The following is a 144,179-nucleotide window of genomic DNA, read 5'->3' as shown; positions in this document are numbered from 1 at the left end:
ACTGACTTTTCTGTAAAGAAAAACATACAAAATGCAGATTTTTTTGCTTGAGAATCTTGTTAACAGAGGTGAATTTCATGGAGAAATATGCCCAAACTGGACCCTGCTATGACCCTGTCTTTATATGCAACTATGCAGCAGCAAATACCACTGAATGAAAATCCACAGGAATCTCAATGTACTACTGCAGTACAGGTATTAGCCAACAGGTTTAATAAGTTGACTTTCTAAGGTTCAATTCACTTGCAAGTCTCAATGGGTATGTGTTCTTCTGCCTCTAAAACTGAAGTGCTCTTAGCAGATCGTAAAAGAAAAGGCATTTTTTTTCCATAATTGAAAACTCCTTAAGTAGACTCATGGATTTAATTTAAAGGATCTGGCAAAATGAACACTCAATGGAGAAAGTTTCAGCTGAAAACAATCTATTGTGAATGCCATAAGCAAAAAAAGAAAAAAAAATTGGACTGGAAGTTAGACTCTAACCGTAACTCTAGCAGCCATGCATCCACCCAGATTTGCTGAGAAATTTTCAAAGTAGCACAAGTACCCTTGATCTGTGTATGCTTACTCCTACATTGCATATCACGGGTATGTGTATCACGTGAGACGTATCATGGGTCAGTCATCTGAGCTGTTGACCGTGGGTGCTGCTTTCTAGTAAAACCGCAGGCAGAAATACTGTTACAATTATGCCAGCGCTTAACCTCATTTCAGTTCTTTTATATTTATGTTTTGCTGTCTTTCCAGAGCTGTACATCTATTACAACAGCTTCTGTATTCGGGCTAAGTTTCAGCGTTCCTTCTAATTTTGCATACATCGCAAGCCGTGGTTGCCTGGTATCCAAATTAACTTTTTGTCACAACCAGCCTTCACCACTTCCATCAGACATAGTCCCTTTCTTACTTCTGCCACCTATATATCTGCAAATGATTTCTTCTCTCAATTCACAGATTCTTCTGATTTTCCCTAAATTCTCCCTAATATACATCTGTGTGCCTTTTAGCTTCGTGCCAGCATCTACTTTCTGAGACTACTAGGCACAGCCCTTGCACTTTCCTTTCTTCTGGTGTCCCTTCTTAATATCATAGTCTTGTATTATTTATAAAAATAGACAAACATAAACACCAAGCTGCGCATACACCTAGATATTTGCACTGATTTCCAGTGTAACTACATTATCTATCATCTTTGCCATTTTCTTCATGCTTTCCTGTTCGTGGTAAGTTCTCTGTGGTTCTCTGTCCTCTACCTCTTCAGTGAATGCTCAGATTTGTGCATAAATTTATTCAATAGTCTTGTGAAACTTAAACAGTAAACTCTTCAGGGTATGAACTATTTGCTTCTCTCACATTTGTCTTTATTTGTTTTTGTAGAGTACTAGGCATGCCTAAGTTTGAAATACTAAGTATAATGGCCAATGACATTAACTCCTCAAACCCCAAAATCACATGCCAGTTTGATTTTCAGGCTGTATATTCTGCATAAGGTATGTTTCCCACAGTCCAGGGAACAGGTTGGATCCAGGGACAGGATTCATGCCTCCGTTTTAATTTTAACGTAGTGAGGTATCAAATGTCTGGAGGAATATGGCATATTATAGGTATAAATTGTTACTTTAAGCTACTCTAGAGATGCTAAACAAGAGCAATGTTTTGAACTTTTGTCATCTTCATTGCTGGGGAAACTGGTGTCCAAGCTCACATTCCCCACACACCCAGAACTCCCACTGGTTCCTGATGCTGCTGCATAGGCTTGATGAGAGACTGCAGAGAAAAACTGCTCTTGGAAAACTATCTTGGGAGCTCATTTTGTCATCAGCAGAATCACACAGGTTCTGCTGAATGTTTACAGTAATTCCTTTTAGTGAACATTCAGTAGTTTACCACACAGAAACACTTTATGTTACTGATACCATATTATCTCCTGGTAATTTAAAAATAAAAATATGTCACAACAGCAGAATATCTACAATAACATATGTTATATGTATTATTAATCCATTAAGACATCCTGTATGATTAAATTAGCATCCAGTATCTTAAGCATTAATTTCTTTTAGTAAAACAAACTTTATTTCTAATTCCCTTTCCCAGCACAGCTATACATATCCAAGAAAAGAGGACTAAGAATTACTGCAAGAGAAAATAAAGATTAATCAACTGAATAGACAGAGACCAGAGATTACGTATGAGCTGTGCACAAGGGAGATTCTTCTTCCCATTTTGGAGGTGTACTCCATAACAATGTTGAATCCCCATCTTGAAGTACTCACATTTATTCAGGCCTCTCTGTCCTGACAGAACTTTATGTGCCTGTGGTTTGGAAGCTACAGCCCTCACCCTGTAAGCTACCATGAGACTCGGCGCTCATTTAGGAACAGCTCTCAGAAGGATCTGTTGAAGACTCCGGCATGCCGGGACCTCCCTGCCAAACCCAGCTCTATGGAAGTACTGGCATCTCTCGATCCAAGCAGTTACAGACTGAGACACCCTTCCCTGCGTTGCGTCCCTGGACCCTTCCACCACTACGGTTTTCTTCTGTTCTGACCTACTTTGCACAAATGTTCATTCACTCATCACTGACAAAACTGCAAATCACATTTTCCTTGCTTTCCTTGCCCCTCTCTCCTCAGTCCCTTCCCCACTTGCACATCATCCCTTTCTCCTTTTTATTCTTATGCTTTTTCACTTATAAATAGATGTCTTTTTGTATCTGACCTATGGTTTGCAAAACCTTCTCCGCCCTATGGCTCAGGAGAGGCCATTTCGGTCTTTCTGGTTTTGCAGTTCTCCCAAGAATGTAATTTCCTTGGGGAAAGGAAAAAGAAAAGGAAAAAAAAAAAAAAGAAAGAAAATCTTCCCCTTCATATCAAAATCCATTCATCCACTTCTAATTTTAGTTTCCCTTAGCGAACGCTATCCTGTAATTAAAACATTGGCAGATGGGAATATTATAGAGCTTTCCAGTTCAAGTGAACATTATTGTTAAATGTGATAATCTTGTGTCTGACAGTCTAGTAAACGGACTGACTGAAAACATGTGGGGCCATCCAGATTAAGGTTCACAAGGACCACTTTACACTGCATCATTCAGACAGACTCCATTTCCACAGGTAGTATTTGCAATAGGACCAAAACCAATGAACAGCTGATAGAGGCCAACATACCAGGGCCAATGCTGACATCTACCAGCAGATGATTTAACTTCCTTCTCACAGGGATGCTGTACGCTTTCCTGGAAACCCTTCATTCACATATGTGCTGAATGTCAAGTAAAAGGACCATTGCGGAACCAAACCACCAGAATTATTTCCTTCCCATGAGCTAAGTATCCTTCTTCCACAGACTTCCCAGTTTTCCTAATCTGGAACAAGCATTGAAATTAATATGTGTCATGCTCAACAAAGCAAATGCCAGTGTCCACAGGCATAGTCATACACGCATTTTTGCTAGTAGCTCCACTTGTATGAGACCTCCTATGACCACTCATTCCCACCCTCACTCACCTCCCATTTCACTAGCCATTCCTTCCAATCCCATTTCTATCCCAACCCTAAATACAGCTACACCAGCAAAACTGAAGCAGCTGTGAGCAACATTATAGAGGTGGGAACAAATGCCTGGGGAAGGGCAGCACCTCTTAAACAGGCTTTATGCCAGATCAGATAGTTTCAAAAAGGAACTATGCCATGACATAGAAAGAATCTGAACATTTTACAATTGACATACACCTGTGACAGAACTAACAAGGGATTTTGCCTTTTTTACATCAGCAAAATGCAAGGGCGCAAATTCTAGTTAGTTTTCTACCCACATGTTTTAGAGATTTTAGCCTGACAACTGAAATTATACAGCAGATACTTCTGTTAAGTAGAATGAAGCGGGCAAGCTCAGGGATATGAATAAACTTCAAAGAGCCGAGCCCAAGAGGGCATTAATAGTTTTATCAGTCCCCAGAAAATCATCAAGGATGTGTCAAGGAACACCCACAGCATGGCACATGCTAGCTACTTACTTCTTCCTCTCCTCTGCCTTACAATGCAGAATCTTGTCTAGTTTTAGCTGAGTGCATCATCTTCCATCTTTAAGTTTTCTCTCATAATCAATACAATCAGGATCTCTCACAAGGCACATTAGGCCTTGGGGAAGATGGAGGGAGAAATAGCTCATGTATCTTAATGCAGCACTGCCCTGAGATAGGAATATAGAACTATGCTTTCCTCTAAAAGAAGGAGGGAAATTGTAAGACACTGGCTGCTTTTTGTTCGGATTTGTGCAGATGAGCGATTCTATGCTTTGCTTTCTATGCAGGGGAAACATATTTTTAGATAAAGAAATAAAACAGGATTATTTAAATAGAAAACAGGGCTGTGTTATTAAGTTTTTTGCAAACCAGATGTCCTACATTTCAAAAAACTCTAGCTCTACACTCCTAGACCCTTAGCTTGCATTAACAATTTACTGATGCAACACACTGGAGTAAAAGATGAATAGAAGTATTTAAATTGTGCTATTTCAGTTTTAATCTGATTTCTTTGTTACCACCTTAATAGCTCCTCCTTTGGGGATTCTGTTGTCACCAAATTCCTGGAGGAGTTTGCTGGTAAATTTACTTGGCCTCCCTGTCCCTGTACAGATGGTGTGTTGTCCTGCCCGTTTTGGTGTTAGATATCCAAAGGGGATGGGGGGTTACAAAATCAGTCGATGGTGGACATACCTTTCAACCTTCAAATATAATTATTTCACTCAAAAGGGTGCAGGACCAGCCTGCTTAAAGGCTCCTGAGTAGTTAAAATGGTAGTATTTTTCCTCTAGTGAATGATTTGGGGCTATGACTGAGAAACACCCAGTATTTCATGTGCCTGTAGTGATCCACAGAGCAGAGCCTCAGTGGAAGCACCTGGAAGGAAGCAGGCTCTTTGCCCTAAGAGTTTTTTTACCCTGCTCTCATCCACATGCATTGCAGCATGCTGGGAGGAGGCCTGCTCTCTCACTGATTCCTCCTGCCTGCACAACTCGCCTGCCCTGGGAGCCTTCAGTGCCTTTTACAAACTCATTTCTCATGCCTGGGAATAAAGGGTTAGCCTCCCAGATTCCAGCAGTAATAATGCATTGGCCCAGTTTTGAAATCCAGCATGTCTTTTGCATGTTCCCTCCTCCTGAGATGGAGTTCACTATCTTAATCCCAAGAGATTTTAATGCGTAAATTGCATGTCAGAGGAGAACATTACACACCCAGTCAATGTGCACAGAAAGCAGGGTTAATCCGCTAACTGATACGTTGCTACTTGACATGAACTTGCTGCTGCTTGCCAGTATAGGAATATTTCCAGTGAAGATATTCAAGGTCATCTTGCACAGAAAAGAGACATATCATACACGCATGCATACACGCATACTCCTCAAGCTACAACTAACTTTACAGAAACCTGAGTTAATATTGGCCAAACTAAAATAAAATATTCCAGAGACTAAAATTACTGTGGAGGACAGAAGCTGTCCAAGTGGTTAATTAACAGTGCAAGCAACAGTGGACAAAATGTTAGGGGTGGAGAACAGCATAGGCATCCAGTTAGAGACATGCATTTCATCATTCTCCGTTATTTCAAAAGCAGGCATATATATCACCAGCCTGCTGCACATGAGTCTCCTTGTTTTGCCCTGAAGGATCTTCCCCAGCTCATATAGATGGTCCTTGACTTACTTTAAGGTTAAATCTAAATTAAGTTCAGATGTGTATGTGAATATTCTCGTCAGTCATATTGCTATAATTGGTTATAGAAAAATAAAAGTGAGGCTACATGAATAGAAGTGTACAAACCATATTAAACTGAACGGGAGCTTCTGTTCAAGTTGATCTAAACACAGTAGTTGCATGGCAATAATGCATGGTAAAATAGGTAGATTGCAAGTAAATCTCAGTTTTCAAGTTATGTACATGAGTTCATATCTTATTGTCTAGGATTAACAGCATTGGAGTTCATAGTCCTCTCCTCAAGAGCTGAATTTCCAACCATTGTCATTCAGATGTCCTGAATTGCTGCTAGACAGAGGTCCAACAGTATTAGTTTTACCTCATGGCACATAATGTTTTCAGACAGTGACAGCTCTTCATGTAAAATGTCATTTGTGTTCGACAACTAATTGGGAGACAGCAATCCCTGTGCAGGGGTATCCATCCCATCAGCCAGTCTTGAATCCCATAAATTTTGTGGGCACTACATTAATTTACTAGATTAGTAACATGTGAAACCTGTTCAATACTTGCAATATTCTAGCTTTTTTTTTTTTTTCTGAAAAATATATTTTCCTATTGTTCTTATTCTCTACAGCAGTGTTTGGTCAACCTTTTTCAATGTTCAGATCTTTTCAAAGCTATCCAATGGAGCTACAGATCCCTGTATAGTAAATTTGAACTTGTACTTTTGTTAGTTACATTTTGGAAATTCCTTAGAAGTAGCCAGCAGACCATGTCTTGAAAAGCATCTGTCACTCTCAACCTGTTTTCAGAAGCCTTTTCTCTTTTTCCCTATCCACAACAGGGGTTTAAAGGCAGCCTACTAATGGGCCCACATACAGCATAAAATAACATCCTTACCATCCTTAACCTAAAATAAAACCCACACTTCAGCCCTCAAATGAAAAGACTGATAATTCCAGTGGTCACTAAAAGGGTCAGTCTATGAACAGAAGTGAATTCCACCTAATGGGTGCTGGCTGCTTTCGCTCAGCTTTTTCACCCCACAAAGTTTTTCCCTTCTCCTTTTCCCTTTCACACAGAATGCTAGTCCTTCCTACTCATCTCCTGGGGAACCTCATGCATAAAACAGAGACCTAACCCACAGACAAATGAGAGGGAATTTCAAATTAGAGCACCACACATGATTGAGGGGTTAGAGAGACTGACTTAGTGTACAAAGAGAGGTTTTATAAGAGGAATACAATACACTTGTCTGACTAAGCGTGGATTAAATTATGAAAAAGGCATGATCATCATCTTCCCTGTAAATATTTGAAGGGTATAAACAGGAAGAAAGGGTATAAACTTCAGTAGTTTACTTTCTTGCATTAGAAATAATATCTTTAGTCATGAGTGATTACAGCCAGTGAGGAAGGACTCCTATTTCTGGCCCAACAAAACTTTTACCAGTTGCCTGAGTAGCTGTGTGCACACTATGAAATCATGTCAGCCTACAGCCCGGTCTAGCATGGGGGCAGCTCTTGAGTAGCTGCCTGTGAAGACTGGAGAGGTACCAATCACTTTTCTGGGTATGTGCATGAAATTGCAGGTGGAGCCAACCAGGATAAGAAACACTGCCAGGGAAAGCAGAGTAGTCAGGCTGGGTGCATTCAGTAACTCAAACCACAGATTGAAATGCAGTTTATCTCCAACCAACCTGACTTTATCAAAGAAAATAAGCCCCTTTGGCTTTTAACATTAACATAAATTGTAATCTATTTCAGCACAGTGGCATCTCAGCACAGGAAGGTAATCGGTGAACACAGGGTTATTTGCCTGCAGTCTGTCTTCACTGTATTTCCTTCACACTAGTCTTCTGGCATTGACTCCACTCTTTTCACACAAGCAAGTACTATACAACTTAAAAAACATGACAGCTAGTTTTCCTCACACATGATATAAATGGTGAGTCTTCAGGGGGACAATATACAAGATGAGGATGCTGACTTTGAGTCAGAAAATCGATTCTGTGCATGATAGGACAGCATGAGAGAGAAGAGGGATTTTTGTGGAGAGCCTTGGTCTAGCACCCACTAATTATCTCAGGAAAACTCAGATCAAAGGAAAGCAGCAGCATTATTTGTACAGGTGAGTCGATTCCAGGCACACCCTCTCCCTGCATCTGAAGTGCAGGAAGAAGAAAGAAAGGCTATTCAGAAAAGATCAATTCATGGTGGGATGGTGCTCAAAGACAAAATGTGAACTACTTAGCAAAATTCAGTCCATGTGGTCACTTGAACTATGCAAAATTAACAGATTACACTTTAACCAGGATTGAAATTACTGTGGATTGTTTATGTCTAGCTGCAAAACATTTCAGATGTTTCAGCTCATTTTGTAATGGTTTCTTTAGGCTTCTTAAAGCTAGAACCATTTCCTAGAGAGAAAAATGGTAGCACCACTGCCCAAAGCAATTAAGACAAGACTGGACAACATTTGCTGTCAAAGGCAGCACAGCCTTAGCAGTAGGGAGCAGACATAAGAGATCTTTCCATAACTAATTTCTGTGCTTTATCAGAAAGAGTTTTCTTTTGGTTTTGCTACATTCTTTTTAAATTCATGCTCCTTTGTTCCTGTATCTGATGTAAATTCAGAGATCATTACATGTCTTTTTATCACACAATTCTGTGCTTTACAGTCCTTTTTCACAATACTAGTTTTTAAAGCCTTTTGAAGCATTACAGACTCAACTGAATCCACCAGATGACATCCCGTAGGCAGTCATAGAAGTAGAAAATGGAAAAGCAGAACTTCATATCTGAAGTGCAATTCCATTCCATGCCAACTGCACCATCTCAATTTCCGCAACATTCAGTTTTATTAAAAGAATCTCATTTTAATGCACAACTTATTTATTCTCCTTGCAGCAACAAGTTCAGAAAAATGTGTTAGTACCTGTTTCACGTCCCTTCCTCTCTGACAACAGACCATTAGACAGCCCACTAGACTGGAAGAATGCCTTAGCTGTGGTTGACTGAATACCTGCTTTCTTCTCCTTCAGATTCCTCTTCGAAATATGTTTTTCTCAGTAACAGTTTATTCATGAGTTTTGCACACCCTGAACAAGTCCATTGTCTCTTGTTTTTTTGCTTGTCTGTATTGTACTGCACCTCCTTCATGGCAGTGTTTGGAAAAGAGAGGAAAAAAGAGCCCGGTCAGTCCTGACCTGAAAAGTTTGTGATCTAATTCAAAGCGTTTCTGGGATGAGAAGTGCTGTATGCTCAGAGCAGAAGAGTCCACACTTGACGTAGAGAGGGAGGCAGGACTAACAGGGTTGCTCATGTGCAGGGCAGACCTCTGGAACAAGGTGGCCCAGGAACAGACATGAACAGGACCATGCAGGGGCCAAAGCATCCCACAGGCCTCTCAACAGAGCAGCTAGAGTCTTTCTGGATCAGTCCCTGTCCTGGACAGAGCAGTAGTCACAGTACAGATCATTAAAATGGATCAACTGGGGACCTAAGATCTGGATCCAGTTTGCAGGACTGATTCGCTCTGACATCCTTGCCTTTTCTTCAAGGTCTCACCACCTCTTAGCGGCTGTCCTCCTTCACAGGAGATCAGTCCTTGCCCTCATGGGAGGACATAGCTCATGGTGTATGTCTCAATAAATTAATTGAAGAAGGACCCCATACTTCTAGCCTACAGGCTCTTGGATATCTGACCTGAATAGATGGGCAGCTCAGGTTTCACTCAGCAAACCCCCCAACTGTGTGATCATCTCCCCTGGGCACAATCCAATTCAACAGAAAAATTAACTCCAAAATAATTCACAATGAAGTGTTTCATTCATTCTGAGCAAAGTTTTCACAACTCTATTTTTTCCCATGGGGAGAGGGAGAAGAGATATTTCCACTTTCTACCTCAGTTCAGGGTGGAAATAAGTACTGAAACATTTCCCCAGAAATGGAAGGTTTGGGGGGGTTTATTCCTGTTTTTTCGCAGCTTGATTCTCTATTTGTAGGTGAGAAAGAAGGTGAGAAGAGGACAGAAGACAGATATGGCGATAGAAGCTGGAAAAGAACTGCAAAGGATTGTGTTAGCACTGTGCATCCAATTTAAAGTAAGGAAACTGCCATGAGCTCTTACAGACTGAAACACTGTAGATGTGTACAATGCATGTACTTACACAAGCAGAAGAAACCTTTTGCTTGATTTTTCTTTCCTTTTTTCCTAGCAATCAGCATCAGAAATGTGAGTTTTGCCCCTTGCTAGAAGCCTGAACTCCTGTTCTGGTGAGCGATCTGGAGTATGATTCAAAAAAGTTTTTTTTTGTCACTGGCCCCATTACCTAATGTTTTGCAGCCCTGCCCAATAAAGATTTATTCATCTCATATGTTCCTGGTTGTGACCTTATGTTCAGCCACAGTTGGACTGCTTTGCGCTCCAAGGCTCTCGCCTCGGCGTTCCAAACCCAGGAACCGCTGCGCCTGGGAAGACCAGCCTGCAGAGCCTTGCTGGACAGTAAATCAGGCCTTGAAGGCCCAACCTTTTTAAATCAAGCACTCAGCCTCATCTGTTTTGTTATTGCACTAATACTGCCCTGAGGAAAATCACGAATAAGAGTCCAATATATTTCAAATATGTTATTTAACTGAAGCATGTTTTGCTTAGATTCAGTCTGAATATTGCATTGCTTAACTTTTCTTTGAATACCCTTTCTCTATGTGCTGTTTATGATGAATATCTCTGAGTCAACTTTTGTACTGAAAATAGGAGCCTGTCATGAGGGTTTACATGACTGAAGTGGGCACCATGCTCAACTTGCCAGCCCCCTGGTCCGGACTTGTTTCACATGTAAATTTTCTGCGGTTAAGTCTTATCCTTCCACAAACTACACACAGCTGTGCAGTTCAGAAAATGTGACTCAAAAGTTTTCTTTCAGAGTACTACCCTCCCTCCCTCTCCCTTGCTGGCCAGAAGTTCATGGGGATCATCCCCACGCTTCTCCTAATCCCTTCAGTATTCAATCCTCAATCCAGCTGAGCCCCACTACGTTTCCCTCCTGGTGAAACCCCATTCTTGTGCTGAGAACTACCAGCGGTGCTACTTTCTCTGCTCAGGGAAACTCTCTGAATAACACAGGAGAGGCTCAGTGCATCCCATCACACAGCTATAAAAATTTACTGCTGGCACGTCTTTGAAAAGCTGGTGTTTCAGTATCATGAAAACAGTTCAGAGCTATGCACCTTCTAATAGTTATTTGACAATGATCAGAAGATCTTTGATATTAATTACAGCTAACTTCTCCTACTCACTGTGCTGAAAGTGAAGCTCAAACTATGCTAGATTAATGGCCCTTTGCTACTTATGAGGTTCTTTATGGCTAATTTGTCACCATCCATCAAGCTTTGCTCATGCATTTACTCAACAAAATTAACAGGGCTTTAACCAGGGAAGGTGAGGTATCTAGTTAATAAAAAGTAATGAAGAATATTTCTGAGACACTCTGATGAACTCAGTACTTGAACCTTTCAACTTGCATTTACCCAGGAGAGCATTTGGTGAGATCTTCCAATTTTCTGTAATCATTTCAGTCAGTGTATTGTTTTTCCATATATTTCACTATCTGTAATACGAACTAAGACACCAAGCACATAAGGAAAATAAGCTGTCAGTATTACAGCAGTGGTTTTGATAGGGGGGGCTAATAAAAAACTTATTCTATATCTGTGCTGAATTCACTGTGGACTTTCCAAGGGACCTATCTTTTGCTCTTGGCTTAAGCAGCAGAAAGTTGTGGTTGATGTGTTGCTGGTATCTGAAAAGTACTTTTCATTGATTTGAGAAGGAACACATGTGAAACTGGAATCATTGTATGTTTCTTCAAGAAGCAAAAGTTCACTATAATATCAAGCCTTTCCTTCAGCTTTTCTCTGTGAGAGAGAAATCAGCTGTGTTTGACCTAAAAACCTCAGACCTAATTTTGAATAACTACAGAAAAACAGTTTTTAACAGGATTACATTTCACTGTTTCAGACAAATGTGAATGCCTTTCCCTTTGCGTGGATTTCTCTAAACAGGGAAATCCAATTCCCTTTGGATTCTTCCCCTCTGAGTGAGGATGAGACTGAGTCATCCTCCATTTGTTTGTCTTTGATGATGAGTATTACTCTCAACTTCCAAACAATGTCAGCAATGAAAACAGGGCATCTGGAGCTTGGTTCAGTTATACTTACACCCTTCCAAAATACTACATACAAAATATGTATATGCTTCATTTTAAACACCTGAATAAGTCCACTGGCTTTAGCTGGGATATTTCTAATTAAGACCATCATACTTATTAAAGCTGTGCCCCATTTGCAATAGTAATTTGTCATTGGTACATCTGTGGCATTCCTGGCAGTGAAACAGGCTTAAAAAATTGTTAGTTTAGACATGCTCTTCTGGAAGCACCATGAGATTCATGATTTAACACAACCACTTATGTTGCGGGTGCCACCTCCATCCAGGAGGGTAGGTCTTTGAACAGGCCACACTTCATGGTCCCCCTGCAGAGAGCATTGCTAAGCTGTCAGACTCGCCTTTGAGAACTGCTAATTCCATTTGTGCACCTGTGAGTGCAAAATGCAAAGTGTACGATGGAAACCGTTCAAAAGCATAACCCACTCTGCAGCAAGCAACAGATCTAGTCTGGAATTTTAGGTCGTCTTTCTTCATTGATTCAAGTATGGTTTAATCTGAAGCAGTGATAAAAGCAGAATGCTGGAACTTCAGCTATCCAAATTAAAGGCAAATAATTCTGCAGCAGACTACAAAAAGTCGCACACAGAAAATAGGAATATTAATGTACTGCAGTTTCAGTTGTCGGAGTCTTTTCTCCTTGCCATCTTTTGCTCTGCTCAGCAATGAAATAGGCGTTCTGTTGAGCCAGGCTCTTCTCACAACAGACAGGACGAAATTGCTTCCTTGGTTAGACAGCTCACCCTTGAGGTATGCTCAAAGAATATCCTTTTTTGCACATCTATACTGCAGCTTCCAATTAGGGAAGCAATATAAGCAGCAAGAAGCAGCGGGGGAGAGAATAAGATGTTCTTTCTTTCCAGACAGAAAATTCCACGCTGACAAAAAAGTTAGGATTCAGCAACTCAAAAAGTTTCTTTGCTTTTATTGTGCGTTCATGTGAGAGAATTCACATACATGTGCACGACTGACTTCTTTCCTGGAGGCTGTTGGAATTGCAGCTCTCAAAACTTGAACTATTCAGAGAGCTGGAAATGTTTGTTTGATCATCTGCAGTAACACTTTTATGGAGAAAAGCTCTTTTCTCCCAAGAATATTGTCATCTGCAAATGCAACACAGCCTTTTCTCCATCTGATAGTGGTTTTCCACTAAATTCGGTCTGGGCAAAATAACTAAGCAAATCCTGCTGTTATTCTACTTGCTGCTGAGTGTTGATCTTTTGTAGTCATTCCTAATGCAATACAAGATGAGAAAAAATAATTTATTTTTAAAATAGGGAACAACACAAATAAATGGCACAAGATTATTTCCAAGTTGCTGCTCATCATCAAAGTTTGAGATGGCCTGACAGTGATGAGGCAACACCAAGCAAGGAACAACTGGGGTTAGATATCCAGGAAAGCTCTGTCTCAGCTGGGATTCTAAACAACGCCTTTGAGCAAATCTTTGGGAAAATCACCAGTAACACTCCTATCCCCATACTTCATGACTTTTTTTTGAGAATACTTGATTATCTTCAGGCTTGACAGTATACTACTCTGTGTTCATGCTTGCAATAGATTGCAATGCTTTAATAATATGTCTGTTGTTTACTTGGAAGCAGAGAGGCTAAGCAGCACCTAGCTCAATCCAGCATGAAAGCTGAAGCACGTTTGTGTTAAGTTTGAGCTCTTTTTGCCACCTTTGCAGTTTCTGAGTTTTTCTTTAACTTTTGGCTTTGTCGCCTCAAAGTAACTTCCGTCAAAATATCTGAGCATTGTCAGGTTTCAGGTCAAAAGTATGTCAAAAGTAAGAGTTTTACATGAGTTTCCACCCAACAGTAAATCCCTCCCTGCATCTGATAGTCAGCCTAAGCTCACTTGAAAAGTTTTAGGTTTTGTGGTGAATGTTTCTCACAGGTCCAGATTGAAGAAAGCTGGAATGTTATAGTCCTCTCAGAGGGTTTCATCCAAATCCCAGCTAATTTGATAGGCATCTTCATGACTACGAGGAGAAGTGGATCAAGGCAAAGACTTTGCTGGTGTGCAGAGTCAGATTCTCAAACAGTATGCACAGGACAGTGCCAGACAGAACACTAAAACAAGACAGCAATGATTTTTTTTTTTTTTTTTCACTTACTAGTTTCAAGTAGCAAATATTGAGGGCAAAGTTCATGGGAAACGCCATATGAAACACATTTCTTCTTTTAGACTCATTACTACAGTAAACATCATTTTAGAGTCACACCAACAAACATTGTCTGCAGACTGTTTAAAATAGGTAATTTTTCACCCACAGAGACAGTCAATTCCAAAGCAAGGATGACACCCCCAGGTAGGTGCTGCTCGCTTCTGGGTGTGTATTCTGGCATAGTCTGGGAAGATAGCATCACACAGCTTGCCTCACCAGTGCATCATTACACTTTTCTAATACCCCAAGCACACAAGCTATCTATTGAGCAGCCAGCTACGAGGGACACAGGCAAGGATATTTCTGGAGCATCCTGCTTAAAATCACAAAGGTGTAATCCACAAAGAGATTTAGACACCTAAGAGTCTCAACATGGCAGTTCAGCTACTGCCTACCTTCAAGCACACCCAAAGCCCCTTCTTTGCTCTGTTTATCCCAAGAAAGTCCCCTGGGCAGCAGCATTTCTGCAGATAGGTGCCACAGAGCCTCCTTTATCCCAACTACAGAGAGCACCACTGTAGGAATGTTCTGCACCAGAAGGATCTGAGAGGATAGATGCACTGTCCTCAAGCACCAAACATACATAGCCCAGCCAACAAAAGCCCTGAGCTGACAAGAGAAGATTTTTGTCAGAGGTGTGGTACGACCATGCGCAACCTATGTCTTTTCAAGGGGTCTCTGGTGGGTCCATTATATGAATGCAGCTGTAAAGGCAGTAGCTTTGGATGGCAGGTAGAGCCCAAACCTCAGGAAGGAGATGATGTTCCATCCCACTGCCAAATTGTTATTCAGAAGGGAGGTTGCCTGCTCCAGGCTCAGGCAGGAGTTTTCAGTGTTGGTGTCAGGCTTGGATGCTTGGAGAGGTCCTTTTAGGATACACATACTCCCTGGACATAAACAGCGTCACACATAGGAATGTGCCTCTTCAGTTTTGTCTCCCATTGTCATGAACAAGTGGCAAATAAATTATTTTTAATTTAAATAAATAATAATTTAAATAAATTTAATTAAATAAATTTAAATAAATAAATAATTTAATTTAAATAAATATTTTATTTAAACACATTTCATGAAAAGGAAATAAGTTAATTTCCTTTACTTTTCCTTGCCTTTATTTCCTTGCCTTTTTCTTCATAACCATTATCCAAAGGCCGTGAAAACAAAAGTAGCTAAATATTAAAAATTCTTTTCCCCCATTTGAAAATTTGAATTATTAACTCTTATCTGTAGTGAAAAACTTTTTGCAACACCATTTTTAACTTACCATGCAGAGTAGATTAAAAAATCTGAAGAAATTACATTGAAAACATTGCAAACAAGAAACAAATCTTTGCAACAGTCCTTGTTTAAATTATTTCAAACATAACACCTCATATTGCAAGTTCTCTGACATCATACCTGTGTGTTTGATCACTGGAGGGAAAGATTCTCCTTCAAGGAAGAGGACATTCATGTGCCATCACTCAAAGTGTCCTATAGGAAGAATGATAGACCTGATGGTAACCTCATGGTAATTTCTGGGCAGGCACGTGGTCTGTTAAGCTGCATCCAGAGGACAATTTCCTGATCCTTATAGGCTTAACAAACAATACAGCCTGGTACACCAGTTGAAAATGGGGCCCTGTGGGTCAGTTCTGCAAAACCACGAACATACCACCAAAGAGAAAGGATTACTAACCTCTATTCGAACAGGGCGCTCTGGGTAGGTTGTGTTACGCAACTTTTCCAAAAGCATGTTAGATATTGGCAGACACTGAGAAATACCATCCAAGTCCTTTTCTCTCTCTCTCACTCTTTTTTCTTCTTTCTTTAATAGTCAGTCAATTTGGTGTCCTGGAGAGAGAAAAAAATGTTCCATGAAGAAATCACTTTGAAGCTTAATTTTTCACTGCCAAAGTACTTGGGACACTCGTTTTTTCCAGTCTTTCTCTAACTCTTGTTATCACTACTGCTGACTCATCTCCTGATGCCGAGGGAAAAACAGTTTTCTGGGAACATGAAGAGGTCATAAATGAATTATTTTGGCTGTTATAAATGGCTCTGCAACTCATTTTCTGCACTGCTATGAAACAGATTTTCATAATTGCTGGATCAAAGCTAGTCTCCAGGGCAGAAGGATGCCCAGAATGGTGGAGAAGCATGTAGCCTTACCTCTCGGGCAGAAGGAGAACCTCTCACCCAGCTGCAGTGTTGCTCTCCTGCATAGTGCTCAAGCAGTACTCAACAGCAATCCCATTTAGCTTTCCTCGGTAGGAAAAAAAATATCTCTAACCTCCCCTGTAAGTGCTTATGAGGTGAAGTAAATCAGGACTTATACCTCAAGATGCTTCTGGAGAACATAAAAGCTCTGCTTTTTTTTTTCCCTACCTCCAAAACTTGCACAGGGATTTTGTTTGCATAGAAACAAATAAACCATTGAATTATTTCTCCCTCCTTCATAAAAGTCCACGTGCTCTCCACACATATATATGCACATAAATTTATTTGCAAGCAAGTAATTGCAATAAATCACTATTTCAGTGAATTTCACTTGCACTTGCTGTCTGCAAATCTTTGACAGAGAAGTTATGAAATAAAGAGTTTTAGCAGAAGTTATTTGTAAATTTCTTTAACAAGAAATGCTTGGATATTATGCTGTTTGTGAATAGTACTGTATATATTTATAACGACACTGTGTGTAACTGCATTCCATTAATCAATCAGACAGGTTTGTGTCTGTTCCCTTTTCAGAGGTAAAACATTATGTGATGAGAATATAAACAGACTATGCAGCTGAACATAGCATTGACCTGTAGTGAATCTTTAAGCCTTTCTGTTTTTCTCAAGATTTTTCAAGATTATTAATCAAGTGTGTGTGAGTGTGTGTGTGTGTGTGTTCATGTTAAGATGCCAGAGATAGGTCAGGAAGAGACATAAAAATGAAAAACCACTTCTGACTTTCAAGAACCACTCCTGAATATTTTCCTTACCATGAGCTGCACTGTACAAGCCATGAGGCATATGTGAGCCAGTAGGCTGTTTAGCTAATCCTCATGTAGTGAAATTAAAGAGCATTTAACAGCCTGCAGGCTAAAATGAGTCTCAAATTGCTTTTAGGCAAAGTGACATAGTCTCAGTAAGAGAGGGCAAGCTTGCTCCTGTCCTGAAATAGGTTTGCCTTGCAGTTCTCACCCTCATCAGACGAAATATCCCGCAAGCAGACTGAGCAATGCATTCACTGGACTGCTGCATTAAAGGAGCACGGTGCCAGCCTGAGGACAAAGGCCATTGCTGCTGCATGTTGTACACGAGACCATCCTGGAGCAGGTATGCCCTTTTCCCATCACCTACTGTATTAACACCTTCAGGCAAGGCAGATAGAGGAAGGCTGCTCATGTATGGTATCCTCTTAGGTTTAGGCATGGGATGGTAGGTGTGTGATTACCATTACCACAAAGAAGGTTGTTCTGGACAGAGCAGAAGTCAAACTTTGGCTGCTTAGGAAGTAAAAGACTAGGATACCAACAGATTTTAATGCTGGCATTAGGCTGCAACTGAGAGAAAGTCTTGAGGATTGCAGTGTCAGAGGTAAGCACCTACATCTCTCCTATTTCAGGTGCCCTCTTGCTCGAATCAAGTTCTTGGTGCCCTTTGTTCCATCTCAGTCAGTTACTTGGAATTGTCACTGAAATTTGGAATATTTTTCATTAAGATCTACAATGGGAAGGTTGGAATAAGCATAATGAAAAAAAGCAAGAATAAATCTTCCCAGGACACGTTCAGCTGAGGTCTGATGGCTCAGATTACTGTTGGCATCAGCTGCTTCTAAGCATTTCCAGTCCTGGCATTCATGAGAGTAGTGATAAAATATGCTAACGTCTGTCAATCCCCATTTCAACAGTGGACTTCACAGTTGAATAAACATACTTCTAAGAACTGTAGTTTGATTTTCTTTTTAAGCACGTAGCTTCTTTATCCTTTCACATAGAAAAGGCTTTCATAGGAAATTTAAGATAAATAGAAGAGAAAGTTCAGTATAGACATGTGGTGTTCATCAAGGAGAACTTCCAAATCAGCAGGAGTTTTCCTTCACAGAGCTGGAAACCATCACCATACCATCATCATCTGCTCATTTGGATCCCACCAGCTACCACGGCTGAAAACCATTAGCCCCCTTGGCTGCCAGTTTGACCAATTCACTTTGGGGACTTTAGTCTCCAGAGGTTGATAAAATGGGAAAAAAAAATAACCTATCATGACGGGTACTTGCCTATTTGTACTCCCAGGCATGGGTCTTGAGCCAGTTACTTCTTCAATTGCTATTAAAATGCCAGGTCACCATAGCAATCACAGTAGGAAAGTTTGCTTGCTATGACACCAAGGATCACTCTTGGCCATGCATCATACAGAAGCACAGGGCACACTTATCTCCTCCCATCAGATCTGTATACATGTGGCCACTTAAAATTTCCAGTGATGAGCAGTCTCTTCCTTTAAGCTTGGATGGCTTGTTTTGAATCAAGTCAGGATAAGCATTAGGTAGCATCTCCACAAAAGATCACTGTGTCTCTTCTGTCTAGTCTGTAGGAAATATGAAAAAAAAAATAGGTGCTGCTTCTCATAGGTAACATCACACAGAATTTTCAAAAGCCCTAGAAAGAATTAAAAGCATCACTAGCTCATAGCTTTACTCCAGGACACATTTATTTCTGATGAATAAGTATCCTTCTGATTTATCTGTTCCTGTAGGTTTCTCCTGAAATCTTTTCCTTTTTTTGCTCTGACGTTTCCATTTAATTTGCTTGTTCATTCTTTTTCTCATGACTGTATTAGCTCCTGGCAGTTTTCAATTAGCTGCTTTCAGTGTTCATACTCCTTAAAAGTTGTAACTATTTTGTTTCTCCCACTGAGGCTTTGTAAGTTGTAGTCCTCCATGCGATGCAGTCTGAGGCATAGGATACATCATAGGCCACTACACAAAAGGGAGACATACTATAGAAGGCAATTTCTTTTGTCAACATGAGAGATGCTTTCCATGGCCCTGTTGGATGGAACAGGTCTGGATGTCCCAGGTGAAATTGTAGCTCTGTCAGGAGAACATTTGTCACAGAGCTACAATTCCTCCATTTTTATTTCCTCTCACCAGAGCTCTGCCTTGAATCTTATAGAATGAACTCGTCCATTCTCCAAAACACATTTTCTAATGTCTTTGCAGGGCATGATGAACCCTTTGTTGTTGGAGGCCACAAAATAACCTCTCTTTCTGCATACACCAACCCAACCTTCGTGCTTTAAGTGTGGGACATTTTTCCTTTGTGGACCACAACAGGGAGTCTGCATCCAAAGCTCTTTCCAAGGTGAGTTACTCTAAGTACACCCTGCAAGGCATCCTGACAACTAATCCAGAGCTCCCAATGGCAGAAACAAGGTGATGTCTAAAGGCCACTCACACAGAAGTGTGAGCCAAGAGACAGCTCTTTCCAACCACCTACAAATATAAGGAGATTTTCTCTCCACCTTCAACTTCTTTTCCCAGGAAACATGTTGAAGTTTGTCCTCAGTACAGTTGACCTCTGATCTAAATCAGATTCAAGAAGTCCAAGAAAGTGAATTTGTAAGCATAATAATAGTTCCATGCTCTCCAAGGGATTTAACTGGATACCTGCAGAAGATGCTGCAAAAGTTTTCTAGTCTGATTCCTCCCCAGTTATTTTCCCAGTTTCCATTTCTCTCACTCTGATATGCTCTTTGTCCAATAGGAATTATCGTTGTGATAGTATTTTAAAATTAATTTTACAGGCTAATTGGATCATGTGTGGGTGTAAGGAAATGATTTGATTCCAAAAATCTGTAAAACTGTTTGCTACTTTTGGCAACAATATAATATTCTTCTACTGTTTTTGTAACATACAGACAGCTGTACCTGATTCTTGTGGAAACTAGGCTTGAAAGAAGTCTTGATATCAATATATTTCCATTACAAATTCTTTGAGTATTTCAAAGCCCATGGACATTATTGTAATAACTTACAATATGTCTTGATGAAGATCTTTTAACCCAGGATGTCAATACCAGAGGAGCTCTCTAGGATAAATAGCACTGCACATAATACTGAACAAAAGCCGTTGTCTCTTTCTCTTTCAAGTTTTGATAGTTAGAGGATACAAGCAAAGTGACTGTGCCACAGCCCCAGGCATATGGGATTCCCTCACCTAGCTACCTTGCTAATGAACTGGATCAAAAATGGCAAAAAACCATCAGTTTGAACTCAGCTTTTTGTTCAAGCAATGTTCATTCCCACAGAGGCAGCAGTTATTCCCCACGTCAGTAGTCACTAGCGTGATTCTTTGGAACAAAATTCAAAACCTTTGTTCAACATCTGAAACAAATTAATTCTGTGATTGAGCTGTGGCAGGGTGAAATGAATAATCTCTCCGCAGTTGCTCATTTGTACTTGCAATAATCTTCACTAGTTTTGTATGCTTTTACTTGTCAGTAGGGCACTGAAACACTGATCACAGAAAAGTAATTGCCATTTATAGTCCAGCAGAGCAACAGATAGACCTACACATTTCTGTTCATATGAATCCCAGTTCATCCTTTCTTCACATTGCAAGGCAGAAGACTCAAACCTGGACATTTTTGGGTTGTGAGCCTGACAACTTGGGACTAAAACTCATTTTGAATATCCAGCAAGTTCGCAAACTTTTTCTATGTTTCCTCTCTAAGAGAGGGTTGTGGGGTCTCCGTGCAGTCAATTAACCCAGATTAGGTCTTGATTTCAGATTTTGCCAGAGTGTTTGTGATTTTGAGCATAACACTCAAGTTTTCAATGTTTTTGCTCTCTCTCTCTCTCTTACAGCTGCAAGCAAGTTAAGTAAAATCGAGTCTATTTATCCCCCTTATTGAAGAGTTGACTACAGCACCCATACTTATAAAGTAACAGCATCTTCATCAACAAGAATTTCTGCTGACTGTTAGAACTTCCTTCATAATCTGTTCGTTCACCTACATTAAGGATATTAATGGTCTGCTCCAGAAGAAACAACATCCTACAGTGCAGGTTTTGCGCATATATACCTCTGTGAAAACTCCTGATACCGATATACACAGCACGCCAAGAAAAGTACTTGCCAAAAGAGCAAGTACTGGATTATTCCTTGCAGATGACGAATATTAATGCCACAGTTTATTGAAAAATGTCTGCATTTGGATAGTCTCATATTTCCCTTTTCACAGCTAGGCACGTTATTTCTCCAGGTTCTGTGAGGTTTTGTTTCAATTGTCAGGAGAAATGTTGTTAAACCTTTCATTCTCTTTCATTTTTACTTCATTTATTATTTCTAAAACAATGAATGACCAAAACTTGGATTTATCAAGGACGATAGCTCAGTTTCTCGCTATGAGACATCATTTAAAGGTCATTTATGGACCTCAAACTTGCTCACACACTTAATTTGGCTGATGCAGTGCCAGTTTTTTAGGGACTTACTTACTTATAAATGTCTTTCTTGCATTTTTGCTGGAACTAATACCAGAAAAAAAAAACGGATAAAATAAAATATTGCTGAAATAAATGACCTGCATTTGTCTGTAATGAAGAAGGATAACTATCAAAGGGAAGGAAGGCTAGATGTGTGAGTAAGTGATATAACTAGTATTTAAGAGAAGTGAGATGCTGATTCTGTCAGATCCTCAGAATCAGATAATCAAATGGTGCAATTAGGTGTTTCTCTACCAATTTAAACAAACCTTTACTGATTTTCACAAGTGGGAAATTTCAATCTGAGACTGAAGATGTATCTGGCTAGTGAAGCCTCAGATGATACTGGCTTCTCAGAAGTTGTAGCACATGTTGGCCTGTTGCACAAGAAAAAAATAAGGGGAGTGCTCTCTTTCTTAGGTGCAGATATATTGGTGTGGATGAAAACTTTTTCAGTTGGCAGCTCTTTTCTTTCAAAAGGGTATAAAACTGATGACAGGAAGAGGCCCGTAGTTTTCAAGGACAGTTATAAAAGCTGTGATTATGGTACCAAATTAATTTGGTGACCTTGCTAGACAAACTGCATACAGCTGTGTTTTGAATGACTGAGTTGAGAATCAAGGACACTTGGTGAGTTTGTGTGGCTTTGGGGAGTTCTCTTCTGGTAGGGTAGGTGAAAGAAGAGGAGGATTGTCATTCCAGCCACATTCGCAAGAAGGTCAGGAGCAGTTACACAAATATATTACAGGACAAGCAGAAAAAGAAAAAAGCTGTTTTTCTGAGCCTTCCTAAAAATATACTGTTCACTGTGGGATATAGGAAGAATGAGCAGTGTCTGGAGCATGGCAATGCTGAGGATTGTTTCTACAGTGTATAATGCACAGTTAGTTTATAAATAAGATTTATAAGATAAAGCGATTCATCAGCTTTTTCAGAAAGGGAACACCAGAAATATCTTTTTTCCCTACTAAGCCATTATCTTTAAATATAGGGTTGCTTCCCAAGTAATATATGCTACATTGAAAGCTCACCTGTCATCCGTCATGTGACAATGAGGAAACAAAAACCTCCCAGTATACTTCGTTCTCAGATGTCAAACTGAAGTCATTAGAAAGCAGTATGCAGAACTTCAGAGAAAGAGTAGCCACTATTAATGTGCATATATTAGTCCGGCTTAAATTCTAGTAGTGTATGTGCAGAATACCTCCAGAAACAGACTTCATTAGCTTACTGAAGAAACAGCTTTTGAAAGATTTAGAGCAGAAATGAACCAGGTCACATGGAAAGCTCAGGTCAGTATGGATGCAATTTCCCAGGGCTCTTTTCTCCACAACAGCTCCATAACAGGAATCAAAGTTCGGTTTAAATTCAGGTCCTAATATGTAAAGCACTTCAAGAGATCGGCTTAAGTGACCTGATCAAGAAATTACCTATGTATCCAAAACCAAGATCGCTATTGTCACCTTTGCTGTGATGTCGCATTTTCAGCTTGGCAGAAAACAGTTGCCAGGGCCAGAGACACAACTTCCACCTTGGACAGGAAACCAGTCTCTTAATAGATGTTTCACATCTAAAGGTAACATCTATTGGATTTATATTTACTGCACACTCACAGTAAAATAGAAGGATATAAAAGAAGACCTGAAAGCACACAAAGGCATTTATCTCATAGAATGTGGGAAATTATTTAAAATGAAAAACAACTACAAGTTCTGGAGGATATTCAGATGCTGCAGGTGATGCAAAACCATGCAGATTTTGTGTTAGAATGACCTTCAAATTCCTTGGTTAGAGGTCCCTCCTCTTGCTCCCTCTTTCCTCATTTCATGAAAAGGTTCAATTACAAAGTAAAAACATATCTTCTAAGCAGCTATGCTTTAGTGTGCTGATTAATGTTCATATTTACCGTGAACCAAACCAAACTTATCTGGAAAAGAAACTTCCACTGCAGTAACCTGAGCACTAAAGGATGGTTTTGCAAATCTTTTCATTTGACAAGGTAATTTTCTAAAGTAATGTATTAAGTTAGTTTGAATTTCAGGTAGTAATAGGATCCTTGAGTTCACTTTAAATTCTTGTTGTATTCTTAGCACCAGCTTAAGCCTGTCATAGCAATCCTGCAGAAAAGTCTGCAGTTCGCTTACTTGTTTCCTTCGCTTCCTACCTTCATACAAGTTCTAGTGATATGTCCTATTATCTTGTGGTTCAGTCCTAGGAAAAATTTGGGTTTGAAAGAATAAAACGCTATTACAACTTTCTAGATTTATTGCTGCTACAAATCTGGTAGACAACTGGATTTCAAACTCCTTAGTGTCAAGACATATGAATCAAGGAGTCTTGGTTGGGACACTTCTCTGGCTCTAACCTCTGTGTCGGAAAGCCTTACAGAATTTAGTGCAGATAAACCTATACTCCAGCCTTTACAAATACAGGCACAAAAGCTACATCTTCTGCTACAGAACAAGACTGCTAATAAGAGTGGTTTCATTTAATAAGCATTGCTCCTTTTGGAGAGCATGAAATGTGGAATGCTTCTGAAAACTTGCTGTAAGCACACGGGCAAGCAATGGCCATGCTTGAAAATGCTGGTCTTAATTTTTGTTTGCAGCCATAGCTCTTTCAAATCTATTCTTCCAGCTGCTGAAAACACAGTATCTAAACCAAACTCTGGCACTTACAAATTGTGCTGGAGGACAGCAGATCTGCCCTGCCTCAACCCTGGTCATAGAATCATAGAATCGTAGAATCGTTAAGGTTGGAAAAGACCCTTAAGATCATCGAGTCCAACCATTAACCTAGCACTGCCAAGTCCACCACTAAACCATATCCTCGAGCACCACATCGACCCTTCTTTTAAATACCTCCAGAGATGAAGACTCAGCCACTTCCCTGGGCAGCCTGTTCCAGTGCCTGACTACCCTTTCGGTGAAGAAGTTTTTTCTAATATGCAACCTAAACTTCCCCTGGCCCAGCTTGAGGCCATTTCCTCTCATCCTGTCTTCGCTGCCTGTCCCAGAACTATCTGCAAACAGCGGACGAGTCTTACCGGGGGCTTGGAGAAGAGCTGGGAGCAGATGTCCCTCTACTGAGAAAGGCAAAGTGAGAGCTGAACTCCAGCCCTGTTGACCTCAACTTCTTGCCACTTTTGAAGCAATTTATACTCCAGAAGTGTCAGGAAAGATAACAACTACTTTTGATTTCTCAACAGCAGGGTAGGTCTAGAAGTCCTAGACAGAATCTAAATAGAGAGTTATGACTAAATTAATGTCCTCTGCTGGGGTGACAAGTTTGTTTAGTACACATTCCTGTACAGATAAATATTTCTGTGAAACAGACCTTGGAAGTCAATAATCAGGATCTAAAAACCAGGAAGGTAGGGAGATGCATTGGGTATAAGCTGCAAGGTGCTGGCAGCAGGGGCTGCAGGGCAGCCTCTGTGAGGGGAGGCTGCGGCAATATGAAGGGGAGTGAGCGAGCTGCTGTGTGGGTGCTTGGCTGCTGGCTGGGGCCAACCCACCAGAGGAGGTTATTTACTTTAAAATGCATGATCATTTTCAAAAGCAATAACTATTTACCACAGATATACCCTTCTAAAAGATAAAAGGAAACATCATGATGTTGCTGAGAGCCCATTAGGTAAAGGAAATGATCTTGAAAATCAGGTAAGTCTTCTAGGTTCAAATTTGTACCCACTGTCTTCATAATTAAAAAAAAAAAAAAATGAACTAACTGGAAAAAGAGATCCTCAGTTACGGTTTCAGGTGGGAGTACCTGATATGCAGCTGAAGGATACAGTTTCATCCTCAGGCTGTAAGGTACAGATCTCCAGACCTTAGGGATAATTTGAAAGACAAATTAAAAGCCAAAAAGGCAACAGAAACAAGTGGATCTTTAGAAGTCTTCTATTATAAAGTTTCAAAGTGGCTGAGGAAAATATGTCATACAAAAGGATTTTAATTGTCTCTTTTACTTTAAAACTATCACCTTCAACACACCTGTAGCTGGTATTTTTTTCATTTTATCCAGGTTTGCACAGATATTATTGTTGGAGGCAGAAGAATCCTGACTCATCACTATCATTCAGCACCACTTGATGCGTCCAAGATCCAAGAAGATGTCAAAACAGGTGAAAGCTGTTCTCAATAACACTGAGACAAAAACAATGTACAATCCTCAGCCTATTGATATGGTGTACTTCTGTCTGCTGTGCACCTGATTATCATTGACTGCATGTGCTCAGGATCTCACAGGATCAGATCAAACTAACAACAGAAGTAGAAACATTGATTATGAGTCCAAATGCTGGCTATTTTTGTGCACTGTACAGCCAGTAATTTACTCTACACACTTCAATTAACCAAGCCAAACAGCCTTTGCCAGATAACCAAGAATATGATTTCTGTCTAACTGAGCAAGTATCACTTGCAATTCATTCTTTATTATAAATCCGAACTGAGGCTCCCAAACCTGTTTTCATACAAATTCATGTGAAAAGCATAGTCTCCAATGAGTATTAAATTATACAGTCCTGATTTGCACCTGTCAATTTACATTTCTTTTAATTTAGGGATAATATTGCCTGGGAGTTTGCTCCCCCATCCAAAGTGGAAGAGGGAGATGCAGAAGCGATAATTCATCTTTGGTGCTCGATGTAATTTTTCTAAAGCAAAAACTGCTTTACTTGCTTTAGCATACAAAAAGCAAGTGAATTCTCTAAAGGAGAAGTAATGTCTTTCATTGGACTCACTATAGCAACTGGACAATAGGTAAGTTTTCAAGCACAAAAACACTTTTCTGAATGTGCCCTGAAGGTTAATGTTTTCCTCAAATCTATCACTAGTAATGTGATAACATTTTTTGCTCTCCCTAAAACGTTGCCCTCACTTTTACTCTGAGATTTTATTTAATGTTCAATATCCTAGTGGATGTACAGCAGCAAATCCTCAGCTGCTGCAGAGCAAAGCACTTTTCCCTACATCTAAGCCTTGCCAGTTTTCACCTGCTGAGAATGCATGCCTATGCCTTCTCCCTAAATTTTCCTAGTGTAGCAAACTGCTAACGGAGTGCAAATATTTCTTTATATCTCATGGGGTTCTCTGTTCCACTGAACAAACAAGGCAGTAAAGCTCGTGAGCATACAAATGTAAGGAACAGGCCCCGAAATCAGAGAAGTGCCCCAGATGCTTGCAGGGTGGCTGGTACCCAGGGCTCAGGAGGGAGCAGGGCAGACGACAAGATGATCAGAGCTCTTTTTCAGACAGCCCCCATGAACGATACAATTTCTTCAGACCTCATGACCTACAGAGTGGCACCTCAGCTGTAAATCTCAGTAGACCTCTCGAGTAAGGAGGCCACCCCACTAAAGCCAATGATTTTTCCAACCTGTGTGGAAAAATAAGTTTAAGCACACTCTTGCCTCAGCAGTAGCCAAGTTGGTTTCTGAAATAATTTGACCTGCTCGTGCTGCAATGGCTGAAAGCAATCTCAGCTGGGCTGGAAGAACCCTGTTGGCAGCTCTCATCCACTCGTCTAAACGCTGAAAGCCATTTAAATACATTGGTAGGTGTTATTCAGGGTTTTGTTATTAAAAGGAAAATAGGAAAATTGTTAATAGGATGCTTTATGGAAATGTACTGTTCAGTTATAAACTACCTCATGCTGAAAAGGCACACACATAGGAGTAATTTCCTTTCAGGTAAAACAGGAGAGCATTTCTATCCCAAACACACAATATTCATTAACTGCAGTCAAACATAAGCCACAAGCAAGGAAAAAAATTCAACCTTGGAAAATTTGCAAAGTATTTCAAAAGAACAAGAATTCAGCATCTAAAAGGAATTTACTTATTTACACCAGATGTTACAGATGAAATGGAGCCTTGCAAGAGAAGATGGATGCTTTCCAACTGTTCAAATGTCAATGCTTTTTGAGGTGTAACCAGAGTGTGGGAATCACAAAAAAACCCAACCATCTACTGCACAGCTTTTCCTGGACTTCTAGATCATGAACTTGAAAAACTTAGCTGAATGTTTTACGTTTAGGAATGTCTTGTAAGTGAAAACAGCAAGCTGAACCCCAAAACTTAATCAGTGCAACCCATCTTTACCATGCTAAGAAATATTTCTATTAATGTTAAAATATACATGTGGGCAGGGCACAGAATACATATAAATACGAGACACCACAGACCCCCCACAGTCTGAGACACCCTGTACTTACTCATTGTAGGCAGGATTCTACAGTTTGCTTTAGTTTGCTGCAAATGCCATTAGTCCAGAGCATTTTAAAATAGAAGATAAGCCACAGCATAGTAAAAGCCCTACTCAACATGAGTATCTCTCAGCTGATAGCACTGGTGCATCGACCCTTCATCAGAAAGAGCTGTTGGGAAGATAATGAAAAATGTCTCTTTTCCTGATCTGATTTTATCTCCTTTAGCTGTCTGGAGAAAAACTTAGTTGTCTGAAACAGTAAAATCTTCTCTATCTTGATTATTGCAGACAATGAATAGATCCACATGTAGCCAGTGTGCTGTGTTCTCCCTTGACAGTTCAAACCAGAAACAATTCAGGCAGAAACTCCATTTAGTACCTGCTGAGAGTATGCTTTCCTCCCCCGGCTTTGTAAGCAAATGCAAACTATAACTTTATTTTCTGCCTTGCAAGCCATACGAATATTGTTAAAGGTGTGGGGCCTGATCCAATTCTGCTGGGCCCCATGGAAGGTTTTCAACTAACTTGCTTTGACATGGATTGGACAGTAGAAAATTCATTGGACCTTAGGCATAACCATCACTTTCTGAATTGATTAGTTAAGACTATTACACACACACACAGAACCCAGAAATTACACTGGGTACAAAAGAAAAAAATCCTGAAAGAGTATTTATTGTAAAATTTAGGTTAGCTAAATCTTATGTTCACTAAGTTGTTGCCCTGGAGGAGTCTAAATACAAAAGCCTGCAAGGAGATTTAAGGGACTTATCTGTATGGAGAGAAGGTGAAATCACACTAATAAATCAGAAGAAGATAATGAGGTCTTTGTGAAGCCCTCAATCTTTGACTTAAGTTGCAGTCTGCTGAATGCTAGAAAAAAGGAATACGATTCTTCACTGAAAAAAAAAAAAAAAAACAAAAAAAAAACCCAAAAACCAAAAAACAAACCACCTGAAAAACAGAAAGTCTTTATTTGCCATTAAAACAAGCACAAGATGGTGAAACTGAACTGAGTCTTATATTATGACTGTAATTTGTTATACGGTCACTGGGCTAATATATGAGCCTCAGCAATCCGCTGACTGCTCATAAAAACATTCTATTTAGCAACAGTTTTGCTGATACTGTATAACAGATTTGCTGTATTTTCTCTTCCTTTCACTTTATTGCAAAGCATATTTATACAGAAATAGAAAGCTTGCTTCTGAGGAGTTCATCTGTTCCTTCTGGCGTTTCCGCCCCTGTTATCACAAACAGATGATCAAGACCTGACATAGACTATCAGCTGAGAGAGCTGACAAACCCTGCAGAAGCAAAAGGCCTTGCTGATGATTCAGAACAGAATATTCTCTCAGGAGGACTCACAGACCAAGGCTTCTGGACACTGGCCTATGTTTGCCATAGATTTGCTGAGTAATCTGTCACCTCAATCTGTATATGTATGTTTGTGTATATACACATATTCTCTCATCCATATGTGCCCCACATATAATTTTTTATTCTTATTATTACCACAAAAAGAACAAGGAACTGTTTGGCTTATTGCCATCGTCACTAATTCTGCCACAGTGTGGGCAAAAAGGCTACTCAGATCTAGTTCAAATTAGTTGTCATGGATTTTCCCACATCCATTGCATCAAGGACACATCCCATCACTCATCTTCCACTGGGACACCTTCGACAGCCATATCTGTAATCTTGATTTTACTTGCTACTGCTAAACATAGTTCTGGCAATAAAATGGATTCCACCTGATTACAGATATATGCCCGTAACAATCTCCATAGGATTTCTCAGCTTCTTCTTCCTACTGGCTGCCTGCTGTAGCGGTGGGAGTTCTAAGTTCTTAAATGATTATTACATCGCCATAATTTGTCATCGTACAGCAATGTTTATCTAGATTTAAAGGCTGCTGAACGTACTATCAAAGTAGCTGGACACTCCCTAAAAAAAATTCAGGTACTTATTTTAAAACAAAGAAACCTGGCTGACTTTGGTATTGTCACTGGGAAACTGAATTAAGGCAATACAGTGATGATACCCTCAACCCAATGCATGCTCAGTAGAAATTCCGCTGTTGTTACACTAATTTCAATTGCAAAATTGCCTCATGACATAGGCCCTTGGAAGAGTTTTTGCTATAACAAACCTGAATCCAGGTTCTCAGATAACAGGGACTGCTGCACAGAACATCCCAGAGCAGTTAGATTAAGGGTAACAGCTGGATTACTGACGAAAAAAGCACCTCATTTTACAAACTTGCCAAAATCAAAAGCTCCCACTGATGGCTCATTTTCGAAAGACTGTAGTGATTCATCATGAATATTTGACCCACAGTTTTTGCCCTTTTAAGTTCAGAAACCACCGCAGTCACTGCCTTAGGAGAAGAGCCTGGTTGCTTAAAGCTTGAAGGAAAGGACTAAGCCCTCCATAGAGCTCCAGAAAGACAGAACCCTAGGAGGGGGAAAGCACTATTGAAAACAAGGAAAGCAGACTGGCAAAGGCCAAACTAAATGTGGTTGCTTTATATCTGTGCTTGGCAAAGATTGGTGGCTTTTTCTGTTAAAATCAGCTACATTTTACCAATGAGGGAGCTGTGAAGTTAATAAAAATATAAAGACAACCACTGGAAACCCAAACACACCAAATGCCCGAAGGGTAGGTGCCAACTTGATCAATGCTGTGAAAAAGAAACTTTCCTGAGCAAAGGAGGTTCCCCAAACATCACTTTTTGTTTTTTGTTTTTGTTTTTGTTTTTTCAAAGGCAAGAAAAAACCTATTTAGGAAGCATCCTTTCTGTGACAGAGTCTGCAGCTCCCATTTATTTCACCTCATCCAAAGGAGCTGAAACCCACTAAATACCACTGGAAGCTGAGGGCCAGCACTGCCCAGTAGCAGCCCCGGCTAGCTGTAATGGCTAGAAAAGAGCCGTGCAAGCAAGAGTATCACTTCCTATTCGGCTACAGTTCAACAATAGCTCACAGGGTCCTTTGTCCTCCAGTGGAGAACAATGACTCCTTCTGTCCAGAGGGAACTGTAGAGGCTCCAGAAAGCCTCATCCCTTCTTACCTATCAAAGCCCAACAGACCCCAAGTGGGGCTCATTTGGACAGGAAGAGTAACAACTGACTACTCCAGCAGGGCCCCACAGCCCTTAGAGGAGGTCAGCACACTCTACTTGAGAGGAAAGGGATAGTGCACAGATTATTCAGGCTTCCCAAATTGCACTGTAGCTTTTCTGCTTTCTTCCTGCTTCAGTAAAAATCTGTTCTGTTATGGCCTTTTATTTAACACAGTGCTGGCAAAGCGGAAAATGCTGCTTCTGGGAAGCCTAGGCTGTTTGATTTTATAGCAAAGGCTTTGGGACAAAGTGAGTGAGCCATGGTAGTTTATGTTTTTGAATTAAACTGGCTGGAAAAGCAGAGCTCTGCTGCTGACCCTGCTGCTCTTGCCTGGGAGAGGGTTATGGCTTGTCTCTGTCTTTGCATTTTAACAGTTTTCACCAATTGCCTCTGCTGCATCTCTGAGGAAAGCTGATGGAAGTTCACACAACTAAAACAGAAAACAACATTTCAACAACATAGTGCTGAGCATCTCATTCCTTCCTCCTGCTATATTTGTGGGAAAATAATGAAAATACAGCATGAGATCTAAAGTTACAGAAATGTGGTGTGGAGGCCTGACCACTGGGATTCAAACAGGGACGTGACCCTGAGAGAGATCATCAGAAGCCTATTCTGAGAAGTGAGGGATATTGTGGTAGAGCTCTGACACATCTGATGACAAATTTCAGAGCCACCAGAGAATCTGACTCAGTTCTCACCACAACTGTCGTGCTTAGATGGGATCCAGCAAAACAGATTAGCACTTGAAAACTAGTTGCTAGAGATGTAGGTGGGCAGATTACAGTTGCCACTTCAGAAGAAATTTAATCTTTGGAAAAGAATTTGTAATTTTATAACTATCCCAAAATTACATCTGCATAGTGCCCTAAGTGTAAACAGTACTGGGTACAAGACCCACCATATAAAAAAATGTGAAACTGCATTACTAGCACTCTGTCATGAATGCATCACTGCAGTCTGGAATTAAGCAACACCAGCAGCAGATGTCAGGTATACCAAACAGCCAGTCACTGGGTTACACTATCTTCTTCCATCATCTCAAGATGTGATCTGCTCTCAGAAGGTCTGATAGTTCCGATGTCCAAGGAAAACATAAGAAGAGGTGTGGGTGACTTAATGTGTGACTTTTCCTTCTGAGTAATGGTCCAATTCAGTGGTTCTTTCAAAAAGAAGAATCTTTCCACTGATGTCAACAGAAGTTGACCGTCATGCCCTAAGGCAGAGATGGTGAAACTTCTTGGTGTTTGTGGCAATATTTGTTTTAAGAAACAGTCCAGTTCCCTTGGTGGTAATTCTAGGCCAATACACTGTCACTGATGTTAACAGTTTGCCATGGCTGTTGAGAAAGGGACCAGCCTGTGCTGCAGGTCCAACGTATCTTTCAATGTCCTTGCAAATTTTGTAAACCAGCTTATTGCTATTTAGTGATGCAATTACAGTCAAGGAGAAGGCAGCAAATGCTGCACAGCAATTCAAGGAAAGGAGGTCATGGAAAGAAACTACAGCTCTAGAAAATTAGAAGTAAAGGAAAGTGGTTGTAGATAATATAGAGTTGCTTGATGAAGCCTCTTTAAGCAAAGATGCAACTAAGAGTCTGACCTGTCCCTCACTAAAGCCAACAAGCTGCTTTCACATCAACCTGGTGATCAAAGGCTACAATTACACAAGCAAATAGAGCAGAATTGCATTTTCTGGCTCAGATTTTATACCATGGTTTGCATCTGTCTCCCACAGCCCATCTGCCTCTCCTTTCTCCCACAAAAGGGTATCCCTCTCCAAACTGCTTATTAGGAATAATCCTGGGCCATGCTGTGCCTGAACGACGTCAAAACACCACCTGGACACACACTAGTGGCCATTGACCAAAACCATGCCTGGGAGGATGTTAGCAATTAAATGATCAAAGGACAGTGCTCTAACCTGTGCCCCAGCCCTCCCCTCACCTGCTCATATAGACATAAGCACACAAAATAGGACAAAAGCCTTATGAAGACCAGCTATAGTACTCCTCACTTCTCATCATTAGGTGTCAAAGTGTACTGCTATCCGCTCTTCAGGAGGCTCCAGGTTTCATCTCGTCTTTGGCTTGAGGCTCCAGTTCATTCATTCAGAGGCTGTATTAATATGGAATAAGACTATTAAAACAAAATGGTGTGTTCACACCTTAAAAATTTCAATAATAAATAAAATACTACTCAGTTAGCACATACCCCATAAGAAAAAACATGTCAAAAAAGTGCACTCGGCCAAAAGACCCTTTGGGGACATAGATTAAGCTTGGGCTCCCGCTTCTAAGAAACTGTGCAGCCAGGAGCAGTGCGGTTACATCCACAAGTCTAAGCTTGCTGGCCAGCATCTTTAACCAGCTGTTTGAGATATTTGAGGAAAAACACAGAAAGCATACTTCTAGAAATTATATACATTCTCTTACAACAATAAGTTCTGTTTTGAATTTTAAGCTTTTAGTATTTCTGTGGGAATAAAAAGGAAAGACAAGCATTGTGAAGACAAAACAGCACTGGAGTTTCCATTTCCATGGCACTTTATAAATGCTGCCATTCCATATGGTGACTTTTTGCAAATTACTTTGAAAGGAAAGGAAAGCTTTCAAAGCAAATGTGGTGGCCATGTTCCAAGCAGAGGAAGTAAGGAGTTTTCAAGGTATATTTGAGATTTACAGCTCTACACTAAACTTTGGCACAACTCACAGCTGCTTTTTTAATGGAATGATCAGTTTGGACGTTCTTTGGTTGTTGGTTTGGTTTTTCCTTCATGTGATTCTAGAGCTCCCTCCTGACACAGTAATTTTACCTTTCTATTCCTTTGGAAACAGCTCTGAAAAGCATATGATTGTTATAGAAAATGACAGGCCTTAAACTTGACAATTTTGGGAAAAGAACTAAAGACTAGTGTCAAGATCAAGCAAATTTTCAGGACAGAAGGAGTCTCTGCTACTGTACATGATTTACCATGACCTGCTGCTTCCACACTGTTTGGATATTTGGATTTGTTCAGCTGTGTTTGATCTCTTATCAGAGCTGGCAATCAGCCTACTGCAGCTGCTCCTTCTTGACCTTTTGCTTGAAGTATGTTTTCTTCCCAAAGCCTGCTAGGACACACAGGGCTGGGCTGCACTTTCTTGGGGATGACAAATTACATTGGCAAAGCCTTCAATACCTGCAAGGAGGCTCGTTCCTAATGCAGTGTACATTAGGAAGAACACAGTTACATGCAGAAGAGCAACAGGAGTGCAGAGGAAAAGAAGAAAGACCTACTGTTTCTTACAGCAAACTGGTGAAACTGAGGAATTATATTAGACTAAATATGTATGTATTAATACCTTAAAATACATATCTATACTAGAACTATATTTAGGGCTATACTGTGGAAGAGGAGAAGCACAGCTGTCAGGCCATCTTATAATAAACTTACTTACAAACAGTCAATGGATCTCCAACCCTTGGATGCAATAACAAGAGAAAATTTTGGAAGAGGATCCTGTGGTAACATTAGGGGTATGAGGATCAATTTTCTCTTCTGCAAGTAAATTATGCTTTCCCGTTCCTAGTTTTCTACTGTCTGACTCAGAGATTGCTATGCAGCACTCAAAGCAGCAGAAATAAAGCAGACCAAATATCCAGTTCTCTGGATTTCATCTACCCAGACTGGTGGGACTGTAAGGGGTCACTTATGTCATTGTGGCGTTGCCTGTAGAGCAGTAGACGAAATGACAGAGGTTACCAGGAGCAGACAAAGAAGAACCCCGTTTCTGACAGAGCTACAACCATTCTCCTCAGGCTCCTCCTGAGCCACTTCAGGTCCTGTGGGTGGGTGAGAACACACCACCCCTCTCACTGTATCCCTGGTCTCTTCCAGAGGGAGCAGAGACTGAGGAAAGAAGTTGTAGCTCAATGCCTTATGTTTTGTTTTGTTTTGTTTTTTTAGATGAGGTTAAGTGTACAATTTAGGCTTTTATTCCCTGTCTATGCAAAGTAAATAATTTTCATATAGGTCAGGTTAGGCAGTTCCTCTAGCAGAAGCACCTGCAAATCTGAATCTTCCTTGGCATTTCCAAGTTGGGCAGGGAATAGGAAAGCCCTGAGCTCAGCATATTTGCAGCTCTGAACTACAGGTACAAAGCAAGTTCAAGCTTCAGCCCATGACCTGAAGGCCCAGGTGTGTGCATTTGTGGGGGAGGGAACAGGCAAGGAGGAAGCATCTCTGCATGGAAGAGCACCTCAAAGGACAGCAGAGGTGCAAGCCATTGACTCTGGGGACTCTGAGGACCACCTTGTTTATGTATTCAGCTAATAGGCCTGGCTTCCACGTTCAGGACTTTTTCCAGGGCTGTACTTGGTGTTGAAGAAGATTTTTCTCCAGAGACACACTGCAAAAGCCCCGTGCTTCTTCTGTGGCACATCTCATCCCTCAGGGCCATCTGAGCAGCCTCTGTGTAATGACCTTCCCACCCAGCTGCAGGGATGTGGACACTGGTGGCACTGATCTCTGCCAAGCTTCCCAAAACCTGTGCTTCACCAGGTTCTTCAGCTTCCTCAAGGGTGAGACCTGATGTCCCATAAATCAGATGTTCAGGTTGCGACTTTCTCGCCTATAAAATTAAGAGGCAAGCAACAACTGTCTGGAGAAATGCAGAAAGTAGCTACTAGGAAACAAAAAAGTACAAGGATGACACTGACACAGGGCTTATGGGAATGCAGTATTTCCCAACAGATGATTAATTTACAACAGCCTGGTAGGATGTAGAGGAGAGGAATTTGGACTGCAGTACTACTGGGAAGGCCTCCCTCTTTTCCTTCTCCTCTTGCTGGCTGTCTCTTCCCTTTCTGCCTGCCAAGAAGGCTCTTCTCTCCCTGGTGACTGCAGGGCAGCTTGCAGCTGATGCCTTTGGAAATGTGCTTTTTTTACTCATGAAGCTCAGATCATCTCTGCTCTTTTCATATACTGGGAATCCCCCTCAATCACACAATACAACCAATGGAAACGTTGTGATTTCTCTCTTGGGGAGGCAGACTAGTAATCTGCTCTGAAAACACAGCATAGTCACTCATCTGAGCCTTACCAATAACTAAAACCAAAAATCAAGTTGGTCTACTGAGGGTGCTGCAATATTTCCCATTTTGTCCTCCATAGGGGAATTAAAGCAAATCAATATAGCCCTGCCAGTTCCCGGGCTCCTTGGTTTGGAAGGCTCCTAAGGTGACTCAGTGGCCAGTCTAGCCACAAGTCAGTAACCCATACACCACACCAAGGATTTTGGAATGAGCAGCAGAGAACACAGTCGTGTGCACACATCTGTATTTTGTAACAGTCTCTGTTAGTCAGTGAACAAATGTTAAATGCTAAACAACCCCTCAATTTCAAAAGCAGAAATTGCTATAACTAATGGCAGCCTCTTCCATGAGAATAACCACATGTTGAAGAGCTCCTGTTAACTTACCCAGATGGCACAAGACCACTCATTCGAGGAACAAGCTGTAGATCCCAGTTACATCCCCATCAGAAAGTCCAAGAATAGACCCACTACGCACTTGTGGGGCCAGGATGGGGCTGTAATGGGCTCAGCCCAAATCCCACTGTCACCAGGCCTGTCCATAACCATGGGGCTATCCGTGGTCAAGCAGGAAATCCCATCAGCAGGTCAGGGTCAGACAGGGACATGGGGGACATGGACATACCTGTGGGGCAGCTCAGGCGAGGATGAGGCTGATAGTCTCAGCAGAAAGCTCTCTGAGGAAGGAGGGGGAGCTGCTGAGGCATCCTCTGCTCTCATCAACCCCCAGCTCTTTAATGGTGCCCACACAAGGCCTTCACAGCTTTTAGGGAACAATTCTGAATGTTCTCTGTTTGACTGTGTTTTTCACTGTTTTACATGCTAGATACACTCCATATGTTTTGAAAAACTAGCACACCATCTAGCTCAGGTCACCAGGCAGCAAGTGGATGCTCAGCTTTGAACTCACAGTAGTGGTATGCCCCTTTGTTTCAGCTCATAGCTGGGGAGACAGACACTGTCATATACATGTGCCTGGGATGCTTCTGCAGGAAACTGAAATGCAAGCATCACAGTTTATACTTTTTGTTGACTCCACTTTTCCAAGCACCGCCAGCTACCACACTAGGAGAAGAAAATTGCTTAATTTTATAAAAAATTTATGGGTTGCAGAGGAGCAAGTAACCAGTGAATCCAGACAGCAACCTACATGTGTTTAATTTCTATTGACCCAATCATCAGTATCCTGTTCTTGCTGTTTAAGCATTCCTCTAAATATTAGGTGGCTAATGAACTTGTGCCTCTTTGGTGACCTCAAAATATTGATGACTGCGAGACTGGAAGTCACTGTCATTTTGCATTTCTCATATAGTTTCCACAATTTGCTCAAGATTACTCAAAATATACACTGAGAGAAGTGGGCCAAGTTTGGAGGGGAAGAAGGTGTAGGGCTGGGTTACACATATTCAAGGGTTTATTTCTGAGCATTCTGACTGTAATTCAGCCAGACAGATAAGCACATTGCAACACAGCAATATGAGGCTACGTACATGCTCAGAATTAGACGCAGTCATAAAGAGCTTCCAAAACTGGAACACGTAGCACTATAACTCCACTAAACAATGAAATGCAGGAAGTGAAAATGCATTTTATAGTTCAGGTTTTTTCCTGTCAGCATCCCAGGAGCAAAAGGAAAGAATAAAGAGTGTGGGAAAGATGAAGTGCCAAAAGCCTCTTTAGAAAGGGTGTTTCGTCCTTAAAGAAAAAAGGTATACCTTTAAAAAAAAAAATCTCCATCGCTCCAACATTTCACAGTAGACGTTTCTTGGTCATTTACATTAAATGTAATGTTCTGAAAAGCAGAAAGGTTCATATGGCTGCAAGACTGGGAGAAAGAGGCATTTATACAGTCATACAAAAAATTTGCTGTTTATAGTATATCTTGCAATCACATCCTTGGCAATATCCCATCCCAAGCTTTTTTAAGTTCTTTTGTTGATTTGTTGGAAGTACAGTGCATGGAACAATGACAGATACATTTTATCAAAATTCATATATGTTCACAAGCTGGACACAGGCCTTTGAGATGTAGGAGAAACATATTTCAGGGTAAAGAAAACAGCTGGAAAGACACTGTTCTGAAATTAGTCACTTTTTGTAACATTTGTAGTTACACAAGAGCCCTAGTTTAATATGAATACTAGAAAAAAATAACTCCACCTTACAAACAGTAAAGGTTTTTCTTTTTCTTTAATAACCTACTTGAAGATATCCAACCTGTTACAAAAAGTTAAATTTTCAGACCAGTAAATCATAGGGAGGGTCTTGTTAAAGAATTTCTACAGGAAATTCAAAGCAAAAGCCTTGTGCCTCTAAGAACGTTATGAGTTTCCTGGCATCTGCTTGGCTGGTGCCAGCAGGCGAGCTTAGGAACTCCACTATTCAAGAGAATTGGAAAGAAAGCAACTCATTTCTCAAAGGCAATAAAACCTGTCCAGCATAACAGATAAGAGGCAGGTCTTTTGCTTGACATGCAGACTTACATGTTCTTGTCCAAGTGGTGGGCTGGAAATCTCAAGCCATCAGTTTTCTCTGGTCCAAGAGCCCATAAAATTCCAAGAAATCTCACTGGAGCTTGCCTCAGAAACAGAATCCCAAAGCAGAACAGAGACGATAATTAGGAATTTCCTTTGCCAACAAATAAAACATCTCTTTATTCTGTAACTAACACAGCCTCCTTTCCTATTGGCAATGTGTACAGAGAGTGAGACAATATGAAGGATTACAGATAAGACTTTTTTTTTTGTCTTGGATTAAACAATGCTTGACATACTTCCTTTTCTGGAGCCACAAATAAGAGCTAGTGGCAATGACCATGATAGAGCCCTTTATTTTTGTTATTTTTTAAAAAGAAGGTACTGAATGCATAAGAGAATAACATCACAAAAATTCTCATAAGTGAGCTGGAAACAAATTCAAACTTTCCTCTTATGAAGGTGACCAACATCCTGCCTTCTTTAATTTGCCCACACTTAATCATTTCCCCCCTTAGTTCTTCAAATTTCCTCATATAATTTAGATTTTAGACCATTAGCTACAACGAGCTGGCAGAGATTCTGCTCTTTTTTACAGAAAGATGCCCAACAAGTTTACAAACAAAAACTTCCTTGAACTTTAGTCTGAGTCTTGAATTTTTCCAGAAGCCCACCATCATGCTTGAGCAATTCATCCATCATGGCCTGACTTGTGTAAGGGTGTAAGACAAAACTGCTGACAGACAAACACTGGGCAGTTTTGCCCCTGAAAGACAAAGCTGGAAAGAAAGGGCAATGCTAAACGCAGTCCATCAGGCCTTCTCATTAATTCAGAGATCTTCTTGTCATGAAGTGGTTTGGTCCCTCTGAGCTAAATGCACAAATTTAACTGTCTTCAACACTTATAAGGTGATCGGTTTTGCAATATCTGGGCTGCTTACTACTGGTAATGTATGTGTCCTTGCAAGACCTCTGTGAGCTAGGAAGTGCTGTTATCTCCATTCTGGAAATATAGGCATAAGCATCATCAATGCTGAGGGTAAATGGAGCTTGCTCCTAGTTCCAGAGTAGCCGCAGCATTGCAGTCCTCAGCTTGGACAGAAATTAAATACTCAGGTTTGAAGCAAACCTCAAATTCCTATAGGAAGCCTGAGAGTAGAGCAGGGAATTAAATTCAGTGCCATCAGGTCTCACAGTAGTTCCCCAACCATCAGGCCAGCCTGTCTTGTTTCCTTGAGTTTAAAAACTAGCTTGATTATAATGCAAAATCTGCCATGAAAGCCCTTCATTTTACTTGCAGCATCTGCGCAGAGGGTGGAATACATTTGACTAAACAAACTTTCTCAACCGATTTAAACTAGGAAAACTCTTTCATGAAGATAAGACTGTCTTCACAGTCCATCCCAATAAAACTCAGCCCCAAAAAGACTGGATTGCGGGACTGTTCATACTATTGGCAGTAATAGCTCATTTTGGCTCCAGATGAAGTTATCACATCTGAATAGTCGTTTGAACATCTGCACTGAAATCCAGGAGCCTGCAAACAAGAAGATTAAGAAGTTCGGTAGGAAACAATGCTGCACAGTAGGTGCTGCTGGAACACTCAGGAGAGGCAATCCCAGCTCAGCACACACCTAAGTTTACACACATGGATAGAGCTGTTGAACTTTGTGGGTGCATTTGAGCATTTATCTATTTAACTTTCAAGTGGGTGTGGGACAGAGCAAGAACAAACAGTGAAATCTTGATGTGTTGCCATCACCAAAGGTCCCACTGAAGTCAGTGCTGTATGGATGCCACCTGCGTTAGAAAGAGTTGTACCTGGCAATGCCTTCAGATTTGGGATGCTGTCCTTTGCGCTGCTGTTCCAGTCTGTGCCAGTAACACTGAGAACATGCTTTTGTTTCATTACTTACTTACCTTCTTTTTTTGCTTTTTTCCCCCAATGAAATGATGGAGCTGAGACACACAGTTTAGGTTATTGCATGCCCAGGGATTTTCTGGAGTACTGCAGAAAGTCATGCAAGTTATATTAAAAAACTCTTCCATTAGGTACACTGTATTACCTTATGTTTGCCATGGGCTTATAGTACGCATATGAATAGTTACAGCAACTCAGATGCTCACTGTTAACTTGTTACGCTAGTGAACTAGCAGAGGGTAGATCTCACAGAATGTACATGATGGTGCCATCCGTCTCCCTGCCCATCACCTACCTGCTGATACCCGACAAATACCTTAGGTGCTACATCCTTTTTAACAGGTAGGGAGCGGAGGACTTTTCTAAAAAGTGTCACACAGCATAACAGGAACAGCCAAGGACCACGCCAGGTCCATCAAGTCCAATAGAGACCCTTCAGCATGTGACTTCTTCGTGACCATTTTTGTTTTTCTTTTCTTACTTATTCCCTGTATAGTGATTTGTTAGCGTCACAGATCCACTTTCAGAATCGTGTGAGGCTCCAGCATTTCTATCTGCTGGGAAAGGCACTCTTGCATCTTAAGGCTCAACAGTCTCAAAAACCAAGTAATGATGTACTTCTTAATTAACCACAATTCTTCAAGCCAAGTAGCCATTACTGTGCAAAAAGCATGCAGCTGGCTTGCCCGCAGCCTTATGAACAGACACAACAACAAGGGCCCATGTCCTGGTAGACCATATTTTGCATTCAGGGACATCCCTACAGATATTTGGCTTAAACTGCATTCCAGATATTGGTTGAGTAGCCAAGGAAAACACAGCTTCACAGAGCTGATGTTACTTGTTTACTTGATATATTTTAAAACACATATACATGTGTGCAAAACTCAGCAAATAGCTCAAACCATGTATCTGTTCATCTGTGGTCAAGCAAAAAGAGACAAGATCCCTACAGTGCAGAAGGCATAGACTTCAGCATCACATTAAATTTGTTCACTGGAGCAACTGTCATTATCCACCACAAGCAACAAATCCACTCCAAATGATAGTGCCAAAAGCATCAAACAGATGCAACTTTCCAAAGAGCCCAACACTGCATAAATAATAATCTCCTAAACTTACATATGTTCTAATAAGGAAGAAACTATTCTTCCGTTGTCAGACTTGTTTATGGACTTTAAAAGAAAATAGTTGACCAGGAATGGAAATTGTCATCAGCAGTTAATGCTTCACAGTAGCTAACCTATATAAAACCTAAAACCCTGGGTTTGGGTACTTGTAACTTTCTGCCAATTCCCACTTTTGAATAAAAAATGTTTTCCATGGTATGCAGGGAATGTACAGTGTCAAGACCCAGATACATACATGTCACACTTATTCCTGCCACATGACTTTGTTAAACATTTCAACAATCGTTTCATCTCTAATTTGTTTCCTTCCGTAGAGGAATGGGTGTCCTCAGAGCAGCACAAACAACCTTAAGCTTACACAGCACTACAAGATGCATGCAATAGTAAATGTAAGATGAGCTAGTACAAACAGTGACGCCAATGCTTGACACATTAAAGCAACACATCTATAACTCATGTGAAAATGTTAGCCCACTATAGGCTGAGTTGTGCTCTCTGCTTCCATTTCGTCCCAGTGGGAGCTGGGGAACTCAGAGAGCATATAACAGTCTCTCTCGCAGACTCAAGTGACAACTGCATTGCTCAATGAATTTCTCCTCTCTGGATTTACTCCCTCTTTAATCTGCTGATTCCTGTTTTGACACAGAGTAATAGTTCACTTCAAACCCCATCTCAGTGCTTCAGTCACCAAAGCGTGGTGGTATATCAACATAAATCAACAGAGATATGCTGATAGTTGTTAAGAGCTACACCCGGCATCTGTACTCACAATAATTCAACAATCCACACATAAATAACAGCTATATTTCCTAGTTTTATGTATTCATAAGTTAATGAAGAGACATAGGTTTCCCCTGAAATGTGCTGAAGCCCCACAGAGCATTATTTACCCTTTTTTCAAAAGCATAATTTTTGCCAAAGGAAATTACTCAGAATGCAATAAAACATGTTTTTTCTAACAAAACGAAGTCCAAATCCTGCTTCCTGGACCAGCATGAACTCTTCAATGAAGGACAATAAAGCTACCTCTTAGACCAGGGAAAACATTATTTCGGCCTTTCTTTGAACCATACAACAGTGGTAAATAGACACACACACATTTCACCTCGTTATGCTTTGGTTTATGGGTAACACAATGATTCCTTAATGATCTCAGTTTGATCCTGCCTGGTACATGCTGAAAAGCTTTCTCTGGTCCACTAATCCCAATCAAGTAATGTCTGTCCCTTCAACAAAAAAACTCACATCTTTGTCAGTGCTTTCAAAGAATTAGCTAGAGATCAAACTAGTTTAGATATAGCTTAAAAAAAAAAAGAAAATTAAGAAGCCTTTTTTCTTGCCTGTATGTTTTTAAAGCTGTATAAAGAGTTTTTTCGTGGCTTATACAGGCAGAAGAGTATTTTTATTACTAGTGTATCTGCCTCTGTACCATGGAGCTGTTTTTCTTTAACTGTAGGATCCCAGGTCTGCACTAGAAATTTTTACAAGTTTTGTACTGCAGGGTGTGAGTGGGATGATCTATTTCTTTTTTAAGTGACAAAACAATAATGGCTTTTCAGTTATATCATGAGGGGGAAAGTACTTCAGTTATGCATTGCTTAGTGTATACTTGCAATGCCATGAATTTTTGCCAGCAAAATTGTTCTTTTGTCATCATAAACTATGTTTACATTAGATGAGTTCAGCATTCTGGTTAGAGACAAAGCTTTTCTAATGAGACTATGAGGCCATTAAAACTTTTCTTATGAATGAATGGCTGCACTGTTTTTAAACAGAAATTTATTTCTGTTCAAATGGGCTTTTCAGAGAGCATTTTCTCATATTATAATCTTGGATACTTGATCCCAATAAGCAATAAAATACTAAGTATATTTAGTTCTTCTCATGCATCTTCACAAAGACAGACGCACAACGTTTTATGTTACTCATTCTTCAAAGTTCAAAATCCTAAGAAACAAATAAAATTATAGGCAATCTCTAGCAGTAGTGAGGACCAACACAGAGGACCAGGGATGACTTTTTTCCCCTGCACGGACATTATCTTTCTTGATTAAAAGTCAAAGAATATTAGCCAGATATGGTTGCTGGCTATTTAATAGGCAATTATCACAGTTCTTCAGAGAAAAAAAAAAAAAAAAAAAAAAAAACAACAAAACAAAAACATAATAAACAAATACATCTCAATAGGAAGTGTGTCATATTAACATAATTGCCTGATGTCCCAGACTCGCAGGCACCAAAGACCACTGCTACCAGCGGAACTGGGAAAGACAGAACAAACAGAGCTTTTGCACCGCAATGAAAACTGACGATTAAACCAAAATGGTGTGTGATCTTTCATGGGCTGAATGAAGTCTTCTACGCAGATGTCAACTCTGACCTGGATTTCTAGCCTCTGAATTGTTTGATTTGTGTTTTAAAAGTATGTACTGAGATGCAAATAGATGCAACAGCAGGGACAGGTGATGCTACCTAAATAAATACCCACAAGCATTTCTGAAATCATAAACTTTTGAACACCCCAGAGAAAATCTGATTCTGCAAAAGTTATGGCCTCTACTAGACTCACAATTTCCCTAAGTCTATTCAGCCAGCAATCATGGTGACAAACCAAGTCTTGCCCTTTGCAGGCACTTGCAGTGACTCCTGCTGGCTTTTTTGTTACCACCAGGCATTTTTGGCACAATGGGTAAAGTTCTTCAAGCATCAGGACGAAGGTCCTGGGTGCTCTGTGTGCACGTTTTCAGAGGATTTTGTGCTAAATGTGGACTGAGATGGGGGCCCACGCTGTACACAGTGTAGCGTCCTTTAGCCACAGGCAGAAGCTGTAAGGTGGCACCACGGCCCTGACAGAATCCCAGCTACACTTCACAGGCTCAAAGTCTAACATGGTCCTGACTGCTTTCATAAGCAGTCCGGCTGCTCTTCCTTTGCCATGGAACCTTTTGGAGTTTAAAAATTAAAATAAAATTCAAAAAAGAAAAAGAATAATTGTTTCCCTTATAGTAACTGTAACTTTAAGGTGAATTGTTAACTTGAATTCTACCCTTTGGGGCTTATTGAGCTCAGGTAAGTAAGACTGGGCTCTTTTGGCATTGCCCAAAGGAGTGTCCTGCCCCATACGAATACCTTATCTACCCCTATTCCTTCTGGATTCGAGAAGCCCAGAAGCACAGGGATTTAACACCAGGGAAAAGAGTTACTAATCCATGCAAACAAAGCTTCTCAAAAAGCCTGCTTGCTGTAGGATAAGTAGCCCTTCTATATTCTTTCAGCAGTTATCCACATGGATCCCACCTACCAGTTACTGTAATGCATAACTCCAAGTGCATGAAGGTTTCCTTAAACATGATCTTGTGAAATGGACATCCAATCTAGAAGACCAGGCCACAAGAGGACCATTCAGAATATGGACCAAGACCCACACAGGTGCTCTGGAAATTTCAGAAATCTAGTTGTTTTTCAGAACAGGCAACAGATGCTCTACAAAGAATACATTCATTTTTTTAATATATGTGTTCTGCCTGACAAGTTTGATTTGCCAAGATGTTCTGAAGACCAAGAAAACACCTGTCTCAGAGTCATCCAGCCTCCAAAATGGAGCTCCTCCTCGTCTTTGATTCAATATCTTCCTGTGCCATTGCCTCTCAGTGCTGGTATATCTTCAGATAGACAGGCACGTTCACTTATTAGGCAGATAGGTTTTAGGCCTCGGATGTTGATAGGATGACTAAGTGGCTGAAGAAAGTCTATCCCCTTATTTGAAAAACATTTTAAAGAACTCTCCATTTATTACAGAGATTTTTTTTGAAAAAAGAGATAGCTCTAAGTAAAAGTTTTAAAAGATATGATATGTAGAATATTGAAATCATAGAATCATAGAATGGTTTGGGTTGGAAGGGACCTTGAAGATCATCTAGTTCCAACAGGCAGGGACACCTTCCACTAGACCAGGTTGCTCAAAGCCCCATCCAACGTGGCCTTGAACACTTCCAGGCACGGGGCATCCACAACTTCTCTGAGCAACCTATTCCAGTGCCTCACCACCCTCATAGTGAAGAATTTCTTCCTTATATCTAATCTAAATCTACCCTCTTTCAGTTGAAAGCCATTACCCCTTGTCCTATCACTACACGCCCTTGTAAAAAGTCCTTCTCCAGCTTTCTTGTAGACCCCCTTCAGGTACCGGAAGGCTGCAATAAGGTCTCCCCGGAGCTTTCTCTTATCCAGGCTGAACAACACCAACTCTCTCAGCCTGTACTCATAGGAGAGGTGCTCCAGCCCCTGATCATCTTTGTGGCCCTCCTCTGGACTCGCTCCCACAGGTCCATGTCTGTCATGCTGAGGGCCCCAGAGCCAAACATAGTACTGCAGGTGGGATTTCACTAGAGCAGAGTAGAGGGGCAGAATCCCCTCCCTCGACCTGCTGGTCACACTTCTTTTGATGCAGCCCAGGATACAGTTGGCTTTCTGGGCTGCAAGCGCACATTGCTGGGTCATGTTGAGTTTCTCAACAACCAACATTCCCAAGTCCTTCTCCTCGGGGCTGCTCTTAACCCATTCTCCGCCCAGCCTGTATTTCGCTTGCGATGATTGCCCCGACCCATGTGCAGGACCTTGCACTTGGCCTTGTTGAACTTCATGAGGTTCACAAGGGCCCACCTCTCAAGCCTGTTAACGTCCCTCTGGATGTCATCCTTTCCCTCCAGGGTGTCAACTGCACCACACAGCTTGGTGTCGTTGGCAAACTTGCTGAGGGTGCACTCAATCCCACTGTCAATGCCACCAACAAAGATGTTACACAGTGCCGGTCCCAATAGCGACCCCTGAGGAATGCCACTCGTCACTGGTCTCCACTTGGACATTGAGCCATTGACTGCAACTCTTTGAGTGCAACCATCCAGCCAATTCCTTATCTGCTGAGTGGTCCATCCGTCAAATCCATGTCTCTCCAATTTAGAGAGGATGTCATGCAGGACAGTGTCAAATGTTTTGTCAAGTCCAGGTAGATGACATCAGTTGCTCTTCCCTTTTCCACCAACACTATAACCCCATCGTAGAAGGCCACTAGATTTGTCAGGCATGATTTGCCCTTAGTGAAGCCATGTTGGCTTTACAATCACCTCCTTATTTTCCATGTGCCTTAGCCTAGTTTCCAGGAGGATGTCCTCCATGATCTTGCCAGGCACAGAGGTGAGACTGACGGGCCTGTAGTTCCCTGAGTCTTCCTTTTTTCCCTTTTTCAAAAATGGGGGTTATGTTTCCCCTTTTCCCACCAGAGGGAACTTCACCGGACTGCCACGACTTCTCAAATAGGATGGATAGTGGCTTAACAACTTCATCCACCAGTTCCCTCAGGACCCGCGGATGCATCTCATCAGGTTCCATGGACTTGTGCACCTTCAGGTTCCTTAGATGGTCTCAGACCTGATCTTCTCCTACAGTGGGTGGTTCTTCCTTCTCCCAGTCCCTGCCTTTGCCTTCTGTGACTTGGGCAGTGTGGCTTGAGCACTTACTGGTGAAGACTGAGGAAAAAAAGTCATTGAGTACCTCAGCTTTCTCAATATCCTGGGTAACCAGGTCTCCTGTTCCTTCCAGAGAGGGCCTGCTTTTTCCCTAGTCTTTTATCACCGATATACCTATAGAAGCTTTTGTTGTTGCCCTTGATGTCCCTGGCCAGATTTAATTCCATCAGGGCTTTAGCTTTCCTAACCTGATCCCTGGCTGCTCGGACAATTTCTCTGTAATCCTCCCAGGCTACCTGTCCTTGCTTCCACCCTCTGTAGGCTTCTTTTTTGTGTTTGAGTTTGTCCAAGAGCTCCTTGTTTATCCATGCAGGCCTCCTGGCGTTTTTGCCTGACTTCCTCTTTGTTGGGATGCATTGCCCTGAGCTTGGAGGAGGTGATCCTTGAATATTAACCAGCTTTCTTGGCCCCCTCTTTCCTCCAGGGCTTAATCCCATGCTACTCAACCAAGCAGATCCCTGAAGAGGCCAGAGTCTGCTCTCCTGAGGGTAGTGAGCTTGCTGTGTGCCCTCCTCGCTGCCCTAAGGATCTTGATCTCCACCATTTTATCGTCACTGCAGCCAAGGCTGCCCTTGAGCTTCACAGTCCCCACCAGCCTCTCTTCTGGTGAGAACAAGGTCCAGCAAAACACCTCTCCTCCTTGGGTCCCCTATCACTTGGAGAAGGAAGTTATCATCAAAGCATCCCAGGAACCTCTTGGATTGCTTATGCCCTGCTGTGTTGTCCCTCCAACAGATATTGGGGTGGCTGAAGTCCCCCATGAAGACCAGGGCCTGTGAACATGAGGCTGCTGCTATCTGTCTATAGAAGGCCTCATCCACTCGGTCTTCCTGGTTGGGCAGCCTGTAGCAGATCCCCACTATAACATCACCTGTCCATGCCCTCCCTGTAATCCTGACCCATAAGCTCTCGGTTGGCTCCTCATCCATCTCCAGGCAGAGCTCCATGCACTCCAGCTGGTCACTGACATAGAGAGCAACACCCCCTCCTCATCTCCCCTGCCTGTCCTTTCAAAAGAGCCTGTATCTTTCCATTCCAACACTCCAGTCATAGGAGCCATCCCACCACGTCTCCATGATGCCAGTAAGATCACAGCTCAGCAGGCGTGCACACATCTCTAACTCCTCTTGTTTATTCCCCATGCTATGTGCATTTGCATAGAGGCATTTAAGTTGGGCCCCTGATGAAGCTGACCTACAGGCCAGAGTGGCTGGAATTCCTTTGTGCTGCTTTTCAGGTGCTCTTCTGCTGACCTGTGATCCTTCTCCAGGCTCTGGGCATCTATTGCCAGCACTGGCATCAAACTGATAGGAGTGGGATGGATTTAGGTTCCCCTCCCCTGGCAACTTTAGTTTAAAGCCCTCTTCACCAGCTTGAAAATCAGAAATCATCTTGAAAACATCATGATCAGAAGAAAGTTCACATAAATGAGAAAGAATGTACTAATTAGCTAACACAACTGAGCTGAAAACTATGAGATCCTGCATAGCACAGTTGCATTGAATGGCAGCATGATCTAATTTCAGAATAAAAACACAGTCAGTCTTCCAGGTTTGGGGTCTCAGGTGAGAGACTGAATGTCTCCTATGACAAATACCTTGTAACATCTCCAGTAATTGTGTTTAAATAATTTTGTAATAATAAGATACGGTTTTTTGAATGTTCTCTATTTTGCTGCAAAAACTTAATAAATGTGTTAGAAGAATAGACATATTCAAATCAAAATGAGAACAAATTTAAAATAATAAAAGTGAATAAATAGGTTCTACTTATTTAAAAAAAAAATACAAATTACAAAGAGTCCACTAAATCAAACCATTTACTCCTTGAAAGAGAATTTTACTCTCTCATTGGCACTAACTCTTCCGATGCCCAGTTAGCCATTACTTCATCAAAATTACAAGTAGAAGAATTACTGGTGTGCTCAGGCTGTCTTCAGATCTCCCAGTATTTTTTCATTAATGTTAATATGCCATTAGAACATTCTACACTCAAGTTAGTGACTCATGATATTAGATATAGCTCTAAAGCAATCAAAAGTGTCACAAATATCTCATAGCACACTTTAGTAGCAATGCCCTGTAAAATAGCCTTTGCATCCAAAATTTATCACTTCCTAAGCAACCTCATAAAAATGATAACTTTAGAGATGCCTGCAGCAATGCAGGCTGTACACAAGCCCCTCTTCCACAAGTCACTTCACAGTGCTGTTATTAGCATTCATGAGTGGCAGAGCTGGCTGGTAGGGAGCAAAGCGTTGACTGTCATCTTGTCATGTTGAACCAGTCACCACTGATATGAGCTAGTGAATAATGTAGTATAAAGTGAGCACTTCTGCAGATAATGGCAAAACATCAAACCGACAGTAAGATCATTATTGAGTGTAAAGCATGATACTCATTTCACAGTGTGTTTTACTTAATAATACTGACAGTGAATAGGGCCTTTTAAATGCAATAAAAATAACTGTTATTTGGTGGCATCCAAATAAGAGGCATTAGAGAAATCCAGCCTTATGAAAAAGAAATCAAACAGCTGAGTTAAAGACATCTTTGATGGGGGAGGAAGAATGTAAAGATACCTTTGATGGGGGAAGAAGAATGTAAAGATACCTCCAGTTCCATGTGACACTACCAAGTGTTGAACACTATAATCAACCTGGAAAGGAGATTAGCAGATGTTATCTATACTTCTGCCAGTTGTACACCTTTCCCCAGTCTCTACTAGTATTTTTTATATGGAAAGATTATTTTTCCTTCAGTGCTCATTCCACTAGCATTATCAACAGTAGTGTTGAGCTGTAATTTATCCTTGCACACTTTCACCCAACTGCAAAGCACCCGCTCCATGTACACACAGAGACCTACCCACACAGTACCAAATCTGACAGAGAAATAAAAGAGATTCTTAAATTGTGTGACAGAGACCTAGGAAGAAAGTTCAAAGTAATTTAGGAGCTGTGTGTTGTTCAAGAAAAGTAGAACAGAAAAATATCTCTAATTACAAAATAGAGAGTATCTTTAAATGTTTCCATTTGGATGGGTAATTAACTGAAATAAAGGTTGCAAATACATGGCCTGAAGTGTTCTTCCCTTTCATGTTAAAGTAAAGTTAATATCTATAAGTTCTCAAAGCATACTGATCACATTGATCAAATCTTTCCATATGGGAGAACAAATTCTCTCCCATAAACTGTGAAGTTCTTCTGGCTTTTCTCTTTAAGCTGTAGAAATCCTGCAGTGATTTCGTGTAGAGAGCTTGATGGCTTGCTACTATATGAGCTTTAGCAAGATTAATCTGACTCCAAAGCAGACACTGCTGTTTCAGTACTCATTTGCATGGAATATTGTAGTGAGGAAAGTAAGTTATCTTGCATAGCTTACTTGAACATTAGTCTTTCATCAGCCAATTGATAAGGCACTGAAAATAAACTTTGGTTAAGAAATAAAAAAATGCAGTTTATGAACATGACCGCCGTAGGTGGGTATGACTCAGTATTTTTATTTTTTCAGAAATGCACGTCCTAATAAAAGCCCACACAAGTGACTAACAGGATATTACCTTGTTGATGTAAGTAAGACAGTGGACTGGAAACCAGCTAACAGATCCTTACATGGTAGAGGTAACAGATAAACTCAGAGCTGCACATCTCATCTCAGCAGCCCAGGGTAACCAACCAGAACTTCAGACCTGGCCATTATCTGTGGAATATTTTCTTATTCTGTACTTTTTGGATTCAGTTTGGTTTGGTTTAAGTCAACACATGGCATGCAACATTACAGAAATTTGGCTTTATCTTCAGACCCAAACTTGGCTGCTCCTGCCCAGAGCTAGTGATGAGGGTGCTAGGTACATCACGCCAGGGATGTACCAAAGACAAGTCCATCTTTTCCTGGGACCTTCCCTGCCCACTCCATGCTTCTGAGAAACGCAGTCATCAGCAGATGCAGAGAGGCTGCCGCTCACCTTGAGTTCTCAGCTGGGGACGAATTGACGTAAACATAATCAGAAGTTGTTGTCACTCCATTTGGCAATAACAGTTAAGAAGGAACATTCCTCCCCCAGACATTCAAACTGCTCCATATGCTCTTTGTGGTAAGCTAAGTAGCTGCAAACCCCCACCTATACATCAGTCAGAGAGTAGCTGAGCAGGGAAAGAGTCATAACGTGCTACGGCTTCCAGCTGCTACCCTACGCCCTGACATTTCTGGAGTAGGTGTACATTTTGTGAAATACCCTTAGGCACTCTGCAGAGAATAAGGTTGTTTTCCAGAGGAACTACCATCAGTCTCTGTACACACCACAAAATTGCTGTAATCCTCATTGTTCTAAATGACTGCCTCAGACTTAGTAAAAACACTTTGGTTACATGAAATAAACATAAAGATCTTAAACATACCTGCTGAGAGACTGGAAATGCGAGATGTGAGATACAGCAAGCAGAAAAGAAGCAAGGAGGGACCTTCAAAAATTACAGGATATTTTGTCTCTAAAACACATTTCTGAAAATAAAACAAGGAAAAAACATTTCATGCATTGATGAAGTGACAAGAAATTGTAAGAGAAAAGGCATCACATAGAAAGGAGACAGGAAAAAATACAGCAGGAAGAAAAATGAAGGAGTATGTCAATAACTCAGATTGCACGCAACTGCGAGAGGTTTAAATTCCAGAGGTAATGTTCATGATCAGGCTAAAACAGAAATAGATGCAAAATGTATTCAGACCTGTTCATCCACAATGATCAAAACTATGCTAGCTTTCTTGCCAACAGTTTCTAATACCAGTATACAGAGTCTTACCTCTGGCTGGATGGTCGCATCCAGAGGGTACTGGTCAATGGCTCGATGTCCAGATGGAGACAGGTGACGAGTGGTGGCCCTCAGGGGTCCGTACTGGGGCCAGTGCTGTTCAATATCTTCATCAATGACACAGACAGTGGGATCGAGTGCACCCTCAGCAAGTTTGCAGATGACACCAAGATGAGTGGTGCAGTTGACACGCCTGAGGGATGGGATGTCATTCAGAGGGACCTGGACAGGCTGGAGAGCTGGGCCTGTGTGAACCTCATGAGGTTCAACAAGGCCAAGTGCAAGGTCCTGCACTTGGGTCAGGGCAATCCCCGGTATCAATACAGGCTAGGGGATGAAGGGATTGAGAGCAGCCCTGCAGAGAAGGACTTGGGGGTACTGATAGATGAAAAGCTGGACATGAGCCGGCAGTGTGCTCTCGCAGCCCAGAAAGCCAACAGCATCCTGGGCTGCATCAAAAGAAGCGTGGCCAGTAGGTCGAGGGAGGTGATTCTGCCCCTCTACTCTGCTCTGGTGAGACCCCACCTGGAGTGCTGCGTCCAGCTCTGGGGTCCTCAGTACAAGAAGGACATGGACCTGTTGGAGCGGGTCCAGAAGAGGGCCACAAAAATGATCAGAGAGCTGGAACATCTCTGCTATGAGGAAAGGCTGAAAGAGCTGGGGTTGTTCAGCCTGGAGAAGAGAAGGCTGTGGGGAGACCTTATTGCAGCCTTTCAATATTTAAAGGGGGCTTATAAGAAAGACGGATTTTTAGCAGGACCAATAGCGATAGGACAAGGGGTAATGGTGTTAAACTAAAAGAGAGCAGATTCAGACTAGATATAAGGAAGAAATTTTTTACAGTGAGGGTGGTGAAACACTGGAACGGGTTGCCCAGAGAGGTGGTAGATGCCCCATCCTTGGAAACATTCAAGGCGAGGCTGGATGGGGCTCTGAGCAACCTGATCTAGTTGTAGATGTCCCTGCCCATTGCAGAGGGGATGGACTAGATGACCATTAATGGTCCCTTCCATCCCAAAGCATTCTATGGTTCTACAAGGCTTGTACAGCTACCCACATCTTAACTACTAGACTGTCTTGGATCTTTCCTTTGCTGATTGTCATGGTTTAACCCCAGCCAGCAACTAAGCACCACACAGCTGCTCGCTCACTCCCCCCTGGTGGGATGGGGGAGAGAATCAGAAGAGTAAAAGTGAGAAAACCCATGTGTTGAGATAGGTTGATTCTCATCCTAAATCCAAAACACAGCACTACACCAGCTACTAAGAAGAAAATTAACTCTATCCAAGCTGAAACCAGGACACTGATTTAGATGTTATGGGTATGAATTAAGCCTGCACCTTTTACCAATGGTCAGGCATTAACTACAGTGGTGACTTTTGAGGTGCATGCATGCGTGTGTGTGGTGGGGAGGAATAATGGGGGAAAGCATAGCAACAAGCTCTTGTTCTGGGCTGGCTTGTCTGAGCCAGTTTCTATTCCAGTTTCCAGACCAAGAACACACTGCTTGTTCGTGGTCTGTGGAGACCTAACTTGTTAAAGGTTTTTTGGCTCTCCTCCTCATTTCCACTTGCTAAATTGCCATAAAAAGCAGTTATGTTATGGCAGGGATTTTCACCTTTGGCATTTCTAAAATGTCTAGCTGTAAGCCTTCTTGTTTTTCATATTACTTCCCTGTGTCAGCAAGCAGTGTAGCTTCAAGAAACATGCTGTGTAGTCATGATTAGGTGAGGAAAAATCCTATGGCACTGTGAACTGGGACGCCAAGGAGCAAGTGTGATCCACTTGCTGGTTTGAAAAAGTCCCTGCTTAATCATTATGCTTTCAAGGCAACCATGCTTAAAAGAAAGAGGCCCCTTAAAAGAAAATTCTTATTTCTCAGTCCTGTTGGTGTGCGTCAGTGGTGCTGGCACAGAGAGACTCAGACCCTGCGCAGAATCCCTGCTCCAGCCCCAGCCCCAGATTCTTCTTCATTTTATACAGTGGTTTAGCTCCAAATTCACAGCTAAAACTCATGGGTAGAAGCTCCTGATCCAGAGGTTCACTAAATCTCCTCACAGGAGAGGCACCAAAGATATGATGGGGCACCACAGGAAACCATATCTTGTAACTGGTCTACACAAATATCTTCATCAGATAAATCAGGAAATAAATAAATCCTTCCAGAGTTGGCAATGGGTATAACTCTCACATTAAAGGAAAAACAAAACAAAACAAAAAAGGTCTACGAAGTGCAGACACGGGAGATGCTCTTAGTGGGAAGATGCAAGTTCAAATGTACTGGAGGTAAATGGGGTGAGAGGGCAAGAGGGCTGAAGGCAGAAAGAGAGTTTTCCTTAAGGTGGAGAGGATGCTCTTACAGCAGCTTTTGCTTTTTATTCAAAACGGTTTTGTTTTGTGCATGTTGTTTAGCTACTCCTGTTATTCAAAACTTGCCTTGTACATAGACCAACACAATATTCCGTTGTACAGTAAGAGGTCTAAATGTCCTCTCTTTACTGCAACATGAGCATCCCCCCATCCACTTTGAGATCAAGCACAAGTTGATCACGTAATGCTGGGCTAATACTAATTGTACATATTGTAAAAGCCGAGCCTAAGGCACTAAGTTCAGGCACTGTATACTGTCTTTCTCTTGCACTGGTGTCTAGCCCAAGCAATCTCAAATTGAAACAACGCATTTGTTCAATGCCTGCTCAGCTTTGCTCTTACTTTACTCAAGAAATATCATTTTGTTTCCTTCACTTAGACTTCATTTTTGCACTTCCTTAATGACATCCAAAAGCGGGGACGGGGACGGGGACGGAATCAGCCAAGCTACAGTTACTTTGACTGAGCTAACCATAACTGCTAACAAATACAAAAAGCTTTGGGAAACCATCACCACAAGAAATGTAGTTAAACTAAAAATATCACCATACAGTTTGATTGGGACTCGATCACTGTGTTTTAAACAAAGGTTTTTCTTTTATTGTTTGTTTTCATGCAAAGGTCACTAGAAAGTCAACTATTATGTTCTGTAAGTCTAAGCTCTGAAAGATCTCACAACTTCTTACCAAAACAGTCTCATACCCTCTGTTTTACTTGGAGGAGATTTATTTAACCTGAAACCCACAGTCACTATCCCTAATTAAGAGGTTCGGCACTCCAGAGCACTTTTCATAAAATGGCTTAATTTCTGCCTCTGTAGATGATTTGACACAAAAGAAGGTGCTAAGAAGGTCTCTAATAATTAATTTTGAGTAACTGAGGGGGTTAGGGACAGCACGTGAAGAAGGTCAGGGCTAAAGAGATCATGCAGCTACTATAAACTATGTAAAATAGAGCAGATGCAATCAGGTATTTGCGTCAACCTGCTTTACTTTTTCATACACACTTGTACATTCATACTGCTATTGTACATCGCCACTAAAAGCTGACCACTTATGTGCTATGCTTACACTTCTCATCGCCAAGATAAAAGCACCTGGCTCTCTCTTCAGTTACCAGAACGTCCAGATCACAATCACCCTTTTTTAGGAACATAATGGGTTTTAAAAATTGATGTTTTACATAAATTCACACAGGCATAGTAGTGTTAGTACATTATTTTCATTGAGACAACACCAAGCTCTAGCTGCTTTGAGTGGCACTTGAAGTACATAGATGCATTTTAAAGGCCACTTGCTGAAATAAACTGAAATAATCAAAATAAATTCTGATTGTGCTTAAAGAAAAGTCATTTCAGAGCAGTAAAAATTGATAGTCAGTCAAATCTTGTTATTCAGCCACGGCACATGAGATTTATGTTTTGATGTCTATTAGTTCTTTAATTGTTTTCCCTTCAAGCATTGATTTGTTGAGATTTGATGGCTCTCTGGGGTTGTTATCAATTACTCTAAAATAATTTGTCCTAAAAAATTGTCAGTGCTCTTAATAAGTGGCAAGCCTGAGTGCTTAGCTGCGTGATTCATGAATATCAACTGTTAATAAGAACTCCTCGCTAAAAATACTAAAAGTTCATTGCAGTAATAACAGCCTTTAATGCAGAACCTTTTCTCATAATAACTGTCTTTATACAAAGGTCTCTGTTTTATACAGATGGCAGCAGAAAGTGTTTCCTTTTTAGGAGGATGCTGGTCATGATTTCAGTCAAACTGCTAAGCAGGAGTATCTGCATGAGCAATGGAAGAAATGGCTTGGATTGGCACCTAGTTCACCTTCTTGAGTTGGGATGAGTACACCTGCCTTCATCCAGCCTATTCTTAAAGACTTCAGTGATTAAGACTGCCAAGGGAAGTCATGGCAAGGCTTCACAATACTTGCCATGATAATTTTTTGAGTGTTTAAGCTGAGTCCTTCGTGGTCCAGCTTATTTCTTCCTTTTTTGCCATAGACATCAACAAGTGGTGATACTTTTTCCCCTGTGCAGTATATTCCTATTGCTTTGGAAGATCCATTACTATTCTTTTCTTGAGGCTAAACAACTAGTGAAATTTTCTGCACCTGAAATGATTCTCAGTAGGAAACATGTCCATCTCAGCCAGAAACCTGCACAGGAAAGCAAGTCCAGCCAAGTTTCATAGGTATCATTTTACTGCAGAGACATAGTGGGAGGTGCTCCAAAAGCCCACTGTGACCTCTGAATGCAAGAGGCACCCTGTGTGTAAGCACCTAATACATGGCTCCATACATTTATGTAAAATATAGAGACAATTAAAAATGAAAGCCACATGTCAGTATGAGAGATTACCCAAGAAAACAGTAATGATGGAAAAAGTAGGGATAATGAGATGAACATAAGCACTCAGTATGCAACAAGGCTGAAGGGTTACTGTGATTTTTGTGCATGTCAACAAGTCAGATGAGAAAAGCAGGGAAACTTTATGTATCTCAGCATTTGCCTCTCCTATGACTTCAGTGGAGTGCTGTATCAGATCATGGCACGCAAATATTCACATTTCAAAGAGGACTTTAAGAAGAAAAAAAAAATCTAGAAAGTTTCAAACAAGAGCTGCTAAAATAACTAGAAGATAAGAAGCATCAAAGGAATCCAGCATATTTAGTTCAGGAAGTTACTCAGTTACATCCTTTAGGATTATAAATACATTGAGGCCCTGCAGATGAAGCAGTATTGAGACAAATGATTGGAAGCTAAAGCTAAGGAAATAAGATTCAAAGTCAATTCAACCCACTAATGTAGGAGACAAGACTGCTCAGAGTATTTCACTGGACCTATAGATCTGTCAGTTGACTTTCAGGTGGTAGACTGTGTGCATTAAATGTCAAGCAGCTACATTTATATCAAGACTTGATTAGGTTAATGTAGCAATTTCCAAACTTGCTGAGTTTTGAAATCCTTAATTCACTGGGTTGTTGTCAGTCTATAATTTTAATATAGTGCATTTTTCTTTGTCAAGAGAAACAAAGGAAGGTAAGAATATGAGGTTTTCTATTAGAAGAGCCACTGACATTTTCAAGTTGAGAAGCTCAATTCCAGTCTTTTTCATCAAAAGAAAAGTAGGATTTTTTTCATATGCAAAAATACTGAATAGGTAGAGAATAGTTTAAAAAACAGGGATGAGAGGAAACATAAGCATTATAGGATTTGACTCCAGCCTCCATCTATAGCACAAACAAAACTCAAACATGAGTCTTTCTGACCACTGATAAAGCTTCATTAGTGCTCCTTTCATTCACCTGTTGAAGTCCTCTGTGCTTCTCTATTTCTTCTCGGACAGGAACAACGTGCTGACATACCCAAAGCAGCATTTCTGACCTCCTCTGAAGCATCACATGGCATGTGAGAAAGCCTCTTCTGATACCACAGTCTTGCAGTCAGGCCCACAAGACGAGACAACTCAGCAGACACCTTCCCCTAAACTGTTGGTTTCTGCACGTGGCATGGCCAGACACCGTTCCTGAGACAGGAATGTACTGTTGTGCTTCCCACAGAAAGCTCTACATATGCTCCTCCAGCTTCTGCTCACAAAAACCTGCATCCCCTTTCTCCAAAATTCCGTCAGTTTGCACAAGACTCAGGATGTAGGAATCGAGCTCAGGACTGGCGGTTTGCTGCCTGAAGTAGCTGAAAGATGATTTTATTTTCCTGGGCTGACAGAGTTCCTCTCTTGTTTTACCTTAACTTACTCAGCTCTCGTTGACTTCTCTTAATTTGATTTCACAGATATTTAATTAATCTACTTAAAACACAAGCACTAACTGCTGAAAACTTATGTATGAGATAGTACATTAAAGTGTATCAGATAAGAGGGATCCTAGGTGGGTATGAAATGGCTTTGACTGTCCAATGCACCGGCTAACGATTTGCGAAAGACTGTGGGAACAGAAACCTGTTTCCAGAGATGTGTCTGACTGCAGTTTTACAGACCTCTCTGCAGAAGCACAGGATAGTAAACTTTAATCCAGTTTCTAAACCGTATTAAAAAAAAAAAAAAAAAACAAAAAACCTTAATACGGCCTAAAAACGAAAGACAACTGTTTGCATCCAGATCTAATAAAAAGGCTAGAAAAAAACTGGAGGGTGATTCTGGCTTCATGATGAAGCAGAGCTAGAAACATGTCTAGGTACAACATTGCAGAAGTCCCAGAAACAGGCATGAAATCAGACAATATGAATATTGCAAAAGAACACATAAATAAAATAAAACCAATGAGAATCTGTTAGTAGATCAGATTCTTGTTTCCAAGCAGATGAGCCTTAAAGGGAGGATGTTTAATAAGTAACATTTCCCTAGATGATGAGAGATACTATGAAACTGCAGTAACAGGAGAGAAAAAGGGCGGGAGGGGGGAGCCAAGCGCACCAGAACAAGAAGCAGCAACTAAAAAATGCGGCTACATAATGCCAGAGCATTTAAATAAAACAGATGATTGCAGGGGGTGAGGAAGGGAAATCCTGGGAATTCTCCAAAAGCAGTTTAAATCCACAAAAAAAAATTACATGTATGAAAGACTTTTTTGAATAGTGTAATCAAGAAGTCGAAGGAATCACACAATAATATTTCGCCAAGCTACAAAAAACAACAGACTCATGTAATTACTCAGTTTCCAGAGATGAACAGATGGCACTTGTAACAGAAATGGAAAAGGCAATAGCTGAAATGAAAGCACAGAAAGTTGACGCAAGTTCTGCCAAACAGTGGAGACTGGCACAAACCTGATGATAAACAAGCTTGTACGCAAACACAAGTCACAAGCTAAACAGGGGCAGAGACAATACACTGAGGAGAAGCGGGCAAGCAAGTGACATGGAAAATAAACCAGCACTCAGTCAATAGCAAATGTACAAGATGCAAAGAGAACACAAGAAGAAAACCGATGATGTTGTGTAGAAAACTTAATGGAAAAACCTTATACATAGATTCACTATGTCAAGGGTTTCAGAAACAAATTCACCTGTCAGTGACTTCGAGATGTCTCACATAAGACGTTAATGAAATGCAAAAATAAAAATTTAAGGTTTGTCAGCCCCAAGTAAAAAACAAGACAGCAATAAATGAACAGGAAATCAGAAGCCAAAGAGAAAAAATCAACGCTTTTTTTGTTTTCCATGCTAATGTACTAAATAGTGAAAATTAAAACTGTACAATAAGATGAGACTGGGATCTTTCTTATAAACAACAGTTAGACACATGAAAAGGCATAAAAGATCGAAATTTCACTGAGGGTGGAAAAGTCACAGCTTCCAGCTAAAACAAAGTGCATATATCGACTTGTTTGCAGTAGCACTAAACTTAAGACATACAACAAGTAAATGTAAAATTGAATAGAATAATAGAAAAAGGATGGTTATGAGTCAGTCACAAGTTCAGAAGCGAGACATTTGTTTATCACTGACCCTGAAGAAGTAAAAATGCGACTGCAGATACCCATCCTTAGCATTATCCGTGCAATAATCATTAGGATTTTAAACTGTCTGATATTTTGTCAAAGACCTCCAAGTCAGTTCACCACCTGAGACAACAAATGGAGTAAGCTTCTACAGGATACTGCCTCAGCACACTGTAACGTGAATGTTGACAGGAGCTGGAAGCCAGCTACCACATCCTGAAAAATAAAGTGGTGAATGAAAAGGCAATCAGCAGGCAGCATGAGATCAGCCAGGCAGAGCACAAGTACCACTCCAGCAAAAGGCAATGAGCTGCTGGATTCCACATCAGCTTCATTATCAACAGGTGGTCAAGAAACACTTGGAAAGAACATCTTAAAAACAAATGACTGCTTGACAAAAGTCTAGCCAGAATTTTTAAGAGTAGGTAAAAACTAGTAGCAAAGGATAATAGCCAGTGAGGAGAGGCTTTTTTTTTTTCCCCCCTCCACTTAGTTGATTAGTGGGTAGTGGGAGTTTTGGGGTGTATTGTTTTGGTTTGTTTTGTTTTTTAAGAAAAAAATATCACAATCAAAACAGGTACTTTATGAAAGTGACTGAGAGGTAGCTAGCTAACTGCTGAGGCAGAGCGGCCTTGCTGTATGAAAACACAGCAACTGAACAAGAACACTGAACTCACAATCAAATGGGAAGCGCCAGCTGTCCTGCTTAATTGAGAATTTTAAGGCAGGCACGAAAAGGAACAGGAAAATAATGCAGAGGTATCCGAGCACTCATATTCGTTATTTTGTCAGGCTGACCCCGCAGGGGGAAGAATTCTTCTCTGTGCCCATAAAGACAAGAACTGTAGAGACAAGCTGAGACAGTCTGAAAGCATTACTTAAAAGGTAGAGTGATCATCACGAACAAAAGTGTTGTCAAAAGTCAGAGCCACCGTCAGAGAGAAGGCTATCTCTGAAAAGCCAGAATTGCCAAATTCAGCCAAGGACACTGGGGTAAGTGCTCATGATACTTGCAGAAGTCAAGCTAGGTGGCAAAGAGATAATTATAGCTCATAGCACTAGCAGCAGGTCAGGGAACAAAACTGAAATGGGATTTTGCTGTAAAATTGCATGGATCTACCTCTCTATAATATGAAACAATATTCAAAATTGAGAATTTAGAGTACTGGTGGTCCCAGAGAAATCTTGACATGAAGAAAAAGAGAAAAAAAAAAAAAGAAAAAACCCAACAGCATTTCAATGGAACAGTATCACAAAATGGCTGTTGTCTTGCAGTGAGTTTGTAGAAATATGTGCATATCACATTACCGCCATATCACCATCACATAAGGAGGAAAACCAAATCTTCTATTAAAATCCCAATGAATGCATTTTTTAAATTGAAAGAAAAAAAAAGTGCATTTTTGGGTTGAGAAAGTCTCCCTCAATAACATTAATGCCAAACTATTTCAACATGTGATATCAAGACAAATGTATATTATCTATGGAGGTCACTGGCTCCAGCACATCTACAGACAGAAACAACAGTAGGACTGATCATTCAAAAGAGAGATGATTGCAAAGGTCATGATCTACAGTGCCCAAGAAGTCCAGGCCTGCTAGAAGTACAAACGACACTTTGCCAGCATCAATCTTTCTCACTGGGACAAGTGGCTACATAGGTGGAAGAGCTTCTTTCTAATTTCCCTTTAGCGTAGAAGGACCGAGCATTTCAGTGAAATACCATTACTTCGGAAAGGAGAGTGCTGTGTTTCTTTCAGGTTAAAGATTATTGTATATTTGTCAATACAAAATTAAGTCAGCTAATCTATCCTAACACAATGTTATTTGGTTTGAAATTTACTGTCTTAAACAAATATGACAGAGGGACAAGTTATGCAGTCTCCCCATACAAGGTGCTATGATCTTTCATAAAGAAACTGGAAACAGCTTTCAGGACTTTTTACTTGGTGAGGACAGTGCCCGTGCAAGCAGAAACAGAACTGGGGCACTGAGCTCTTGTGTCTCACACAGAACAAGAGGGAACTGAAAGAGTCCATGGGATAACATATATTTGAAATGCTTTTAGCCACAGGAGATTGAGTCAATTTTGCCTGGGATTTACCATGCTCATTTGGAAGCATTTTCTATCATAGACGTGAGTGTTTGAAAGTACATGAGAAAGGAATTGGTTCCTGATTTCAGTCTGCTCTCCATCCTGCTCCTTTATGCTTAGCTGCCCATACCTCCATATCATTATCTAGGAGTTACTGTAACCTCCATGTCAAGTGACCAAGAGCCGGTACAAATAATAAAGTGGAATACAACTGTCCTCTTTCAATTTCTTTGTTTTTAGCTCTTTCTAGTTAAGTATTCCTTAGCCTTTTGTAAAGTGGATGCACTTACAGAGCTTAAGTCAACATAAAATTGTTTAATGAGAAAATAATTCTGATTTTTTTTTTTTCCTTTCTATTCAAGCAAGCTTTCTGGTACTGTATAATTTACACATGCTATCAAAATATCATCAGACAACCTTAACCTAGTCCTTGGTATTGTTATTACTGCAAGGCAGTGTTTCAGTCAGTCTTGCATAACACATAAAAATACATGCAACTTGATTTTTTTCTCCCTCTCAGCCTGATCCAAAATATGTTAAACTATTAGAAGAACGCCAGGAATGCTGCAAAGGCTCAAACTCAACGTATTGCACCTACAACCACAGCGCAGCTGAACTGTGTCACAGCTGCATCACCACAGAAGAGTACATGAAGAAGCAGCCATACTTTCTGGAGATTTTCAAGGCACAGATACTTTTAGGAAAATAAGGCTGGCAAGCTGGTATCTGATTTGAATCCGGGAAGCTGCAAGAGAAATACTCTATGTGTATAGCTCAAGAGGACATAGGACTCTGTGGATTCATTTTCCACCCCTGCTTCACACTTGAACTTCACAAAACTTAAGCTTTAGCTTCTCTCCCCGTGAACTGCTCAATAAGGCTAAAAGGAATTTAACATCCAGTAACTAAAATTAATCATCATTACACTGTCAGCGGTAGAATACAAAAAAGATGTTATTAAAGATGTTATTTAAAATGTTAGCAATACTTAGGCAAGAGTAAAAGTCAAAAAGCCGGTTCTTGAGCCCGTTGGATGTCAGCATATTGCTCCAGAGTCCAAAGCAACATTACAAACATCCAACCCTGAGCTTAGTGATGCCACTTCTAATAAGTTAATTAAAGAAATGTTAAATATCTATTCATAAAATCTTCCTTCTTCCAGAGTGGACATTTATTAATTAGTTCTCAATAAATAAAAGATCATCAGCTTTTTTTCTATGATAAATCTTTCAACTGACATGTGTTTGCACTCTCCTGTGCTACCCACTGCTATGAGCTGTCAGTAATGTTTCCAGAATGAAAACATGGAACTGTTCCTGTCTCTTCCCAAATGCCAGAACTGACAAAAATGAAAGAGTGACATTGCCAACAGTTTTTACCTGATCCCATCATCCTCGCTGAAAAGAAGTGTACAAATAATGATAATGCAAGGCGTAACTCAATCCTACTCCTACTTAAGTTAACTAAATTTTTGCTTTGACTGAAGTGAGAAGACTCTTCGTATGCCAATGTACAACCCTAAGCAGAACAAATGTCTCTGTACCTCTCATTTCTCATCTGTAACTTCATTGGGGGGGGGGGGGGGGGAAGAAGAGGGGTTGGGCAGGGAGGGAACAAAACTAAGCAAAACAAAACAAATGAAGAACAGGTCATGAACCCAAAAAACCAAGTCATGATCCATACATCATAGTTTAGTGAATGTCAGTGTTCTCTCTGGCCATGATAAGCAGTCCACAGTTTACAGGTCCATGTTACACAGCAGAATTTATAAGTTTGTTGTTTCCACATAGCCACATGACTACCACATTAAGTCGGGGCTGACCATGATTCTTCATGCAAAAAGCTTGTGAAACAGTAGTCTAAAGGAGCTAGGTTTTACAGAGAACTATTTTACCAAAAAAATTGATTTTTCAAAATATTCCTCTACTTTGTAGCCAGAGACTACTAAAGCAAACAGCCTTACAGTCCTTCAGAAGAGCCCAGTTAGGTAAAGCCAAAAACCCTACAAAGAAGCAGCGTTAAGTATAAATGTGATAAAGCAAAGCATTGATTTCCAGTCCACAAATTTGCTCCTTTCAAAGGTATCCACCTCCTTTTATTGGCTACACGGGGAGATAAAGTTCCTGTGTTTTCCTTGCCTAAAAATAGCTGATGCAGAAATCCTCTTCAGAGCTCCTTATCTTCGGTATGCCCATCTTACAATAGTACTGATAAGTCCTTCCCGAAGTAGATTCCCTTTAACAGCTCATAAATTAATTTCCTTTCCTATTTAATATTCAACACATTTTCTGCTAACAAAGCTTTAAGAGCCTGTGGGACTTTCGTATCTCTGTCTCTGCAGTAAAGGCTTCTGAGAATCTGGTCAAGACCTCACTGCAAGCACAGAATCACCAGTAATAGCAATACATATTTTGCAAGGTTATACAATTAATGACAGGGTAATCTGCTTTAAACTATTGTTTAAGGACAATTCTGACAGTGTTGACATTCCCTAGCCACAACTCCATTAAGCAAAGCTGAGAAGGGCATATAAATGCAGATTTGGGGGGAGGTGGTGAGCAGAGAAGGCTCCTTTCCCACTCGTGAAACAGCTGAAACAAGCAAGCAAAGCCACCGGCAGTAAGTGAACTCCAACAGCTTTCCCCCTAACTAACATCGCACTAACACAGAAACACGGAGGCAAGTAGGTCGTGAGGCCTCAGGTGAATACAACCAGGAAAGACCCATTTGATCCCATCCAAACTGTGGGGAAGGAAAAGGCAAGATGGTTGCATCGCCTAAATGGAGAGAAAAGGAATGGTCTCCTCAGCAAAGGAAAAGGAGTCAAATGAAATAACACTAACAGTATTAGTTATGTTCTAATTACCTCTTCTACTGGTGTATTTCCCCAAATTTGGGACCATTCCCCTTCAAAGATCCCACCGTTTGAATGCAGCTTCTGAGCGCTCAAACTGGAAAGCTTGCCCCTTAAAAGTTCCTAGACAGTCCAAAGGCATGGACATTTAGTTTGCCTTTGGCGAGATAACTAGTTTGCCAAGAGGGACCCCTATACTACAGACGTGGCCGTTGTGAGTGCCAGCACCGTGTGACGGAAAGGCAGTAGGAGAAGACAGCCCTACGCTGACCACTGGCAAATCAAGACAAGACTTAGAGGCTGGAGCCCTCAGTTCTTGCTTAGATGCAAACAGCAGCATTTTTATTGCTCAGCTTACAATAAAAAAAAAAAAAAAAAAAAAAAATCAAAAATCAATATCCACAAAGGTCACAGAAATGTTCAACACACCTGGAAAAAGAAGACGAATAAGGTGTTCACCTTGAGGATCCCAGATGATGGTGCAGAGTGCAATCACAAAACTAGGAGGAGTGGCTGATACACCAGAGGCTTGTGCTGCCGTCCAGAGGGACCTCAACAGGCTGGAGAAATGGGCTGACAGGGACCTCATGAAGTTCAACACAGGGAAGTGCAAAGTCCTGCCCCTGGGAAGGGACAGCCCCATGCACCAGGACAGGCTGGCGGCTGACAGATGGGAAAGCAGCTTTGCAGAAAAGGACCTGGGGGCCCTGGTGGGCTCCAGGTTGAACATGAGCCAGCAATGTGACTTTCTGGCAAAGAAGGCTGACAGCCTCTTGGGCTGCATTGGGAAGAGTGTTGCCAGGAGGCTGAGGGAGGTGATCCTTCCCCTTTACTCAGCACTGGTGAAGCCACCCCTGGAGTGCTGTGTCCAGTTCTGGGCTCCTCAGTACAAAAGAGGCATGGACATAGTGGAGAGAGTCCAGTTAAAGGCTTTCCAACCTCAACCACTCTGTGATTTTGTAATTTTACTCAATACCATTGTGCTAGTAGGATGAGTAGCAGCTATCAGTATATCACAAATAACAATAGCATTTTGATACTACCTGTGGTGGCTCTAAGCCTGCCCATCCCCTCCAATGGGATTTCTAATTATGGCTCAGCTTACAGCAGGTGGATGCATCTCAACTAGAAATTTCATGGTAGGTTTTTGTGTCTGCACGTGTATGTACATGCATGTGTGCATGCACGCACATGCTTATGCGTGAAAATAATGCAACCGAGATATAGGAACACAATACTACACAAACAAGAACAGAAAAAAATATTTATTATCAAGATAATACCGACAAAAGGAAAATATTTGGTTGTTATACGTTGAAAAGCAGAAAGTCCTTGTAACGTGCACTTCTAACCCCTTTTTGTGCTCAGACCAAGTTGCCACAAGTGCATCTCAGCAAGATCAGGGGCAGACAATGAAACCTGCACCAAGGGCTACTGCACAGGTACAGAAATACCCAAGCATTCTGCAAGGTGTTAAAGTGTTAGTAAAGATGTATCTAGGGGATAATACGTTGTAAAAAGTGACTTCATGTTGTAAAAAAGTTTGCACCACGTCAGTAGTTGACTTTATTTTACAACGGACTTAAAACCTTTGTTGCAGTATGCCACCACTACTGCGTATCACTTGAGACAGAAGAAAACAGAAAAAATATTAGGTTTATAAAGCTGTGGTGGGGATGGACTCCACTATACCCAAGGTAGGAGCTGTGCCTTGATACACCAGTATGCTTCTTGCCTCAGTCCCACGAGAATCAGCAAGAACCTCCTGTATTTAAGACTGGAAGCATCATAGCTTTCAGAAGAAAACTACTAAAATATTCACAAATCGCCAGGGCCAATTTGAAACACCCGGCACTGCAGCCGTTGTGCCAAGGCTATCAGCACTACAGTCACAAGGAGCCAGTACATAGTTACGATGCCTCTGATATGGCCGTTTTTTTGCTACTGTGTTTTCATAAAGCCTTTTCAGTACTTAGTGTAGATCTTACTCCATATAGCTCCTTTTGGGGGGAATTTTTAAAATCTCATCCCCTTAATGAGCTAAATTTTTATCATCAAAGCAGGAGACTTGCTTATGCTCTGTTACATGAGGTATAAAAGCACAACCCAGGAGGAATTAAATTCAGCTTCAGAACTACATGAACTTGGACATTACTGAAATTAAGGTGATAATTTCAGGGTCTAAACAACGTAAAAAAATACACAGCTTAATGACTGCTATGAAGGGAAGGCTTTTATATGGGGCCATTAGGAATCTTTGGGTGTTGTTTTTACCAAGTCCACTCTTCAATAAAACCCAAAACATTGCAGACACGTTTCATCATTGCCACTTAGGGTGACAGCTTTACAATTTCTGCAGCAATTGGTGCATTTCTAGCGTACCCAATAGCACCTCACAGAGTAAGTTTGCACTGCACAGCATTACATAAATCTTCACACCTCCTTCTCCACCAAAGCTTTATCAATACTACTACTACAGGGAGAAAAGGACTGAGTAAAACTTGGGTTTATTGTTTCTAAGAAAGAAGAGGTTGGAAATTGTAAGATGAAAATGAATATAGGGCAGCATAAACAAATGCAGCTTGCAACTCACAATGAGTTTTCAGAATTCCAGCCAAAACTTCCCTTTCGATGCCATCGGCCAGAAGAGAGCACGCCCTGGGAATGCAATTTCCACCTCTGCTTGCATCGCTGCCCAGCCCTGATGGGAAGGTCTGAAAGCTCACGCACATCAAATAATACCAGGTGCTTTGAAAAGTAACCATATACCTCTTTTTCCCCCCCAAGCAATCAAGTTAGGCTCATGCTTTTTTATTTTTATTGTACTGTTTTGTCATTTCTCTCTCTCGCTGCTGCTGCTGCCCCCCCCCCCAGCTTAACTACTAGGAATTATTTTTATTTTACTGCTTCAAATAACAGGAATTTCAGGTCAGAGCTTTCCTAGAGGACATTTTAGAGGCTCAGAAGATACTTACTGCCTGTTCTTACATGTTAGCTGAAAGATGTTGCCTGTTAAAACACCTGGAAGGAAATATCTATGTTGAGGTTAATACAAGCTATGATTAAAATCTTCACCTTCTCTTTGCTTTTTTCTTGTCTTTATAGTACTAGGATAATACAATAAATTTAACATAGAGATGGACTGAACTTGTAATGCAAAAAAAAAAAATGCATAGAAATACATAAGATGTACTACAAACTATTTCTACGCTGTCAACAAGAAACTGCAGAGGATGTAAGCTTAATTTTCTTCTCTTTGCAGCTCACCTTTAGACACCTCACAGTGAGTCCATCACTTCTCCAAGAGGACGCACGTGCTACTCACTGCAGCTCCTGCCTTACATTAGTGTGCCTTCCCCCGAGGAATTCATCACCGCCAGTTCAACTAGTTAAGCTTCCCCATTTAGAGTGAAATCATCACACTAAAACTCATAGGTAACAATCATCATAGACTTGCCAATAGCAGGTCAAGCACTTTTTACAAGAACATTAGTTTACAAGACCAGCAATTGCTCATGCACATGGAAACAAAGCAAAGTGTCCTGACCAGCTTGTGATGGGCTTGCAGCCCCTTCCGAACAGGAACAAACAGGTATCACCAAATGACTGGCAGCCCAGAGAAGCATGTTCTGGCAGCAGAGCTGCTCGCTTCAGAAAGAGAGGAACAAGTCCTCTTGAAAGGAATCCCTATACAGCTGATCCCAGAAAAGCTCGAGGCTCTACATGGGGCTGGAACGGGCAACTGGAAGAAGAGACGTCCAGATTCTCCTTCAGGACATGACCATAAATTTACTACTTAACCTTAGACTAACCAACTTATTACTTGTGCGTTGATAGCCACCACCTGGAAGTTGGATAACAGTTCGTAGTTATTGTACCCCACAAATACAGCGAGGCTTAATTGTTAACGTTTGCAAAGCGCAGAGATAAAGTTCAGATGAAAAGGTTCACTACCACTCAGTACATACAGATGGAGAGAAGAGATAAGACGTTAGCTCTATTTGCTGAAGTGGCGCAATATAATTCAATTCTACAACCGCAAACAAATCAAATAAAGACTTGTGACCACGCACACGTGCATGCACACACATTCTCCTTCAGCCCTGATGCTATCACCTGTTTGTGTAATACAAAGACGTGATCCTGAAAACCCCGCTGCGTTCATAGCCTTACAGCTCAATTCCATCTCTGCAGTACGCGCAAACGTGAGCAGTGTGTCTTGTAAACATCTTAAAATACACACAGTGTGAAAAGGACTAAGATTCTGCATATTTTTCCCATTCTATTGCAATAAAGGTAGCATATAGAAGGCAGGATAAACAAAAATATCTGTACATGTGCATAAGGAAAACACAAGACAACTTTATGCTTAATACATTCTTTATATTTTTTTCTTTTTGCTAATGTATCACTTGTTGTTCCAGATGTTGTGTCACCAGGCGGCAGGAGCACAGTTCTCTCAATGAATTGCTGTGCTGCCATCCATGACATTTAGCAGAAGCGGTAGGGTCCCCTTCAGAACAAACCTCTAACATCAGCCAAAAATCAGCCCTAGGAGCTCCGTCACACTGCAAGGCAGTCACAGCTGATGAATCACAGTAACCGGAGAGAGCTGAGCAGGAGCAGGTAGCTTCTGTTCCCCGTGCAGTTCTCACGACCTCTTCACCTACCGTCCAGGGATTCCAGCCAGGCTCACGTAGCAGATACAGCTGCTGTGCTCAAAGCAAAGGGCGCCTGGCATCCTCCCACCCCGCCTAACCCATGAGACGGGCAGCTATTTCCTTGTAGTCAGGGCTCACTGGCTGACAAACGTACGTGACGTATTCCTGCAGAATTACAGGACGGTGAGATGACTAGGCGAGGAAGAAAGACTCATCTTCTACTTTAATGCCCCTTCAGTCTGAGGAGACAGAGATATAAGTGGTTTACCACTGTGAGAAACTAGTTGAGAATCCAGCTTCAGGTGTTGCATTCTCTGTATCTTCCTGGAATAAACTTTTAAGGGACAGGAAGAAAGAAAACAAAAAAAAAAAAGGGCAAGAAATCTTAAAGTACTGAGAACCATAAAATAAACCTTTTGGGTCAATGTTCCCTGCTTACTTTCATATTTTAGAATGTTTCATGAGAATGATGATTTTATTAGGAGAGGAAAAAGAGCTGATTTTCGGCTTTCCCCCAGCTGTACATTATTACGTCAGAGCAAATGCAGAGTGGAAAAGAAGACAGGGCACGCTAAAGAAATAACATTCTATATGTGCTTTCTGGGGAGGAAAAAAAAAAGAAAAAAAAAAAAAAAAAAAGGAAAACCAAAAGGCAGAATCTTTGCTGGAAGAACGAAGATAGCTCACCTGAGGAGTAGCTTCATCTCCAGGAGATTCTTGTTTCTTTACACCCAACTCCCTTCCTCCAGGCAAGACCTTCAAGGCTCCTAGTGCTGCAGCGCTAGTGCAGCATGACTCCATGCAGGTATCTGAAAGCTGCTACAAAAATGGTATTTTTTTGGTGCCGTGATATGCACCATAGTGCAGGAAATAGTTGCTTGGAAAGCAACTTGTGTCAGACACCACTCTCCCATCTCCCACAAGCCGTTAGAAGGACTCCCTGAAATCACAGAATTCCTTTGCTGCACTGTTACTAAAAACTTCTTCATTTCAAACATATATTGTATGCATGTGAATTTGTTGGCCTTCCACAACTAATAAGTTCTTTCTCAAGGTTAGACACCTAAAATGACACTATAAAAATAGTCCCTTCCCTCTCAGCATTTCTGAGGTTTGCCACAGCTAGAACCTTGGCAGGAAGGACTCACTTTTTGGATGCCTCATCATCATCTCACTTGACTGGGGTCAAGCACATCAGATGTTAGAAAGGGAAGAAATTTCCTTTCAGTTTAACTAACAGGGTCTTTTGGTGGAGTTTTACAGACTTTTCTTGGAGTACAATGGCTGGAATCCATTCAGAGATCAGTTAAATCATAAAAATGTACATCAGCAACTTTACAATAATTTCATATTTGACAACAAATTGGATTCGCACCTGGAAAGGCCCACTGCTTTTATAAGCTATTTCTCCCAGTACATAAGCTTTCTTTTAATTCAGAAGGACAGTTTCAGCAGGCCCTAAGGCCCTGCAGTGCATCAAGTAAAGCACTTAATGCAAGTATTCTCATCAGGATAGTGAATGAATCACCAGTAGAAGTTAAAATAAAATTAAAAGCTACATCTTCCTTTGCCTGTGTAACTTCAAAATGCCTACAGTTCTTGTTTCATAAACAAAAGAAATACTTTTAGATTACTCTATAGTTACCTAAAGTGTTGATTATATAGAGAGAGCACATAAAAGTATACTAACTTTGTGTAAATCAAGATTTTATGGTTTATTGCATTTGTTTACAATTTTTGTGGGGGATTTTTTGGTGTAGCTTGACCTGAAACCATTAGACATATCTACATAGGTTTTTTCAAGATTCACACAGTGATCAATTCTCTACATTCATTTTCTGTAGCTCTCCCAATTCCAGTTTTCCAGAGTTCGTGAGTACTGACACTACTGAAAAAGTACAACTTCAAACACACCTATGAAAACAGACAAACTAGACAGAATATTGCAGATAAGGCTACTTTTTTTCTTTTTTTTTTTTTTTTATGTATATATAAATTTGTTTAAACCAGGCACAGAGAACTTTGGAACACACAATACTGAAAGCCACCTATGATAATCTTTGAAGGTTAGGTGTTTGCAAATTCCATGGTCAAGCATTCGATCCTGTAGCTTTAACAATGAATATACAGATCTTTTATTTCCTCAGCACTTCAAGTGAATTGTACCTTAAACACAGTGGTTCTAAAACTGTACCATATTTACCAGAATAAGACTATAGATGAGCTAATTAAGTGCCACCACGTTCTATTCAACCGTGTGCTTTACTTCACAACAGAGCTGACTGCTCAAAGGCCAGTCTCACAACAGTGAAGAAAAAAAAAAAACAAACAAACCATGCACAACTGAACTGAGAGCAGGCAATGGCAGGGCACTTAGGTACAGCGTAGAGGCTAATCGTGGAGCATGACAGTAAAAAGTACTGGCTGCAACAATCAGAGAACCAGTACTTACACACATAACTTAAGGAAAACTGCATTACTAAACTGTACTTTTACATGAAGTTCAAGCACAAACTTTTTCCAATATTCCCAATTTGCCAGAAAGCTCTGAAGAACATATCCCCCCAAAAACTCTAAAGAAGTATAATTCTGCACATTCAATTCCACATTAAATCACAAAATAAGCACTCGCTTTTCAGCCACCTGTGAATTTAACAAAAAACCCTCACGATTTAAGAGTAGCAAATGCATTTCCAATCTACAGCTTCATGTAACATTACTAATAATATGTCTTGTTAAAGAAATTCTCTCAAAACATACATACAATATATACTGTGGGCAAAGGACACAGTGAACACATTATTTCCATTCTCTCTAACAATACCTAGTGATTATGTGCAGTGTTTTAACGCTGATGTTAAAAATGACATGATTCCTGTTCTTCCAGTCCCGTTTTACTTGTAACAAGAATTAGAACTTCAGAAGTGCACATACAACAGGGACTGTGCAGAGTACGAATTAGTGCTTGTTCCACCTAGGTGCTGCTATAGGTCCCTGCGGAGCCCTTTCAACAGTCACAAATTCATCAGGGTTGTCAAAAGCCTCATAGTGGATTAATAAATCTTGAATAGCACACTCCTCGATCTGGAAGGAAAAAAGAACACGTATGTCAGTATCAGATCTACATTTACACCAGTAGCATGGTTAGGAACTGGCTTTACTGGTCCTGAATGCATGTCTGCTACAGACCTCCTGATCAGGAAGTAGTAGTAGATGAAGCCTTCTTCAGACAACTTGAAGAAACCTCATGTTTGCAGGCCCTGCTCCTCATGGGAAACTTGAGCCACCCTGATATCTGCTGGAAAGGCAACACAGCAGGGCACAAGCACTCCAGGAGGTTTGCATTGGTGAAAGCTTCCTAACACAGATGATCAAGGAGCTGATAAAGGGAGACACTCTGCTGGATCTCATACTTACAAACAAAGAAGGACTGGTCAGGGATGAGAAGGTTGCGGGCAGCCTTGGCTGCAATGACCATGAGATGGTGGACCTCAGGATCCCGAGAGATGAGAACAAGACAAATAGCAGGATAACAACCTGGGACTTCAGCAGAGAAGATTATGATCTGTTCAGGGATCTGCTTGGAAAAAATTCATGGGATATGGCCCTAGAAAAAAAGAGGGGTCCAGGACAACTGGTTGATTTTAAGGATCATGTCCTCCAAGTTCAAGAATTGTCCATGGCAATGAGCAGGAAGCCAAGCAAGAATGGCAGGAGGCCTGCATGGACAAAAAAGAGCTCCTGACAAAACTCAAACAAAAAGGAAGCATACAAGCGGTGGAAGCTGAGAAAGGTGACCCAGAAGGAAAACAGAGACATTGTCTGAGCACACAGGAACAGAATTAGGAAAGTCAAAGTCCATGGAGTTGAATCTGGCAAGGGACATGAAAGGCAACAAGAAAGGCTTCTACAGCAGTAAAAAGATGACATGGGCCCACTGCTGAATGACAAAGGACATGGAAAAGGCTGGGGAAATAACAGCCTTCTTCATCTCAGTCTTCAGCAATCCCAGGCCCCTGAGATCAGAGCTGGCCAATATGACTGCAAGCCCACTCTCAAAAAAATCTTTGAAAGGTTGTGGCAATACGGCTTGGTTCCTGAGGACTGGAAGGAAGCAAATGTCATTCCTGTCTTCAAGAAGGGCAAGGCAGATCTGGGTGACTACTTACCAGTCACCCTCATCTTGATCCCTAGTAAAGTGGTAGAGCTTAAGTGGACAAACTTAAGTACAGACAATATAAATGGACAGTGAGATGGACTGAAAACGGGCTGAACTGGTGATCTCAAAGGGTTGTGATCAGTGGCACAAAGTCCAGCTAGAGGCCAGTCACTAGCACCAATACTGAGACTAGGGCCAGTACTGTTTAGCATCTTCATTAATTACCTGTATGATGGAACAGAGTGCGCCATCAGCAAGGTTGCAGACAATACAAAATTGGAAGGAGTGGCTGGTACGCCAGATGGTTGTACTGCCACTCAGAGGGACACAGACATGCTGGAGAAATGGGCTAAGAGGAACCTCATGAAGTTCAACAAAGGGAAATGGGAAGTCCACCTCCTGGGAAGAATAAACCCAAGCACCAGTACACACTGGGGGCCGACAGGCTGGAAAACAGCTTAGCATAAAAGGATCTGGGGTCCTGGTGGACAAGTCGACTATTAGCCAGCAATGCACTCATGGGCAAAGAAGGGTGACAGCCTCCTGTGCTCTACAAGGGACAGCACTGCCAGCAGATTGAGATAGGTGATCCTTCCCCTCTCCTCAGCACTGGTGAGATGCATTTGGAGTGCCGGGTTCACTTCTGGACTCCCCAGTACAAGAGAGACGTGAACAGACTGGAGACAGTCCAGCCGAAGGGACACAAAAATTATTAAGAGCTTAGAGCATTTAACATATAAGGAGATGCTGAGCCCGTTGCAGTTGTTTAGCATGGAGAAGAGAAAGCTTAGGGAGATCTTACCAAAGTGTATAAATATGTGATGGGAGAGAATAAAGATGACTGAGCCACGCTCTTCTCAGTGATGCCCAGTGACAGGAGAAAAGGCAATGGGCACAGATCGAAATACAGAAAATTGCATTTAAAGATAAAAATCTCTTTTACTGTGAGAGTGATTAGATACTGGAACAGTGGCCCAAAGAGGCCATGGGGAGAGAGAGGCCATATCTCCATCCCTGCAGATATTCAAAAGCTGCCTGGACACAGCTTTAAGCAACCTGCTCTAACTGACCCTGTTCTGAGCAGAGGTTTGGATTAGACAATTTCCAGAGGTTCCTTCCAACCTCAACCCTTCTCTGATGCTGTGAATGTATTAATCATGGACTCGGTAGTCAATTTGACTTTAATATAGGCCTTCCTTATCAAACAGTGATGTGAAGTTATTATTAAATTATATTTAGTATCATTGTGTAAATGATACTAAGTGTACTGACACATAATTAATCCTAAAAATTGATCTCAAACAGCCATTGGAAACTCCTTGTGTTACTTCACAGCTGCAATAACTTAGCACTTTACCTGGATCAAAGCCAAAGGTTTTTCTCTGCTCCTAATAAGAGCAGCTTCTTGCTGGAGCTCTTCCTCTACGATAGCTGAAAACATGACAGGTGCTATCACAGGAGAGTTAGTTGGTGATGCTGCTAACCAAGGACTGCAAAAAAAAACAAATGACATTTTAAGGCAACATCAAGAACGAGGTCAGCCCAACACACCGAAAACAAACTCCGGAATCTAAGCCACTGTCAAACTTACTTATGACTCTCCAGCTGTGGAGAATCCAGAACATGGTCTTCCAGACCTGGGCTACTTCTAGTGGTGCACCTGGGAAAAGGCAGGAAAGGAGAGTGAAAGTCACTGACAGTGCGTTCTCCTACATCATACTGTGAAGTACAAATTTACAGCAGGCAATTACAAATGCGCAGGGTTTTCCCAGAAGAAAGGCATTAGGATGTAAGGCTGAATTTGTCTTTAAGTGTGATACTGTGACTAGAGGAGATATTGATGCTCATTTCTGACTACCAGAACTTAATGGATTTTCAGCTTGGGCGTTAATTCTGGCATTTCCTAACATTTTGAGCATTTGAACAAAGGCACTTTTTAAAAAAAAGTCTTTTTTACATGTAAAATAGTCAACTGAGTTATGCACTAACAGCATTGACTATAAATGTTTGCAATTAATATGAAAAGAATATGGCTTCAAGATAAAAAAAAACAAAAAACCAAACAACTGTCCTATATTCAAATTCAGCGTTTCATGTAAAAGAACCAGTGCTACAATAGCACTAGTAAATTATTTCCTCAAGTGTAAGCCCAGAAATTGTGGACTTTCAGTACATATCCTGCAACCACCTCCCACATTCATAAGAATAGCGTAAAACTAGAATTAACAGTTCTAACTAGGAACAGGAAAAAAACAACCAAACCACCAACCAACCCTGAAATATCAATAGAGTTCCCAAGAGAAAGATATTTTATTCAGTTGCAAAATGTTAACCTCTTAACCAAAAGAAGTCACATTTGGTATATTGCATGCCTTAAGAGACAAGGATATTTGTCAGAAAAATCCTACATCAGTAGGAAGATAGAGACCTATTGTCGTTATTTAATACCTATCTTTGGCAAGTTTTGCGATTTCCAGAACTCTAGAAAAAGTGTTACAGCATACTATGAAATGCTAGCAGACTTTTTTGAATTATTCTATGGCATTGTAAAAAACTCTAAGAGTGTTTGTATTTCAATAAATCAGTCTCAGTTTTCTTTAAGGCTTTGTTAATCCTCTGTAAGTGGCCACAGACTCTTGGAAAAGAGGAAAAACCTATAGAAACCTAAGAGAATTCCAGTAACTGCTAAGTTCTCTGCCTGGAATATTTTCCCCAGAACACAATTCCAAGGACAACAAGAACTGTGATTCTTACCGCTAAGCAATGAGGGCAAGATCTCAAAAAATCTGAAATGCAACATCCATCATCAAAAATGGCATTTAAATGAACCGTGCCCAGCTTTTTGTCACAAAACATAATTTTGCCCTCCAAACAGCCAACCACTCAAAGAACAGAAGGAACGAAAATTTAACTGCTCAGGGAAAAATATATATAAATGCAGCAACAGTTGCCAAGGCATAACACTGGACTTCAAAAGAGGCTTTCTACAGTGTCTCTCCCTTGAATCAAACCCACCAGATACACCTTCTGCCAGGTCATACTGCTTCTGTCATTCCACCAGGAAAGCACAGTTCATGTTAGTCCAGATGATCCTTCCCCTCTGTTTTCAGCAATGGTGATCATATCAGACACTGACAGGACAGCCAGTGGTACACTGTATGGAGAGGAAACCAAAAAGGTGTGGTACTCTCCAAACTAGACATTTCTGGACAACCACTATTCCAGAGCTTTGACAGAACTGATGCATGAAACAACAGCTCCATGGCAAGAGTGGTCAAATCTGCTGTACCATTCTCCAGACTGAGTATCTATACAGCTGCATCCTTTGTTTTGACCTTGCTAATATGCAATGCTTTTTCCATAGGTGTTGAAGAACAGTTAAAATATGGAAAAAAGGTAGAAAATCAGTATCTCCTAAATTTTTTTTCTGTTTTATCTTTGGTAAAAGAAAACCAATGGCAGGCTAGAGAATCCTATTTTATTTAACAAAGTTATTGGGTATGCCAGATAAGTGTGATAAACGAATATGGGAATTCTGTAAGACACTGAGTCAAGTGTCACATACCTATTTATTTTTTTTTAAACAAGTTTCTCATACCTTTCCTACCTACCTAATTCCTTACTCACTTTTCAGCTGGGTTAATCATTATTTTAGAGATTAAGTTAACTAAAAGAAATATAACTAAGTTAACGTTGGTAGACACAATAAGCAGCAAAGCTCAAAGCAGTAGATAATATTAAAGAGATGCTATTAATTTAACAAAGGATAAAAATGAACAGTATGGCTGTGGAACAAAGCAATAGGAAAGGAAAATCAGAAGTACGAAACAAAAAAGACTGTGTGAAGTGAAGGCTGTAGTAGCTACAAGCTGGGAGTTTTTCAGCTTGAAGAGAGAAAGGAGAATATCCAGGGTGTACTGATCATGATAACAAATCAGAAGTATGTACATGGGGGAAAAAAAAAAAAAGTTGTTTCCATTTGAAACAAATACTTTTGCCAACATATACCACACTGGACAAAGCTTATTTGGACGAGCTTTCAGTTTTGGTCTCTTAGGTTGAAGGAAGAATAATCTGAACTGTCAGAGATGCAGAGAACAGCTACTGATATTGAACCTTCCACTGATCATCTTCTGAGAGAAGACTAAAAATGATCTCTAACCTTGCAAAGGAAAGAACAAGAGAAAATGACTACACTTCATATAGACAGTATCTGGACTGATTTCTGATATACAAGGACAGCCTCCTCTGAACACAAAACCAGATCATTTCATAGAATCATAGAATCGTTAAGGTTGGAAAAGACCCTTGAGATCATCGAGTCCAACTTATCACTGCCAAGTCCACCACTAAACCATGTCCTCAAGCACCACGTCTACCTGTCTTTTAAATACCTCCAGGGATGGAGACTCAACCACTTCCCTGGGCAGCCTGGTCCAATGCCTGACCACCCTTTCAGTGAAGAAGTTTTTCCTAATATCCAACCTAAACTTCCCCTGGCGCAGCTTGAGGCCGTTTCCTCTTGTCCTATCACTTGTTACTAGGGAGAAGAGACCGACCCCCACCTCACTACAGCCTCCTTTCAGGTAGTTGTAGACAGCAATAAGGTCCCCCCTCAGCCTCCTTTTCTCCAGGCTAAACAACCCCAGCTCCCTCAGCCGCTCCTCAGAAGACTTGTTCTCTAAATGTGCCTTAAGTCAAGCAAGCATGGCAGAAAGTTGGCAGGAATGAACAGGCAACTCTACATGGACTTCAGATTCAAAAAGAACATATATAAACAGCGGAAGCAGGACAGTCTACACCAGAGGAAAATAGAAATATTACTTCTGTGTACAGGGACAGAGTTGTAAGAGCCAATGCTCAGCTGCAGCTGAAACAACTGAGGGATGTGCAGGACAAAAGAAAGGGCTTCTATATTAGCAAGAAGAAAAACAAACCAACCAACCACAGAGGTTTTCTGATGACTAGAAAAAGCTAAATGTTATACCCATTTTAAAGAAGGAGGATATGGGGAACTACAGACTGATCAGTCTCATCTCAATCCTGAGGAAGGCTGTGGAGCAAATCCTTCTGGAAGTAATTTCTGAGCACATATGGGACAAGAAGATGACTGGGAACAGCCAGCATGGATTTATGACACAAGGCAAATTGTGTCTGACCAACGTGACTGCCTTCTGTGATAGGACGACAGGCTCTGCAGACAGCCAGAGAGCACTGGACGTCACGTTCTTTGGCTTCAGCAAGGTCTTTGACGTGTTCTGTTATCATATCCTTATACTCAGTCTGAAAAATATGGACTGAGAAAATTGGACTACAAGATGGGTGGAAAATGGGCTGGATTGAAGGGCTTCAGGGGTTGTGGATTAGCTGTACAAAGTTCAACTGTAAATCAAGTACCAGTGGTGGTCCTCAGGGACTCATACTGGGACCAGCGCTGTTTAGCGTCCTTGATAGAACTGAGCGCACTCTCAGCAAGGCCACAGATGGATGGGGAGAGGGTGGGCAGGGTTCAGCAGTCTACATTCTGGATGCCAGGCTGCCATTCAGAAGGCCCTCAAGAGGCTAGAGAAATGGGCAACCGAGAACTCATGAATTTCAAAGGCAAGTGCAACATCCTGTATTTGGAAGAGAATAGCCCCATGCAACAGTACAGGCTGACTGGCCAGAAAGTAGCTCTACAGAGAAGGATCTGCAGAGCCCTGGCTGGCAGCAAGTTGAAGATGAATTGGTACGTGCCCTTGCAGCAAAGGCAGCCAACTGCATGCTGAGCTGTACTAGCAAGAGTGTATCCAGGCAGTCAAAGGAAGTAATTCTTGCCCTCTATGCTGTATTTGTTAGTCTACATACAGAGTATCATACCCGGTTTTAGGCTCCTCAATACAAGAAGGATGCTGTCAGGCTGGAACAAGTCCAGTGGAAGGCCACCAAGACTAGGGGCTGGAGCACATGACAGGAAGAACTGTGTTTTTTTAATCCTAAAAGGCAGCGGCAAAGGGGAGATCTCATTGCTGTCTTCAACTACCTAACTGAAGGGTAGAGAAAAGATGCAGCAAGAATCTTTTTAGAGGTGCACAGCGATAGAATAAGAGGCAACATACACAAGCTGCGAAATAGGAAATCCCAGTTAGATATAAGGAAAAAAAAAAAAAAAATCCCACTATGAGGATGATCATACACTGGAACACGTTGCCCAGAAAGGTTGGGGTATCTTCATACTTGGAAGCAGTCACAACTCAACTGGACCAGGCCCTGAGCAGTGTGATCTAGTTTGACTTATTTTGAGCAGGAGGCTGAACTAGAGAATCTAATTTATTCTATGATTTTAATAGCAGGGAACTTCTTTTTAGCTGAAGTCTAGATAAATCAGCTTCCAGCTTCTACTGCACTTAAGAAAGATAATAACATAATAAAAAGCAGGAAAGAACCAGAGAAGAGGAAGGAAGGAGAAGAGGAGATGAAGGCAGTTTTTTGCTTGCTGGTTTGTTTAATTAAAAGCATGTTTGTACAACTTACTAAATGCCTTTAATCTGGTGTCATCTCTTGACTTTATCTCTTTTTCCACCTGCTTTAATAATGCTTACCTTCCTGCACATTTTACAGTAACCAACACCTTTCCAGCCCACTTGACAGCTATGCTCTTCTTCCCACTCACAATCCAAAAAACTCACAGCACTACTATAAATGAATCCAAGTAGATTGTTATACTTAACCAACCTGTTTCAGTACAGATAAAAAGTTCTTTCCAGAGTAAGACTTCTAAACAAACAAACCAAAAAACCAGAACAACAACCAAAAAACCCCACCACAACAGAAATTCCAAAAACTGGAATTAATAGTTCCAGTGTCACAGCACACTCTAGTGATCAATTAAAAGACACGTTTAAATACCTGTGTCACCTCCCTCAATTTAAATGTGGCTTTAAAATGTAGGAAGCAGTTCAGATATTTTGAAGCTGTTCGTACATATGTACATCTGTATTTCTTGCTAGCAAGACACTCAGTCCAGATATTAAATCAACTGCAGATATTTCAACATGCTAGATTAATTCCTCAGCTGGCATCAAAATAACTAGGAGAAATGGAACAGACGGGAAACAGGAAGCTAGCATATACAGAAAAATGGAAAAAAGCCTCAAAAATATAGAACTTGGAAACCTGGCAGTCTTGAAAATTAAAAACTGATGCAGAGACATAAGTGGTTCTGCATGGAAACAAACCAGCCAAGTATCATCAGCACTGAACCAACCTGATTAACTCAGTTGGCTGAACTTGCCATGACTCCTACACAGCCACCAAGACGTCCCAGCACTCAGCTCCCCAGTGTTTCTTGAGGATTTGTTCATCTGAAGCCAGTTCAGGTCCAGTGCCTCCCTGATCTAATGACTGCTCTCAGAGGAGGAACACAAAGCCTGGTCTCCTGCAGAACCTCTTGGGTTTTGCTGTACCATTTGAGTCATGTACTACTTATTAGCTCATTATTAGCCATGCCAGAACTAGGCCATTCCCACGCGAAGCCACAAAGACTTGTTTCCACTAAGGCTCTTCACTGCTCCCTGGAGTACCACAGTGAAGACAACCCAGGCTGCCACAAGAAAGTTAAGTCATGTCAGGCCTATGTTTTTAGCTTGGACTATGAGCTACACATGCACAGCTGCACAGCGTAACTCCCAAGACTGAGCTGTCCCTGGAAACAATGCAGCCACATCCACACAGCCCAGCTTTTGGGCTGATCTGCCTCTGGACTGAATCCAGTTCACATCTCCACATTCATGACATGGTTCATCTACAGAAAATTTCTGGGTTGCATAAATTGGAAGGTGACAGCATATGGAAGAGTGTTTATGCAACCACCAAAAAACCCTCATCCAGAGACTTAAGAAAATTGTCAGTTTAATTACTGCACAGTTTATCCAAAGGAAAAAAAAAAAACAAAGCAGGAACAGTAGCCATGCAAGTATCTTCAGTGTCCCATCAGCGAGTCTGACATCGAGAGATGAGGATTACTTACGCTCTACACACACGCAATTTCCTTTTCTTAAAAAGGAAGAGGTAAGGGTGTGGATAATTAATCTTCACAGAAATAGCCCTTCAATGCCGCAGGCAAAAATCAGAGCCTACTGTGACAGAACTGTACAGTCAAAGAATAAAGTTACCTCAAACCAGAAACTCAACTCCTAACTTTCAGATGGATGAACTAGTCACCTAGGCTCTTTATACCTAATAGAGAGAAATAAGCATCTTCAGACACAATTCAAAACAACCTGAAATAGCTCTGTGTCATCTTTTCCAACTGATTATAGTCAATCTAGTCATCTAGGCTCCCACTAGCTTAATGTATCATTTTCAGACAGTTAATGTATTAGGCCTGGATTCAGCTCAAATAATTCACTTTGCGAGCATGCAGACTGGCTACACTGCACAGACTACACAAAGCAATGCAAAAGGAAAAGAAATGACTTTATGAAGATCACAGAGCAGGTGTGACAAAGCTAACAATAGCATCCAGTGCAAATTCCCTTATCACCAGCCCTTGCCATCTCCCATATGACGAAAAGTTTTATTATTTTGCTAACAACAAAATTAATGATACCTGGTTTTCTGCAGATTTGCGTTTCATGTCCCTACATCTCCACTCACCACAAGAACTTCAGCTTTATCCTTCTTTTCCTGAAGAATGCCCACCCATCACACACACTCTCCAAACCCCTCCTAACTCTCTCCTCTTAACACCATCCCACACACAATGTTCCTATATTTCTACCCTCATTTTCTTCTTTATCTACCAATAGGACATGTACTACTACTGTCCTAGGGAAACACCAGTTTCTATGTAAGTTGAGCAACCAAGAGGGAGGCCCAGCAGAACTTTTTCCTTATGGAGGGGACAGTTTTTGGAGAGGGATGGAACAGGAGTTCAGGTCTGTGCTCACTGACTGTGGCTCACCCTGGTTTCTGTCACAGAGCCTGCCCTGCTCGCCCCACTCCGGCACAGAGGGGCTGTGCCCTTGCCAGGGGGGCCACCGCCCGGCCAGTCCTGCTGTCACCCTTGGCTCCCCTGCCGCTGTGGGGCAGCTGGCCTGTGCTGCTTCCAGACGGTGGGTAGGAAAGTCTGTAAGATTTTCGGGCCATCTGTCTCGTAAACATATTTGAAATGCATCACATTCAAAGTTACTGACGATAGGGGGAAGAGATGCAGGTGGGTGGGCAACACAGTCATACAGACCTTCAGGAATAAGGCTGAGATTTCTTTCCTCAGCTTAGACAGTTATTTTAGCCCAAAAAAGAGGTTTTAATGGAGGTAGCAAGAGGATGTGTGGCTAAAACAATTTGACCAAAGAACAATATTGTCTAATAACTAGACACATAATTCACATGCACCTCAAAACAAGTTATTTTTGTCCTTAGAATTGTAGTCCCCCAGTAATTATAATACACAGACATAACCAATGCATCAATATTTCAGTAAGCCCTCTTAATCCATGAGGAATTGCACCTAAACGATTCAGTCAGCTTATAAGAAAACTCAGGTCAGGAAATGCCAGAACCGCGTTTGAATAAACTGATTTTATCCACTCAGAAATACTCCTAAGCAAACTCTGTTTCACGCATGCCATATCTGAATGCTAAAGAATATCTAATTTCTACAGAAGTTAGAAAATGTACGTTTATAATTTTTATACTTACATACATATACAAATGTACACACACACATATTTTGTTTGGCGCCTGGAGTGTTTGTGTCCATTTGTACATATACAAATGTACACACACACATATTTTGTTTGGAGCCTGGAGTGTTTGTGTCCATATACACACACACACACACAGGTGTCCATATATATGAACACAAACACTTGGAACCTCAAACAAAATATCAGCAGTGGCATTAAATTGCTTTAGTCTTTAAGCTTCCTATTCACTTCAGTATTCTGTTCATAAAATCCTATTAACATAATTATTAAAAAAATGCTTACAGGATTTTTTTTTTTTTTTTTAAATGACAATTTTACCCTTTCTTATTTCAGCAGAATTTAAACAGGTTATTGTGGTTCTTGTATAATGGTTGATCAATTAGGAAAAGACTGCTCTCTTACCTTATGGTGTTTTGGCCTAATGAATCCTCAGTTCCTTTATATCCAGCTCTTTTGATACCAGTACCAGGTGAATTATTCGCACTCATACTTTTTTCTTCTTCCATTACAAGATCACGGAATGACTTTGGCAAAGCAGAATGTAATGAAGATGACCTTTAAAAAAAAAAAAACAAAAACAAAAAACAAAAAAACCCCCTCATTTTATACTTGCACTTCGCAAGACTCCATTTGTTCCACGATTCAGACAGCAAAGAGAACCTTTCCAGTTACTAAAAATAAAAATATAATATTACTTAGCTTTTGTATCTCACCATTATGCCTGCTAGACTCCATTAGCTAAAATAAATCACTTTGGGTCAAATAGGTAAACATCAGAAAACAAATACCTATGAGAACAGAACAAGCCAGTAGTATGGAAATTTCATTAGAAGGGAAAAAAACCACAAAAAACAACAAAACAAAACAAAAAAACCCAACCACAAAACCCACCATTCCATCTATTCCCCCCAACCCATCCTCTTACAAAGCAATTTTATTTTCACAGACACCTTGTCTTAGACAAGCTGTACCTTTTCTAACCGTATTGTTCCTTGAAAAGTACTCTCATAAATCACACAATGCTCTAGTACTTTCGTTCTAATACCATTAGTTTACCACCATGAAAGTCAAGTATAGCTGATCTTCTTTCCCCAAGATATTCAATTACTTACTCCTACCTGCTGGAGGCTCTATAAATCACTTAATCCACAGTGAAATTCATAAAACTGATATGCTTCATTTTCTTTTACTTGACCACGTTTAATTTGCACTGTTACTGAACTAAAGCCTGCATATTATCTTTCAAAAATAAACCAGTAAGAAATTTAGCACCATAGCTATTCTGAACACTTTCTGATCCCAAAGTCTTTTTATTTACAGAATTCAAGGCAGTTACCATTAGGCTTTCCCTTACCCATCAAGACTTTGGAATTAATTCTTCATGCATTTGCTTACATTTAACTTTACTAAGTGTAGCAGTCCCACCCACTGTCAAATATACAAAATACATATTGGAAGAATAGCTCTGCTCATTATCTACTCAAAGAAATAACAGATCACTAATAAGCCCTACTGAAGTAAAACAAGCTTTCTATACAATGCTAATTGTTTGTGCAGCTACCAGAAGAAAGGAAGCATTTGAAGCCAAAGACTTTCAAACTACATCTATGTGATATACAATTTAAGATAACAAACATAAGGGAATTAAAACATTGCAACATCTGAAATCTTACAACAATAGCATCTGAAAGTTATACATGATGTCTGAACCCCATGCTAGACCACCCGGGCTTAAGTTTGGGTTTGTTTTGTTTTTGTTTTTGTTTTTTTTTTTTTTTTTTTTGTGGTCTTTTTTTAATTTTTTTTTAATATTGCGTGAGCAGCGCAGAAGGCATAGAAAGCAGAATGGGAACCTCCAGATGCAGGGGCTTTTTTAAAAAAGTGGAATATAACTAAGTTTCTCTAAGCTGTAACTGCAAAACATCAAAGCATGAAGTTCCAAAACAGCTGTTGATGTTTCAATGTAAACTGGAATACTGACAAACTGACAATCTAGACATTAAAACACACAATTGTTAACTCTCGAGAGAGACTTCACGTTTCTTTATGCCTCCACTCTTGAAAAGCCATAGGCTCTCCTGAGCTTAAAAAAACAAAACAAATAAACAACACCCCCTCCCTCCATCAAAGTAGGTTTGGAGAACTAATAAAGTTAACACCTAGCTTCTTGCGTGACATACTCTCAAAGTATTACTAGCATGATTTCGTCCCCAACTTCTAATTTCTGCTCTTCTTCAAAGAGGGAAACGTAGGTTGAGTCCCCCAAAAACTACGAAACTGGAAGTTTCTTTTGGTGGAAAAGGTAGGACATTGTATATGATAGACTCTGTCTTTTAGTCAACCAAAAAAGAGCCAGAAGGTCCCACACCCTTCTGGCAAGTGTGCTCACTGCACATCCAAGATAAGTATCTGATTTCATTGGAACACAAGTTCTATGGCTTTGACTATAGTGCACGCGTGGAAAGCTCCATCTATTGCCAACTACACTCTAATAGTCTATTGTGAATTTACAGAATATAACTTTGCAAATATAATAGAGTAGATGAGTAAACACTTACCGTTCCACCTTACATACAAGAATATTCTGAACAACTAGCACGGGCAATCAAATAATTGATGGCTTGCCTAAAGCAGATTAAAGTTTATTCAACAAATGCTCTCTTCCAGCAGCTAAGCATAATTTTAAATATTCATATAACTCCCACTGGTTCTTTGCTTGAACTCTTGAGCTACTGGCATTTTCCAGATCAGCAGCCAGAGGAACGCTGCAGAGGAACATACAGAATCATGTGTGGTGACCACATGAGCGTTAGACTAGATTCCATCCTCCTGAAGTATACTCTGGCCTTTCCACCGAAGATAGTTTGTGTAACACAGTAGAGCCTAGCTACTTTCAAAAACTGTTTAATCAGAACCTTAAGAGCACAATATACTTTCTAGAGACAGTTATCTAAGCATATTCAAAAATCAGTCCAACCTTGCTTTTTAAATGCAAGGAACAGTTCATAGGCAGTTGGTAGTTTGAAATTAAGTAACTCCCAATAGGTAAAGTATTATCTATCAGAGAGCAGATGAATAGCATAACTAGTCAAACTATTTAAATGTCAGATCAATGAAGTTATGCCCTATATTTTTATATGCCTTTTATCAGAGCTTCTCTTAGTATCTTACTTCCTGTATTAAGAAATAAATCATTTAACTAGAAGCATCTAGCTCATGCACTTAAGTCAAATTAGTACAAGTACTTCTAAAGAGTCATTTATCTTACACTGAAAAACAGGACTTCAGGAACAACAACAACAAAATACCCTTCTGAAGAAGCCCAGATAACTAGATACGCTACACAATGTCCTCCAAAACCTACTTCAATCTTTGTTGTATCTAAAAGTGGCATATGAAGGGGAGAAGGGAAAGACCAGGCTGCAGAAAGACAGACTCCCTGTACAAACATCCTCCTGTGGAGGAGTTCTCATAACTCCTAACTCAAAGTCAGTCAGAGACAAGTGTATACAACTGCACCTTGAAAATGGCTGGTAAAACAAAAAAGGAAATTAACTGATGATATTTAAGATGACTGGTTGAAAACACCCATGAAACTACACCGGTGATCACTGATATCAGCCCAAGCCACGGCATGGCAGGTATGGGGAAGTTCCTTCAAAGACTTCAGAGAAGACCCACTTGTAACTACTGATCACAGAAAGGCCCCTGACTTTGCTGGGTGCCTGAGGAAAAGGATTGAGTCATGCAGGCCGCGGTCCACCTCATTAGCAGCACCCCTGGCCAGCTGCAGCTGTCCTCCTACATCAGCATGGACACCCCTCTGAGCCACTCATCGGGCAGTGCACAAGAGCATGGCTTCCCTGGTGCTGCCACGCTGAGCCACTGATGGGTAGAAAGGCGGTGGGTTTGTAACAACTCATAAATTAGTGTCTGCATGAGGCGTGTGACTTGTGTACGTTGTCATTGTAGATGTTAGGTTACACATTGTTTATGCATAATTATAACATTACTAGTAAGATTAAAAATAGTAGATGGAATATTTTCTTTTTTTAATGTAATAAAGGATAGCATAACTCAGTATTTCCTGTGTTGGTCACCACCTCATTCAACCATCAGTCTCTCCCAGAAAATTTTAAGCCTCAGAGTCCTGTGACACCTCCATAACTAACTCCAAGTAACTAACTTGCTGCTTGACCTGCAGTATCACCTGTGCAAAGCAGGTGGCGTGTTCTTTGGAGCATTTGAGAGGATCAGTGTTAAGTATGCTGAAATTCATCCACTCATTAGAATTCAGAAGACAAATCTTGCAAACCTTGTTCCTCCTATTGTGAAGATCCCAGTTACTGTTCAGAGATCAGACAGCGTCCGAATCCTCAGGTGCAAAGCAACTCATTCTATTTCCTCTTTAAGACAGAATTGTGGGCTTTGCCCAATGTTATATCAGAATAACTTTTGGGGGCTGGGGGAGTAAATGAGACCCTAAATTTTGGTATTAGGTGTACATGGTTGAAAACAAATTGAGAAGACAGATATTTTAAGTCCTGCTTCTATAAATCAAAACAAAAGAATTCAACCTTTTCTTAGATTCACTTGAAATATTGTGTGCTGGATATTTTTAAAGCCAGGTCATCTCAGGCAGTTCATTCTTCTAAATAACTACTGTAGTAACATACCTCTATAGCTTGTGAGTTGGACAACAGAAATACATGGCATATAACTATTTTTTTTTTTAGTTATAATTAACCCATGATATACAGATGCTTACAGAGAAGATTTCTTGTCCCTGCTTTCACTGACCCTTGGAGGAATCCCAGCCATCACTGTCAGAATCACTACTTGAAGGACATGTCATGTCACACTACCTTGAACTCACCAAACAACTGCCCATTTCAGATCAGATTGACATGATCCTTGACAGGCCCTGTGCAATATTAAAGCCCTTTAACCATAAGGCTGAATGTACTGCATGGTGTCCACTAGAGAAGCAAAGCTTGCTCTGGTGTCGTAACTGGCAGTAGAATACCATTTTAGAATCAATTATTATCTGATTTATAATGCATGATTTTGGGATGATTACAACATACTCTCACAGTTTTTCCCATACATTACTGACAAATATTTTGAACGCCAGCTCTATTTTAGCATTGTTATGTTCTGGGATATTACTGTTGTTACTATAGCCTTAAACTAAGATAATAGCATACCAACAGACCTACGTGTAATCTCAAATAAATCTAAAGGCACTTCAAACTCAAGGTGCTGATCATAACAGCATCCATCCAAAAAAGAAAGATGAGGTAACAGATACATGAAATGCAGCGGAGAAGCAAGCAGTTTTAGATATTACCCTAAACCTTTTGACACAGAATGCCTCTCAGGAAGCAACTACTGCCAAGAAGCAGCCTACCTTTTCCTCAGCCAGCTAGTGATGTGATTTTTCTTCTCTCCATACGCTCATTAAATAGCTAACAGGCTACATGTCTGTTTTGAACTTATAGGAGCATAGCAGAAAGGCAAAGATTCCAGCATATGCCTAGTACTCTTATTTCTGAAAGGAGCAACCAATTCCTATAAAGGATCAAAGGAAGGAGAGTCAAAAGACAAGAGGGAGACGGCTCTAATTGTGGAAAATAAACCTATCCTTTGAAAGACAGACTCCTACTTTACTTTGAAATCTATCCAATACAAAAGGAAAACTACTACAATAGCATTTAAAACAGCGAAATTGTCTAAAAAAGACTTCATTGAAAACAGAGCGACTGTCGTGGGTACGCAGCAAGCTTTGTTCCCACTGAGGCACAAACAGGGAAGCTCTAGAGAGAGGAGACTGACTCACAGTTCTTCTAGGGCGTCATTACAGAAGCAAGCTGCAATAAAAGTCTAGACCTTCTCAAGCAGGGAAAGGGGGAGAACTGCCCAACGTTTACCTCAAGTTAAGAACACGCACATAGGTATTTATTCTGTAGTAATTAAACACATTAAATTTACATAGCTTGCAACTTTTACAATCATGCCTTTATGCTTTCAGCCAATACCAACTCTAAATGTGATGAACAAAGCATGAATCAGGCTAGCACCTCATTACATTCATTGTTGTAAACCTAGTTCATTGAACAGATTATAACATTTTATCTATTTGATACAGTGATATTAGCTTGAACGTTTAAATTGTGTGTAATCAGCATCAGAAGTCATTTTAAAACCATTATGCATCCTTCCACCATAAGAATTCTTAGCAGGATCCGTCACACCCTCCAGCTCCTAAACACCTAGATAACTTTGTTGTCTATAATTTCAGTCTATTTTTGCTCTACTCCAAAGTCATTCTAGCCCTTTCCCCCAGGAAGGGCTAACATTTTTTCCTTATGTTTTTGACAGAGAAAAAACAGCATTCATAATGGTTTTCAATAACCTCTTCCTGACTAAGTTTCAGAGCTTGTGCTCAACCTTCTTTTTCTATGCTTCACTTTGATACCATCGGCAAATATCACATCACACACAGGCAAGAACCAGATGGGATGCAGTCTTCTGACTCACTATAGCAAAATTTCAAAGAACTGTTAAAATGCAACCACTGCATTTCCCTGTCCCCTTTGAATTTCTAGGTTACTACCAAATGTAGATACAAATAGTTCAGTACTAGTCCTTTTAATGAACAGAGCCTAGGCCATTTTTATTTAAGAAACCGCTCTTAAGAGACTATTCAATGTAAAAATCGTCCAAAGAAAAAGAAGTTATATTTAATTTATAACATACCATGCATTCCCTAGTTTTGCAACTTTCATAGGTGGGGGTGGTGAGGTTATTAGTGCAGTAGGCTCCATGCTGGTAGTTACTGACCCATTATCTTTTGCTGCCAGGGCAATCATTTTCCTTTGCTTCTGAGAAAGTTTGATTCCATGAGACGCCATTCTGCTGTGAATTGATATTGCAAAGAGAGGATGTAAGATCAGTGTCCTTTGAGATGACTCACCTTTAATCTTGCAAATTAAACTAAGGAAGACTTCTTTCCTAGACCAAAATACTTTGTCTAGAGTGCCAAAAGGGGAGTATAGGGGGGAGGGAGGGGTTGGATGGCTGGGGAGCAAAAGGAGGATCAATGAATATCAAGAGTGACAGAAAGAAAAGCATCATAAAACTATTCTTCACATAGATGTCTACAAATGAAAACATGCAGAGTAGGAATCAAGTGTCCAAAACAGATGGACTACCACGAGATGAAGACTATTTTCTAATTCTGTGAGTTTTTAGAGACTGTCAGAAGCTTAGCTCCCTTAAACCAAAAGCATTCATGCATAAGAAATGTATACAACAGCATATAGTCACTTTTTCTATTTGTAACAATTTGTTTTCTAAGTTATTTGATTTCTTCAGTCTTGGCTGTTTTGTTCACAGCTTCTGAATCCACCTAGCCAGCAACCCTTTACTAAGCTCCAGGACTACTGTCCTAGCTCTCCTTTACAAGAATGCTACACTTCAAAGGTCATGAAAGTCATCTCCAGTTCTCTTCCATATGTTGCCAGTTAAGAAACACTAGGTTTAATCCAGTGCCTCCTGAAAAAGTACATTTATCTCCCTGTGTCTTTGGCATGCTTCTCTGAGCAAGACTGACCCTTTCTGCTGTCTGAGGAAGAACTGTCAATATCAACACATGGGTGCTGGGGGAGGTCAGAGAATGTGAGACAAAAAACAAACTTGAAGATCAATTACAGTACTGGTCCACAAGTAATTTCCAAAGCGCTAGGGACAAGAATTAATTCTTTTTGGTTGGAAATAGGAAAGCTCAGCAGAGCAGGCCACTGATTTAAGATACTGGTTCACTAGCTCTTTCTTTCACATTTCAACAGCTAAGACATGCTTTTGCAATGGTTGACCAAACAAGACTACAGTAAAATAAAGGGATAAATTTTGTATGCTCACAGAAGAATACCATAATGAACTGAAGTAAACAAAGCCATTCAAATACAAATAGGGCAAGTTTTCTCCTGCTTTTTTTAAACTCTGAACTGCCTGAACCACTAAGTAAATTCATAATAGCCTGGTCTATCACACTTTTCTTTTATAGATTTTGGTTTTTTACCAACCCTGAATTTGCCTTTGGCATTGTTCCACATTTCTGCATACTTTCTTCAATTTCCATGATGGTTCTTAGATCCATAGCAGGAGGGCTGGCAGGGCTAAATGAAAAATAAAAAGTTACCTTACAAGGCACTCATTTTTACTTACATTCCACAGTTCCAGCCTTCACTGAAATCCTCTAAATCATACATAAGATTGGTAACCGGATGTATAATTTATGTGTGTTTCCTCAATTATGGCAAACCTCAAATAGAATGTTTTTGACAAAACTTTTATAAATATATACATATTTAAGAGCACACTATAAAAATACTTTCAAGACTCATTATACTATGAAACAAAAAGATGTGAACTATGATTACTTTAAGAAAATTAGGTACCTAAATCCATGATGCTTATTTAGTAGTCAACTGCTCATGCTAGTCAACTAGCTAGTCAACTTTAGTAGTCAACTGCTCACAGCTCTTTCATGAAGGTTGAATTAGTAGCTCAGCCAAATACCCTACAGTATTAATCCTTTAAGCATTCTACACGACAGTGCTGCCTGCTTTTTCTTGACATCATACCAGCAACACCAGAAAAAGCAAAGGAAGAGTACAAGGGAAACCCATAAAGGCACAGTTACATTACAATAAAGTCCTATGGTTTTATTTGTTCCCCTTCCATGCAATCCTCTAAAACATGTTTGAAAAGAACTCTAAGATAGTAGATGAAGGTGGAGCTTCTTCCAACCAGTCTAAAGACTTTGGTCTTTAGTTGTGGGATGTGTAACCCTCTCTGCATAGACTAGGCTTGCACAAATACATAGCAAGACAAAACACAGATTCCTAATGGACCCTGCTCACCAGAAGATATACTTCAGAGCCGCAACTTTTAATTTCTACAGCTGTATCACCTGTATTAACAAAGCCCATCAGCCACAAACCAACAGAGCCTGGGAAAACTGTGGGAAATTATCGCCATATGATTCCCTAAATCCTTAAACTCTTCTCTGTTCAACCTTTATTGACAACTGTCACAGACAGGACACCAGGCAAGACAGAACTTCAGTCTATCACAGTACTGTTCCTTTTTCATATGCAGACACCGCTACAGATAAAAATTAATAATCAATTTTTTATTACTGTAGCAGTTAACTATGTGGTGTTGATTTTCACAGACTGTTTAAGTCTAAAGGCATGTCTTAAAAATGTCAAAGTACAATGGTGCTTCTAATGGCTTCAAGCATGGTCTGATTCTGCAAAAAACTGCCAAGTATTTTACAAAGTGTTAACCAAGAAGGTCTTCTAAAAAAAGATATTAGAAGTCCAGACTGGTAGCACTTAAAAAAAAAAAAAAAAGTATCTAGCAATTGCTTTTCTCAAAGAATAATTAAAAAATGTACCAGTTTAATAAAACTACCAAAATATTTAATTCACATGTCAAGTAACATGATCATTTTGAAGAGCAGATACTTTTTTAGTCTGAACAGAATATTATTAGCATTCACTATCAAGTGTAGAACAGTGATTGTAAGTTAGGTAGGCACCACAACTATTACTCCACCTGAAACTGGTTGCTACCCAATTGGGAGAGCTTGCAGAGTTGTTTTTGGCGCTGGGGATGGACTGTGGAACAGACTGTGTCAATGCTGATGATCCCTTGTATAACTTCATCTCCTTGTTAGGTTGAGAGGGTTTCATACCCTGACTGCATGCTTTGTCCTTCATCTAAAAAAAGACAGAAAAACACTGAATAAACATTCTCACATTTTTTCATTTAGGAAAAAAAGAGTGATGCTACAAACAACTTGAATGGCATCTGTAAGTGAAAATATTTTAAAGGATACCTCAAGAATACCAGTAACATCATGAATCCCTGATCAGTCTGTTATTTGTACCTTTTTTTTTTTTTTTTTTTGCTTCACGCTTCACCCTGAATCATTTAAGTCCAAATATTCCACTGTCTTGATAGTGGAAAACTCACTTGGAGATGTTCACTTCTAAAGCTTTAACACTTAACATTGGCACAATTTTCAAACTTACTTCTCTTTATCAGTTATCCTGGACCATACTTCTGTCCAGCTACAGTAGTTGAAGAACAGCAGGATTTTCCTGGAGTTTTTTGGCTTCCTTTTTTGTTTTTTTGGCTTCTGAACTTCAGATTTGCTTTGCATTTTAAATGAAGTAGATAAAGACTTTACATAACTGCTCTTTCAGTTTGAGATTTTCTAAACACTACAGTATATAAAAATTCTTATTACGGTACCACATGAATAAATTACTCTTAGAAGATTTAAAAACAAATACTCATTTTTATTTGCTTTATCAGACAGACAATAACTACTTAAAGTTGTCTACTCTATTTTAAAGACAATAGCTTCACTAAACACTCCAAAATACAAACTCTGCTTTTGATGGACAAGATAAACACAAGCAAATAAATTGTTAGGAACAAAGAAATCCAACCTCAGTCCTCTCTGGATGAAACCCTTTTGTGAAGTCAGGTGACTGCAAGTCTCTGGGGCTACCCACTCCTGCGTAACTACCTTCAGAGTCAGACGTTAAGAGCTCTGGAAGCGATTCTACAGAGTTAGTTTTATCCAGTTTTACTGAGCCTAAGAGATAAAAAAAGAGAATAGAATAGAACTATTAAATCACGAGAGCCAGACTAAATAATGCATAAAAAACCCCCAAAGTTATTCACTCCATATGATGAATACAAAGTAACCAGAAGTCTACCTAATCCAGTATACCAGACTGTAATAAGTATAAGCAAATTTAAGACTATCTTAACTATTTTTTTCAGAATAAGAGTACTCTCAGTTTCCTTTCTCTGTCTCACAATATACATTTTTAGTAAGTAACACTGACACTTTTCTATTGAAAATGAAGGCTTCTACCATCTTTTCAATAAACAGTGACTAATTTACTTTTCATACTCCAGAAAAAAAAAAACCAAACCCACATATTAGCAGAAATGTTCCACTTATTAAAACCACATGGGAAAGTGTGTGTTAACTTTATTTGATAAAATACATGCTTTTACAGAATCTGAACGTTGGGCACAAGCTTAATATGACAAACATCCTTTCAAACAAAACTTAAGAATTCACTATTCAAATTCAACTGTGGTGTTCACTAGAAAAGAAAGAATCCTTGCAAGATTTCCTTACTGAAGTACAGAAATCGCATTGCATTGCATATTAAACTTTATGTTCTGTTTTTATACCTGAAAGGAACCTCTTTCCCACTGACCTGTAGAGGCTGGACTCTGAATAATATCTGATAGATTATATCCTCCAGAGCTGTCAGACCGTTTTCGTGGCTTCTTCTTTGCCTTAGTTTTTGCTCTTTTGAAAAGGGCTTCCCTATTAAAAACAAACAAACAAAAAAAAACCAAGATGGATTAAAGCCAAAGAAATTGAGCCTCAGAACTATCAGTGTCAATGTCAAGTTTTTTAGTCAGCAGTAGCAGTTATACTTCAAGCAGTAATACCTGGTCCCACCAGCTGTCACTAGCTGCTTGTTCCTGCTCTGATTATGCACTGGCACAACTGTTTAGTAAACGATTAGGGGGAAAAAAAATCCAGGAGGAAAAGAAAAAAATTCTTTTCAATCAAGATCTAGCCTCTGGTCTAGTACACTGCACAAAGATTTCCGCTGAGACAGTGGAAGACATAGCAGCTGCATAGGATGGCACTGCCATCTAGGTCAGATTAAACCTGCTACACACCACAGCAACTAACATAGAGCAAACTACATCGAAGTCTCCACTTTTTTCTCTCTTGATTTCTCCTAAATTAGTGAAGCTCAATAAACTCCACAGCTGGTCTCATTTTTCCCCAACACAAATATTGCCACCAAAATAATACTAGTTCTATATATTGGGTTTGCGTGGCAAGGTTTTGGTAGTTGGGGGGCTACAGGGGTGGCTTCTGTAAGAAGCTGCTACAAGCTTCCCCTATGTCTGATAGGGCCAATGCCAGCCAGCTCCAAGATGGACCTGACACTGGACAAGGCCAAGCCCATCAGCAATGGTGGTAGCGCCTCTGGGATAACTATTTCCGGGGGGGGGGGGGGGGGGGGGGGGGGGGGGGTGCCAGGGGGAACCTGTGCCACTGCAGCTAGAGAGAGGAGTGAGAATATGCGAGAGGAACAGCCCTGCAGACACCAAGGTCAGTGAAGAAGGATGGGAGGAGGTGCTCCAGGCACCGGACCAGAGATTGCCCTGCAGCCCGTGGTGAAGACCATGGTGAGGCAGGCTGCCCCCTGCAGCCCATGGAGGTCCATGGTGGAGCAGATACCCACCTGCTGCCCGTGGAGGACCCCACACCAGAGCAGGTGGATGCCTGAAGGAGGCTGTGACCCCATGGGAAGCCCACGCTGGAGCAGGCTCCTGGCAGGACCTGCGGACCCGTGGAAAGAGGAGCCCACGCTGGGGCAGGTTTGCTGCCAGGACTTGTGACCCTGTAGGGGACCCACGCTGGAGCAGTCTGTTCCTGAAGGACTGCACCCCATGGAAGGGACCCACGCTGGAGCAGTTTGTGGAGGACTATCTCCCATGGGAGGGACCTCATGCTGGAGCAGGGGAAGAGTGTGAGCAGTCCTCCCCCTGAGGAGGAGGGAGCAACAGAGATAATGTGTGATGAACTGAGCACAGTCCCATCCCTGTCCCTCTGCACTGCTGGGGAGGTAGAGAAACACAGGAGTAAAACTAAGTCCAGGAAGAAGGGAGGGGTGGGGGGAAGGTGTTTTAAGATTTAGTTTTTATTTTCTCATTACCCTACTCTGATTTGATTGGTAATAAATTAAACTAATTTCCCCAAGTCGAGTCTGTTTTGCCTGTGACGGTAATTGGTGAGTGATCTCTCCCTGTCCTTATCTCGACCCACAAGCCTTTCCTTGTATTTTCTCTCCCCTGTCCAGCTGAGGAGGGGGAGTGATAGAGCGGCTTTGGTGGGCACGTGGCATCCAGCCAGGGTCAACCCACCACTTTCTACAATAAAGCAGGTACATGGTCATGTTACCAAAATGTCACATGTTCCTATATATGATATTAGGAAGAGTGGAATCAAATAAAAGGCATCTTTCATTTTAACAAAACTACTAGAAATTCAGAATTACATGAATCACAGGTATAGTAACTCTATTTCAAAAAGCTGCTTTGAGAAGCTTTTTGTGGAATAAGTACACAGTACTTATTCATTCCTGTATCAATACCGTAACCTTACAATGCTTGGGTTTTTTTTTTAATCCTTGGACTGCCCTGCTCCCTAAAGGCTATTGTCTAGCTTTTAAAAACACTGAAAGGCTTGAAGTCTAATACAAAATAGCCTCTCGGTTCCCTTGATCTACTAGTTCTTATCTATACTAGTTCATTTAGCATAACTTTTCTCAACACCAGTGTCAGAACAGTACACAACACCGCAGGTGAGGTCTCATCTGCACAGTGGCATCATATTTCACTATTTGGATGCATGTTAGCAAGTCATCCTATCAAATCAACTTTACATAGTTGTGATGTCATCGTCAATGTCTCCAGTTTATAAACTGTACCAAAAAAGGCAGTTGTAATTTTATTATTTGCTCGTTAGAGAAAAGCAGCCCATTAAGTTAGTCTGACAAGACTTCTATTGCTCTCACTCTTTTGTCTTCAGAACAAATGTTCAAAGGCAGAATACCAGAAGTCCACAAAACCACCAAGGCCAAACTACCTCATCTACAGTTGTTTGGATCACATTTTCTAACACCTCTCAAACACAGGTTGCTTGTTTTGTTATTCTGCAGCTATACAGTAGCCACTTTAACCTGACAGATTAAAAACTCATGCTACAAAACTTCATATTTTGCATGACAATTCCATTAATATTAAGAAATGTAGATTATCACAATTTTCCAGACAGATCTAAAGTACATTAAAGTCTGTTTTTTCTCTTTTGATTTCTCCTAATTCAGTGAAGTTCAGTGAACTCCACAGTTGGTCTCACACATACACAGATACTCTGATCACACACACAACTCCCAAACATTACTGTGAATGCTTGTTTTGCTACCTTTACTCACATGCTACTTATAAATTGAAAAAAGTGCTCCACTGCAGTTCTGTAACATTTTAAAATACTTAAGGGAACTAAGAATAGTCTTTGAAATCTCCATTTCTCCTATTCTTAATATTTCAATTCTGAACCCAAAGGGAGTCAGGCACCATCCAAATGAGGATAAATACCATATACAGCTCACCTAGTTAAAAATGTTGATGAAAAACAGATACTTACTGAGAATTTTGTTCTGTATTCATTTCTTCCCTTAAAAAGACAAAGTTCTCCCCATCTTCAGGCTCAAAAGAACTTATGTCAGGTCCATCTGGATATGGAGTAATTACTCTCCTGACCATAGCTGGAATCTGTAGTTGTAAAAGCCGTTACACTAAGTTTCTCTTAAGTTGTATGCTAGCAAATATATGATCTCTTGTAAAAGGACCAAAACCGATTGCCATTTAAACCATTTCTACAGATCAAGTAATTAATTATTTAACCAGCTTACAAACTTAAATTACATCCTTAAGCAAAACAAAAGGAGAATTATTTTAAGTGACAGACTCAGAATGCATGTTTCAGCTGCCTATAACTCCTGACAAAAAAATGCTTCCAGGTTTTGCAAACATTTGTCTTTTACTACTGTACAGTTAAAGAATACTGGATTATAATGTGCCTTGGTTTTTCCCTTTGAATTAAAGTTCAACTTTCATATTATTTTTCTTACTGCTTTTAAGATCTATACAATCACCCTGAACTTTACACCGGAGAAGTTTAATTTGCTTTCTTCTCCTTTCTTCTAAGTAACAGATGCTCTTTTCCATAGGTTTTGCCTATGTTTTTTTGCATGCAACAATTGTTAATTACAGAACATTAATAAGTTTAATGTGTATGATTAATTAATTTAAAGGACACAATACTATTGCAGCAGTGGCTAGCAAATAATGAAATATGAGCTCCATGGGAGTGATAATAGCAGCAGCTAACCTTAGCTTTTGAGTCAGATGTTCCACATTCAGCCTGTCATCTACAGACCCTGCAGGTATGTATTTATTACTCATCTGTTCTCATTTTAAACCTAATCAGCTTACACTCAAGTTGTACAACTTACCATTTTCCTGTAATAAACAGAAAGATCCTTTACAACTTCATCACTTAAGACATCCAGAGTCCTAAAAAATAAATACAAATTTATCTTACCAGATTTAAAAAAAAAAAAAAAAAAACCATCACATTCATGAAAAATTCAAATGAACATTTTGGATGAATCTCACCTACAGGCATTATTACCTATTCATGGTGGTCGCAGAGTCAGAAGGAAGAAAATGAACACAAAATATAAACTAGTCAATGCCCTTGTGTAAGGCAGGATTAAGCCCACAACCTTTCCAGATAGCCTACACTTTACTTAAGGCCACAGCCAATATAGACCTATATAGTTAAGTTACCATGAACTAGTCATTACTTTACCTATTTCTGCATACTTTCAAGTCTTCCTGACATATATCTAATACTCCAAGTCTAGGCAAATTCTTCTATAAAACTCAGCCACAACATACCTTGACATTTATGCCAAAAAATAATACTACAGCAACAAACTTTACTCACTGGAACTGTTTTGCCCATGTGAGCAGCTGTCCTTGCACAAAGCTGTCACAACTAAATTCTGTCTCAGGTGTCTCAGATTAAAAGTCTTGCTACCCAGTAATGACATTTTCAGATTTTCACTAAAATCCAGATACAGTCTTAATTGTAGTAAGAAAGCTGCATGTCCTTTTCAGGCTTAAGATGAAACAAATCTGAATTCAGAATAATACTTACGACATCAGATTTTTACTCTTCTCTCCAAAATCAAAGGTTAAAATGTTTATGTTTTATAAAGATGTGAAGAGGAAAATTGTTAATATGAATGAATTCCTGTATCTGTGATACAAGCAGAGCAGTTGTGTGACATAGCAACGAAATGCTGGCACTCTGAACTCGTTCAGATCTCTTAAGAACTTCTATAGGTAAAGGGAAGCATGACAAAAAGGCTAGGAGTGGACAGAGTGGACCAATAATAGAGATGGGTTTTTTTTGTTTGGTCGGGTTTTTTGGGGTTTTGGTTTTTTTCAAGTCTTTGCTAGAAAAGAAGTTCAATCACTGCTGATAAGGCTTGCTCTGAGAAGATGATATGTACTCTGGAAGCAACTTGAAGCCTTGTCCAAAAGCATCAAGAGAAGGAAGGCCAGAGCACACCTTCTACTTCTTAGAATCCTAGCTGAATCATTGTGGAAAGCAAGGGTAATTAATTAATTTGTTCAGCCCTCACTGCAGTTAAAGCAAAGAGACTACCAGACAGCAGGCCCAATGGTTGCATAGTAACTATCGTGTTAAAAAAAAAAAAAAAAAAAAACCAACAAAAAAACACCACCCACAAACAAACAAACAAAAAAAACAAACTACAAAAAACCCACAGCAGTTTTATGCATCTTCAAAAACAATTTAAAAAACCCAAACAAGATTAGGCCTAATGTCAAAGCTTGCTGAACTCAAAAAAGTTTTTCACCTTAATTCAAGCTCTTCATGCCAGGTGGTAACATAGGGTTTTATACTATAGAACTGGTACAGTATGTACAGATATTTAACTAGTTTCTCTCTCCCTGTTTGGCAAAAATGAGCCTCCCTTTAAACTAGCAGCATTCAGTTGCATTTTAACATTTAACTGCTCCTATTAGTTCTTTCAACCCTTTTGCCTTTTTAGGATGTTTGAATTTAACAGCTAGTACCCGAACACATTTGCATTCCTCCTTACCTTGCTTCAAGCAAAGCTGCCATATTGAGTCCTATGAACTGCAAGCAGGACAGTTTTAACTGTTCAGCATTATACGTTGCTGAGAACTCCAACAGCTCAGCAGCATTCTTTAAAGTAACTGCAAAAAAGAAACACAACAAACTAAACTAGATAATGTGCTGCAATATCATGGAGCAGTTTAAGACTTATGTTTCAATAACTAGATCACGCTGTGCAATATCATATACTTTTCCTTTCCTAGAAAAAAATGCTAATGCTCAAATGGCCATAAACTACAGCAAGCTCCACGTAACTTTGTAGCAGCTTGAATGCAATGGCTCCTTCACAGAAATAGAAAGGCCATACCTACAAACATATCAGTTTCAATATACTGAAACACAGCAGTCCAATACAAAGGGTAAAAAGAAAGCCAAACCCAGAAAGTTTCATAAATAGCACAAACAGTTCTTAAAGCTGCAAATGTTCCTTTAGCAGGAAGAAAGAAAATAAAGGGGGGTGAAGGGGTGGGGGGGTGGCGAGAGATGGAAGTCACTAAGAAATGCCAAGCAAAACTTTTATGTTGACTTCTTGTATGAAGCTAAGCAAAAACACTTAGTATTTTCTAGAAGAGACAGATCTTCATAGCCATATAGAAACAGCACTGTGTCAAACAAACAACAGAAGAACTAGTAGAACTGAATTCAAGGACAGAAATAGAAACATAGAATTCATTTTATCATGTTTTCAAGACAAGAAGTTTGAATTCAATGAAATAAAGGTTTTATAAAAATTTGGTTTATTTGTTGTAGTGGTTTGGGGTTTTTTTTTTGCTTTTTGCTTTTTTACTTTTTTTTTTTCTTTCTTTTATTAAAGAGCATGAGATGAAGACAACGATGCATAAGGAACAGAAGATTATGCTAACCTAGAACACCACCCAGACTAAAGAAGCAACTGTTAACAGCTATGCAATGAACAATAAAAGGTAATCAGAACAAAGGAATATAAGCAAACAATTCTGTGCTGAAATAGGCAAGAACATTAACATTTAAAAAAAAAAAAAAAGCATTTTTTATTCTCTAACACTTTATAATACAAGTGGAAGAACTCACGTTTTTCTGCAATGGCTACTTCACACATTTCTTTGAGTCTGGATATAAGAAGTTGGTCTGCTACTACAAGAACATTACATATGAATTCCACATTTTGAGAATCTGGAAAACAAAGCATCACATAAACACTGTGGGCAAGTCAAAAGCAACTATTACACATACAGCTTCAATGAGATTTTACCAAAGGACAAATGTAACGGCTTTGCGAATTTTGATGGGATTTTCATAGCACAAGGAATAGCTCACAAAAGCACAAACAGTCATTTTTTTTGAAGCAAGAGAAGGAGGTAAAAGGAAAACTGCAGTTTGACAAACTAAAGAAAAGGTACAAGAAGGCCTGGGGTACAGCTATCACTTCAAAATCTAAAGCAAGAGTCACAAAAATTGGGATTTTCTACATAAAACTTCAACACAAGCATATTACGTATTGAATTTCTAGTCTAAAAATATAAATATTGCAGGAGCTACAGTTGAGTTGAAAATATATTAATGGCACCTTTTATCGCAAGAGCTTCATCTGTATACAGGTAATCTACAATTATCTGTAGTATGTCAGAATGGATTGGCATTTCCAGAGCTGAACAACAGGAAGCCTAAAAAGCAAAAGGATTTAAAAAAAAAAAAAAAAAAAAAGTTGTAAAAGAAGCTGACGACTTGGAATAAAATACAAAATTAAGACAGCAATTATATTTAGCAAATTACTCAGACTGAGAGTCACATTTTCAAAGTTAAACAATTATTTAAGCATTTGCACAAAATCTGTTAAAGTTCTTCAATTAAGAATTGACTGCAGCAGAGCAATTAAAATCTGCCCAAACTTCTGAATAAAATATCCATGAAACAGTTCAGTGTTTCATCAGTTGGAGCATCTTCTCTAACAATCCTCCTTAATTATTACTACTTTACCCACAATTGTCTAGAAGTAGATCTACAGGAATCCCCTATGCAAGTACTGGACCGCTTTCCTTTCAAGGTAAAAGACCTAGTGAAATCACAAATCCCTATGCAAGAATAAAATGAAAATAGCCATTACTATTAATCCCTCGGAAAGCAAGGTCCTCAGCAAACCCTCCATTTGAAGAACCATCTTAACCATTAAGGCAAAGCTTTTATGAGCAAACCTTAGCCATTAAACCATGTAACCATCACCATTCAAGTTTACGCAACACCACTGCTCAACAACTTTGGTTTATTTCAGGTGGTACTGAAGCAAAGCTTTATACTAAAAGATTTCTTTTGCTTTAGAACATGCTACTGGTACTGACATATTTCCCATCTGAAATTTAAAATCTCTTACAGACATTAAGATTTTTATACGACACCTAGAGCACTTGATTCACAAAATATTTACTTATGAATTTCGTATGATTTAGATTTACTTACAAAATAATAGATAACTTACAAACTACATACAACTGATATAGAAATCAACAATACAAATGGACATTCAACACTTAAAAAAAAAAAAAAAGCATCACTTGTCTCACAGTGTTTCAGATATGTTTCCTCAGGGATGACTGAGGAAAAGGCAGTACACTAGCTTAGAGGACAGGTAAAGTTCTGTTACACAGCAGAAGAGAACTGCCAGTACTTTGTCAGGTTCTTAGATTTACGTATTGCCAAAAAGCTATGGAAGCTGAGAAAACTCTTGCACGCTGCTTCAGCTTTCAGTCTCTGAAAAATGCTTCTCCATTTACACCTCTCCTCTCTTTCAACAGGCATTATCAATAGTATTCAGATACTTAAACAGAGGCATTCAGTGAAAATATGATGTCCAGGAACAACCAGGGCATTGACACACAGCTAGCAAATAGGAACCAAGACAAATAAAAGATCTACACCTTTTGAAGCAGCAGCTGGTGACTAAGTGGAATAGCCCCTGATATCCTCTATTTCACGAACAGTAAAAGCCAACTAGAGATTCTACACATTGACTCTCAATTCTGCTGTATTTTTCACCCAGTGCATATGAAAAGCTATTCCATATCGCATACTATTTAAAGATCTTTTACAGAAAGAAAATGAAAATTCATCCAAAGCAGTATCCCATAAGAAAAGTCCAGCAGCTTTTACAAATCCATAAACTAGCTAAAAAAAAAACCCTCTAAAACAAAAGTAATACTTTAATTTCCTTTGATATACATCATTACATTTATTACTCTCATTTAATACACAATCTGAATAGTACAAATATAGAGTAACCAAAAATCTGTTGGTTTTTTTTTTTTCCTTGCAAACAGGATCCAAGAATCCAGCCTTCTCTCTTCCCCAGTATTTAGGATATGTTATTCTAGGAAAAACTGTCACTTATTTGATGCAAGAAAACACACCCCCACACATGTTTATTGGCAAGCTTACCTCAATCCATGAGCTGCTTAACATGCTGTGAAAATAATCTGTAAAGAAAGGCATTTCAGTTCAAGATGCAATAAAATGTCAGTTAAAAAAGACAATATGACTTATATTATATATATATATATATAAATACACACACATACCAAGTCTTGCACAAAGTACACACTTATGACACGGGAATTCTTTTCCATCTAAAGATTTCAGGGTCACATCGCAGAGGTACGAACTAGAAGATATTTAATAGGATCAGAACTGTGACTATTCAGAAAAGCTACAAGTTGCAAACTCTACAAATAAATGCTTACTTTAGCAAGTTAGGATTTATCCTTTAAAATAAAACACACCGGAACTTTAATATCATATAAAATGAACTTAAAAGTACAGGCACAATAGTTTCAAGAGAGAATTTTTTTGTCCAAAGCTCTTGAAACTGCATCTGAAGTATTCCTTCAAAACACAGTCAATTACTGTTTCAAAACTGCTGTGACCAAATGAATTAATTATGGCTAATTCTAGTCAATCTTAAATAGTCTATGTTAAGTTAGTTATTTCTTTTACATTAGTTGCTACTATAAGCTTTGACAACGCATTTTAAGAGTGAAGTAATCCAAATTCTGTGAAAAAGCTACTTTTATGCAATGCAGCTTTTACTACCTAAGTAGATATTCAAGCCTTTGGATAAAAATAACCCAATCACATCAACGGAATTAAAAAACAAACATCACTTTGATAAAAGCATAAGGAATTTTTCTATTGAAAGATATGCCAGAGATTTTCTTAATTAGAAAAAATATTATGCATTTGTTTATTTCCAATCCATGTAGTCTTATTGTCACAGCAAGCATATTTGCATAAGTCAAACTGCTTTTGACTGGATTACCCACAACATTTTTCCTGGCATTAGTATTCTAGGACAGAGTTAATCCACAGAACACATTAATGTACAGCAAAAAGAAGCAAAAATATACCATACATAATCTATAGATTACTAATTCATAGATTAGTCTACAAGCATCTACAGAGAACTTCCAAACATGAGTTACTGTGAAAGAGACAAGTGTACACTAGAAGTTAAAATACAGCTGATCAACCTTAGCCTACACTTAGATAAAGAGATGACCTAAGAGGAAGATGGCGGGGGTAGGAGAAGCTTGATTTAAAAAGTTTACCATTTCTTCTGATTTAACTTTGGTTTGTTCCCATTCTTCTTGTTGACAACATTAATTTTTCCGTTTTCTAACCTGACTCCGTCCAACCTGCAAATCATTGACATTAGTAATAAGTAATACAATCAGTATACAGTTCAAATCATTAAGAAGAACAGTTTCACAAAGTAACAGCACTTCAGTGGGCTCATATTGTGAATACGAAAAAGGACCAAAATAATTCATTACAGTAAACTAGAAAGGGCCAGTTTTCACCTGAAAGTCTTCACTACAGATGTAAAATGTAACTGACATTCTTTCCACATCTTAGCTATCTTATTACCTTAGATGAAAGCTATACTGCTATAGTTAAGGCCAAAGTCCAACACCACAGGGTCAAAAACCTAGGAGTTATACATACTGCTACCAGTCAGTTATCTGAGCAAAGACAGTGGTTTGGAAGAGATGCATGTTTCAGCACAGGCTTTTCTTTAGCACCCTAATTCAGCAAGGAGGCTTGCGAATGGGATGGTAAAGACACAGGAGTGCTGCTGGTGGATTACAAAGCAATACACTTTCAAAAGGGAAAGTGCTTTAACATGGAAATTTTACTCGGGAACTCGGTTTTAGCAGCAGTTTCATATCTTTGCTGATTAATTTTAGTATTTGCAAAAAATAAAGTGAAGAAAACTGCCCTGAAAAAGCTCATTCCCTCCTTTGAAAGAAAAAGGCAAATGCAGGAATAAAAAAAAAAAAAACAACCAATACAAAACAAAAAAACCTGAGTAATACATTTCTACAGAGACATTTGGTCTCAATTCCATGAGTTTCACCACATAACATTAAAAATGCATCAGTTAAACAAGAATTTAACTTTGCTTTGTGTTGTTTTGTTCTGAATATGTTCACTGTCCATGGAAAAACTGGTAGACTACAGATCACAGCATAGAAATTCATCAATCCAAAACTCAATTAGATCAGCTGTCTCTAACAAAACATGTTTTATGACAGTCATTCTGGAAAGTCAGATGATTTGCATCAGATGTCAAGTCTCAGAGAGCTCATGCCTTACAAGATATACAGGACAGATGTTTTAAATACAGATGTCCAAGAGGTTCTAGGACACGGTAAGGGCCAACAGCACATTTACATCATAAAGCATCATTTTTCAATAGGCTTCTATAAGTACATAATCATGCTACAAAAGTCTGCTTCTGACATTGTTTGAAAATGTCATACATGCTTTCTCTTCGCAAAGAGCATCAGAACAAACTGATGTTGCTTTAGAGATGACACAGTGTGTGCTGTAAACTTTTATACTTACAAAAAATAAAACAAGCAAAAAAAGGCAAACTTATCAACTCCAACTAGCCTTCTACTTCAATAACAACTAAAGTTAGATGAGCTTACATAAAAACACCCCGTGAAGAGCTTGACAGAATATAAATGCATTTCCTTTCACCTACCTTCCACTTAAATTGCTGAGTCCAAACTTCTTTGCAGCACTTTGCAACATTTTTATGAGGTTAGCTTCTTCACCAACAACTTTGCCTTTTTTAGATTTGCTCTTCTGTTTTTCATTTATAACTTGCACTTGATTATTTCTATAAATCTCAAATGCAGACTTTCCATTAACATTTTCATCAAAACTCATTTTGCTCAGGTTAGAAATTAAAGTATCTTGATATTCTTCCGATTTTCCTTTATGCAGGATTTTTGGTTTATAACCATGAGTCAAAAGATCACAAGTATCAGTGTATATGAACTGCAGAATGTATGCAAACAGATCTGGATGAACTTTCTCTATTACATAAAGATCACATCCAAGAGCATCTTCATCTTTACGGTAGACATCTGGAGTATCTAGCTGGTTGTCACTGGAAACAAACAGCTTCTTGAAGAAGTCAGAGCGCACAGCCAAGATGTATTTGTGCACGGGGTAAGTTCTTGTGCCAATCTGAAAAGTCACATCATGGATGCTGTCCATTTCATCTGTTTCCTCTAACAGTTTTCCAAAATCCTCTCCGAAACTTGATAATGACACACTTGGAATTTCATAGAGACTAGAACAAAATGAAATCCATCAAAAAACCCACTACTTACAAGCTCCATAAAATTTTACATAGTATGTTTAATGAAAAGGGTGAGGTTGTTTCCATTTGTTTTGTTTCGTTTTTTTTCTTACATTGCTTGACTACTCAACATTTCTTGTCCTATTCTTTATGAAAAGAACTAATAATATGGTATTTAGGCAATTAAACCACATATGTAAAATCTATCTAGCTTCAGAATATCAAAAATAGTATTTTGTCTTCATAATGTAGCCAGTAAATATGTATTATCAGAACTATCTTATCTTCATTTCATTTTTCCAACAAGAAAACACAGAAATGTTTACTGAATTTCATATTACAATCCAAAGCAATAAGAAAAAAAAGCTAATATTTACTTATTTATCAGATATGTTGTAAACTATTATGAGAGTACAAAGAACATGGTTCAGTATTTATTCTACTTATTCATTTTACTTTAAACTTTTTTTCCAAACAAATAAAGATCCACTTTCCACTTTTATTTAAAAGCTGATTATTGGTGATTACTGAAGGGGTGAATTTCTACAGCATTTAGAGCTCAGAGTGTGTCAAGAAATATATCACAAATGCTTGCCTTAAACACTTTAGCTAAAACATCAACACTATCTATACTAATTATGCAAATATATAAGCTGAGGTCTTTGGGTAACTTCAACACAGTTGTTTACTAACAAGTGCTATTCTCTGGAAGTATGGATAATCACATTTACTGTGACTTCTGTATGAGCCAAAACATGGTTTTGAAAAGCAGAATGATTTAATTGCAATCACACACAAAAAAGAGAAAAATTACAGTTATTGATATTTTAAATATACCTTGTTTTAGGATCTGACTGTAAAACAGCAAAATTGCAACCATTAGGATCGGTGGCGATACTAACAGCTCGGTGGACAAAAGTAAGCTTCTGAAGTCGAATTCTTTCATACACACTGTTTGTATCATGTTCACAAGACGCATCACATGAAGAACTCTGAAGGCTCGATACAAGTTCTGCTAAAAAAAAAAAAAAAAAAAATTTAAAAACACCCACAGAAAGGTCCAGCTAATTAAAATGCAACTGATAAAACAAAAAGACAAGATTTATGACTTCTGTAAGTCCATTGATGGAGTCACTGAATACGGTTAAATTATGCTGAAGATTTCAGCTCGTTTAACTGAAATACAGGAAGACGTTTTAAGAGTAAGACTTTACATTACATATACAAGAGTTTTTATCCAGAACTTCTTGTGGAAGTGTTTTTCCACTTCTTCATATGAAGGAAAAACACTCCATTTAACATTCAATGCAACCTCTTGTGGAATGGAACAAGTTGTTCATCAGTGTACAGCAGTGCAAGATTGGTTTCTTCCCTGCCATATCAATTACAGCAGATATAATACAATTGTCTTCAGACTTCATCTTATATCTGTTTAAATTATACCCAAACTAACAAAATACTGTTGAAAAAACCGTGATATTCTCTGAACACTGGATTATTTTTCAAGAGCTGGATAACTGAATACATGCACACCATTTACCACATTCATTAAAACTTCTCAAAAAACCAGCAGCTCCCATTCATTACAAATCAATGATGAACATCAACTGGACATTCAACTAGTCAACAGGTCTGGATTCTCATGTTTCCTTGAAGATACTAAAACTACAAAAAGAACAGCAATAAGCAGAAGGAAGAGAGTCCCTACAGACACATACCAGCACCTGGACAAGCAGAGCGAAAAGGAAAAGCGTTTGGTGCCTCTGTAATGAGGGAACTACTATGTGATGTGTAGAATAAAAGAAAGTAGTAACACAGTAAAACTAGTATGCAACTCTGCATTGAGCAGAGGAGAGTTTTTTGCTGTGAAAGAATACAAAAATGGACTGACAAAACTAAAGACGGAACCTCAACATCAAAGCAAGTAGAACTGCAACATAAAGCTATAAAGTTGAAATACATCCCAGGTTGGAAGTAAATCCATTTCTATCCATAGAGTTTTAAGACCCCTACTTGAACAGAGCTGACAGTTTCAATTAAAATCTTGTGGTATAGTAGACAGGTATCTTCCTCACAGAAAAACAATCCATCAGGACCTACTCTCATCCATATGAGCCAAGTTAATAAGGCAGAAATTGCTCCGAACCCTGTATGATGCCCAGATAAGGGTCTGGGAAACACGATAAGGTTTCACAGACTTAGCAGTGCAAGCAAGTTCATGCTCCTTCTTTTGTTCAATGCCAGTCTCTTAGGACTGGTCATGTAATATGTGACAAGATCATTACACTGGACCCTTGTGCTACTATTACTCTTCAGAAGTACTCTTCTTCCTGGAAATCTCCACCTGAAGGTTAACTGAAGGCTGCAAAGTAAGTAAATGTTGGTATTATTAAGGAAAGAGAACAGTAGTGGTCGATGCTACCAACGGTCAGCCACAGAGGAAAGAATAAACTCAGCACATAATACTGTCAGAGACTGTAAAGACTCGATTAAACTTTTATATTGATTTGAAGTACTTAAAAAAAATTAACAAATCACAGCTAACCTTTCTTTTCTGAGGTTTTTTTCCCTTCTTCCAGCCACTTCCCTGTAAAGGCTTCACCATCCTGTGTGACAAACATTATTTCGTTCCTATTTAAAGCAACGTCGGACATGAAGACTTGCCGGCCATACACCCAACGACACTGCTTCATGGAGTTGTTAGATGACTTCCAGCAAAACACCTATAATATAATTTTTTCAGAGAAAGGGGAAATCCTCCTATCATATAAAAGCAGTTATATGTTACACGCTACTTTTTTAAACACAAGAACATGCCATCTCAAAGTTTCATATAAAAGGAGAAAGACATTCTTCAAAATTATATCATAAAGTGTTATGAGCATCTATTACAAAGAACCCACAAGTAAAACACGGAAAATCTGTTATGATACCAAGATCCATTTGCCCATGAAGAGCGTTTGTAAAGCTTCTCTGAATATTCAAACATCTTCACAGCATTCATCTATAGGACAGCTTTTACTGACATTTCAACAAGGACAACAAAAGGTGTCATCAAGTCAAGAAACATGTTTAATATAGTTTTTAATTTACAGATTTGTCCAACTGGTTTGCTTATAAATCAGATAAAATTCAAAGCTAGCACATCAAAAATTTAAACCATTTCCTACTAATCATTTGACAAAAATCTCCAGTTTTTCTATACTAGCCAAGGTTTTGGAATAGAGATCATGACCAAACACAAACTTCAAAACATTCAACAGAAATGTGAAGAACTACATGCATAGCAGGACCCTAACAAGGTATACTGTAGATGTTTGAAAGAAGTGAGCATGAAGCAACAATCCCATGCAAGGTAAAGCCCAGATGTGGCATTAGTCGTGCTAAAGCTGGGCTTTCGTGTTCTCCCACTGAAGGACTTACACAGTCTGTTAACACCTATGTAAGGAGGGGACAAAAGAATTTGAGTAACCTATTTCCTTTCCCCTCTCTCGAGTCCTACAGAATCACAGAATGGTTCAGGTTGAAAGGGACCTCTGGAGGTTATCTAGTCCAATCCCCCTGCTCAAGCAGGGCCACCCACAGCCAGCTGCCCAGGACCGTGTCCAGACAGCTTCTGAGTATCTCCAAGGGCGCAGACTCCACAATCTCCATGGGCAGCCTCTACCACTGCTCAATCACCCTCACAGTAAAAAAAGTGCTTCCTGATATTCAGACAGAGCCTCCTTTGTTTCAGTTTGTGCCCATTGCCTCTGCTTCTGTCACTGGGCATCACTGAAAAGTGGCTGATTCTATCTTCTTTACATCTTCTCTTCAAGCATATATATACATTGATAAAATCCCCCTTGAGCCTTCTCTTTTCTAGGCTAAGCAGTACTCTCTTAAAGAGAGTATAATCAAGCCAGACCAGGAAGCACTGATTCAGGAAACAGAAGTATTAAGATTCCATTCCTCTCCTTATTCAATAATTTATAATGCCTAAAAGCACCAAAAATCCCAGCATTTGCCAGTATTTAGCATGGAAAGATATGAAACGTAGGTTGACATAGTTCCACTGATGCAGGAAGATAAAGCAGTTTCTTACTGCTAGACCAGTGTCTCAAAGATGCTGAAGGGGCACTACCAATACTATGGATGCTAGAGGCTAAACCTCACATGAACAAATACTGAACTGGAAGTTTATAATCTCTGAGACAACTAATGACTTAATAAACAGCTAAGATCATCCCAAAACATAATTCAGTCAAATGCAAGGGAAAAAAAGGAAATACCCACACTGCTCCCTACTTTGATACACAAGCTCAGTTTTTAACATTCTTTAAGACTGCAGCATTTCAGTAACAAAACCTTTTTGTAAACACCACTAGATGGCACTGAAGGTTTACATCTCCCAGTGAGCAAGTCTAGAAAAGGCTGGGGTTTTGAAGGGTCCTATAAACTGTTACTCTATGAAAGAATGAGGGAAGAAAACAGTAAATCCGCCATAGTATTTCAGTTCTAAGACAACACAGTGCCTACACTTAACTATAAATACTAAGCCACTCACCAGGTTTAGCTGCAACTTTTCAACAATAAAAGGGACACCTCATCTACAGAACAGCTGCTTTTCAGCAGAGGCTCTGAAACTTCAAGTCCAGAGACTACTTCTGAGACTTCTGAGACTGAGGGTGTAAAGGTGACTGGGTAGGTGGGGCGAGAGGAGAGAAGGGAAAAAAAAAAAAAAAACACACAAAAACCAACCCAGACTATGTACGCTATATAAGCACTTTATGTACGTAAAAGTAAAGGAGTTTACACCTTCACTGAAAAGCCATTAGATGTTCACAGATTTAAAAATAAAATGCTGTACATTACTTTGTTTTTAAAGGGCTAAGGGAAGACTACCAAACAAACAAAAACAAACAAACAAAAAACCACCACCAGCAGCTCTACACAAATGAATTGGGTATTTTCTATACATGATTTTGACCTATCAACTTCTTATGTTTAGTTTTATTAATCAGTATGCAGCTTGCTATATAATTATGATTTCTAGGGACATAACTTACTCTTCCAGCTTCATCCAGCACTAGAATGCAAATCTTCTGACCCCCATTTTCTTTAAGATGCTGGGTATCTACCTTATATTCCAAATATCCCCCATTAACAAGAACTTTTTTAAGGTTCAGCTGTCTGAAAGAACACAAAAGGTTAAATTAGTATTTCTTCATTGTGTACTGATGTTGCTTCTATGACAGAGTTACCTTTTTCATTTAGAGAAGTAGTAAAAAAAAAATATAGTTGAGGTAGTGACACTGAAAAATTACTGAAAAGTTTAGTTTCTCCCCATTGGTATTACTAACATAACTGCTAATAAAACACTATCAGTGGATTCTAATTTTTGCTTTGCTTTTAAGTAAGTCACATCATATCCACAGGTTCTTCACAAAGTTCCATAAGTGAAAACCAGTATATGATTCAGCTTTGATCTTCAGCATTACAAAAAATTATAGTTGTATAAATTTCATTTAGCTGTTTGTATTAAGAGACCTATCCTATCCCAGTAGGCTGTTTCTCAGGTTTTTGGTGGGTTTTGCTTTTTACCTGATCAAAACCATGCAATTTATCTCTTTTCAGTTTCTTAGTGTAATGAAATGGTATTAAGTTTCTCCAAGTGCCAGCACCTTCACTTACCACCAGGTAGAAAATGAAGTATAAAATAGTCATTAAGGTACAACATGTCAATAAAGACTACTAGAATTTGAAGTGAAGTTGAAAAGCTAACTGGGAGTTAGCTGGGCAAAAATGCTAACTACCCCTTCTAATCTGTTACTGCAAACTAAGTAAGATAGAATGGGATCAAATAATTTCCTAAATTTATGAGTCATGGGGCCAGTTTCTTCAACAGGTTTTACATCCAGGTTTTAGCATACGGACCAGATGATGTCACAAGGTTCCCCTTGGAACCTAAACTACCCGTTATAACATACTATATCCACACATTAATTATGAAATTCAGACCCCAAATTACTGATTCAAAATCATAACAACATAACTAAATAGAACAGCAAGTCTTCAATGCTTCTACCAAGATGCATTTATACAAATTCAGATGAACAAAAAATAGCAGTTTCAATATTTTTAAACCTATGGCACAAAGTATTTCTTCTTAGTATGTTTTTTTTAAATATCTTTAGTAAACAGCAAGTGGCACCTTAGCCTCATCTAATAACAAAAACAAACAAACGATAGCCACAGTTCATATGAAAGAACTGCAAATGAAGAAAACTCCGGGGAGCACTTTATTATCTCTACTTTATGCACAAAAACCTTTAAAATAGTTTGCAAATGTAAGACTACAGCGAAATATTCACCTATTGTTCTTTATGACAAATTAGAAAAGTAACACATACTTCGAAGCCATCTTTTTGCACTGATAGTCTGCAAGTAAATAAATATCTCCTCTTTCAGTAACACATACTGTAGCGCCATCGCTTGCAGAGACCAAGGACACAGAGATATCTTTATGGTGTAGAGCAGAAACTTGGCGAGGCGCAGTTACACATTTTTCTCCATTAGGATCCAGCAGATAACCTAGAAAATACAACACACCCCAAAAACATTATTTGCCATTCCACACATGGTGCATTTAAAGGACATTTTGCTACATTACTTGAAGAGCCTTTAAATTCTAGATTTTTTAGGTAGTTAGATAATTCATTTTCAAAATAGTTAGACAGATAAGAGACCCACCACACGTACTTGTTAGTTCACCACAAAGACCAGAAAACATTCAAGATTTGATACACAAAAAAAATGAATTAAGGCATATTCTACTGGGAAAGCTATTTAATGTGGTTAGACTCTGCAGTGGTACTCCTTTTGATTGCAAAGAAAGAACATTTATTTGATCATATTACAGTTCAAGACACTAGAAATACTATCACACTGGCATGAACTATAGATTTTTTTTCAGCCATTGGAAGATACCAAACAAGCTTGTCATAAAAATTACTGTAAGTGCACATAAGCATGAAGGCAGGCAGTTACATGAAACAACAGACAAGGCTGAAGCTGTAACGTAAGGTCTCCAAAAACATACTAAAAAAAAAAAATCAGGGCATTGCTGCTCTGCTGCATCAAGAAACATAACACAAAATCTCATACGTAACATAACTCTGATCTGTGTGTGCTTATGTCTGTACAACAGAGTGGATCGGGGTACAAATATCCAGGAACAAGCAGCAGAGCTACCTCTAAAGCTGGAAGCAACCCTGCCATATGACAGCGTAGTGCTACACCCAGACATCTTAAAGAGGCAAGGTTTATTACCACAGGTCTACCATAGTGCCCAGCTGACACAACTACACCACTTATGATCCAATTACTGTCTCTATATGGTACTGCACTGGGCCATGTCCACACCAGAAGAATCTCAACAACACAAGCAACCACAAAAAAACTTATGTGATGGGTGCATATAAAAAAAAACAACCCAAAAGCAAATAAAAAAAGTATTCATTAGTAAGATACTTCTCTGACAAAGACAAGTTTTTTCACATACCTTTGCCATCTTAAATAGGAACACAAAAAAGTGTCTGAACCTGATGCCAGAACTGATGCAGATTAACTGTAAGTACCAGAGCTAGCTAACAGTTTTGTTTGCACACAGATACAGAATTGCAGAAATTCAAATCCAAACCAATATTGCAATACCTGTTTATTAAAAAAGACAAAAGCAATTAAAATATCCCATTCATACAACAAATCAAGAAGTTCACTAGCTGGTAATACATTTTTATTAGGTTCTTTCTTGACTTCAGAGTAATACTGAATTAAGTGAAGATTCTGGTAATGGCACTGTTCAAAAAAATTCTAGATACGGGCACACATTTCAGTTTAAAAAGTTAGTATGGAAAAAGTTATCAGTAGCATGTTTACAGTGCATGGTGAAAGGAGGACATAGACAGGAGAGCTGAATGCTAGTTTATAATTTATTAAGGTCAGTACCAGCCAGACTGATGGGTGGAGACAAGCATGCCTTGGGGTAATTTGTAACACAACAAAATTCTGTTTCCTGAAAGTCCTCAGTAGCAGGACCACATAAGATACAGAGAAGGTGAAAGAATTATAAGGAATTTAAATAACAGAGCTAAGTCTGACTAGCTCCCATCATCTCAAAATGTGAAAGTGACTGGCAGTAATGAAAAATATTCTTCAAAAGAAGTGTGAAGGGATGATGTCATCAGACTGTTTTTAAAAAAAAAAAAAAAAAAAAAAAAAGGAGAGAGAAAGAGAGAGAGCAGAGAAAGCTTTAACCAGGCTTCTGTTGTAAGAAGCAGATGACAGCTTTAGTACGAATAACATCTTTTAATGGCTGGGTTTTACTTTCAGAATGCTTCTACCTTACCTAGTTGGCCGCCATTCAGCCCCATGGTATACACTGCTTCCTTAGTCCATAGCACTGTATGGAATCTGCCTGCAGCCACTCCAATCACCATTCTACCTTTCAGGTTTTTTGCCTGAACCTAAGCACAAACCCAAAGCACATCTTAATATTAAGCAGCAACAGGTGAATTTCACATGTACAAACTTCTGACAACATTAAACTCCTAAAGGCATTAAGAATGACGCACTGGTATCAATCCACATACAGTCTAATAAGTCAGGATTATTTCAGAAGTTTGTCAAGTGGGGCAGTATTGCATTACTGACAAAAAGAAGTAAACTTTTTGCATTATCTAATCAGAACTAGAATCAAATCTCCTTAAGCTGTCTTCACATGTAAGATGTTGAACAAGATTGCACGGTACATGTATAAGACAGCCAAAGAAGACTCAGGTGCTGCTAAAGTGTCAGCTAAAAAGTTTCAGCTTTTAAGTCCTAACACCCTAAACACACTGCAGAACACTATAGTACTAATTCCACACTTCAAATTTAACTTTATTTTCCAGATCAAGATGATCAAGATCAAAGCAAATACTGTGGATACACAGCTATCATTACACTATTGAAGAGCATCCCATTGGACCCCAAAACACTATCCTGTTACCCTTTGGCCAATTATTCTTTCCTACTTTTATAACACTGGTAGTGCAATGTTGTTCTACTCCGGATAAAGCTTCCTTTCAATAAAAGCTAATGTAACTCTTATTTACTTAAAAAAAAAAAAAAAAAAAAAAGAAATTAGAAGTTATAGATTGAGCATAGAAATATAGTCAAGTTGCTGATGCCCATACCCTCTCCTCACTGCCACTGTTCTTCCCAAAGCACCATGACTCCAGAATCAACTGTGCTTCCAGCAAAGGACACAACCATCAAACCCTGAGATCCATCATCCAGTGATTCAAAAGGAGTAAAGAGCGTGAATCTCAAGTAATACATACCTATTACTTTTACATCATTTCAGCTACAGAACAATTTGGGGAAGAAAACGGTTTTGGCAACTGTACCTTGTATCATCGTACTACAAGCTTTAGTACAGTTCAGGTCACAAACTAAGACTTTTATCAGGACACAAGTAAGTATTTAAGATTGAGATGTATGATAACACAGAATCAAGATTTTATCTGAACTCACATTCAACTTTATTGTCCTGAAAAAGTTTAAAAAGTTATTTCCACAATCTTCACATTTTATTTTCTGTTAAAAAACAAACTAACAAACAACTGAGCTTTGACTGATGTTATTTTTACCTGTCTAGGAACGTTGCAATTAGTAGGAGGAGGAAGAATACCCAATTGATGGAAAGTATTTAAACCAAATGTGTAAACATATCCATCTTCTGTTAAAACAACAGTATGATCCTTAGCTGCAGCTATCTGAGAGCACTGATGGCCAGCTAAGCCTTCAACGAGTCTTGGAACCTGAATAAGGAGGAAAAAAAAAAATAAAAAAAAATAAAAAAAATTGATATTAACCAGTGGCCATCGATGAAACAAAGTTACACCAACAGATAGTCATGATCAAATAGTGAACTACAGATGAAAATGCATTTGAACATACAATACACTCCTCAACGTAGTTACCACATCCAATGCACTAAGACAAACTACTTTCATTTGAAATGCATCCTCTGCTATCAGGGGAGGTGACTTTTAAACTACCTGCTGTGAAATTAGGTTGGAAACTATATCTTCAGGACAGCTGGACAAATATTAACTCTTTCGTTTTTCTTTTTAAATTACCATGAGCGATAAAGATTTCTCCCTTTCTCCAAAACACAGGATAATCCTAAGAAAATTCCACAGAATAAGGAAGCCATTCGGTATCTTTAACTCTTATGCATTCTAACGTGCATTCTCCTTTATTCAACTGGCTAACACCCTAGTTTCAAAACAGCAATTTGCAAAAAATTCTAATTTCATAGAATTGCATTTTTTTAAAAAATGCACTAAAAATTGAGCTCCAGTCTTCACTATAACATCTAGCAACATAATACCAAGTTCTACCAGATACTTGATATTAGAAATTTAAAAAAAGTATTGTGCTGCAAGCTAAACGCATGCTACCAGGTAGCATGCACAGGATAAGATACTGAAGTCTAAGAATTGTATTGTCATCATATCTTAGTCTTCTCAAATTTTGTTTTTGCATATTGCAACAACGTACTAATCAAATGAAAATGGTAGGTGAGTTTTCACTTAAGGGCTGTGCAAGTCTAGTAAGAAGTAACCCTACCATCACTTCTCATACCACTACAGCTCCACAGTACTGCTGTTTCCTTTGTGCCAGCCCTGACACTCATCAGGCGGCATCACAAACCTACTGAAGAAGCCAGCCCAGCCAAAAACCATTTGCTTCCATTTATCTGGCATCAGCTAGCCTTTAAAACAACTAGGACATAACACAGAAGTTTGACCGCAGTACTTAGCTATCTTGAATTAAAATTTACTCAAATGCACATTCTTCTACTCCCCACCATCTCATTAGTAGTACTGGAGAGGTTTTTTGCTGTTATTTGGTGGGGAGCAAGGGGGTTTGTTTGAAATCAACAGCAAACTGGTTTTGAAAGTACACTCACAGAAACTCTAATTCACTTTTTAGACTTCCTGTTTGAAATGAAAGAAATATTATGATAGACTACATAAGATAGCATAAGATAGCATACCAGGCATGTTTGTTCATCACCATGACCCAAGCGTCCTCCTTGTCCATGCCCACATGTATAAACTTGACCTTTGTGGGAAAGGAACACAGAGTGGAATTTGCAGAGTACCACCTGAAAGAAAAAGGGCAAAAAAGGGGTAGGGAGGATGCGGTATAGGACAAATTAGTTTTCTTGGATAATCTGAAAACACCTGTCCAAGCTACTTTGTGAAGAAGTTCAGCTTTAATAAAGATCTGTTTGTGAAAATATGAGTAAGATACTAGTACTAAAGCACAGGACTGCCAAATCAAGTCACAAGGAACACAAAATATTTGCTTTACATTTATTAGGTACTGTCTTAACCTACTTGAAGAGACCTACAGTTTGTATTTATTAAAATAAGTTCAAGCATGGCCTTACAGGCTAACAGAAGCTCAAAAGATTGAGTTTTAAGGGCAACAATACTGCCTCAGAAGAGCTGAAGGAAATATGTTAAGACTGCAAAACAGATTGTCTGCCCTGAATGCTTGTTCAAGTTGTACTTTAAACTTTCAAACATTCTTCAACTGAAGTCCCAAGAAGTTACTAGGAACAAAACTACTGTTACAGGAAGAGTGCTTAACAGCATATGTTGCTTTCAAAACAAGAATTTTAATTCAACATGTATCAAACGGATTCATTGTCCCACTTCAGTTCATTACAGGAGTTGCACAAGAGGTCAGAAACTCGAAACAGTTACAGAAGTATCATGCTTCTGAATTTATTTAATGATATACAAGCCATATATCCAAGGTAAAGAATATCAAAAAACATTCTCCCCACCAAAATAGAGAACAATGATTTAACTGAGGGTGATCGGGGAGGGGGGAAGCAGCAAGAATATAATACAGCAGGCCTACTCGAGTACTCCTGAGCTGCTCTAAGATGTTTCCCAGATCAATGGAAACTGCTTGCTGAGAAATAACTAGGAAGAAAGAGAGGGGAAACAAAAACAAACACAACAAAAAACCCACAGACCCAACTTTTTTTTTTTTATGTGAATTTTCAGAACCTGATAACATCTTTGATAGTTGTTCCCCCACACGCCCCCCTCCAAGTTCACTAAGAAACGTGCCTATGTAATACTTTCAGAATACCTGTTTGATATACACGCCATTCCGAGGAAAAAGGTCCACTAATTCAGGATGATGTTTACCCTGTTGACCACCATGACCCAAAGTAAAATTTATATTGTTTCCCCAGGTGTAGACTTCTGTGGGATCTGCAATGAAAAAGAATTTTCTCTGCAGCTTGTAAATTTACCAGTCTCATGCATGACGACTTTGAAAATATCTCCTGCTGTTTCTATTTAAAATTTGAAGAGGAAAGCTGTTTTTTACCTAAAATTGAACATTTAAAAGTTTTATTCTTATGAGAAATAAGGTGCTATGACAAAGTATTTTAACATCAATGTACTGAAGATGATCAACATTACTTATATATATTTTCCAGTTGCAGGATATGAAAGCATTCCTCAGCAGCAAATTTACTTATGTTTTCAGAAGACAACTACTAGTACCTTAGTCTATACATGCTTTGTTTCAATTTAGTAAAAAGCCTTTCCCCAAAAAAGGTTATGCTGTCATGTATGAAAACGATAAACACTTTCAAATCAGAGGTTTGGCCAAAAACTAACATTTTATATTTTTTAAATAACCTCTCAGCTACAATGATATCTGAACACCATTTTCTGATCAGTAAGAAACTGAAATCAATGTATATTTGATCATGTTGAGCTACTACTAAAAAGATTAAATAATTTTAACATATTTTACAAGGTAAAATTAAAAATAACCAAAACTCAGGATTTGTGTAACCAAAAATACTTAAATTGACTGGAGACAAGCTGAAAAGAACAACCTTCACTGTGCAACAAGACTGAACTTGGGGACATGGAGAAAAGGGCAAAGAAGGGGGGGAGAAAAGTATAAAACAGCATAAAAATAAATAAAATGCCCTAGAAAAACTACTCCCCTGTCAAAGAAAAACTTCTGTGCTCAGAGTTATTCTTACATACTCATTTCCTATTTGCAGAAAGTGTATTTAGAGTGACTGTAACTAGTTTATATCAAGCTACCTTGACTAAAAATATTTTGCAGATTCAAGAACATATTCCCCCTCTTTTCACAAAAGGCACAGAAGTGATGTAAACTATCAAATTCAAAGACACTGAAGTCTCTCTGATAATCAGAATTGAGATAAAAGAGAAAAAAAAACAGAATAGTTGACACTGAAAGGCACCTCTGGAGCTCATCTAGTCCAACACCTCTGCTCAAGCAGGGTCAGCTAGAGCAGGCTGCCCAGGACCTTGTTCTCTCAGGTTTTGAGTATCTCCAACACTGGAATCTCCACAGCTTCTTTGGGTTACATATTATATCACTTGCCCCTTTTTTTTTTTTTCACCTCTAAGTCAGTCATTATTCCTTCATTTTTGCTACACATGTGCATCTTGTGCCTACTGCCAAGATTCTGCACCTGCTGTCTCATGACATTAGCGACTCCACATCTTCAGATATCTCATAACTTATACAGCCCTAATTAGAAACAGAAAATATTGTCTACACTGGTACATTGTTGAAACATCTGTCCTTGTAAAAGACAATTTAAGCTACTTGATTTCCTACCGGTTTTCTTGAAGACCACATGGACTGGCCTATCTTTCATCACAAGATCCAGGGCTGATAAGCCTTCTTTATCCTGAACATACAGACTAACACCATGCTGAAAGAGAAGGAGAGGAAGGGAAGAGAAAAATAAAGTTTAATTTTAACTTCACAGCTTTAAGTATGCCAGGTAAACGTTTAAGAAGCTAAACAAATCTTTAATTGAATTTTAATATTGATAAAAGAAAATCTTCAGATTCTTCCAAGTAAATTGTAAGCAGATTTGAAAAAAACAGTGCAGTTCTGCTCAACTACGTATACATCATGTTGATCTAATAACTGGGATTTTATTGTATGAATACTGATTGAGCAATAAGATGTAACCAGGGAAACACAAAGGAAACACACTTGAAGATAAAGGACTAGGAAGGGCAAGTATTTACCAAAAATGCATTTACCAGCTTTGAAGAAGATATTTTCTTAGATCGACATGTTTACAGAATCAGTTTTGACAAGCTGGAGAAGTGAGAAGATCAAAAAAGCCTACTATAGCTTTGAAAACAAGCAGGGAACAGTGGTTCACAGTAGCTGAGAAAGGGCAAGAGGACACAGTCAGACAAGACAGCAGCAAGCAAGCTTCAGAAGCACAGAACATGAACAGGTCATTGCTTTAGAACTTTGAGGGAGGTAGATATTCTCTGTAAATACCATTTTCTCAATACAAAAAAGCGCTGCTACACCAGCATTGGTTTTAAGGAAGTCAAGTGTCATCAATCAGATCACTGAAGGGAAGAACTGCAGATGTCCCCAAGCAGAACACAATGGATAATACGGCTGTACCTATGTACCAGAGCTCATGGCTAATATAAAAGAAAACCTTACAGAATTTCACACTTAAGAGATAAACACATGAAATACAAAAATCAAGGGAGCACAATCCATTCAAGCATGACAAAAGGACAGCTAGCCAAATCTGCAGTAGGGATTTTAACCTCTAACTTCAATTCAGAAAAACACTAGCCAGAAAAACAACACACATTCTCCAAATTATAAAGGCAACACTACTAGCAACAGTGCTGGTATTAATTCACTACATGACAGAAAGACCAACCTATTTTTATGACTTAACAGGTAGCTGGATATTCTTCTCTTTGGCAGCTGCATAGGTCATGTACAAGCAGAAGAGAGGCTGCAGTGATATTCACGTAGACTGAATTTGTAAGAACAAATCCCAATTGCCGAGTGGCAAAACTTGTAGTTAGATACAGTCTGAGAAGAAGCAATGACTGCCTCCAGCCCACAACTGAAGTCTGTCATCCACACTAGCTGAGTACCCCAGGGGTTGATACTGGGGCCAGCACTGTTTAACATCTTCACTAACAACCTGGATGACAGCGCAGAGTGCACCCTCAGCAAGGCTGATGATGATACAAGACCAGGAGGAGTGGCTGATAATCCAGAGGGTTGTGCTGACATTCAGGGGGACTTTGACAGGCTGGAGCAATGGGCTGAGGGGAACCTCATGAAGTTCAACAAAGGGAAATGCAAATCCTGGCCCTCGGGAGGAACAGCCCAGTGTACCAATACAGCTGGAGGCTGACTGGCTGGAAAGCAGCTTGCCACAAAAGGACCTGGGGCTCCTGGTGGACAACCAGTTGGCCACAAGCCAGCAATGTGTCCTTCCAGCTAAGAATGGTGAAAGCATCCAGGGCTGCATGAGGGAGTGTTGCCAAAAGGCATTACTCAGCACTGGCAAGCCACAACTGGAGTGCTGGGTTCAGGTCTGCACTCCCCAGTATAAGGCAGACATGGACCTACAGGAGCAAGTCCAGCAAAAGACCATGAAAACAATGACTGAGACATCTGACATACAAGGAGAGGCTGAGAGTGCTGGGATGCTTAGCCTAGAGAAGGTTCGGGGGGTGGGGGAGGCCCTGTCTTATTGACGTGTATAATAAATACTCGATTGGAGGCAGGGGGTGGGGATCCCAGTGATATCCACTGGCAGGACAAGTAGCAATGGGCACAAATTGAAATATAAGAAATGCTGTTTAAACCTAAAAACCATTTTTACTGGACTAGTATTAAAACATTGGAACAGAGATGTTCCATCCCTGGAAACATTCAAAATCCAACTGGACACAGTCCTGGGCAAGCTGCTCTAGCTGACCTTGCTTGAGCATGGGAGTTAGACTAGACAGTCTTCAGAGACCTCCTTCTAGCTCAGCTTTTTCTTAATGCTATTTTATAATCTCTTCCTGTTGTTGCTATAATACCTTTCTATAATGCAGTACAGCAGAGAGACTTCAGTTAAGGAACTGGGAGGCAGAGCACTCTCCATGGGCTGTTTCATTCTGCTTCTTAGAGGAGCATCAGCAGAGCTAGCTATCAGAAAAACATCACTCTTATGCAACTGACAGAAAAGTAAAGTATGTGTGGGGAAACCTTTACAGGCCTCCTGTAAGCAAATACCAAAGACACAGATACACACACGCACCAGAGGACTGAATACTTTTTCATACATCACATACACAGATTCCAGTTTTCTCGAGAACAGAATCTTGTACAATTCTCACACAAACACCTACTTCTGTGAAGTTTAATGAAAATCTCCTCACTGTGTAAGGGTACAGCACATGAAATCCATATTTAACAGTTACCAGACCATCAAGAATTAAAAGCTACTGGATCCATAACCATTTTGCTTAAACTGCTTGTTGAAAGTAGTGTTTAATGCTTACAAATGGCTAGCCACTGCAATTTAAAAAGGCTGAACTCAAAATGGAAAATTCTCTGCCTTAAAAGGTTTGCTTCTAAGTAACCCTGAACCACAAATATTTCATTTTCTTCACGTGGTTAAAGGGACCCTGAACATCTCAACCATATGTAGCTCTCCCCCTTTGCTGTACTTATGACAGGAGGAACAGAAGAGCAATCGAAAAATATATACAACTTTCTAAGTGGTAGGGAAGAAACAGCAATTGCAAGAAAGTAACGAGGGGGACTGAGCAAAAGTCCTGGTTAAAATATGAATGAAATGGGGATTCACTTAATAAAATGCTCCATATCTTGAAGTGCTTCTCTCTCAAATACAAGATTCATTTCTAATTATAACTCCATTTAAGCTTTTATTATTTTATGTTCTCTAAAAACACTAATTGGTATAAGTACCGCAGAGTCTATTTTTAGAGTATCTTTAGCCTGATCATCCTCCACTTTTAAGATCCTGACCCTGATATCATCCACACAAACCAGTCTTCAGGGAAGTCCACGGTTAATCAGGGATCCTTACTCAGTGATGATTTCTGCATGGGCAAGGGCAAACATCTTTTATGAACACAGAGACCACTTTCAAGTAAACCAATGTAGTATGATCTAAATGCAGTATTAAGACAACCCTCAAGAGGCTTTCAGGCAAGTTTAAAAACCCACTTTCACATAACAAATACAACTTTAAAAAATTCAGATACCAAGGAAAACTACAGTTGTAAATCACTCACCTTCAGTAATGACAAAACACAATCAATGTATCCATAAAATATACTTCTGTGCAAAGCTGTCCATCCAGACTCTTTGTCTTTTGCCAAGAGGTCTACTCCTTTGGTCTCAGCCAACCAGTCTAGCACACCTTTTTTGCCACAAGATGAAGCAAGATGTATAACGTTTCTACCAAAGGCATCCTTTATAGTTGCAGCATTGTAGCAGTAAGAAGAGAGAAAGGCCTTGATCTGGCCTTCACTTCCTCTGGTTACCACAGAAATAACATCCAAAGCATGCTGTAGAGATCGACACTTTGAAGTGCAGTCTGGCATGAGAGAACTCATCTTCACTTCTGAAGCTGCTCCTCTCCTTAAGGGGAACAACCCTTAGGTGTATCAAGGCACTCCAATTCAGTACACAACACAGTGCCTTAGAAAACTTGTAATTCCAAAGATGTAAATCCAGTTTTATTGAGCTGCCATTAGAAATCTTTGTACTGCTATGTTTGGCACTTGATCCAAATAAATATTTATAAATATATATTTTTAGAAGTCTTATTTCACCATCTTATATAACAAATAGTCTTGTCCATAGAAAATTCCAAAAGTGAACTACCTCAAGTGTGGAGAGGGGGATTCCCCCTCCACACTACCTTATTCTTCTAAAACTCCATAATTGCAAGGGAGACCTGAAAGAGAACAAACCAGAACACATTAGTCAACAAAAATTCTTTTCCCCAGCCACTGTACCAATTTAAATGCATATCAAACTAACGCTTGCAAGTACAAGAGCAATATGGCAAGGGTTAACTGACCTGCCCCATGCCATCTGAGCTTATACTCAGGAATTCAGTCAGTTTAAAAAGGCATGACTCCATTCCCCACCCCAGCCTCCAAATGCACCTCCTCCCTTTCTTTGACATAAATCTTTGAGGCTACAGAGTGAACTGGATCAAAAAAAAAGTCATCGGAAGAGAAAAAAAATGTTTGCTTTCCCAGCCTTAGAGTCCTTAGGACCCTCATAGTTTACTGTCTAATTACATCATTACTTTGTGATCAGAGAGCAAGGACTGAACTAGACGACTGCTCAGGGGGGGGGAGGAACAAACACCCACCCACCAAAAAATCTCCACAGCTGTTGAGTAGATCTTGGCTAACAGAAGTTTTGTCAGTCACACCCAGAAGGAGGGAGCGACCACCACGGTTTCCCTTAGGTACTGCAAAAAAGGGACTTTTTCTTAACTTTCTCTTCCCTGGCCTGAATGCCTACCCATCTCCCTACTAGGTCTCTGCTGCAGAATCAACAGGAAGGCTCCTCTCCACCACTCCCAGAGCTGCTGACAACTGTGAGAGGCAGGATGGCAACAGAGCAAAGAAAAAAAAACTTGTGCAAGAGCTGTGAATTCAGACTGTTAGCACGCATGCAGGGCAAAGGCCTAAAGCTCCTGAAATAGGCAGGAAGAAATTAAGGCCTAGGTTGGAAGGGATAAGGGAGGAAGAAGGAAAAGGAGGCAAAGATACAAATACTTGTTCATGAAAATATATTCACAGTCTGGTGCATATGGCATTTCTGCTTATCTGTGCACGCTTATCTTTAGCATATCCATCTTTCTCTGGCATCCACTTTCTCAAAAGTAAAGAAGGCCTGACAGAAGCACTCACCTAGCCTATTAAATGTATGCAGTTATCTTTAAAAGGGTTACAGTATAAGAAATGCAGACAGCAGTATAAAAATCACACATAAAACCATCCAAAACAGAAGTGAACTATAGACATCACTGATACACTGCATAATTTAATGCGAACTGCTATTCAGTCCCAAAAAACTTCACGCTTCAATCTTTTCAAGCATAAGTTGCAAACTGAGTGAAGTAGTATTCAATCGCGTTAAACTCCCTGATGCTTGCTTGCTATACAAACTGTAGTTTAAAGTTGTTCTACCAATGAGTAAAATATTCCAAAAGAAGTTGGACAATGCTACCATGAAAGATGAATAAATAAGACTAAATGTTAGCAAATCCTTGGGGGGAAAAAAAAAACAAACCAAGCAAACAAACAAAAACTGCTATCTTTCCAGCTCAGCAGTCATTATACATGTAACCATGTGCACACCTCCCTCCCCCAAACCCCCCCCCCCCCCAGCCTGTTGATCTTAGCTTCCAATGCTTAGCTTTTCAGGCACTGAATGCATAACCTTATTTTGTTAATGTCTCTATCTGCAAAGACATGTCAGGGAAAGATTACTTTGTTTGGAAGAGAAAACAGAAATCCCAGTTGTCCTTCCATTTTAAGAATTATCATCAAGATTACCACCAAGTTGAAAGCAATCAGTTTAGAGCAAACACTAGTAATGGAATCTGAACTTTCAAGAAAAAAAAAAAAATTCTAATCCAAGAGTATTCATTTAAACATCTCACGATAAAGCCTTCGACAATTATTTTTCCACCACATTCAGAGGGGATTAAATACTTGGAATGGAAATCTACAGCTCAAAGTTGTTCAGTATGTACCTTCAAAACAATTTCACACAGCAGGCACATGAAAAACAAAAAAGCAGTTTTTATTCATTACAATTTAGTCCCTCATCCCTGTCCAGGAGTAACATTCAGAAATATTTCAGAAACAAAATTGACCACAACTCTTTAGCTTACATTTGTCACAGCAAGCTTGAGTTCACTCTACAGGGCATTTTACAACCAACATACAAACTTCTGCAGTAACACAAGAAGTTTAACATATACCTGTGGGGAGTCTTCTCCTTTCACCTTCTCTAAAGCCTCAGACTATAAAGAAAAGCGAAGCATTGTTGCAAGCTTGGAAAAAAGCTCTAGTTTCGAGAATGGAGCCTGATCTGCTACTCCAAGGAATCAACGCGTGACAGGTGACTGCTATCAGCAGACTCAGATTGCCAGTGCATCAAACACTCTTCTAAACAGTAATAATTTTTAAAAAATACATATTTGGAGATCTACAGTAAAAACATCAGAAGCGCTATTATCCTCAAACCAATTTGTCACATTTCGTCAATATGCCACTAGGCAACAAAGTTTTGCTGTGGAAGAAGTATGACTTTTACGTATGTCTTGTAAAGTATATCTTAAATATAATTCATTGTTAAGACACTGCTATTAGTGCTACAAAGAAAGAAAATTAAAAATAAAAAGAAGAAAGAAAAATTACTCAGAGGAGTCATAAAATAAAGTTGACTAATCTGTTAGGTAAACTGGTATGAAATGGCACCACCATTCAAGGAAGCAGCACTGCCATACCCCATGCCATACCTTCCCTTGTGCAGTACACACCTATTTAAGCCTCTGAATTGCATGAGAAAATGATTCAGAAGAAAGTAAACCCTGGTTCCAAAGAAACCTGTGCCATTACAAGAAAGGAACAGAGAGGCCAGAGAAAAACTTCTTTAAAGCACCTGAGCTCTAGCCTCACCAAACACGAAAATACTGTGAACAAACCACACGTTAAAAGAATACAAAGTCTGCTATTAGATAGAAATAAAACCCTGCATACCTCACACTAACTTCATTACGGTGACATTTACTGCAGCTATGTGAAATCTGACTCTGCTGAATTATTTCTCTGTAAGTCATTCTAACCCAGCCCTCCTTTACTACAAACATTACAACACTAGATACTATATTAGTACATTGATATATACACCTTGAGTTTCGAGACAGAAGGCTGTAGATCAAGTTTTCACCCCTTCACAATAAAGACTGGCACACCAATAACACACACTATTGTGTTATTACAACATCTGAAAAGGCTTAATAATCAGATCGGACTATTTTTAAATACAAAGTAGGTCCTTAAGTGAAACCTTAAAACTTTAAAATTGTGAATTGATGCTCCCATCTATGTGAAAACCTTGTGATTGCTGTCCAAATGCTTACTTCTAGCATACAGAGTTCCAGCTGAGCTCAGTACCCAAAACAAGCACAAAATAGGAACAGCACCAGCATTTTTTAAATTTTAATGTCTAGAATACAGTGCCCTTTTGATTATATGTCTCTGCTTTTATTTGCAGATATTTCTGTAGGTTTCTCAGCACTAATCATATTCCTGTTATAATACCAGTGTCTTCTTAATGCTGTAATTATTGAAACAGATAAATAGGTAAATAAGATTATCATCTTTTAAGCATTTTTATGATACAATAGGTATCATTTGGAATGCAAATTCTTTTTAAAAACTGATTCCTAATTAACATTTTCATGATAGAAAAATGTCACAAAAATGGAGGAATCGGAGCAGTATTCAGAGTATCCCAAAGACGTTTTATTTCAGTAGCAAGTGGGTTTCTAAATTTTCCCTTAGAGACATGAGCTACTTATTATACCTGTTCACAGCCCAAGAAAATTTGAAAGATTACAATCAACTTGGAAGCAATTCCTAAGTAGCAAGAAAGTGTTTCTAGTATCTTGCCTCCTGGAAGTGAGTAGGTAGAGCCCTCTCACTCAGCTCTTCCCCTCAGAGAGGGCAAAGCACCACCACACAACAGCTGTCAGACACCCTCCAAGGAGGAGTGCGTCAAATGTGTCATCTGATCTTATGGAGTCAGAACTCCCACAGCTGAAAAAGAAGTGCTCTACCTACTGTGGTTGTCTCAAAAATCTGTTTCTTTCAGGTCACTACAATGAGGCGGAGATTTAGCACTTTTTTGGCCAAAAAGTCTGAAATCAAAGCTGTCATACCTCTCTTGAGTATGAAATTAACTAAGGTTCTACACATCTGTAAAACTAAGCTAACAAATACCTCAATGACCTAGGATGATGATGGTAGATTTCATTTCCTGCAAACAGCAGAGGACAGATGTGAAATCTGGAGGTTCTGTTCAATCATTGGGAAAAATTAACAGAGTTGGTAGAAGCTTCCTACTGTGGAGTTCCAGAAATCTCTCTGCGTATCAGAGCTGCTTATAAGGGTCTTCTGGTGGGTTAGTGGTCTTCAAGTCCAAGGGTTCTGTTTACCTGTTTTTGTAATCCAAGATGCTTCCCAGAACAGATTAAAAAATATATAATCAGTTGTATTCTGGTAATATGAAATCTCACAAAAATTAAGCCAGAAGAGATGATGATACCAAGGCAGCTTTAGGACCCCCTACTACGTGTCTGTTTCTTAGTCACTATCTTTCAGAAGACAAACCCAGTGAAGGCAGAGCATATTCAGCACAAATTTTTGTGATGCCTAGAACACTGACATTTAGCACAGAGGCATCACAAGCTACTGGATGAAGGAAAACACCAGACTGCTCGTTTCCACATCTGTAGGATCATGTTCTCCATCAACACATTTCCAATTTTCTTTTTTTCTAGAAAGTACTTCCACAGAGGTAGTGTGCGCTTCGCTCAAAGGTACAGGGGTGCTATCAGAAGAGAAACAGCAACCAATCCTTACTACACAGTTGGACGCCAGAAACATGTATTGAAACTGCCGATCTAGGAGGCACACATTTGATACTAGAATTCTTACCTGTGGTCTTTCAGATTCTTCCTGATGAAAGCCTATACTCAGTATTAGATCTAGCAAAATCTAGCTAACATGGATGTGGATACCAGTACCAAGGCAGTGGCTAGTAGCTGTTGTTGTGGGTTTTTTTCATCTTAATAGAGACAATGGTCTCGCATAGAAGTGAAAGAGAAAACAGAAGAGATTCAGCTAGTTAGAATTCAGTACCACTTGAAGACAGATTGCTGGTTTTGCATCTTCCATGTGCACTACATTAAAGTAACTCTATTGTCAAATTAGTGACACGGCCTTGAAACCTAGCTTTACCCTGCTTTACTATGAACATATTACATATTTCTCAAGACTTTATTTGATCTTTAAATTAGCATAACCTCATTCCATTCATTGTTTTTCTGTTGGGTGGTTGTTTTTGTTGTTGGTTTTGGTTTTTTTTTTTTTCAGTGGCACTGATTTTTTTCTAAATAGCAGTTGCATCTAGGATGCACTTGGTGAAAAACTACATAGTATTTGGCTCTCCTAAAATGGAACCAAATAATGGCTTCTATTTTCCATGTAAAAGAAGCCTAGAGTTTTCCTTGTCAATCCTAATACCCCTCCTTTAAAAAAAAAATAGTGTAAATAACATGACTTTTCAAAGGGTGCAAAATTAATTTGCTCTTCATTTTGATAGTAAGTTCCTAAATGAAGAGAGATATGACTGGCAATATCATACACTTGGGAAGGTTAAGACCACCCTTATAAGGGTATTGCGACTTCTTAAAAGATTTCTGGGGTGGAGTGGAAGGGGAGCTTCAGAAGAGGGTTGTTTTTTAAACAAGCATGCTGACATTTAATAATATTCTCCAAGTTGGTCCATTCACACTTGTTTCATAACATCACAAAAGACCTGTAACCACAACAGCATGGAAATCCTGAAAATATTTGTACCCAAAACAAACTTCACCATGTAGACAGCTTCATTAGTAAGCTAATAATAAAAAAAAAAAAAAAAAAAAAAAAAAAGAAAAGAAAAGAAAAACAAATCTAAAGCTTACAGAATTAAAGCCATGGGAATGTGCTATCACATTACTGATTTTCCAGGATTTTCTGTTGCTTGTAGTCCTACCTAAAGGCAACTTTCACTAATACATATTAAAGTAGTAGTTTAGAATCTGACAAAAGTGACTAGCAAATTGAAGCTGGGTTGTAATATAATAAACATAGCACTGGCATTAAGCAACATATCCTCAAGGAAACACAGATGAATTCCTAGATAAATAACAGCAAACACACCCTTCGGTTATAAGCAGCACATTGTACAAGGCTTTAAAGAACAGCTAGACTACTCATTTCTACTCAGAAGATTACTTATCCACAGATAGTTTAACCTGTTCAGAAACTCCCTGCACATTTGTTGAAGCCTGGGCATAAATCTAGGCTTTTCAACCCCTTGAACAATATTATTTGAATACATTATAGATTTTATGGGGGTAAAGTAATTGAATATACAAGGACAAAAGAGTAAGTCTAAGCTATGCAGCAGCTTAGAGTGGTTTAGCAGTCAGAAATTCCCAGAGTCTTTCAAAACAAGCAGCTTCTTCTCAACTGTATTACAGGAGCATTGCGATACAAGGCACAGAAAGCAAGGGTACTGCTCTTCCCAAAACATCAGGTAGGGTGCTGCTTCTAGTTCAGATATCAAGTTTTAAGAGACGTAAGGCAAGTAGAAGAAAACTTTAGGAAGAGCATCTAGGATTCAAAAGGTTTACAAAATAACCTGTGAGTACAGGCTGAGCAAATTGGATCTATTTTCTCCTTCAGCTGTGTTTTCTACAGACCACCCAGAGCCTTTGAATAAGGTGGCTGTTACATAAAGAAGAAAAATCAAAACTCTAGTCCATTTTACCCCCGACAGCAGGATAAGTAGTCATTTGTTCAAATTTCCTAAGAGATTAAGATTATATGTCAGTAAGCACTTTCAAGTGATAAATTGAATGCTAATGAGGCTCTCAAAATGGGTTAGACAACAAGCAACCTGTTCAAGTTTTAAATAAATGTGACCTGCCTAGAACTAAAGCTATGGAGGAAAACCAACTTGCTTTAAAAAACACCACATTCCACCATGCCCACGATGTCCCCTGGGCCACAACAGATCCAAGCTGCTTCACTGACTGGGCCGGGGCCTCTATGCCACAGCTTGGCACAGGTACACCCCTAGCACAGGTGACCTTTAGAGGTTCTCTCCAGAGTTTCTGCAACTTCTGCCTTCACAGCAACAACAGCATAATCCTTACCAGGATGAGACATTCAGTGACCCAGCAACTCTAATCCATTTGCTCCTAACAGTGCTAACAAGCACTACCAATTAAAGGCAGACACATCTGTCTAAAAAACACCAAAGTACCACTGGTAGGCAAATTCACCTACAACGCGTCACAGCGGATCTATTAGTCAGGAATCATAGTACATAAACAGTAAACTGTGAAATATTGTGCTCGGCTTATCTAGAAATAGTTAAAACTACTTATGTTTAATAACTTAACACTATCCAAAAAAATTAAAACATACAGAAAGTGGTATAGACAAAAGCACAGTGAGTACAGTCATAGTCATTTCCACAATACACTGGGACCTTGCTATAGACTTTTTATTAAAACAGACAACCTGAAGATAAATCAAGAGCAATGAACCACAAATGTGTTCTAGAATTTCACCACACTTAACACTATATCAGATAAATACATCAAGTCTTCGGAAAAGCTGAATTTTCTGAATGAACTCTGAACTTTTGGTACAGTATTATTAACGAGTACCCAGATCAGATGTTGTTAGGTGATTATTATTTTTTTGAAAACCACAAATTGTGGTCAGTTTCCATGAAGACAGACAACTACACTGACCACGTCAGCAAAAAAAGGGCCAGATTTCAGAGATCAGGTGGTTGGCCCCTAAAAAGACTGCATAGAAATATCATTTTAAGCTAACTACGAGATTTCAGCTCTCTTGTGCTTACGCTGCTGCTCAAAGCCAGCAACACCATGAGCCACTACCAAAAGCGACAGACAAGTATCACCAAGAAGGCCAGAAACACGACAGGCTTCCCGGGAATCTCCAGCTAAGGAAACCTGGCAGCGGCTGCTGCCAGTGTCAAGGAAGGGGAGGGTCTGAAGTGTTTCAAAGAGCCAGCCACAGGCGAGGGGCAGCCAGGGGGGAAGGTGGCCGTTTTGCCTCTCACAAGACAAGCCCACGTAGCCGGGAAGCGAGGAGCAACAGAAGAGCCTTATCAACACAAGCGGCCGATCCACTTTTCTTCCGGCTCGAAGCCGGTCCCCTCCCATCCTACGTGGCCGGCCGCCCTTCACCCTCCCTGGCTCAGGCTCTCCCCATTCCTGCAGCCCCCCGCCGCCGTCCCCTCCCGTCCCCTCCGGCAGGGCCAGCCGTGACCCTGCCCGTCCCCAGGCCCGGCTCCCCCTCCGGACACATCAGCAGGTCGCGGCCCGCCCCTCACCAGTCGCTAGATGAATGGACTCGGGCGGGCAGGGCGGGACGCGCGCTGGGCAGCGCAGGGGCTCATCCTCAGTGACAGCGGGGCAGGGGCAGGGCCAGGCTGCTGCGGCTACCGCGACACCTCAGGCGGCGACGGCGACAGCCGGTGCCAGCAGCTCACAGCGGGGCGCAGGGACAGCGGCCGCCGCACCCCCGAAGAAGCAAGCAGCCGATTGGCCGCGGCGCCGCCGCACCTCGCACGCCGATTGGCTGCGACTGCCTCCTCGGCTCCGCCTCCCACGGCGGAGCCCGGATTGACTGACAGGCCGGGTCAGGTGGCGGAAGGGGGCGGGTTGAGGGGGCGGGGCGGGCCGAAGGGGCGGGGCCTGCCATGACGGGCTGGCCGGCGGTGTGTGAGCGTTGAATCAAAATGGCGGGCGGAGGTGCGACGGGCTGGCCGTGCACGTCGTGTCGTGAGCGAGGAAAGGGGCTGGAAATAATGGGGAGAGAGCAGGTGAAGGGGAGAAAGCTGAGGTGTTTCAGTGCCTTCTTCTATCAGTCTTCACGACAGAAGCCGCGTGGCCGGCTGTGAAGAAGGAGGATGGATTTCTGGCAAGGCAGCACCTCTCCAGGAGGACTCGAAAGCAAACAGTTAAATAATCAGTCTGCAGGTCTCTAGAAAATAATGAAGTGAGAGACAGCATCGAGAAGGCTGTGTTGAGGCAGATTGTCTTAAGCCAACATAATTTCTCTCTCTGACAGAGCAGGTGGCCTAATTTATATGAGAGAGCTTGATTTTTGTGAGGCTTTTGACACCCACTCGGGGCAGTCTCATAAGCAGCCTTGGTATGTGCACAAGGATTTGAAAAACTGCTTTTGTAATTACCTATGGTTAGCTTAATGTGTGTTTCAGGTCAACTCTGTGACAGCTCAATTCTACTTCTCGATGGCTTGGATGATGTAATAGGTAGTACAGATCAATCTGGAACAGGATAAGGGTGTAGTATTTTAGGGTGGGAGGCTAGGAACCAAGGCAAGCAGTACCTAATGTAAAGTACAGAGTAAAAAAATCACGTATCGTTTTTCCAACATACAGGAATATATTAATGATGTATTAATGCCAATAGCCAGAGTTTCTGTGTGTTTCTCTAAAGCCACAGTTTTATCCCCCGTGTAATGCAAGCGTTAAAAGACTTTAAAACAACCTTGCTGTTTTTCAAACCACGGAACATTTAAAGTTGAAAAAAATTCTGTGTGTTCTTCAGCAGCAGTTCAATTTGGGGAAGATTGGGTAGAAGTAGCATGTAGGTGAATCTCAAGCTTTTTCTCATGTGCCATCTGACCCAGTTAAGGCGAATTGTGCAGCCTGCTTTCTGTATTTCACTGTATAAATGTTTGGTTTGCCAGCAGTTACTCACCATTGTAACTAACCCTGAATGTGAAATTTATTTATTCATTCTTTTCCTAGTGATAGCTTCTTTCTGCTTCAGTCATAAGCATACCTTAGAGGTGGCCTTGCCCCAAGTATGCTGCCAGCTGGCCTAAGAACAGTAATGACCATCTGGGGAGATAAGGAGGTCCAAATACAGCTGAAGTCAGTCATAAACAATGCTTTGTTGTACAATAATGAATTCAAGTGAATAGCTGGGACAGGCATCCTTTGGAGGGGTAAACAGCACAGTGGAAAGGTCAAGAGGCTTAAAGCAGAACAAGGCCCAAGACAACATGAATAGATTCTATATGAGAAAAATAATTTCTAAGAAGCTGGACTGCCCCTCAGGTCTTTCATACAAAATACTACTGTAAAGAATAGAAAACTATAGCAAAGGCCACAGAAAAGTTGGAAAATATTACTCAGTCATGAATAGGACCTGCTGGAGTGCGAGTCAGACAAAACCTTGACAGAATAACCAAAGGCTTTTAGCAATGGGTTTCTGTGCCAGAGTTTGATCTCCTTTTCAGCACTTTTAATATTTTCATGGAAAAATAAGATATTAACTACTTTACCTATTGTTTATTATTCAAGCTTTTCTAATTGTCCCCAGCTCATAGGTCCATAATAGAAATTCCTGCTAGCTTGTGCTGCCTCTGCAAAAGCAGCAAACTGATTAATACCATTCACAGAATCAGGATGATGTAGTTTGATTTGCAGAGATATGTTGAGCTGATAAGGTAACATCATAAAACAAAAATAGCTCAAACAGGTTTAGCTGAGTCTCCGTTTAAATTACTGGTTTTGTTTTGATGTGTTTTACCAGTGGAAAATGACAATATTGTTGTGGAAAAATATACTATTTTAAGCCTTTCAGAAGAAATTACAGGCAGCGGAGATGAAAAGCCAGTAACAAATCACTGAAGAGTCTTTTTTAATTGGGTAGTCCAACAGCCAGATTTGTGAGTTCCTGAAGGATGTAGTACGTGCCTGACAGTTAAGAACTGTTCATCCTTTTTTTTTTTTTTTTTTTAGTCCCTGATGAAAAGGTCTCAGTTATCACAAATAAACATGTAATTACCTTATAGGAAAAAAATGTGTCTCTGACCGCTGTTATTACTTTTTATAGCAGCTCTAGACTTTAAGTCAAAAATCCTTCAAAAAATTGAAAGAGCAGCACTTAAAAAGGAAAACCAGTGTACTTATCCATCTTCAGAATTTGAGGAGGAACATCAATTTTGAGAGGCTTAATTAGCCTACAGAGTGTCTTTTTTGTCTTAGTATGCATCTCAGTTCATTGACTGTTGAAGGGTTATCGACTGACTGTGCTCCAAATGTGTATACTCATTTAAGGTTAGGGGAGATAAATCTAGGCTATAGGGAGGACACTGCCCCATTAGGCAGCTTTCTGGCGACCTATGGATCCCATCCATCCATCCATCCATCCAGAGTAGTCTGCAGGAATACTGAGGTAAAGTTCCATGCCTTGTCTGCTGCGCCAGACTTAGGCTAATGGAGGAATTAGAGGAGAAGATGTAAGCGACACTAAGGAAAAAAATTTACTCTGTGCACTGTAACGGTCTCATAACAGATTTCTGAAATTGATTCTGAATGTTGAAAAAAGATGGTAATTACTTTTATCAGCCAGTAACAAAAAGTTCAGTCTATATATCAAAAGTGAAAATAATTAATTTTTTCCTTTTCAGCTATAGTAAGTGTTGAGTGACAGATTTCCCCCTTCACATTTCTATTTATGTGCCTTAGCTGGCCTAATTATTACCAGTGTCCTCTGGAGCCTTGGGTAATATTTCTTATTGGCAGCAGTAATACTCTCTGCTGAAGAAAAAATTAATCTGCTCCAGGCTTACCTTCTGCTGATACTAAATAAGTTCCTCATGATCTTTCTCTTTTATGAACTTGAAAAAAAAAAGATTATAAAATAGTGGGAAATATGTATTACAGAACTAATAGAGGAAGATTCAGTGTAACACCTCTTAGCAGGGAAGGCTTGCAAAAAAACGGACTATTGTTTATTTGTTGGATACCCACACACTATTTATATAGCCACACACTATTTATTATAGCCACACACTGTTTATTTGTTGGATAGCCACACACTCGAAAGAAGCATTTTTATACCAGTAAAGTATCTCCAAAGTTATTAAAAATATGTGCATCTTGTGTTAAGAAAGCCTATCCTCTTTCTTACTCAGAGAGACCAGGTTACTCAATTCCATATGCCCATACCATCTGAGGAAAACGTGGAGAAGGAGTCCGAGGATCATTGAAAGGGGGATGGTGAAGTATGGGGACTCCCTGAAGTCTGCTCAGGCTACTTGAGAGGTCCCCTGTGACGGTAAAGTAGGAAATGGAGATGCGGTGAGCACCCAGGAGCTTTCACGCAACAAACCATGGCTTCAGCAAAGGAGGTTCTTGATCTCACAAGATTGGGAACGCTTCCATGCAGCTGTGTCATGTCAGATACTCTGTCTTCTTTAACTCGTAATTGCCATATTTATTTAAAAAAAAAAAAGTTTTTCAAAAACTTGTGGAAAAGGACAGAACGTACATAAAACAAAATGGTAGTAAAAGCCAATCATTTGTGGGAACTGTTCAAGGGGCAGCTGCTTGCAGTGACTGGAGTATAATCTTCAATACCATCAGAAACTGCAGTAGATGTGAAGCAGATGTTATCTGTTGTGATGTTAAATATTTTGCAGAAAAGTAATTTTAAACACAGTGTTTTCTTATTCTGTGGGAAGTTCATTGTATAGGCGCAGCAAGAAAATTCAGTTTGTAGTCTGTCTTTCCTGCACATGTTCCGCCCTGATCTTCCTGAATAGAAGACGCAAGACTGCAGGCTACCTCAAGAACATCAGCCTCCTCTGGAGGGGAGAGGATGGATGGAATGACATTGAGAATCAAGGATGTTCCCTTGGGCTTCCTAAGGACTTTCCAGTGCACATCTCAGGCTCCATAGCCGTTCTGAATAACGCTGGCGGTCTTGCGGCTGTCTCACAGACAGGGGAGAGGCAAGATCATGGTGGTCAGGAGGCATGGAGGATCTGTTTGTAGCTTCTGAACTTGTGGGAACAGAGGGGAGCTGCCTTTCTTGCCTTGTTCTGATGATAGGAAAAAAGAGGCTGTTATTTTTAAAAACTTTTTGTAAAGAATGGGTAAATACCCATTTTACAGTACAGCTGATTTTTTCTGGCCATTGCACGCCCAGACGCAGCTGTTTGGGCTGTGTTGGTGCTATCCCTGAACAAGACCTGTCACACGCTCGCCTGGCACTCTGGGAGCCGGACATACTGCATCCCCAAAGCTGCTGCCGGTAGGGTCCAGCTGCGCTCGGTCTGGGTGGCAGAGGGTGCCCACCTACTGCCGCGTGCCGTGCTGAATGCCGTGGGTCAGGAGGCCCTTCACGGCGCCGGGCACAGTGGGATGCAGCCTGTCTCTCCCAGTCTATCCGTGTGCTCTCTGCAGGAGCTCATGGCCCAGCTGAAGCGGCGCCTGGGGACCTGGGTTGTCTTGCTCCAGCTGTGTGACCCAGGGATGCCAGGAGCAGCTGGAGTCACCACGCCTGTCCATCTCTGCAGTGACCCACTGCTGTTGTGAGGGGTGTCGGTTCCCAAAATGGGATGGCCCTGCATTAAATAGTATGTTGGCAAAGACAGTGTGGCGTTCCCTTTACATCACCTCCAGACAGGTCTCCTCTGGCCTTACCTTACTTCTTTCTAGGTCTTCTCTGGGTCTTAAAAACCTCTCTCGAGGTTTTTTAATCTTCTGAACACTGACTTCAGAGTGTTCGGAAGATAAAAAAACCTCAAGAGAATAAAATCTCCACAGCTAGTAGACACACCTTTGCACTTACCTTGCAGTGCCATCTACAGTCGAAAAACTCCTCTGAGGCTCAGCTGACACCACAGTGTTGTTTGGTCAGCAGCTCGCAGGCTTCGCAGAGCAATTCTGCAACAAGAACTACAGCACCGCAGTTTTCGTCGCAGAGGGAGCTTGTCGAGCGCAGGCTCAGGACTCCAGGCACTTTTGAGCTAGTCTCAGCTGTGCCAGTGGCTCGCTGAACCTTGCGTCAGGCAGCGGGGAGAATATCCATCCTTCCTCCCTCCCACCATGGTCTGCCTCCGTGCAGGATCAGAACAGGCTCCTCTACTAGGACTGATGAAAACAGGAACTTAACTAACTTACTTACCTGCTTTAAATTGTCCCTTCTATGAAGCTGTTTCTGACCATTGATCCCCCTGCAAAACAGGGGGGAATAGGGCTATCTAAAATGTGTTGACACCTATGAATGAAAGGCTGTATAAGAAATGGTAAATATTTCAGCACTTAAAAGTTAAGATTCAGGGGTTTTTTAGTGTATGATGAAATTACAAGTGAAGATGCAAGTGAAACAATAAAAGGCATGAGTAGAGTCTCTTTTTCTACAGTTTTTGAAACAAAGTTATGCCAAATCATAGGGGAAAAGAAAAAAACTTTAAAAAGGTTCATTTTTTTTTTCAAGTAATTCCAACCTACCCAGCTATCATTAGGCCCACTTTAAAAAGATCATGCATATGTACATTGTATTCCAGACAGAATATATCAGGAAATGTATAGAATATTTTTTAAAAAGAAAATCTTTAGGGATTTTTGATTAATAGCTTTCAAAGTTAATTCTAGCAACTTTGATACATCTGTCTGAGTTTCTGCTAAGGATTCTAATAGCAAAAGCCAAGCAGCAGCATATCTATGAACTGCCATTCTAATGGGCATAAATACTATTTTTCTATGACCTATCACCATACAACTGTGGTCATAGCCTTTAAGGATACTGAAGATTTATGAGCATTTTTCCATTAGAAAAAATTGCATCTTCATATGCTATTCAAAGTTTATTGAAAATAAAATTAGGTGTAGTGGTTGATTAACAGTCGTGATGGGAATGATCATTTGTATGATTTGTTGTGGTTTCACAAAGAGGATGCATAATATTTGATGGATTTCATACACTGTGCTGATTTGTAAGTTTTGATAAAGTAATTCCAAGTTTGATGTAATTGTTTCTGATTAATTATTTAATGTTTTTTACTTCAAGGTATGAAGACTGAAGTGGGCTTCTGTCTCCTTTACCAGCACTGGTTGCTGCAGTGTGAACACCCAGTATCAGACTGCAGGTACCAAGGGGTGTTTTAATAGCACTGTAGGCCAAAAGATCATAAATGCCTGTGAGACAGCATGGATTGAATAATGGTAGTACAAAAACCACTCAGCTCTCTTCTGCTTTCTTTCCCAAATGGACAGTAAATTCAATGACCTGGTTCTAGGGCCTGAGACTAAGACCTCCAAAATAGGGAGCCCAAGGAACAGAATTGTAGCGTATCTCACGGCACTCATAGTTGCATCTCATTTTCATAAAAGTTTGCCCTCAAGAATCAAGCCAGCTGCTGTACGTACATTCATTCTAAACTCTTCAGTGCTGCTGGGCAACCACGTATGCTGTCTATAGGTATGCTCCTCTCCTGACTGAGAGGATACATCTCATGCTGCCAGATGACAAATCAAGATGATGATCCACATCTTCATGACTGGTAGGCTGGATTTTTGCAATATGTAGTGAACACACCGGAGCACAGTAGCACAAACATAAGCAAAGTGAAGCTATTTGGAAAGTAGGAAAAAAAAAAAAGTGATTTTTTTTTTCCCCCCTGTCTCTTAAAATATCCTGGTGGTTGAATAGTTGCTATTAGCTCTGCTAACCGAGACAAGATTCTTCTCCCCTCACTATACCAGTTCCCCACAAAGTACAAATTCATAGTCCTTATGCTCATGTAGTTTGACTTTCTGTGTCAAGCTAGCTTAAAGAAGACTTCTTTCTTGGAAGATACCAATCTCCTTTTATGGTTTCACTACAGAGGCAATATTTTTAGGTGTGCAAAGGGCAAATTTTTTGTAGCAACTTAACTAAAAGCATGGACCTCTTCCCCCAGAGCGGCATGGATGGCCTCATCATCTCCTGTGCAAACTGCTAGGAGTACTCTCCCATCTGTTCTGCATGGAAAAAGTCTTCAAGTCGCCTGCAGGGAGGCCTCCCAAAAAGGTACAAATCTGTGGATCAGTCGTTAATCAGTGTGTAAAAGAAAGTGCTGGCTAGCTGTCCAGCTCAGCTGCTGCTGCTCTCTCAAGGGCCTTGTACGTTATTTTGCCACTAGATGACACTGTCGAGACACATTTGTTCTTTCATCCTGCTTCTCCAAAGGTATTCAGGAAAACCAAATTAAAAAAATGGCAAGATATATTTGTTAGTAGCATTCTGGAAAGCCTTATTCTTAAAACATGAGGGGAAGATACAGTTGAAGAAGCTAAAATTTCTAGCGAATATGGTATTGTTTCCTGAAGTAGAACCAGGGAAAAATCTTTTCAGACTATTGCAAGTAAATGAGTTCATTTTGTATTTAGCTGTTTTAAATAGTTATGGTACCATTTAGAGACAGAGTGGATTCTTTCACCTAATCACAAGCCTATTCAATATTATAGAATCAAAATTAGGGACAGAAGGTGGCATGTGAGGTTTCTATTTACTTTGGCCAGGAAAAATATTAGTTCTTCCCTAGTTTTGCTAAAGTCCTCTTATCTGGGAATATATGCTTTCCTCGCTCAGCTGAGAAACGTCTATTCCTTCTCACATGAAAGACTGCTAGTAAGCAACAGCGAGGAGAAAAAGAAAGGACCCCATAAGCTGGGCCATTTTTCCCCCTTCTTTTTCCAATAGAGAAGAAAATAAGAAGTGTCCCATTACCCTGAAGGTATTGTGTGGAGCAGGAGGACCCCATCCAGCTATTTGATTGGGACTAGAGCAAATTTGCAATCCTATTTCTAGACCTTGAAATCTGAAATCATCCCTTAGTCATGTGGAGTTCTCCTGACGCAGAACGTGTCCACACGCTCCCGCATTTGTTTGGTCTGGTGGTTATCTGAACAGCTATCCTTGTGCTAAATATTGCTCAGCTCCTGCCAAGGTACCTGCAGGCAGCGGGACCTTTTCCAGGCTGGGGCAGGCTAGCAGAACAGGGAGACTGACCTGAAGTGCCGACTGAAACAGTGACACCCTGCTGTAATTCCGATGCCATTTTGAGCAAACATGAGACTGTGTTAATTTGGCATCATTTGGAAGGGAAATAAAAGGACTTGTACTCAGAATCTGTAAGTGGCAATTCAGTGAATGTTCAGTACTTTGAAATAAAACCTGTAGCATTTGAAATTCAAAAAGATGTTAAAAATGCAGAGACATTCATTCATTCTTCATTTTTAAAAGTCTTTTTTTTACCATGCATACATCTTCCCTAGCTGTTGCTGCTTGAGAGTTTGGGCAGCAGTAAATTGCTTCCAGAACACGTGGCTGCTACTTCTTGAAAAACAGTCTTATCAGCTTGGTGCTTTTTAAAATCTTTTTTAAACAGAATAAACCTGTGAGGGCAGATTACATACAGGATTGGATTAAGTTTTTACTAAGCCAGTATTTGCTCAGGTCAGTGAAGATATTGTAGACCCACATCATTAGATCTACACTACATCCTGAAGTGATGCGGATTTCAAAAATACTCCACTTTTTAACCCAAATCGGACCAGATCTTGTTTTCAGCAGAGCCTCACAAACCTGCTTGAGCACAACTGAGCAAACTGCAGCACGGACATGCGGATGAATGTCTAGGGCAGAGGATAGGATGGAGAGGCAGGAATTGCATGGGCCAGCTTTGCCAACAAAAACAACATTGTGGACTACACCATAGTCTGTTACACAGCTCACAGCACCCTTCCGACACCTTTCGTATCAGCAATAACACTGGAATACTAGCATAATACTCCCCAGACCACAAATGGATGTTTTAGCAGAGGTATGTAACACTTCCTAGATAAGTGGTAAAATACTTCAAAATCACTATGGCAGCCAGGAAGCTCCAAGTCAGCTCACCATACTAATTCTATATTTCAGCTGCTTCACATAATGACAGTGTAAATGTAATAGGGACCACCAAGAATACAGACTCTTTGTCCTGCAAAACAGCAGAAAAAGATTAGGTAAAGAAAAATTCACAGATGAAAATGTTTTTTTAAAAAAAAGAAAGACCGGAGGCAACTCTCAGCTCTAAGTGCTGGGTATCAGTTCACCCACTGATGATGTGGTTAAGAAAACCCCAGGGGCCTGCCCTGCTCGCTGGCTGGGGCGGTGGGATCCCTGGCTGCAAGACCCTGCCATCCCAGGGGAGCCCCTGCCACTCTGGCTCCCAAGGCCCACTGTGCCCCGACATTTGCTTTATCTCAAGGAAGGGGTTGGGGAGAGTAGGAAGAGCTATTTTGCCACTTTTTATTACCCACTAATGGTTGTTTCTCTCTGAACATACCCATTTGGTTGCCAGGTACTCTTCTTTGCTCCCTTAGCTCTATTTTTATAGAAAATAGTAGGAAGAAAGAAATAAAGATCATTTTTCATGCCAAAGCTCATTAAGCAAATTTGGTTCAGCTCCCAAAAAAAGAGAAAAGGAAAGGAAAAAAGTAACTCAGGAGCCTGTTTTTCCTCATACTTCAGTAGCATCCTTAATGAGCTGACCTGTGAGAAATTATTTTTGTCTACCTTTTAGTTGCCTTAGTAAAGAGTTTGCAGCAATGTCTCACCTCAGCATTGTCTTATGTCTTGGCTCAGCTATATGGTAGCACAACAAAACCTTTATTATGTTCTTACCAGTGCAGGCACATTTTATACTAAGTGTCATTATGCTTTCCTTCCACCAAAGCACGTAAAAACAAGGCTGGGGCAAAAGATACTCAGAAGTGGTATTCTGAGATTACAGACCCATTAAGGAATTTTCAAGTGACTGGTGTTGCACAGCTGTGAAAGGGATGAGACACAATAGACAATTTTTGTAATAAACAGGTCCAAATAGATGGGGTTTAATGATCTCGTGTAGCCAGCGTGATGATTCACAGGTTACTCTGTAGGACATTGCTGTTACAAGCCCTCCGCAGGGTCCTTTTCTTTCTGCACGCTGCTTTTATATAACTTAAAGCTTTGTGCTCAGCCTTTTTCAGCCTGAGCAGATTACAGCCAGCTTTTTCTCAACTCCTTCCAACAAAGAGCTCTGTATTACCGGTACAGGCAATATCCTTGCACAACCACATTTTCCCTGTCCTCACACATAGCCAAACACCAAAGCTGGCACAGCTTTATGCAAAGGACAGGCTGAAGGGGAAGAAAATAACAGAAAACTTCTTTTTTAAAGGCAGCTTCTGAAAAGCAAGAAGCATAATCTGTCTGCTCCAGTCTCTTAAGGAGTATCTCCCTTTAACAGCTAGTAAATCTCTGATCTGGGACTCAGCTGCTCCTTGCATAAAAATGGCATATGCCACTGAACCTTCAGATGCCTCAGCACCTACAGATATTTTAAACTCATATGCACTCACAAAAAGTCGTGTCCAGGTGGTATAAGACTTAAACATAGTTTCTCTCTCTCCCTGGGACTTGATTATCTCCTATCTTGCTCTTTATATTGCTTGTACTGCTTGTACCTTCTCATTTATATCTCTGTAAAGTATTGCCATTTTGGTAAGGTGACACTATACACACACCTGTAAGTGGCTGCATAGGATATAAAGTAGGAGAAGATTAGGTCTGTGGTTCCAATCTGTCCTGCAGAAGGAAAAAACAATCTAGAGAGAAAAGGAGAATAGGAATTACCAGCTGCCTAGGACAGCAGAAGATAAACAAAACTATTATTTTCCCATCAGTCAAGGAAGCAGAAAAAAAAAAAAATTCTGCAGTGAACTCAGACACTTCATCTAGGATTGCTTTTCTCAGATCCCAAAATGTAGGTACGTAATGAAAGAAAGCCCTTAAAAATGTTTTCAGGAGTTTTTCCTGAAAGCGTATGTCATCCTGTTACCTT

General features: G+C 40.0%; 1 protein-coding gene across 7 annotated transcripts; it reads right to left on the bottom strand.

Moving 5' to 3' along the window:
• Positions 1-69,083: 69,083 nt before the first annotated feature.
• IBTK (inhibitor of Bruton tyrosine kinase) lies at positions 69,084-133,003 on the bottom strand. Of its 7 annotated transcripts, none has more exons than XR_014227544.1 (30): positions 132,832-133,003; positions 123,885-124,552; positions 120,406-120,502; positions 118,879-119,003; positions 117,764-117,874; positions 116,349-116,519; positions 115,064-115,181; positions 113,067-113,247; positions 111,723-111,846; positions 109,220-109,397; positions 107,512-107,689; positions 106,069-106,665; positions 104,627-104,713; positions 103,601-103,683; positions 103,461-103,498; positions 101,599-101,695; positions 101,103-101,204; positions 100,015-100,132; positions 98,332-98,392; positions 97,461-97,588; positions 94,441-94,553; positions 93,652-93,800; positions 92,750-92,913; positions 91,210-91,302; positions 89,882-90,040; positions 83,525-83,677; positions 75,022-75,090; positions 74,788-74,920; positions 69,959-72,355; positions 69,085-69,510 (listed from the first exon to the last, which is right to left on the bottom strand). XR_014227544.1 is itself a non-coding variant. In XM_082305372.1 (29 exons), the coding sequence occupies exons 2-29, from the start codon at positions 124,206-124,208 to the stop codon at positions 72,230-72,232; spliced, it is 4,077 nt and encodes a 1,358-aa protein (XP_082161498.1). In that variant the 5' UTR covers positions 124,209-124,552; positions 132,832-133,003; the 3' UTR covers positions 69,949-72,229. The 7 variants fall into 7 exon arrangements, 2 of the variants coding, with proteins under 2 accessions (XP_082161498.1, XP_082161499.1); XR_014227545.1 differs by having other exon boundaries at positions 89,882-90,037; XR_014227546.1 differs by having other exon boundaries at positions 107,512-107,686.
• Between the last annotated feature and the right edge of the window lie 11,176 nt (positions 133,004-144,179).

The sequence above is a fragment of the Platalea leucorodia genome (assembly GCF_965183815.1).
Source record: "Platalea leucorodia genome assembly, chromosome: 3".
In the NCBI taxonomy this organism is placed as follows: domain Eukaryota; kingdom Metazoa; phylum Chordata; class Aves; order Pelecaniformes; family Threskiornithidae; genus Platalea; species Platalea leucorodia.
Note: the sequence above shows the minus strand (reverse complement) of the source record. Positions and strands in the feature narration are given on the sequence as shown.

What these genes read in the sequence shown, in the direction of transcription:
- IBTK (XM_082305372.1), bottom strand. Translation starts at nt 124,208, where the DNA reads ATGAGTTCTCTCATGCCAGACTGCACTTCAAAGTGTCGATCTCTACAG. An exon ending in GCAGCTTTGCTTGAAGCAAG is followed by an intron (nt 98,393 to 100,014) that starts GTAAGGAGGAAT and finishes TTTATTTTTTAG; the next exon opens with GACTCTGGATGTCTTAAGTG. An exon ending in CCACAGCTGGAGAGTCATAA is followed by an intron (nt 74,921 to 75,021) that starts GTAAGTTTGACA and finishes TTTTTTTTGCAG; the next exon opens with TCCTTGGTTAGCAGCATCAC.